This window comes from Camellia sinensis, chromosome 4 (genome assembly GCF_055761805.1).
Source record: "Camellia sinensis isolate YWXY chromosome 4, ASM5576180v1, whole genome shotgun sequence".
In the NCBI taxonomy this organism is placed as follows: domain Eukaryota; kingdom Viridiplantae; phylum Streptophyta; class Magnoliopsida; order Ericales; family Theaceae; genus Camellia; species Camellia sinensis.
In genome coordinates, this window is record NC_138964.1 from 61,411,637 (window position 1) to 61,555,815 (window position 144,179).

At 40.9% G+C, this 144,179-nt stretch overlaps 2 protein-coding genes and 2 long non-coding RNA genes across 15 annotated transcripts; 2 read left to right on the forward strand and 2 right to left on the reverse strand.

Annotated features, from left to right (window-relative positions):
- Window positions 1-544: 544 nt before the first annotated feature.
- LOC145824674 (uncharacterized) lies at window positions 545-2,549 on the forward strand. The gene is made up of 3 exons (XR_014366619.1): window positions 545-654; window positions 1,582-1,634; window positions 2,400-2,549. It is a non-coding gene; the product is annotated as an uncharacterized LOC145824674 (long non-coding RNA).
- A 3,290-nt stretch (window positions 2,550-5,839) lies between these two features.
- Window positions 5,840-19,117, forward strand: LOC145824675 (uncharacterized). Its single transcript, XR_014366620.1, has 3 exons — window positions 5,840-6,802; window positions 7,730-7,782; window positions 18,842-19,117. It is a non-coding gene; the product is annotated as an uncharacterized LOC145824675 (long non-coding RNA).
- Window positions 19,118-20,360: 1,243 nt separating this feature from the next.
- Window positions 20,361-82,717, reverse strand: LOC114272298 (uncharacterized). 12 transcript variants are annotated; one of them, XM_082925038.1, is made up of 11 exons: window positions 82,555-82,713; window positions 80,234-80,378; window positions 79,746-80,116; window positions 76,220-76,270; window positions 71,133-71,154; window positions 70,879-70,993; window positions 39,295-39,327; window positions 22,377-22,502; window positions 21,326-21,432; window positions 21,169-21,240; window positions 20,361-20,930 (listed from the first exon to the last, which is right to left on the reverse strand). In XM_082925038.1, exons 3-11 carry the CDS (start codon window positions 79,773-79,775, stop codon window positions 20,524-20,526), a joined length of 963 nt encoding a protein of 320 aa, XP_082781164.1. In that variant the 5' UTR covers window positions 79,776-80,116; window positions 80,234-80,378; window positions 82,555-82,713; the 3' UTR covers window positions 20,361-20,523. The 12 variants fall into 12 exon arrangements, with proteins under 12 accessions (XP_082781164.1, XP_082781162.1, XP_082781163.1 ...); XM_082925036.1 differs by having other exon boundaries at window positions 79,746-80,126; window positions 80,263-80,378; window positions 82,555-82,688; XM_082925037.1 differs by lacking the exon at window positions 82,555-82,713 and adding an exon at window positions 80,579-80,852 and having other exon boundaries at window positions 79,746-80,126; window positions 80,263-80,378.
- Window positions 82,718-85,935: 3,218 nt separating this feature from the next.
- LOC145824676 (uncharacterized) lies at window positions 85,936-96,749 on the reverse strand. The gene is made up of 10 exons (XM_082925047.1): window positions 96,710-96,749; window positions 91,086-91,371; window positions 90,959-90,988; window positions 90,619-90,869; window positions 90,336-90,542; window positions 90,167-90,256; window positions 89,983-90,069; window positions 89,546-89,887; window positions 89,362-89,445; window positions 85,936-86,180 (listed from the first exon to the last, which is right to left on the reverse strand). The coding sequence occupies exons 2-10, from the start codon at window positions 91,363-91,365 to the stop codon at window positions 86,166-86,168; spliced, it is 1,386 nt and encodes a 461-aa protein (XP_082781173.1). The 5' UTR covers window positions 91,366-91,371; window positions 96,710-96,749; the 3' UTR covers window positions 85,936-86,165.
- Between the last annotated feature and the right edge of the window lie 47,430 nt (window positions 96,750-144,179).

Below are 144,179 nucleotides of genomic sequence, written 5' to 3' on the forward strand. Positions count from 1 at the left end.
GTGCAAAAAGTAAAGAGAAAATGAAATCTTTGACTTTTTGATATAGGTTATTGACTTTTTGACTTTTTTAGTAACTTTTTGATTTTTTGGCTAAAAAAACCACTTGCTATCAAAACCCAACTTTATTGATGCCCACTTTATGAGACAATTTTTGTGAGAACCCGAATATAAAAATTAAGTAAATAATTAAATAATAATATTACAATCTCAAATATTTTTGTGGTAAATTCTAAGGTGCAAATTAAATATTATTGGAGGATGTTTTAATTAATTTTAAACTTAAAATAAATTTGTGGTGAAAGCATTTAATTTAGAGGCAAGATTTATTATAAAAAATATATATATATATATATAGAGAGAGAGAGAGAGGGTGTGACTTGAACTCTAGACCACAAGGTTAATATATAAGACTCCTACCATTTGAGTTACATATAACTTATACATATATTTTGTATATTTATTTATTTATTTGACCTATGTGTGCCCACTACTAGTATAAAATAAAATAAACACAAACCCTACTCTATTATTTGTTCACCACATAGGGCAACAACACAGTAGCCACGGGAGAAGGTTTGAGAGAAGGAAAAAAAAGAAGAAGATGTTGCAATCAAAGAACTTTTGGGTGTGTTGTGTTGTGTGTGATCATCAAAGGTTAGCCCTCTTAGGTTTTCTTCTCTTCTTTCTTTGTTCTATCCTTATTCTATAATTATTTTATTCATTCATGGAGAGGTTGTAGGTTTATGTATTGTGTATATAGATATCCTATTAAGAAACTTGAGGAGCTAAATTTATGTGTAAAGATTGGGTGAAATTTTCAGTCCAAAAAATTCTGCACAGAATCGCAAACTTTAAAAATCAAGAAACCATATCAAACGGATGAATTTTAATCTGAAATTTTTACAGTAGATCAATTACACATTGAATTGCATATCTGAATTTTTTCATAATTTTTGGGAGTCGAAATCCATATAAATTGAGGTATTCAAATCTGTCCAGGAAACCAGTCCGAAACAGTAAATTCGGGATTGTTGTTCTCTTTGGGTATAAATCCAAAAATTATCAAATTAGTGTCATTAGAACCAGTTATGAGTCTAGTTTCGTACGTTTTTGGCCTTGCATTGATTGCTCGCGTATATTAAGAGAACCGTTAATTTCTTTAAAGTGCTGCAGAAAACAACCTGTTTGGATATAATAAATTGTAGAAAAATTATTTTGATAAGCAAATCAAGTGAAACCAATTGGGTTTGAAACTTAGGATATATTAGATCATATCTGGAGGTTATTGGAATTTTTCGAATAGCGTGGAGTGGATTTTGTAATTTTCAAAGTTAGCGAATAGATTGGGAAAACTTGTTTAAAACACTGTTTCATCTTAAAGTTATTTTTAGTTAAGTTTCGATCGGAATCTATGTCTTGGGTGATTTTAGACCTTGAAGAATATGAACTTAGGTAATATTTAAGAGTAACGGTGAGTTGGGTTGAGCCGTGTTAGTGCGTTTTAGTTTGAGATTACTTAGTTCCTATTCTTTTTAGTATTTTTAAATTAGTTGTGACGCGTAGTTTTTATACTTGGTTCAGGCCACTAGTTGGACTTTTACACTCTATTCGAGGATTATATTATTGCGTTTCAGGTGAGTAGTTTCATGCTACATATTTTTATAAATGTTCCCCTACCCTGAACTGTTGGAAAAATTAAATTGTTGTTTCATGATTAAACTGTTTTGATAAATTATTATATTATCAATTGAATCAAATTATTTCTGAAACATGTGTGAACTTGGCATACTGTAAACTATTTGTTTTGGTCTCATGTTTATAATGATGAACTACCATGTTTTGCGAAACTCATGTGTATTGATTATTGGGACCATGTGTGTATTTAGTCCAGGGAAATTATTCCACTGTGTGTGGTGACTCTGGCCACTAGGGAACAGATCCGGGTTGGGCCGTGATGACTCTAGTGCTCAACGATTGTAAGGAACAGACCTTTAAAAACAACTAGGTGACCTTCAATCGGATCGTCTTTGAGAAAAGGCTCAGGTGCCACCCTGAGGATGACTCTTAGTTCGGTATTGGATCCAACGGGGCTTATAGCCTGAGAAATGTGTGGCAGATTATTTGTTTTTATTGGTACCCAAAAAATTATTGGTGTTCATGTTATAATCTGTTTTAAGTGAAAAATGTCGTTTATCATGTTCTTGCGAGACATGAGTATTTTAAGTGTTGAATTGTGGAACCTTCTTTTTGAAACAGATTGTATTTACCAAACTGTATGCCAATCTAGTTTCTGTGATATATATCTTATTTTGGAATTGAACCCTGTTTTCAAAACTGTATTTACTATCCATGTTGCTACTTACTGAGCTATCAGCTGACTTAGTTGTTACCATTTCCAGGTGTTAGAAGGACTTAGAGTGGACTCATGGCGTAACGGGGACTCAATTGCAGGGACCTCTAGGGCATTCCTTTAGTTTAGAGTGTTATGTCAAGTTTGTGCATATTTATATTTATTCTTATCGAAGTTCATTTAGGATTATTTTTGATAGGTGGGTTGTTTATATCCCATAAGTTTGGATGATTTTTTTATTACGGTTGATTTTGCCGTTTATAATTGTGACATGTCTGGATTGAGTTTTGGTTATTTATTATTAGACTATTGTTCAGTTGTTCAATGTGATTGGATTCGTGTTTAGGCTTACGTGTGCCTTGGGCTAAGTCCCTGTGGGCCACGGCCGGTCATGCCCGGATTTGGGGTGTGACAATTGTGGTATCAGAGCAATAGGTTTATTGAGTTACATATCTTGCATTTCATCATTTAGATGAGGTCCGATTCCCTATAGTCCTTAGTATTGTATGGTTAAGTTAGTTTTTCTTAAGCTTATGTTGAATGTTTCTTGATTTCATTTTGAAGGTTAAGAGTTGGCACCTAGATATCTACACTGATTGTCTATTCCTGGTGAGCCTTTGATGTTTGTATTACCTTGTCTACTCCATTAGGTGGAATAGTAATATTGGGAGAAACAGTGGTGTTAGGGGATGATTGTAGATCTTGTGAGATAGAGATGGATGGTAGAATTTTTCCAGTGGATTTGATTTCTTTAGAGATGAAGGATTTTTATGTGATTTCGGGGATGGATTGGTTGAGCAAGAATCATACCTCTGTTGATTGTTTTAGAAAGATGGTAGTTTTTGCTATGTTGGGACAACTTGAGTTTTTCATTTAGGGAGATAAGAAAGGGTCTTCTATCTGTTTTACTTCTTCCTTTTAGGCTAATCGAATGTTAAGTAAAGGGTGCCATGATTATTTAGCTTGTGTGGTGAGTATTGAACTGCCAGAATATAAGTTAGAGGAATTGCCTGTAGTGAGTGATTGTGTTGATGTTTTTCTAAAGGATCTACCTAGACTTCCTCTAGATCGTGAGGTAGAATTTTCCATTAACTTGGTCCCTGACACAACACTTATTTCTAAAGTGCCCTATAGAATGGCGTCGTTGGAGTTGAGGGAGTTACAAACTTAGTTATAGGAGTTGTTAGACAAACGTTTTATTAGGCCTAGTGTTTCACCTTGGAGAGCACCTGTGTTGTTTGTGAAGAAGAATGATGGGTCTATGAGGTTGTGTATTGATTGTTGAGAACCGAACAAAGTCACAGTGAAGAATATGTATCCTTTGCCACGTATTGTTGACCTATTTGACCAATTGCAGGAAGCTCAAGTATTCTCTAAGATTGACTTGAGGTTAGGCTATCACCAGTTGAAAGTAAAGGATGGGGATGTTCCTAAGACAACTTTTAGAATCCGTTATGGGCATTATGAGTTCTTGGTAATGCCTTTTGGTCTCACAAATGCACACGCCGCATTCATGGATTTGATGAACAGAGTATTTAAAACGCAGCTGGATAAATTTTTGGTAATGTTTATTGATGACATCCTAATTTATTCGAGGAGTAAAGGAGTGCATAAACAATATTTGAGGGTAGTATTTCAGATCCTTAGAGAGAAGAGACTGTATGCAAAATTTAAGAAGTGTGAATTTTAGTTGAGCAGTGTATCATTTTTGGGTCATGTGGGAGTAAAGATGGGGTATTTGTAGATAGCACGATGGTAGCAGCAATTATTGATTGGCCGCGACCTATTTCTGTTACAGAGGTACGTAGCTTTCTAGGGCTTGCTGGATATTATAGACAGTTTGTAGAAGGATTCTGCTGTATTGCTTTGCCATTTATAAACCTCACTAGGAAAGAGGTAAAGTTTGAGTGGAATGATGATTGTGAGTGTAGCTTCTAAGAGTTTAAACAAAGGTTGATATCAGCTCCAATCCTTGCCTTATCTACTAATGGTGGTGGTTTTGTGATTTATAGTGATGCTTCACGATAGGGTTTAGGATGTGTGCCCATGCAGCATAGGAAGGAGATTACTTATACGTCACAACAGTTGAAAATACATGAGAGAAACTATCCTACGTATGACTAAGAGTTAGCAACAGTGATTTTCGCTCTTAAGATCTGGCGGCATTATTTGTATGGAGAGTCATGTGAGATTTACACTGATCATAAGAGTTTGAAGTATATTTTCACACAGAAGGAACTAAATTTGAGGCAAGGAAGATGGCTTGAGTTGTTAAAAGATTTTGATGTGAATATTTTGTATCATCCGGAGAAGGAAATGTGGTAGCAGATGCCTTGAGTAAGAAGGTCGCAATTGGAGATATAGTTGCTTTGTGTATTAAGAGTTGTTTGGTGGAAGACATGAGACGTTTGAGGCTTGAGGTTGTTACACCTGGTAATAGGGCTTATTGTAGTCAATTGACAGTTCAGCCGACCTTGAGAGAACGGATTCGTTTAGCACAGGAGATTGACCCCCAGTGTAAGCGTATTAGAGGAGAGATGGCAGAGGGTAAGCATGTAGACTTTGTGGTTAGTGATGATGGGTTGCTTAGATTCCGTAGTCGAATTTGTGTTCTTGCTAGTGGTGATTGAGAAAGGAGATTATGACGGAGGCACATAGTTCTAGTTACAGCATTCATTCTGGAAGTACTAAGATGTATCAAGATCTTTATAAACATTTTTGGTGGAATGGTATGAAGGAAGATATTGCAAAATTTGTGGCTCAGTGTTTTGTGTGTCAACAGGTTAAAGTAGAACATTAGAAATCGGCAGGGAAACTACAACCTTTACCTATCCCAGAGTGGAAGTAGGATCATGTTACCATGGATTTCGTGTGCGGATTACCTCGTACTAGTAGTAATCATAATGCAGTTTGGGTAGTTGTGGATAGATTAACCAAGTCAGCACATTTTATTGCAGTTCGAATGAACTATTCTCTAACTCGATTTACACAGTTGTATGTGAAGGAGATTGTTGGATTTCATGGTGCACTAGTGTCAATAGTGTCAGATTGGGACCCTCATTTTGTGTCTAAGTTTTGGGGTGCTTTACAGTCAGTTATGTGTACTTGGTTAAATTTTAGTTCAGCTTATCACCCTTAGACAGATGGGGTATCGGAGAGGACTATTCAAATCCTTGAGGATATGTTGAGGGCTTATGCTTTGGAGTGGAGAGGTAATTGGGATGATTATTTGCCGCTCATGGAGTATGCGTATAATAATAGTTATCATTCTAGTTTGGGAGTAACTCCTTATGAGGCTCTGTATGTGAGGAAGTGTAGGTCTCCTTGTGCTGGTATGAGGTTGGTAAGAGGCAAATGTTGGGACTTGATTTGGTGGAGGATGCTACACAAAAAATTATAATCATTAGAGAGAGATTATTGACTGCTCAGAGTAAACAAAAAAGTTATGCTGATCATCATAGCAGAGATTTAGAGTTTCATGTGGGGGATATGGTATTCTTGAAAGTATCACCATGGAAAGGAGTCATCAGGTTTGGAAAGGAATGAAAGTTGAGTTCGAGATACGTTGGACCATTTGAGGTATTAGAAAAGGTTAGTGAGGTTGTGTACCGTGTTGTTTTACCCCCTAGGTTGGCAGGAGTGCATAATGTGTTTTACGCGTCTATGCTGAGGAAATATGTGCACAGTCCGTCGTATGTGATAGATTATGAGCCGCTTCAGATTAGAGAGGATTTTTCGTATGAGGAGATGCCTGTTCAGATTTTGTATTCAGAAGACAAAATGTTGCGTACAAACGCCATTAAATTGGTTAAGGTACTGTGGCGTAATCATCTAGTTGAAGAGGCAACTTGGGAACGCGAGGATGAGATGCGCAAGAAGTACCCACATCTATTCTCATGATTTACTCAGGTTAGTTTCGAGGACGAAACTTTTTTTTTAGGAGGGGAGAATGTGAGAACCCGAATATAAAAATTAAGTAAATAATTAAATAATAATATTACAATCTCAAATATTTTTGTGGTGAATTCTAAGGTGCAAATTAAATATTATTGGAGGATGTTTTAATTAATTTTAAACTTAAAATAAATTTGTGGTGAAAGCATTTAATTTAGAGGCAAGATTTATTATAAAAAATATATATATATATATATAGAGAGAGAGAGAGAGGGTGTGACTTGAACTCTAGACCACAAGGTTAATATATAAGACTCCTACCATTTGAGTTACATATAACTTATACATATATTTTGTATATTTATTTATTTATTTGACCTATGTGTGCCCACTACTAGTATAAAATAAAATAAACACAAACCCTACTCTATTATTTGTTCACCACATAGGGCAACAACACAGTAGCCACGGGAGAAGGTTTGAGAGAAGGAAAAAAAAGAAGAAGATGTTGCAATCAAAGAACTTTTGGGTGTGTTGTGTTGTGTGTGATCATCAAAGGTTAGCCCTCTTAGGTTTTCTTCTCTTCTTTCTTTGTTCTATCCTTATTCTATAATTATTTTATTCATTCATGGAGAGGTTGTAGGTTTATGTATTGTGTATATAGATATCCTATTAAGAAACTTGAGGAGCTAAATTTATGTGTAAAGATTGGGTGAAATTTTCAGTCCAAAAAATTCTGCACAGAATCGCAAACTTTAAAAATCAAGAAACCATATCAAACGGATGAATTTTAATCTGAAATTTTTACAGTAGATCAATTACACATTGAATTGCATATCTGAATTTTTTCATAATTTTTGGGAGTCGAAATCCATATAAATTGAGGTATTCAAATCTGTCCAGGAAACCAGTCCGAAACAGTAAATTCGGGATTGTTGTTCTCTTTGGGTATAAATCCAAAAATTATCAAATTAGTGTCATTAGAACCAGTTATGAGTCTAGTTTCGTACGTTTTTGGCCTTGCATTGATTGCTCGCGTATATTAAGAGAACCGTTAATTTCTTTAAAGTGCTGCAGAAAACAACCTGTTTGGATATAATAAATTGTAGAAAAATTATTTTGATAAGCAAATCAAGTGAAACCAATTGGGTTTGAAACTTAGGATATATTAGATCATATCTGGAGGTTATTGGAATTTTTCGAATAGCGTGGAGTGGATTTTGTAATTTTCAAAGTTAGCGAATAGATTGGGAAAACTTGTTTAAAACACTGTTTCATCTTAAAGTTATTTTTAGTTAAGTTTCGATCGGAATCTATGTCTTGGGTGATTTTAGACCTTGAAGAATATGAACTTAGGTAATATTTAAGAGTAACGGTGAGTTGGGTTGAGCCGTGTTAGTGCGTTTTAGTTTGAGATTACTTAGTTCCTATTCTTTTTAGTATTTTAAAATTAGTTGTGACGCGTAGTTTTTATACTTGGTTCAGGCCACTAGTTGGACTTTTACACTCTATTCGAGGATTATATTATTGCGTTTCAGGTGAGTAGTTTCATGCTACATATTTTTATAAATGTTCCCCTACCCTGAACTGTCACGCCCCAAAATTTGAGACCGCAAGAGAAATATATAAAGTACAACTCAAACAAAATAGATAACCACAATACGTTAATATACACATACAAGCGGAGTTATAACATGGATAACTGATTTGAGTTCCACTAGAGGTTTACAAATATTGTCAAACCAAAAGGTAAAAGAAAAGAGAACACAAAAACAAACTACTAGTCTAAATTTTCAAGTGAACCACGGCTCTAAAACTTCATCTTGATTGTCTTTGGGATAACCTTCCCCGTCGTGAGCTGCTTCTTCACCTGGCATGACACGCCATGAGCTTGGAATGCCCAGTAAAAACACACACACCCCCATATCTTCTATCAATCAATCATACACAAAACAAATCAAGTAACATAACATACTTACATTAAGGTTTTATAAATCAGTAGTTAGACTAGGCATTTAGGACCCCCCAAAGAGATCCTTCTACCCAACCACAAGGATTGAACACCAGACTATTCAGAACTCCCCCTTTTGCTGCTTTGCAGACCTTACCACCTATGCCCACCTTCCGATTATTTACCTGTCAGTGGCATTGATGGACCTCAAAAGGGACGGCCAACAAGCGGGCTCGCTTACACCCAAATCGTGCCTCGGGCTCGCTTACACCCTGCACATACCATACCAAAGGGCTCGCTTACACCCTACACATACCATACCATAGGGCTCGCTTACACCCTACACATGCCATACCATAGGGCTCGCTTACACCCTGAAACCGCCGCATAGAGTCTGAATACATCCAGGTCAACCCCGGTGCTCGCTTAAACTGCTTACGCAAGACTTAACTCATTTGGTATTAACCCCATCATAATTCATGTCATGCATATGTATAAAATTGTTCTAAAACACTAAGATAAACGTCACCCATTGCCAACCCCTTATCATTTCCCATTTATTAGATCTTTTGCTAGGTGAGTTAGTCACATTCGGTAATTTGATCAATTAAACGAGTAGGGGAAAAACATACTAGAGGAAATATAGTCCATGATCATCATACATAAGTACATAAGTATAGTTAAGCAAGAAATAACATTAAAAAGGCCTGAAAAACTTAGAGACAAGTCACATAGTACAACACAATTTCCAGCACCGGTCGGTTTTGCAGGGCTAACAAGAACGCTTTGGTAAAAATACTTCTAGGTCAAATTAGGGGCTGAAATTGCACAGAAATAATAATTAACCTGTCTAGTTTCAATTCCAATTCACAGAATGTGCATAGCACCTCCAGAAATTCATCCACAAGCTATATTCAAAAACCTGTCCAGATTTGTCACCCATTGGGAAAACTAGCGTTTCTCTCAATCTACCCGATGGTTTTTACTCAAATAAAATCTGTTGGAAAGAGGACTCAGATTTCTAAATTTTGACAAAAGAACCAACACGAAATGATTTTTCTAGAATTTTATAAAATTACTAAAAGTGGACTGTTTTTCAGAGATTCAGGACCAGATTTTTCAACAAATTATCCAAGCCCTAAAAACACACAATTAGGGGCTAATAAAATTGTCACAAGCTCTAAACATACCAATTATCTTACAATAAATTCAGATTTGAGAAATAAACAGGTTTGATATTTCTTTTAAATATTAGAAATTGCAGCAGTGCATATTTTGAATAAAATTGTAAGAAATGTCACCAATTCACACCCACACAAGCATACACACCAAAAACTCAATTTACCATCAATACATAACCCAAGGGAGCATCTAGACAATAGGAAGATATAGGTAAAGAAAAAAAAATTGAGAAGACAAGGGAGAGGTGTATTTTTACCTTCAAGAAGTCTCTTTCTTTTTTTTCCTCACACTTCTCTACTCCTCTTGACTTCCCTTGAACAAACTCTCCCTCTCTCACCCTCTCCTTGAGCTGATCCAAAAACGTGGGTGTGGGGATTGGGACCAACTCTCAATTTATATAAGATAGATAGCTTAATGGCTAAGGGACTAAATATCTAGATATTTATTTATTTATTTATTTTATTTATTTCTTTGTCTCTTCCACCAATATTATATATATGTATATATATAAACTATGTATATATTCAAGACACAATAATATTCCATTCAAATAAATAATTAATGAAAGAACAATAATAAAAAAAAATAAGAAATAAGAATAAAATGTGTGAATTAATTTAGAAATTATGAGGTAAATAAATAAAACCAAGTCTTAGGATAGTTCCAATCATAAAGTGGTGTTCTATGATTTAATTATGGTCACACACGGAGAAATTATTCCTTACTTGGGACCTTACACAGATTTTTACGGAACTAGGGTTAAAATACTATTAACCTAAGGCTCAGGGTTTCAAGTGTAATTTAAAAAAAAAAATTTAGGGTCTCTACAACCTATCCCCCTTAAATAAATTTCGTCCTCGAAATTAGATCATACCTTACGTCCCAAATAGTTGTGGGTAATTTGCCCGCATCGCATCTTCACGTTCGCAGGTGAACTCTTCAATACCATGGTGACGCCAGAGTATCTTAAGAAGGGGAATTGTCTTCCCTCGCAAGTTCTTTTCTTGTCTGTCTATAATTGCTACAGGTCCTTCTTCAAAGGTAGCGTCCTCATTGAGTTGGATTTCTTCCCAGTTGATGATGTGAGAAGGGTGCATTATGTACTTCCGCAGCATAGATACATGGAAAACATCATGTACTCCAGCCAACTGTGGGGGTAAAGCCAACTTGTACGCAACCTCTCCGATTTTCTGGAGTATCTCGAAGGGTCCAATATATCGAGGTGATAATTTTCCTTTCTTTCCAAAACGAATAATCCCTCGGCGGGGCTGAATTTTCAGGAAAACATAATCACCGGTGGCGAAGGTTAGCGGTCTTCTCCTTTTATCTGCATAACTCTTCTGACGATCTTGAGTTGCCACTAATCTTTGTCGAATAAGTTTCACCTTTTCTGTAGTTTCTTGCACGATTTCTGGGCCCAATAGACTCACTTCTCCAACTTCAGTCCAACAAACTGGTGATCTGCAAGGCCGACCATACAGTGCTTCGAATGGAGCCATGCCAATACTAGCCTGGAAACTATTGTTGTATGTGAACTCCACCAGCGGTAGGTGTCGCTCCCAGCTCCCTTTAAAATCCATCACACAAGCTCTTAACATGTCCTCCAAAGTTTGAATGGTACGTTCCGACTGTCCATCAGTTTGAGGATGAAATGCGGTACTGAAACATAATTCAGTCCCTAACGCTTCCTGTAAGCTTCCCCAGAATCGGGAGGTGAAACGCGGGTCCCGGTCGGACACAATTGATACAGGAATTCCGTGTAATCGGATAATTTCCTTAATGTAGAGATGACTCAGCGATGTCAAAGTGTCGGAGATTTTATATGGCAAAAAGTGTGCAGTTTTCGTCAAACGATCAACTATAACCCATATAGCATCATATCCTCTCGGTGACCTGGGTAGTCCAGTGACGAAGTCCATTGTTACATGCTCCCATTTCCATTCTGATATCGGCAAGGGCTGAAGCATCCCTCCAGGTCGCTGGTGTTCTGCCTTTACTTGCTGACACGTAAGGCATCTGGCTATGAATTGAGCCACATCTTTCTTTATTCCCCTCCACCAATATTGACGTTTTAAGTTTTGGTACATTTTCGTCCCTCCTGGGTGCACTGCAAACACTGAATGGTGGAACGCCTTTAAAATTTTTTCTCTAAGTGACTCATCTTGTGGTACTAACACTCTACCCTGATGTCTCAAACTTCCATCTGCATGAATCGTCCAATCAGGTATAGGATCGCCGGATGCTATTCGTGCTTTTATGAACGCCACCTCTTGATCATACTTCTGTGACTCTATTACCTCGTTCAGTAATTTGGGTGTAGCGATTTGAGCGCCAAGGTATACCTTCTTGTCCTGAGCTTTCATCTGTACTCCAAACTCATTAAGTGTTCCGACCATGTTCCATTCCTTGAGTGCCAAGCTAGCAATAATTCCCCGGTTCTTGCGACTCAAGGCATCCGCCACCACGTTAGCTTTGCCAGGATGATAGGATAGAGTAAAATGGTAATCTTCGAGGTATTCTAGCCACCGTCTTTGTCTCATGTTCAAGTCCTTCTGCGTGAACAAATATTTCAAGCTCTTATGGTCCGTGAAAATCTCAAATTGTTCACCATACAAATAATGACGCCACTGCTTTAATGCAAAAACCATTGCTGCCAACTCTAGATCGTGTGTCGGATAATTCTTTTCATGCGGTTTCAGTTGCCTGGAGCCGTAAGCTACCACCTTCCCTTTTTGCATTAGCACACAGCCTAGCCCATCCTTGGACGCGTCGCAATATACCGTATATCCTCTGTCTCGCTCCGGAATGATGAGTATTGGGGCACTAGTCAATCTCCTCTTGAGTTCTTGAAAGGATTGTTCACATGCTTCGTTCCAATCGTATTTTACCCCTTTTTGCGTTAGACGAGTCATCGGCTTAGCTACTTTAGAAAAGTCTTGAATAAACCGTCGGTAATAGCCGGCCAACCCTAAGAAACTACGAACTTCAAATACTGAGGTTGGCTGTTTCCAATCTAATACTGCTTCCACCTTGGCCGGGTCTACAGCGATTCCATGCTCCGACACGACGTGTCCCAAAAATGTGATTTCCTTCAACCAGAACTCGCATTTACTTGCTTTTGCGTACAGCTGGTTGTTTCTTAAAACTTGAAGAACTACTCTCAAGTGTTGCTCATGTTCCTCTTCCGACGGTGAATAGACTAGAATATCGTCAATAAACACCACCACGAACTGGTCCAAGTACGGAGTAAAAATTTTATTCATCAAGCTCATAAACACGGCTGGTGCATTGGTTAATCCAAAGGGCATTACCACAAATTCGTAATGGCCATATCGGGTTCGGAAAGCAGTTTTTGGTATGTCATCATCGGTGACCCGCAATTGATGATAGCCAGATCTAAGATCAATCTTTGAATAACACTTTGAACCTCGAAGTTGGTCAAAAAGGTCATCAATCCGTGGAAGTGGATATCGGTTCTTGATCGTCACCCGATTGAGTTGCCGATAATCTATGCACAATCTCAGTGTTCCGTCCTTTTTCTTTGCAAATAGAACTGGTGCGCCCCATGGTGAGGTACTTGGTCGGATAAATCCCTTGTCCAGTAATTCCTGCAATTGCGTCTTCAACTCCCGAAGTTCAGCAGGAGCCATACGGTGGGGTGTCAGGGATATTGGTGCGGTACCCGCTTGTAATTCGATACTAAAATCTACTTCACGATGTGGCGGTAATCCTGGCAACTCCTCAGGAAAAACATCAGCGTATTCACAAACTACACGCGGAAGATTTAATTCTGATTGAGCTTCTTCATTAATGATCAAACTTGCTAACCATCCAGCAAATTGTCGATGCCACTGCATTTTACGATTTGTTGTGCTCAGGGAATCCTCTCTATCCCCCTTAAATTGGAAACACGTTCCACTAGGTGTGCAAACCGTCACTCTCTTGCGGTAGCAATCAATCACTGCTTGGTGGGCGGATAACCAATCCATTCCCAAGATTATGTCAAAATCGGACATGTTCATGACCCGAAGGTCACAACTCAAGTGTAACCCTGACACTTCTAATTTACACCCTCGACAAATTAATCCTACCCTAATACTTCCTCCCAAGGGTGATGCAACACGTAAAGTAGTTTCTAAAGGTTCACATCTAAGACCTAATGATTTAACACATGAGGTTGATATAAAAGAATGTGATGCGCCAGAATCGAATAGAACATGAACCCAGGAATTATAGAGTACAAGGTTACCTCTAATTACTGATGGATCTTCATTACCTTCCTCTTGGAGGGCAAAAACTCTGCCTGTGCCTTTTTGATTACCGGTTGGTCCAACATTTCGGTTTCCTCCTGACTTGTTCATCCATGGCCTTTGCCCGCCAATAACTTGAGCATTCGCGCTTGAACCCCCTGCTTGATTTCCCATCCCAGAAAGTTGGGGACATTCCGACTTTTTGTGCCCTATCTGGTGACAGTGAAAACATTGGATTTGTGTAATAGGCTTGGTTTGTAAACTCCCTTTCTGTTGCAGCTGTTGCGACGGTCTGATGTATGGTGTCCGTACCACATTCCTTCGGTCATTTCTTCTTGGCCCTACATAGGACTGACCCCCTTTCTTCGTTTTCATCATCCAAATCCTTTTTGAGTCTGCCCACTCTCTTTCTGCATCCAATGCCGTATCCACCACATCAGCAAAAGTAGAGAGGCGCAAGGGTAACACTTTGCCTCTAATAATAGGGTCTAAACCCCACTCGAATTTTCGTGCTTTCTCTCCCTCATCTGCGACGTATTGGGCTGCGTATCGCGCTAGCTCTTCAAACTTGGCTACATACTGAGTCACTGACATCTCACCCTGTTTCAAAGTTTGAAATTGCCAAATCCGCTCTTGTCTAACTGTGTTTGGGAAATATTTTCTTAGAAACAATTCTTTGAACTGAGCCCAAGTCATGCTTGTCGTGTCTCGAGAATTTTTCATCAAGGACCACCAATGATCCGCTTCTCCTTCTAGCTGATAACTTGCCAGGGCGATCTTGTCTGTATGCACAGTAATACCCATGGTTTCCAACATCTTTTCTATTTGACGAATCCAACTCTCAGCGATTCTCGGGTCAGGCTCACCTGTGAACGCCGGCGGTCTTTGCTTTCTGAACTCAGATAACAAATATATCCGCTCATTTGGTTGCGTTCTTCTAAGCCTTCCTAACTCTTCAAGAATCTGGTTTCCGACTGGTCTTGGCAACTCCTCCGCAGGTATAGGTCTACCGCAATTAGCGCCTTGATTGTGAGCTGGACGTCCTCGTCGGCGTCTGACTTGATCGTTTGCTTCCACATTGTCCGCCATCTGCCAAGTTTGTGGGTAATATAAGCTTAGGGTTGTTGTGAAGGCGAAGAGGCGTTCAATAAATAGTCTAATTTAATGTGGTCCAAGGTGTATGAAATTTATGTATTTTCTAAATGGATGATGCAATTAAACCAAGTAAAATAAAATAAAATACATACAACACAGTAGATTAACCAACTAGATATTTTATATATACGCATACAACTTCTTCTTACAAAAGGATACACTATCTAGGTTAGCGTGTAGCGTGTATACACCAAAACAAAACACGCTTCAACCACACAAAACACTATTTACAAAGGTACACAAAAGGGTTCGTCCCACAACTACTACAGCCCTAAGTCAAATGATTCCTCTGGGTCTTCTTCGGGATCTTCCTCGGGATCCTCTGGTGGTAAAGGAGCATATGTCGGGGAGGCCGGAAACTACTGAACCGGTGTAGGGGTGTACTCTGACGACACCTCTATAGGGAATGCAGGGGAAGCTCCAGGGAGTGCTGAGACAAACGGAACCTCTAACTCAGGATGATGAGAGCCGCAGCTCTCAGGTCCAACGCGACGCATCACTGGACGCGGATCCTCAGTCAATACCTCTTGCCTAAGCTCAGCAAAAGTCTGATCATTCCGCTCTATCTGAAGAGCGAACCTAAGCTCCCTGTATTTGCACTGGAGGCGTCGACGTACCAACGCTCGTCTTGCTTGCGCAGTATAGTATGAAAAATCCTCTTCTGTTTTCCGAATAGCTTTCTTTATCACGCGCTCCACCCCTAATTGACACCGTCGGTTAAGTCTTTGTGGGCTAACAGCTACTGCCCGTCTGTTCTGGAACCGAAAAACTCCCCAGTTATCAACGCTTTCTGATGTAGAATCCATCCTATGGTAGGTAAACAAAAAAATTTTTTTTTTTTAGTCCACCCTTAATATGATATATTATAATGGTAACAGAAAATAGTAATGTGAAAGGCAAGGATATCTAAAATCACGAGTCAACACGCGTGGGTTAAGGGTTGAACCTAGGGCACTGATACCAATTTGTCACGCCCCAAAATTTGAGACCGCAAGAGAAATATATAAAGTACAACTCAAACAAAATAGATAACCACAATACGTTAATATACACATACAAGCGGAGTTATAACATGGATAACTGATTTGAGTTCCACTAGAGGTTTACAAATATTGTCAAACCAAAAGGTAAAAGAAAAGAGAACACAAAAACAAACTACTAGTCTAAATTTTCAAGTGAACCACGGCTCTAAAACTTCATCTTGATTGTCTTTGGGATAACCTTCCCCGTCGTGAGCTGCTTCTTCACCTGGCATGACACGCCATGAGCTTGGAATGCCCAGTAAAAACACACACACCCCCATATCTTCTATCAATCAATCATACACAAAACAAATCAAGTAACATAACATACTTACATTAAGGTTTTATAAATCAGTAGTTAGACTAGGCATTTAGGACCCCCCAAAGAGATCCTTCTACCCAACCACAAGGATTGAACACCAGACTATTCAGAACTCCCCCTTTTGCTGCTTTGCAGACCTTACCACCTATGCCCACCTTCCGATTATTTACCTGTCAGTGGCATTGATGGACCTCAAAAGGGACGGCCAACAAGCGGGCTCGCTTACACCCAAATCGTGCCTCGGGCTCGCTTACACCCTGCACATACCATACCAAAGGGCTCGCTTACACCCTACACATACCATACCATAGGGCTCGCTTACACCCTACACATGCCATACCATAGGGCTCGCTTACACCCTGAAACCGCCGCATAGAGTCTGAATACATCCAGGTCAACCCCGGTGCTCGCTTAAACTGCTTACGCAAGACTTAACTCATTTGGTATTAACCCCATCATAATTCATGTCATGCATATGTATAAAATTGTTCTAAAACACTAAGATAAACGTCACCCATTGCCAACCCCTTATCATTTCCCATTTATTAGATCTTTTGCTAGGTGAGTTAGTCACATTCGGTAATTTGATCAATTAAACGAGTAGGGGAAAAACATACTAGAGGAAATATAGTCCATGATCATCATACATAAGTACATAAGTATAGTTAAGCAAGAAATAACATTAAAAAGGCCTGAAAAACTTAGAGACAAGTCACATAGTACAACACAATTTCCAGCACCGGTCGGTTTTGCAGGGCTAACAAGAACGCTTTGGTAAAAATACTTCTAGGTCAAATTAGGGGCTGAAATTGCACAGAAATAATAATTAACCTGTCTAGTTTCAATTCCAATTCACAGAATGTGCATAGCACCTCCAGAAATTCATCCACAAGCTATATTCAAAAACCTGTCCAGATTTGTCACCCATTGGGAAAACTAGCGTTTCTCTCAATCTACCCGATGGTTTTTACTCAAATAAAATCTGTTGGAAAGAGGACTCAGATTTCTAAATTTTGACAAAAGAACCAACACGAAATGATTTTTCTAGAATTTTATAAAATTACTAAAAGTGGACTGTTTTTCAGAGATTCAGGACCAGATTTTTCAACAAATTATCCAAGCCCTAAAAACACACAATTAGGGGCTAATAAAATTGTCACAAGCTCTAAACATACCAATTATCTTACAATAAATTCAGATTTGAGAAATAGACAGGTTTGATATTTCTTTTAAATATTAGAAATTGCAGCAGTGCATATTTTGAATAAAATTGTAAGAAATGTCACCAATTCACACCCACACAAGCATACACACCAAAAACTCAATTTACCATCAATACATAACCCAAGGGAGCATCTAGACAATAGGAAGATATAGGTAAAGAAAAAAAATTGAGAAGACAAGGGAGAGGTGTATTTTTACCTTCAAGAAGTCTCTTTCTTTTTTTTCCTCACACTTCTCTACTCCTCTTGACTTCCCTTGAACAAACTCTCCCTCTCTCACCCTCTCCTTGAGCTGATCCAAAAACGTGGGTGTGGGGATTGGGACCAACTCTCAATTTATATAAGATAGATAGCTTAATGGCTAAGGGACTAAATATCTAGATATTTATTTATTTATTTATTTTATTTATTTCTTTGTCTCTTCCACCAATATTATATATATGTATATATATAAACTATGTATATATTCAAGACACAATAATATTCCATTCAAATAAATAATTAATGAAAGAACAATAATAAAAAAAAATAAGAAATAAGAATAAAATGTGTGAATTAATTTAGAAATTATGAGGTAAATAAATAAAACCAAGTCTTAGGATAGTTCCAATCATAAAGTGGTGTTCTATGATTTAATTATGGTCACACACGGAGAAATTATTCCTTACTTGGGACCTTACACAGATTTTTACGGAACTAGGGTTAAAATACTATTAACCTAAGGCTCAGGGTTTCAAGTGTAATTTAAAAAAAAAAATTTAGGGTCTCTACATGAACTGTTGGAAAAATTAAATTGTTGTTTCATGATTAAACTGTTTTGATAAATTATTATATTATCAATTGAATCAAATTATTTCTGAAACATGTGTGAACTTGGCATACTGTAAACTATTTGTTTTGGTCTCATGTTTATAATGATGAACTACCATGTTTTGCGAAACTCATGTGTATTGATTATTGGGACCATGTGTGTATTTAGTCCAGGGAAATTATTCCACTGTGTGTGGTGACTCTGGCCACTAGGGAACAGATCCGGGTTGGGCCGTGATGACTCTAGTGCTCAACGATTGTAAGGAACAGACCTTTAAAAACAACTAGGTGACCTTCAATCGGATCGTCTTTGAGAAAAGGCTCAGGTGCCACCCTGAGGATGACTCTTAGTTCGGTATTGGATCCAACGGGGCTTATAGCCTGAGAAATGTGTGGCAGATTATTTGTTTTTATTGGTACCCAAAAAATTATTGGTGTTCATGTTATAATCTGTTTTAAGTGAAAAATGTCGTTTATCATGTTCTTGCGAGACATGAGTATTTTAAGTGTTGAATTGTGGAACCTTCTTTTTGAAACAGATTGTATTTACCAAACTGTATGCCAATCTAGTTTCTGTGATATATATCTTATTTTGGAATTGAACCCTGTTTTCAAAACTGTATTTACTATCCATGTTGCTACTTACTGAGCTATCAGCTGACTTAGTTGTTACCATTTCCAGGTGTTAGAAGGACTTAGAGTGGACTCATGGCGTAACGGGGACTCAATTGCAGGGACCTCTAGGGCATTCCTTTAGTTTAGAGTGTTATGTCAAGTTTGTGCATATTTATATTTATTCTTATCGAAGTTCATTTAGGATTATTTTTGATAGGTGGGTTGTTTATATCCCATAAGTTTGGATGATTTTTTTATTACGGTTGATTTTGCCGTTTATAATTGTGACATGTCTGGATTGAGTTTTGGTTATTTATTATTAGACTATTGTTCAGTTGTTCAATGTGATTGGATTCGTGTTTAGGCTTACGTGTGCCTTGGGCTAAGTCCCTGTGGGCCACGGCCGGTCATGCCCGGATTTGGGGTGTGACAATTTTCATTCACAATTCAATAATTTCGGCTCAGTATTTTTGTATTGCAATCTTCTCACTTAAGATAATACAAAACTATTGAATTGTGAAACCCAACTTTATTAATGCCCACTTTATGAAACAATTTCCATTCACAATTCAATAATTTCGGCTCATTATTTTTGTATTACAATCTTCTCACTTAAGATAATACAAAATCACGCAGGCCCATCTTAATTGACGGTTAAGTCCCACTTTAATTTAGAATCAAAGTTGCTGAAATCTCAGTTACACCTTTTTTTTTTTTTTTTTTTTTTTTTCGTGGAAGAAAGCTCAAGTGTCGTGGAAGAAAGCTCAAGTGCAAAGGAATAGACTGGGCTCAAAAAAGGCCATGGAATGCTTGCGACTTGGTGCACTAATAAAAAGCTAGGTTTTACAGAAACCCAAAGATAAAAAATAGGAATGGTGTTTGATGTGTGGATGAAAGGATGAGTCTACAAAAACCACATTGTTTGGGAATTAGGAATTCTAGGTAATAGATCATCACTTTCATGTGGACCAACCTTTTTATAAACACATGAGAACAATAATTTAACAAGATAACAAAATCATATCTGTAAAGCAATTAGAATCAAATCTTCAAAAATATTATCCTACAGCCCAAAAATCAACAATAGAATAGTCAATCTCATGACCTGGGAATTAAATATAACACAATAGATATCACAATCACTGTTATCAAATCCCAAATCGAATTGTGAATAGTAAAATTTTATGTGTATATATACGTATAAAATTACACCACGTTTAAAATGAAATATATATCAATATAATTAGCGGACCACTTTTTTCTTTTTCCTTTTTTAAATTATTTATTTATTTTTATACTTTGTGAAAATGACATTGTTTCATTTAATACACGAACAAAACTGAATTATTTAAATCGCAGTAAATCATAATGAATCACAATCAATTATAGTGAATCGCAATTGAATAGTAACATTCACTCAATTTATGATTCAACTACACGAATCAAATCATTTTGTTTGAAGCTTGAATCGAATCATATGAATTGAATTGTGAATCGTAAAATTCTATGAATCATAACCACAATCGCGTTTCAGATTTTGGGAACACAAATCGATCAACAAATCAGTGCTGCAAGGTAACATGCTATAGCACAAAGAAAATATATTTCTATGAAGGGGCAAAACAGTAAATATACATATGGGTATCGAAAGCATGCATCTCGTTAATATATATAGGTCATGCAAGGGCAATGGACACAAAAGGTTAAGTCACCTCAAGTGTATGACAAGCCATGCTAAAAGGGAATCCACTACAAAGAAATCTCGGTGCCTCGACCTCTGCTGTATAGTATGCACTCCTCTTCTAATGCTGTCTTGTCTCCGATAACAGAAACCCAAGCTTCTGCTATCTTCTTCAATTTTCCATCCGATATCTCTACCAAAGTGAAAGCTCGTACCGTGCCTATTGCATTTGGTGTAGAAACTGAGGTTTCATTATTCATTAAGGTTTTTCTGTTTGTAGCTTGTTCATCAGCCACCAATCTTTTAACTCTAGGAACAATGGCACCATTTAGGCATATAGTGTTGTCAGCCCCAACCACTATCATCTTTCGAATTCCATTTCCATAAGCCAGTTCTTTGTGCATGTGACCAAACACAACCAAAGGGATAGATAATTTGGTTGTCTCCTTCAACTGGGAAATAGCACATGCTAAGTCTGTACCATAAATTGCTCGCGTAAACATCATAATTAAATGTTAATCCATCTTGACAAAAAAAAAGAAAAAAAAAAGAAAAAGAAAAAGAAAAAGAAAAAAAAAGATCACATCTGGCTGGTAAAAAAGTTGATAAATGAAACAATTTAGACAACAGAGCTTTTTCAGTAAAACTGTCAACCGGCCTCCCTTTAATAGGGCTGGCTGATGGGTAACCTAATGAAACAAAGAAATCCATACCTGGATCACCGTGGTCACCACCTCCAAACACCCAATCTCTTCCACAGATGTCGTTCACATTAGAACCTAGACCTGATAAGATATTACTATAGAATTATCAATATAAAGAGATCAGTTTGTCCTAGAGAAACTGGTAGATTTTAGTAGAGTGATACACCTGTGGGACCATTATGAGCAAGAAATATAATCAAATGACCATCGGGTGTGCCTAAAGCAGCTTCATAGATTCTCTTTGCACTTCCTTCCATGTCATGGACGCCAAATCTAAGAAGATAATTCCAATTTGATGAGTTGCAATCCACGCCATGATAACAAAGGTCAAAGACGAAGATAGGGGGGTATTCACAGACTGGTTTGGTTCAAAATTTTAAGGTGAACTAAGTATCAAACTAGTATTAACGGTTCTAGAAATTTAGGAACCAAACTGAACCGTGAACTTTTGGAACCAAACAGAATAAAGCGGCTTGATTCTGGTTCAATCTATGATTATAGGCAAGAAAATTCATCGCAATATTCAAAGTTCAAACTACTCAGTTCAATGAAAAAACTGATATCTACCTATAAAAGCATTCCAAAATATTTACAACCATACTAAAAAAATTTATAATATTTTCCAAACAACTTTTACAAAATGTGTATAGATACATTAAAATTTTATAACATTTTCCAAACCAACAGTTTTTAATCACTTGGAACCTAACTGTCCTCTCAAAAACCGGACCAAACCATATGCTTTGGACCAATTCGAATTGTTTTATTAGTTCCACCAGTTTTCTTTAACAACCCTAGAACAAGAACCAGCATTTAGCCACAAAAACCTAATCCACATGATAAAAGCAAGCTGCTTGGCTTTTAATCTAGTGGATATCCTATGAAGAGATTAGAAGAATCCAACAAGTGAATGCAACAGCTTTTTCAAGTTCAACTGAAATCTGAGGGAACAACATTAAGGTCAACCGCAGATAAGTCTATTTTAATGCATCAATCTGGTTACACTAAAGGAACCTAATGGAAGTTAAGAAAGGAAAAAGAAGTAACAGAAATAAGATGCTCTCAAGGATGAAAACAAACAAGCACTAAACCTGACAAGACAGGATAACAGGTATAAAGAGTCAAAAAGGCACTAGCACCATTACAGAGTAGTCACAGTAGATCAAGAACGAAGAATAAAACTGACTCTAAGTAATATGCTTGACTAAAAAACTAACCTTGCAGCCAGCAGCCTTGTCCTACACAACTGCTCACCACCACAAGAAAATGGCCGTCCACCAACAATACTTAGCTTTAAGATAGGATAATCCAGCCGTTGATAGCCCACGTGCTCTTCGCCAAGACTGACCATTTACAAAATGGATTGTCATTTGTCTATTAAAATTGGTTCTTTCAAAGTCAAAACAGTAATTTCTATATAAACATATATAAACCTATATAGAGATTTTATCCAGAATTAGGCAGCAGATACGGGTCTTCTCATTTAGAATAATGATCCATCAAGGTGGGTTTTATTTTCTGGAATGACACTGCCCAACCGTTATGGTTGGGAACTTCTTGTAAAATACTCTACGATTAGAATTTTCAGAGTCAAAAATGGCATTTGACAAATTAATGAAGACCCACTATTTCATTATTTTATTATTATCACAAACCAACTCCAACAATCACAGAATCATAAGAATCCATAGAATTAATTGTCAATGCAAAACAAGAATAGAGAAAGGTTGTTAAAATCGGGATTCTACATTGGATTGTTGGAAGAGTTTACAGGATCAGATCATAGAATCAGATAAAAGATCGTAAGATCCTACCGAAAAAGAGTAATTACATAATAATTGAATTTAAATAAACATTTTCTAAAAAATATCCATAGAATAAGCCTAAATTATACCAAAAAAGAAGTGAAGATATTGTATTAAATATAATACTCCATGTAAAATATATATATAATAATATACAATGGAAAACTCGAAGTCGAAGTTAAAAGTTTTGCATTTTATCAAAAAAGAAGGTGAAGAAGAAAAGTTTTATAACAAAACATTTTGCAATCTACAATAATGCATAAAAAGTGAAAGAAAAATATTCAACAAAGTTGGACATGAGAATAGATTGACAACTTAAAAGAGCGGCTTGGCCGAATGATAAGGTTTGTTTTTAGCATCCTTGGTGGAGCGGATTCCAGTCACGAAAATATCCTCTCCAAAAATTGGGGTAAAGTTGCATACATTTTGCCCTCCTCAGACTTCGGTAAGGCTGAGTTTGTTTTTCCAACTAGTTAGTTTTCTTAAATTACTATAATATTTAAATGTTTGTTTTCATTTGGACCACATGAATTGGCATTTAGACAACAAACATAAAATTTATAATAAAATAGGCCATACAATACAAAACAAGACTTACAAATTGGATCGGATTCGGATCAGGATTCCATGATGTTACAAGATCCTATTACCAGGATCGAAAGATCCTATATGTAAGGGATTTTTTACACGATCCGGATCAATTGTGCCCGAATGGATTGTAAGATCAGGATCTAGATTTTGACAACCATAGAATAAAGACACTTAATAGAATTTGATGTAAATTTAAATTTTGTATATCTATGTAAGTATGATATGTCAAAGGTTAGGTGTATGCTTAATCTTTCTCCTCCTAAACATACATTAATGTGTATTAATTGGGTATTGTTTTATATCTATATAAGTATGACTTACCCAAAACAGGTGCAATAGGATCTTTGTACTCGGATCAAATCTTTTAGCAAAAGATTGAGTCAATTTTATAAGCATTTTAATTAAGAGAGTGAAAGGTAATTATTGACACACAAAAGACTCTTACCAGTAGAATAAAAACGTCCATAAATAGCCCTACAACTTTTTCGTAATTTAATTTTATTTCAACTTTTGTTAGAGACAATCCGATTATAGGAGGCAGAGTGAGATAGGATTTAGGTTGTTGTCAATTCCATGAAACTAAACAAGTCTAGGTTTGTGTTGTGCAGGTACATGGGTCTATCTCTATTAAATGGTAGTGACACATCACCACATGAGTGTGCCAAGGATCAGGATCTCACTATGAGAATATTATGTTAATTATGAAAATGTATCAATTAGGTTGATTGTATATTTTAGATTGATTGATTATATAGGGTTATTCTTAATGCCTATTTTAGATTAAGTTTAGGATTGCTATATATATCGGTTATAATCTTTGTATTAGACACAAGTTGAATATACAGAAATATTCAGAAACTTACATCGTATCAGAGCTAGGGTTTCATTCAAACTCATTGGTCGAAGCCCTCCCTGTGTCGCGAAGGTCTTCTATATGATTCTTTGAAGTCACGACATATTTCTGATCACTGGTCTGAAGTCGTGACATCTCTGGTCAAGTTGCGACCCTCTGCTTTCTACCTTGTACAAGCCTGTTCTCTCTCTGGTTCGCACCTGGTTCTCAACCTTCCTCTCTCATCTCAGCCTCGCGAGTTCTCTTTCTGGTTTGCACCTTGTAGACACAAATTTTAAAACATGAAGTGTTTCAACACATTTCAAAATTTATGTTACAAATGTCCACTGTTTAGTTTTTGGACTAAACAGCGTTGATTATTTGAATAGCAGGTTCTTATTTCCGATCTGTATTTCAGATCGTTAATTACACATTTTATACAAATGAAACCTCCGATTAATGAAGAACAAAATAAACAACAAAAGACAATTTAAGAAAAATAAATAAATATTTTAGTGAAATTGTTATGGGTTTTGAACCCTCGAATACAAAATACAATTCTTGGGTTTGGAACCCTTTACCTATTCATCGCCATTAGCGTAGGCTCTTGAGTTCTCTAGGCTTCTGTCTTCTTTCTTGTAACGATTTCTTTAACTCTCAATTTTTTTCTCTCTCTCTCTCTGATCTTTTTCACTTCTGATTTTCTGATCCCCCGGTCTTGTGTGATGGTCCTCATATTTATGGAGGGCCATCAGGTGATAGGAACGCTTCATCTTCATTTTGAATTTCAAATTGAATGATATTTGAATTTCAAATTGAATGATAACGCCATTTAAATTTTGAATAATAGCGCTATCTGATTAATCGTATATCTGATTAACCGAATTGATCTTTGGGGTTTCATCCTATGTGGTGTCCTTGCTGTAGGCTCTACAGGTGTCAACTTTCGTAGGCTCCACGTGTCATTTGAGCATCTTGAATAACGTCGTTAAGATACGACGTTGTTTTATTTATACACTTCAACGGAGCAAGTTAATCATTTTGGGAAGTGATTGCCTACAACAATCTTATCGTAGGCTCTATGTGTGTGATTGACTGTATTTGAAATTTAAACATAAATTTGGTTTAAAATTTATGTGCCAACAAATGCCTCTCGTGACTTGCACAAGTGAATTTTCTTAACTGTGCGAGTCACGACAATTTGGCACTTTTATGTGGATGATCTTTAGGTCTTGGATGGGATTATTTCTTTGCTTTCGTCCCTAGCCCTTTTTTTTTTTCTTTTTTTTTTTTTTTTTTTTTTTGGTTGACGGCTTTTTCATGAGCCCTTTTACTTTTGTTGCATGAGTCCTTTTTGTGAACTTGATCTTTTCTCTTTTTTTTAAAAAAATAAAGGGTTAATTGCCCTTTATAGTCCATGGGCCATTTACTTCTGTTGCATGGGTCCTTTTTGTGGACTTGATTTATTTTTATTTTTATTTATTTATTTTTTTTTTTTTAAGGGTCATGAGTAAGGTCCAAGATTTAATTGGACGTTTCCTTTTGTGGACCTCCAACTTGCCACCTTTTTTTTTTTTTTTTTTTTTTTTTTTTTTTTTTTTTTTTTAAGGCTATAATGGACCTTTCCTTTTCTAGGCCACCATTTTAATTGGGCCTTTTCTTTTGTGGGCCTCCAACTTGCCACTATTTTTTTTGCAGTAAATTGTTTTCTAAGCCATCATGGATTTTTTTAGAGCATCATGGACTTTTCCTTTTCCTTTGTCTTGACGACAAGATCATCAACATAGCATTCGATGGTGTCATGGAGCATATCACCAAAAATTATAGTCATCGCCCTTTGATACGTGGCCCCAGCATTTTTCAGGCCAAAAGGCATTACCTTATAGCAAAAGACTCCTCTCGGAGTCCTGAATGCAGTCATTTCTTCATCTTTAGGTGCCATTCGGATTTGATTGTATCCTGAGTATCCGTCCATAAAAGACAAGGTTTCATACCCAGTAGTTGCATCTACAAGAAGTTCAGTGATGGGCAAAGGAAAGTCATCTTTAGGACAAGCCTCATTGAGATCACGGAAATCAATGCAAACCCTGATTTGACCATTCTTTTTCTTAACTGGCACTATGTTTGCTAGCCAGGTTGGATATTTGACTTCTCTGATGAATCGTGCATTGATAAGCTTGTCAACTTCGGCTTCAATTTGGGCTGTAAGCTCTGGTCGAGTTCGCCTTTGAGGCTGTTTAACTGGCCGTTTCTCAGGGTGAATTGCAAGCTTATGGACTGCAATCTCTGGATTAAGACCAGGCCTCTCACTGTAGTTCCATGCAAATATGTCACGATACTCCCTTAAAAAGGAAATATATTGCCGAGCTTCTTCTTCCTTTAAATTTGCACTAATGAAGATTGGTTTGTTTTCTCCTTCATCACCCAGATTTATTTCACGAAGGTCATCCACGGTGGCTTGGCCTCCTGCTTCAAATTCTGTTGGTGCAGGTTGAGCTTCATCTTGGTCAACATCTTCCAACACATCTTGAGTGATAGTCATGTTTATTGGAAATTTTTCCTCATTCCCCTGATAGCCTAACCCCTCTGTCCTGGCGGTGATAATACCGCCTTGCTGGATAGCCTGCCTCTGTGAAGGTGTTAATGCAAAGTCAAAGGGTGTCATTGTTCCTGGTATTTTTTCAGGATCTAAACCAACTTTTACCAACATCTGTGTGATTTCTGCACTGAAGGTAGGCTTCTCAAAACTCGAGATGTTTTCTTCTGGCATTTGTTCAACTTTCACTTTCTGTTCAACATCTCCAAGCGAGTGGAATATGATGGGTTTCGACCCTTCTCCTTTAGAAGGGACCACAATCTTATTATATTTCTCTACATAGGTGCATTCTGTCTTCCTTAATGGCAACGTGAACTCACCATTGAGATCCAAAATTGGATTTATTGGGGCTAGAGCCTTTGCCCCCAGTTTCCTTTCGGACTTTGGCACATATCGAAAAGTTCTTTTTGTTGAAACTGGAATAGACTCTAGAGCGTCTTTGACATTCAGAGTATCTTCAGATTTCTTCACATCTTTTCCCTTTCTTTGTGAAGTCTTTGTATAGAAGCGAGCATCAGCATAATAGGCCTCTACTTCACCAAATGGATCATTGTCAGCCACAATTGTTCCCTCTTTTTTGGGTGAAGGCAATGGGTACTTGATACATTGGTGATAAGTTGATGGCACTGCATGATGATTATGCATCCATGGTCTCCCAAGCAAAGCATTGTAGGAGGTGTCTACATCAATGACCAAGAACTCAGTGCTTTCTTCAATATCTCCAAACTTGGTTCGTAGTTCAATCTTTCCCATTGGGCGTTGTTCATTCTAATTAAATCCTTGAATGACCAAACGACTTGGGCGAAGTTGTGAAATTCGAACCCCTAATAAGTTTAAGGCCCTCCGAGGCAGGAGGTTTACCGCGGATCCTCCATCAACCAGAATTCGAGAAATTTTCATATCATGGATAAACCCAGTGATAAACAAAGGCCGATTATGGTCTGTCATTTCAGCACACATGTCTTTGTCACCAAAGGTTACCATGGCCATGCATGTAGTTGCCTTCTCCTGATTTCTGCCCTCGATTTCTTTGTGGAAATCCTCTGGCTTGGACAGGGCATATATTAGAGACTTTCGAAGCTCTGGAGACATTTTCAGTGCATCATATACACTCAACAATGCTGGAATTTTCTTTAGATGAGCTAGCACATCATATTTCACTTGCTCCTCCTTCAGCAAAACCTGTGGAACTTCTGACGTTTGACTTCTGACGTTTGAGCGTCTTGAGGATTTCGTAATTTCCTCCGGTAGGTCAAGTAAGTCTGGCATACTTCGGCAACCGCCTTTCCGTTGACCTCAACTTCTTTTATTCCCTCACTTATTTGGACCATGTTAACTGGTCCAGCTGCAGGGTGATCATCATCATCAGTCACTTCTCCATCTTCCTGAAGCTGCATTCTTCTCCCATTTCTTAGGTACCGGGAGTCACGCCTATAAAAGCATTGAGATTCTTCAAAACCATTCTTCATGGCCTCCCAACTAGGCACCACGACTCCATCGAGGGAGCAATACCAGTCAAAGGCGATCCCCTCTAAGGAAAGGGGGAATTGTTTTAGGCAAAGTGCTTCATTTTGAGCTGTTTCCCCACACTGTTTCAAAAAACGCCTAATATGTTTTTAAGGATCTCCATACCCCTCATATAGGACAAAATTTGGAAGTTCGTATCCTTCAGGAAATGGTGTTTACTCTACCCATAAAGGGAACAAATCCCTTGGGCGATAAGTGCCCATCTCTCGAAGGTCAAGGGCAGTTTCAATCTTCTCCTCAATTGTGCCTTCTATGAAATCATATGTTTGAGAAGATGTACCTTCGTCATCCAAATGTTCTGACATCTCAATTTCTATTGGCCATGGTTTATAAAATGTCCTATAGAATCGATCAGCCATGGTGTCCCAATCTAGGATTGAATTAGGTGGCAGGCTGAAGTACCAATCTGCTGCCCATCCTTTCAAAGAAAGAACGAACTGCCGTAGAAGTAACGCCTGGCTTTTTACTGTATTTCCACATTGTGCAAGGAAACGAACCAAATGGCGCCTTGGACAACCTGTCCCATTATATAAAGGAAAACGAGGTACTGCATATCCTCGTGGGAACTGAACCCATTCGACCCAATTAGGGAAAGGGTGTCCAGAAATTTGATTTCTTTCAATACTCAAATTTTGATGGGCTTCAAAACCCTCATCTTTCAAAAAGACTGTTACTTTTGCCTGATGTTCCGTTTCCCTTCTAGCTTCAATTTTTGCTTTCTCATCATCACCTGGATTGCGAATGATATGTATTTCTCGCTCTTCAAAATTTACATCCACAGTGATGACATTACAAGGAAAGTCAAAGTGGTCACTTGATACACTTTCTCCATCGTATGTCCTAGCTGGGGATGTGTATGGTGAACCATCAGGCGAAAAGTCAAGTTCCCAATCTTCATTAGGATCCTCAACTTGAGATGACTTTGCTTGTTTACTTGAATGCTTCCATACTTCATCATCCGACATACACCCGCTATTCACCTTATCATCCTTGAAGTGTAGTCATTTTTTCGCCTTTTTCACAAGCTCAGAGTCGGACCTACACCCAGTGTCTCCTTGTTCTGCCCCCCTTACATATCCTGGAGTGCTTTGATAGTACATTGGTGGTACTGGCGAATATTTTGAAGAAAAGGCTTCTGTTGTGTTTTCCGGAGAAGCTGGTGTATACTCTGGTGAGGCTGGTGTGTATTCTGGAGAAGTTTGTGTATACTCCGGTGAGTTAGGAATGCAGATAGGAGATGTAATGCAATCTCCTTCCCTAACTTTTGAACCAACTTCACCCTCATCTTCCTCGCCATCACTCAAAACAATGATGGTTAGGCAAGGGGCCAAAGTAAACTTTTCCTTCCTTCTTTTATCAAAGTATGTCTGCAACTCCACAGATTGAAATTTTGAAGGTAGAAATTCCTCCAATGTGACTGGGACAAGAGGACCTTGCTCTAACTACTCATCAGGGACCAATTTTTCCCCTTTTTCTTTCTTTGGATTCTTCTTTCCCTTTCTCTTACTTACTTTGGCTTTTTTCTGTTTCCTAGAAACTTTTGGTTTTTGCTTTTTGGAAACTTTTGGCCCTTGTGTTGTTGAATCAACCACACTTCTAACTTTCACTGTGGCATTTTGTTTTTTCTTCATGCTTTTTGACTGATAAACAACCCATTCACCTTCATTATCATTGTCGATAGTGATTGGGTTAGCAGATGCTTTCTCTTGAGGAGGGAGCTCAATGATCTTAGAGTCCAAAAGTTCTTGAATTTTATCTTTCAGAACAAAGCACTCTTTTATCGGATGACTAATCAAACGATAGTAGGGGCAATACTTTGGATCATTGGTCTTTCCTACCTCATGTGGTCTTTTCACCTCAGGGAGAGCAATCAGCTTTTGCTCCAACAGATCTTCAAATAGGTCTTCGACCAGATCATCCATGAAAGAATATTTTTTCTCCAACCTCTCTTTCATAGTCACCTTTTTAAATTCCTTGGGCTTTTTAGCCCCTACTACAACGGGACCCTTCTTTCTAGTTTCGATTGTAGCTGCAGTCGAGGACTCAACCCTTTCAACAGCCCTAGGCCTCCTTCGTTTAGCTAGATGCAACTCCATATCATGAGCTTTAGTGCATAGATCATTGAATCCTTCAAAAGTTTGAGCCATAAGAGCCGTAGAGAGCTCATGTCGGAAGTTGTTAAGGCACATCCGAATTAACTCTAATTGCGTAAACTTTTGAGGACAAGCAAATGTCAAAGCTCGCCATCTTGCAATGAAATCTGTAACAGACTCATTGTCACGTTGCTTGGTCTCAATCAGTTCTGGTACTCCAACCCGCCTTTGTGTGTTACAGAACTGTTTAAGGAACTCCTTCACCATGGAATCCCAATTTAGGATCGATCCCTCAGGAAGATTAGCATACCAAGTAAATGCAGAACTTTCAAGTGACTGAACAAATAGCTGCAGACACAAGGCCTCATTTTGGGCTATTGGCCCGCACCTTGAAAGAAAATGAGCCACATGTTGTCTCGGATCTCCTGTTCCATCAAACATTTTGAAATCTGGTTGGGAAAAACCAGAAGGGAATGGAACAGCATCTACCTATGCTGGGTAAGGTTTTGTAATTATTCGAAAGTTCTCATCATCTTTTTCTTTGACTTTCTTTACTTGTCTCCTCACCATATCATCAATCATGGCCATGAGCATTGGATTCATACCACCACTGGTTAGATCAGAGTAACAAGGACCATTGCCCCCTGGGGCTAGTGTACTTTGTATGCCTACAGATGTCCCCACAACAGGTTGTGTCATTTGTTTGGGTGCACTTCCTGGTCCTGTCATTTGGGCCTGCAACTGTTGCATTTGCTCCAACATAGCAGCCATTTCCCGTTCTCTTCTCTCGAGTTGTTCCTGTAGGGCCACCACTTTTTCCTTGAGACCTTGGTCTTGTTGGACCTGCGAATTTTCACCTTCTTTCTCAACCTCAGCCATCATAACTGCGACTTTGTTGATATCTTTCAATTCATTGTTTCCAATATTCGTTGAAACAAACGAGATAGAATCATCTTGTTTATATAAAGGATTATCAACTCCCACAACATTACTCATATTTGAAGCATCTAACTGCGATGCTCTGTTTTGAGCCTGACGGGTTATGGACCTTGTTACAGGCCCTTTTCTTATTCCCTCCATAGATAGTTCAACCAAAGTAGAAATATTTCCCAAGGGTTGCTTACCCTCCTCCACCTTGGATTTTCCGAAAAAGACAGGGCTTTCAATTTGTTTTTGAGGTTCATCTTTCGAGAGAGCCCTTTCAATAGCTCCTATAACATTTGTTGCCACTGTTCTTAGTTCCAATTTCTTTAAGGCCTTATTTCTTCTTCGTCTTTGTCTTTTCGAAACTGGACCGGATGACATATCAAGTCGAGCCCCTAAGGGCATAGAAGGAACCGTTTGTGCCTTTGCAAATTCCTCATGAATTTTCAAAATAGTCCCTACATTTTTAGAGTGGGTCAATTGATGTTGATTCAAATCCCGTTGGGCCAACGGGTGTTTCTTATTCTGTTGGGCCAACGGATGTTCCTTATTCTGTCGGGCCAACGGGTGTTCCTTATTTGAACCCTGTTGAGCCAACGGGTGTTCCTTTGGCTCCTGAGAGTTGACTGAGATTTGGTTTGACCGATTTTGTGCTCTGAACAGAACTATCGGTTGTTCCTTTAGCTCCTGAGAGTTGACTGAGATTTGGTTTGACCGATTTTGTGCTCTGAACAAAACTATCGGTTTATAGGCATCAACTGTTTTTTCAACAACAGGGGCCTTTTTTCCATCAACAGAAGTTTGGGTCATTACCCTCCTCCCAATGGCCCTAATGATGGCCATGTTTTCAACAGAAGCTTTCTTCTGGGGAAACTCCACCATTTTAATGGAGTCTTCTACCCTTTTGAGTAGTTGGGCCACAACATTTTTTGTTGCCCCCGTTGAAGCTGCAACAAAAGTCGTAGTTGCAAACTGATTAGCCTCCTTTGCCTGAATTAAAAAGCTCTTCGTTCGGGCTGTGGCCCTCACAATTGCGTATTGCTTTGACGCTTTCACATAATCTTCAGTAATCTTTCTCAAACTTTCAGTTTTCTGGAGAAGTGTGACTTTTTTCGTCACACCAGTTACCTTCGGGACAGCCAAGAGCTTTCGCTCCGGAGCCCCTTGGGTGGCAGGGGAAAGAAGTGCATCTTTCCAGGATTTCGTTGGCTCTACCTTTGGGACAACCAAGAGCATTCGCTTTGGAGCCCCTTGGGTGATGGGTGCTATCTCCACCCTTGGTGATTTCAGAACCACTGGAGTGTAGGTTTGTCTCTTAACAGTTGCTTCAGCATTCCTATAACAAAAGAATACGTCAGTAAGTATCAACTGTATATATATATTATTATTATTTTGTTCTTCAAAAGATGAGAGGAGAAATAAGTCCCACTGGGCGTGCCAGAATTTGTAGACACAAATTTTAAAACATGAAGTGTTTCAACACATTTCAAAATTTATGTTACAAATGTCCACTGTTTGGTTTTTGGACTAAACAACGTTGATTATTTGAATAGCAGGTTCTTATTTCCGATCTGTATTTCAGATCGTTAATTACACATTTTATACAAATGAAACCTCCGATTAATGAAGAACAAAATAAACAACAAAAGACAATTTAAGAAAAATAAATAAATATTTTATTGAAATTGTTATGGGTTTTGAACCCTCGAATACAAAATACAATTCTTGGGTTTGGAACCCTTTACCTATTCATCGCCATTAGCGTAGGCTCTTGAGTTCTCTAGGCTTCTGTCTTCTTTCTTGTAACGATTTCTTTAACTCTCAATTTCTTTCTCTCTCTCTCTGATCTTTTTCACTTCTGATTTTCTGATCCCCCGGTCTTGTGTGATGGTCCTCATATTTATGGAGGGCCATCAGGTGATAGGAACGCTTCATCTTCATTTTGAATTTCAAATTGAATGATATTTGAATTTCAAATTGAATGATAACGCCATTTAAATTTTGAATAATAGCGTTATCTGATTAGTCGTATATCTGATTAACCGAATTGATCTTTGGGGTTTCATCCTATGTGGTGTCCTTGCTGTAGGCTCTACAGGTGTCAACTTTCGTAGGCTCCACGTGTCATTTGAGCATCTTGAATAACGTCGTTAAGATACGACGTTGTTTTATTTATACACTTCAACGGAGCAAGTTAATCATTTTGGGAAGTGATTGCCTACAACAATCTTATCGTAGGCTCTATGTGTGTGATTGACTGTATTTGAAATTTAAACATAAATTTTGTTTAAAATTTATGTGCCAACACACCTGGTTCGCGATCTCTCTCTCTCTCGTCTCGGCTTCAGTTTCTCTCTGGATCTCTCTGATTGATATTTGTGTTTGGGTCAAACTGATGCTTCTGGAAACTCTGCTTATTAGTATTTGGACCTAACTAGGCTATGGATATTATAAGTTTGACCTAACTGGTTTTACTATACTTCATTTAGGTCCTTTATAATTTTTCATAATATTGTCACCATGTCAGACAACAAAAGTCAATCTATAACTTGCAGACTTACTGGAGCCAATTATGTTTATTAGTCCATTGTTATGAAATTTTTTTTGCTTGGTTGAAAAAAATAGGGATATGTTTCTGGTTCTGTCTCTCGTCCATCAAATCCCAAAATGGATGGATATTAGGTTGCCTACGACACTTGGGATTATGATAATGCCGAAGTTCTGACTTGGTTTCATAATGTTGTGGATGATCACATTGGGATGATGTTCTCCAAATATACTACTGCCAAGGAGGTTTGGTACTATTTACAGGGGGTTTATCAGCAGTCCAACTTTGCCAAATGGTATGAGTTGGAAACAGTTATTCAGAATGCTCGTCAGCGAGATCGGTCTATTCAAGATTTCTACATTGAGATGACGGGATTTTGGAATCAGCTTGCTCTCATGGAACCATCTAATCTTAAGGTACTCGATATCTATCTGCTGTTTTAGGAAGAGGGTCGTTTGGTGCAATTTTTAACAGCTCTCTTCCCTCAGTATGAGGCTATTTGTGGTGGCATCCTTCACCGGTTGCCTCTTGCCTCTGTGGATGCTATTATTCGTGAGCTCCTCTTCGAGGAAACCCGTCTTAAGACGGCCAGTCAAACTCTATCTTCATCTGTCTTATTGGCTCCTACTTAGCCTCCTCTGTTGTCGACCTCACCTCATCAACTTCAGGGCAATGTGAAGCCCAAGAAGGGGCCACTATCCTCTGATGAGTGTGCTTGTTGGCATCAGAAGGTTCATTGGAAGTACAACTGTCCCAAGAAGGGACATTAGTCTGGTCAGTCTTCTCAGCTGCCTCAGACACAGTTTCTACCTCTTGTTGCTTATACTGCATCTACTCCAGCTTCAGATCCTGACTTGCCTTCCTTGCGTGCCCAAATTGCTCAGCTTTAGCATTTCATGTCCACCTCTCAGCCATCCTCATCTGCCTCTGCTTTCACCTCTCTTCATTTAGGTTTGTTTGGGTCCTCTTCAAGTATCTCTTCTTCTGTCTGGCTTTTTAACTCTGGTGCCTCTCATCATATGACTCCTCACCTTTCCTTACTTCAAAACTGTATCCCCCCCTCGCCTATTACTGTTAATACTGCTAATGGGTCTGGTATGCCTGTTCTATCTGTTGGGTTTGTCTTACCCTTTGCCATGTCTATTGTTACTATTTCCTCTGTTCTTTATATTCTTTAGTTATCTTCCAGTTTATTATCTATCAGTCAACTTGATACTTCTGCCTTTGATGTTATCTTTTCCTCATCTGTCTACTGTGTACAGGATTGGGTGTCCAAAAAGTAGATTAGGATCGGCTGTAGAGTTGGAGATCTCTATGTGGTAGAAAGCTTGCATTTCCCTCTATCCACCTCTTTGGTTGTTTTTTCCTCATTTCAGTTAGATTCTCAGTCGAGTCAGTTTTACTTATGGCAATCTCGCCTAGGTCGTTTGTCTGTTGACCGCTTACGGTCTTTAGCTCAGTCAGGATTATCGGGTAAAATTTCTCCTAGTCAAATAGATAAATGTCGGGGGTGTAAACTTGCCAAAATGTCAGCTTTACCTTTTAATAAAAGTACTTCAATTTCTGTTTCTCCATTTTCTCTTGTGCATACTGATGTCTGGGAACTCTTTCCTGTTCTCACTAAAGGGGGTTCCGCATACTATGTGTCTTTTGTTGATGATTGCATCCGTCATACTTAGGTTTATCTTATGACTCATAAATCTGACTTTTACCAAATATATCGTACATTTCAATCTATGATCACTACACAGTTTGGGGCTACCATTAAATTGTTACGATCTAACCTGGGTGGGGAATATTTTAAAACTTGTGAGTATTTGGCCAATTTAGGTACCATTCACTAAACTTCTTGTACTGATACACCAGTCCAAAATGGTTGAGCCAAGCGTAAGCACCATCATCTCCTTGAGAGAGCTAGGTTTCTTCTTCTCACTGTCACATTTCTAGCTTCGTTTTAGGGAGAGGCAGTTCTTACTACTGCTTTTCTTCTTAACTGCATGCCTACTCATCTTCTTTCTAGTCGGTCTCCTTATGAGGCTCTGTTCTCTCAACCTCCCAATTACACCCTTCTTCGTGTGTTTAGGTCTGCTTGTTTTGTCCTTCTTTCCTGTAAAGATCAGACCAAACCGGTCTGTCCTATGTGTCTTTTTGGGTTATAGTCTTACTCAAAAAGACTATCGGTGTTATGACCCTATTTTCCATCGTCTTTACGTCTCTCGTCATGTTTCTTTTCTCGAACGTCTACCTTACTTTCAGCTTCCTCCTATCACTGCTCTAGTTTTCAAAGAGGATTTGGTTCACATTGATCTATTTCCTTCTGAGGTCCCTCTTGATGAGTACATCTCTACTGTTCCGTATGACCTTCCTCCATTTTCCACTCCTTCTCCCTCTCCTTCTCCTCCTCCTCCGTTGTTAGTTTATTCTCGTCGCTAGGCTCTTTCTCCACCAGTTGTCTCTGCTCCTACTGCTGATCCTCCTGCTTCTAACGCGTCTGATCCTGCTGCACATCGATATCCTACTCGAGCGCGACATCCTCCAAACAGGTTGGGTTGGTCTAATGCATGTTTTTCTGCTTCCTATCGTACTTTTTTATCTGCTATTCATTCTTTTTTAGAACCTCAATCTTACAAGGAGGCCTGTCAGGATCTTCATTGGATTCAAGCTATGGAGGATGAGTTGTCTGCTTTACAGAAAACTAGTACTTGGGAGTTAGTTCATTTGCTTGCTAGTAAGAATTTGGTTGGTTGCAAATGGATCTACAAAGTCAAGACTCATTCTGATGGTTTTCTTGAGCGCTACAAAGCTCGTCTGGTTGCCAAAGGTTTCTCACAGGAGTATGGTATTGATTATGAGGAGACATTTGCTCCTGTTGCCAAGATGACTACTGTCCCTACTTTAATCTCTGTAGCTGTTGTTCGTTATCAAATGGATGTTAAAAATGCTTTTCTTAATAGCCATCTCATAGAGGTTTACATGTGTCCTCCCCTGGCCTTTACCATTCCACTGGACAGGTTTGTCGCCTTCGGCGTGCTTTGTATGGTCTGAAGCAGTCTCCTCGTGCATGGTATGATCATTTTCAGACTGCTGTTACTGCACTTGGGTTTCATCCTTGTGCTCAGGACTCTACTTTATTTCTTTTCCACACCTCTGTTGGATTTATTGCCTTATTACTGTATGTGGATGATATGATCATCACTAGCTCTGACTCTTCTGCTATTTCTGAGGTCCAGCAGTATCTTTTTCGCACCTTTGAAATGAAAGATCTGGACCCCTTGTGGTATTTTCTTGGTATTGAAGTAACTTCTTCTCCCAAGGGCTACTTTCTATCTCAGGCCAAGTATGCCAATGAGGTTATTCATCGTGTCGATTTTACTGACACTAAGATTTCTGATATCCCCATTGAGCTTAATGTGAAGCTTACCACTACTAATGGTGTTCTTCTAGATGATCCTACTTTATATCGAGAGCTCGTGGGTTGCTTAGTCTATCTAACAGTTACTTGCCCTGATCTTGCCTATGCTGTTCACGTGGTAAGTCAGTTTGTTTCTGCTCCTCGTTTTACACATTGGGCTGCTTTGGTTCGAATTCTTCGCTATCTCCGGAGTACTATATTTCAGGGTTTACTGTTGTCTTCTACTTCCTCTTTGGACTTGGTGGCTTATGTTGATTCTGATTAGGCTGGTGATGTCACTGATCGCAAGTCCACTTTTGACTTCTGCATGTTTCTTGGTGATTCCTTGATTTCTTGGAAGAGCAAGAAACATACTGTTGTTGTGCGTTCCACTACCGAGGCTAAGTACTGTGCTATGGCTCATGCCACTGTTGAGATTGTTTGGCTTCGTTGTCCCTTGACTGTTTTGGGTGTCCCTCAATCTTCTCCGACCTCCCTTTATTGTGACAACCGCAGTGCTATTCAAATTACACATAACACTGTCTTTCATGAGCGGATGAAGCACATTGAGATTGATTGTCATTTTGTACATCAGCATCTGCAGTCTGGCTCTATCTCGCTTCTTCTTGTCTCTTCGGCATTGCAACTTGCTGATTTCTTTACGAAGACTCACACCACTACTCGCTTTTAGTTTCTTCTAGCCAAACTCTTAGTGTTTTTTGCTAAAACACCTTGAGTTTGAGCGGAGGTGTGAGAATATTATGTTAATTATGGAAATGTATCAATTAGGTTGATTATATATTTTAGATTGATTGATTGTATAGGGTTATTTTTATCGCCTATTTTAGATTACGTTTAGGATTGCTATATATATCATTTGTAATCTTTGTATTAGACACAAGTTGAATATACAGATATATTCAAAAACTTACACTCACTTGTAGGATCTTACCTCCCGATCTACATCTAGGATCTCACCCAGGATCTTACCTCCCGGTGTTCATAAATGGAGTGTAAAAAACCAAACACTTTCATGATCAAAACACAAGATTAGTTATTCGATAGCTATTTCATTTGGTATTGCCAATGGATGTGCAGGATGCTCCTCCATAATATCTTCCTACACCCTGAAAGCACCTATGACTATCAAGTTTTCATTATTCAAGAGGCTTCAAATGATTTTCAATGATCCCCAAACCACAAACACATGGTTTCCCTATTTTAATTCAAATTTATATATTGTCCATGACTATATGGTTTGCTTGGATAATTAAACCAATCAATTTCCTTTCTTGCAGTAGTGGCTTTCCTGGGGTGCATTCTAGTCTTAGTTTGAAAATGTGACCTTGATCTTATCTAGCTACCAAAATTTCACCCATACCCATTGGCTTACTATATGGCCTTCTTCTGTGATCCCATTTGTCACAAAAGAAGGAAACAATAAGTAAAAGAGAAGGTGGTCAAAGGTTAACTAGTTGACATCGAGAAATATGAAGTTGCAACAAGCAATGCCAAATATTTTTAGTGTGATATAGATGGCATAAAAGTTAAAATAATAAGGACAATATTTGAGATCCCAAAAAATGCTTTCCAAATTTGACTCACAATGACGTGGCATAATAGGTGTGAACTTTTGATTTGTCACACATTCGAGTACATAGGCCCAACTCTCTTGCCACACCATTGTGAGTGAATTTGTGGGTACAAAATTTGGGCTCTCTAGCATTTCTTAAATAATAAAGCATCATACAACAATAAATTATCCAGAATATGTGCAATTAAACCCTTTCATATATTAATGAGAAAAAAAGAGAAAGTATATGCTCACCATTCCAGCTGTAGTTGGACTCCGTCCTTCCTCCTAAAAATCAAATCCACGACATAATTAGAACGAGAAAATGAATCATAAGTTGAAACGTAGGTAGCGTTTGGTAGAGTTTTGTAAATGTGATTTGAGAGTATAAATTGTATTTTGAGTTTGTGTGTTGTGGAATTATGATTTGAGTGTAGAAAATTTGTTTGGTAAAGAGTTTTGAAAAGAGTTTTGAAAAGAGTTTTGATTTGAGTGGGGAATTGTTGATGTGATATTTGATACAAAAATTTACAACTCATAACTAAACGTACAACTCAAAATTATTTTAAAGCACATAAGAAATTTTAAAAATTTCAAAAATTTTTTTTTTCGATTATATAAAAAATAACATCAAAAAAAAAAAATCACTATTCCGGTTAATCGGCCGAACGTCTCGTCTTTCAAAATTTTCAAAAAAACAAATGCTGAAATGCGCGGCTGAGACAGAGCTCTCTGCAGAGCGTTTGAAACGTGATTCCAAAACACTAAACAAACATCATACTCAAACTATGGTGTAGAATTACGTTTTGAAATCACAACCAAACACAGCCTTACATTTTTTACCCATTGAACATAAAACTAACTACTTTAGAATCTAAAGTATGTTTGAAAAGAGAAAGAAAGGGTACTTCATACTTGCTTATACAACAATAATTTACATTTATGATTTAAGATATTGGTACTTATCAAAATAAATAAATAAATAAATAAATAATGATCTAGGATATTTGTTCTAAAAAAATTATGGGGGAAAAAAATAAAACGGTAATAACGAATGGCTCCCGAAACAAGGAATTGATATTATTTGAAGAAGACCGCTCTAGAATAGGCCATCACTTATTTATCACGCACATGCATGTCCATATTTTTTTCAGAAATGGAGGGCCATCCCATTTGCAAATTTTTTTTTCTTTTTTTGTTTTTTTGATCAGCGACAAAGGTAATGTTATTGATAAATAAGGAAGGTGTCCTCCTATATGAATGCAAACAACTACAAGGACATCCATACATCGCAAATCATTTTTTCTAGTCTCTAAAAATTAAAAAAAGCGGAACCCCTTTGAAAGGAGGGGATAAAGATGCGCAAAATGATGCCATAAGACACTTTATCCCATAATGACTCCGCATGTAACAACCCTCATTTTAACTTAGTCATACTCGCATACACTTATGGATGATCTTGTTTTAATATGTGCATTTGCAAATCTTGTCTTGTTTTGCCTGAATGATTGCTTGCATGCTTTGTTCTTGTCTGGTGTGTTGCCGAGGTCATCTTAAGCCTAGACGCCTTCGAGACCTTTATCACTTAGAACTATCTTGGAACCCCTTTGGTTGACCTCCATCTTCACCCTGGCATATTGGCCGAGATGTCACCATCTAGGCCGAGGTGCGCGTCGCCTAGGCCGAGATGTGCATCATCTGGGCCGAGATGTTAATATCTAGGCGTCCTAGATCCTTGATCCTTGCATTAGTGATTTTGTTCCTGGAATGGTATGACCTAGACCGAGGTGTGGCACATCTAGGCCAAGGTGTGGCACAGCTTAGTCAAGTGTTGTCCTTCCAAGCCGATGTCATTGTTACCCTGCTTGCCAAAGCTTTGCCCTTAGCCGAGATCATCACTTGCCGGAGTACTCTTGCTATTTAGCTTGTTGAATACACTTTGTCTTGGTCTTGTCTAATCAGTCAGTCACCTTTTTGAGTAGAGCCAATCAGCCGATGCCACGTGTCCCGACAGAGGGTTTAAGTCAGCGATTGTCGTGAGAAACATATCATTTTGTATCAAATCTTGCCTTTTAGAGAGAGAAACTCTAGGAAGAAGAAGGAGAAGTTTGAGCAAGAGAGAGTGAACTTCCAAGCTTGATCGTTAGAGCTTGAACCGTTAGATTCGAGTTTTGAGGTTAGAATCTTAACCTACTCTTGTTGTTCTTATTGATCATCTAGCTGCATTGCACGATCAAACCTGTTCGGCACGTCATGCATTGATTTAAAGTTGGTTTTAGAAAGAGAAAATGGTTTTCATGTGTTCTTGAAGAAAAGCCTCGTTTGATCCGAAAGTTTGCACTAAGGCTCATGTTTTTGTGTTGTTTTGATAAGATCCTTGTGTATGGGTACCCAGGTCCACGTTTTTGAATTCATAGCATGAAATCTTAGCTTTCGCTATAGCAAGTTTTGATCTTTGCATTCATTTTCCTCGTGTTCATGTTCTTCATGCTCTTCATGTTCATGTTCTTCATGTTGTCAAGAGGGAAACCCAGTTTTTCCCGACTTCGCTTTTGAATGTGGCCATCGAGGCCACACCTCGGCAAGGAGGTGTGGGACCTCGGCCTAGACCTGGTAGTTGCCCAGCGTGTTTTCCAAAAATAAGAAACTGTGTTTTGATTTGATTTAACTTAGTTTTGAAGAATGCCGAGGTCATTTGCATGTATGCTAGACTTGTTTTGAGTAGTGCATTCAATGGACTTTGCCATGTGTTTGTAGGACTTGGACTTGCTTTGACCCCAACGTTTGAAGAACTATGTGAGTGGTATTTCTAATACAGCTATGTTATAACGTTTTGTTAAAGTTTCGCTTTGCTTGTTTTGAAAAGTATTTGTTAAGCATGAATGATTGTCCCTGTTTTGTATACCAAGCATGATTTTGTTTTAATGACCTTCTCGGGAAGTCCCTTGTGCTGGAGGACTCTAAACTTTCGCAGCACATCTCGTTTTGGAAGTCCCTTGTGCTGGAGGACTCTAAACTTTCGCAGCACATCTTGTCTTAAAAGTCCCTTGTGCTGGAGGACTCTAAACTTTCGCAGTACATCTTGTCTTGAAAGTCCCTTGTGCTGGAGAACTCTAAACTTTCGCAGCATGCATATCTTGTCTTGAAAGTCTCTTGTGCTGGAGGACTTTAAACTTTCGCAGCACTCTCGTGTTAAAAAGGCTACGGGCCTTTGTAACATAGGTCCCTTGTGCTAGAGGACCCTAAACTTTTGTAGCACCCTTGTTTGAGATGCCCCTCTTGCTTTGTCTTGTTTTGCCACTGACGGTTTACCGCGTGGATATGTTTGCCGGAATGTTATTATTTGTAAGATGTGATGCTAGTAAGTATCCCTTGAAGCTTTGAAGATTTGTTAGATGGACGAGGTTCATTCCTGGTTATATATAAAGTTTTGTCTTGTATTGTTTTGAAAGGACTTCGGCTATTATTCATGTAAACTCCTTTATTATTTATACCATTGTAGCACGCGCCCACTGTAGACACCCCATTTTTGACCGACCTTGAGACTCAGACGTCACCAGTTGAGCACTTGGTGATATTGCATGTTGTGCTTGTTCAGAAGTCTCAGAATCGCGACTGTGAGCCCTGCCTCCGGACTTCTGAACCCTCTTTTGTGCCTTGCCTCGGTTTGCGAACCAGATTCGGTTTTCTCTGTTTCTTTTCCTGAGGGGAAGGAGAGGTCCCGTAGACCATCTCTCAGTGGCCGTGGGCTACATTTTGTGGCCGTAGGCCATTTTGCCCATTTCGGAGCCCGGTTCCCGGTTTTCGGAGCCGTCAGGCCGTGTGCCTCGGTTCGGGACCGCTTAACCATCTCCGTTTGCTCTAAATTTTGGCATACATCTTATTTTCTCCCTTTTGAGGGACACTGGGGTCTGAGAAACCCACTTCGTGGCCGAACGCCATTTTCGGTGTTTAACGGGCAGTTTCCGGGGCCCCGAACTGCGTGTTTTGGCCCCCGAACATTCGTTTTGCATCGGTTTTCGTTCATTTTTGGCAGGTACCTCTGTTTTATCACCAGGAAGGTCACTGAAGGGTGGAAGGCTAGTAATTGTTGCAGCAACCAGTTATCTCTCCTCCGGAGCCTCCCGGCGCCCGTTTTTCTGACTTCCGGGCCAATGTTGAACACCCTGGGGTTAGTGTTGCCAACTTTCAACCACATATTTGTAATCTACACACCTGGGAGGACCCTAAAAACCCATGGCCAGCCAGTAATTGTAAAATTACTTTTTTACCCCTCTCTTCCGGGCCAATGTTGAACACCCTGGGGTTAGTGTTGCTAACTTTCAACCACATATTTGTGATCTACACACTTGGGAGGATCCTAAAAGTTTATGGCCGGCCATTAATTTTTCTTTCCATTTTTTCCCCTCCTCTTCAAATGCAATGTTGAACACCCTGGAGTCACTGTTGCCAACCCCAAACCACATATATGTGATCTACACACATGGGAGGACACCAAAAGTTGGTGGGAGGCCAGTAATTTTGCCGAAAAGCCAACTTCTTTTTGGTCAAAAGTGGTTCAGCATGAATCCGGGAAGGAGAAAAAGCTGCGCGGCTTCACCGAAACGAGCGTAACTCTTTGCACAAGAGGAATTAAGTTATGAGGCCATCACCATTGGAAAGCTTACTTCCGGGGCTTCATTTTGCACTCAAGAATCTCCCAAGTCCAAGTCCGGGGGGGAGAGATGTGGTTGGTTGAAGTCCGCTTGGACTGAATCTGCGCGGCTTCACGGAAAGGGGCATAACTTTTACAGGAGGAATTTTAATGCAAGGTTTACGCCATTGGAAAGCTAACTTCTGGGGCTTCATCCTAGGGGGTGGCCGGCCACTTTTTCTGGCCGGCCGGCCGTTTTTTTCTTTGATATAGCTGGCCGGCTATGTTAAGTGGCCGGCCGGCCACCTGGAGCAAAAGTGATAGGCCGGCCTGCTTCTTCAGGTTGAGTGCATTCCAGCTGTGCCTTGGTTTTCTCCCAAAAATATCTACATCCGGGGGGACCCTTTTGGGGGAATTTTGCTCTCCTTTATGCCCCACCTTTACACCCTCCTTTTGGTCCATATAACCAGCTGCCAACATGCATTAGAGAGGTTGGAAAAATTGCTCTTCAAGTCTTCATACTCAACTCCATCTCCATAGCTCTCAATTCTTCAAAAAACCCTAAGTCCCTAACCATCATTCCTTCTACACCACCAAGCTCTACCACCACCATCTCATTTCCAGCAACAAGGGAGGTTTCTCAAAGGCAAAAGAAGCTGCAAATTCATCCAAGAAGCAACAAAAGTTTGAGTCTTCAAGGGTAAGTAATACTTTTACCCTTTTGACCCTTTTTCTTGATCTATTTGTAAGCCCCACTTACTTTTTGTTTCAAGGTCCGGCCCTAACTGAAAAGGGCCATCTTTTGAGCTCATCTTCACTTTTTATTAAGGGCTCAACCCTGTTTGAGCCCTCCATGACACACTTGCTTCATTGATCCTCTTGTATGTCATAGTTTTGCATGCTATTTTTGACCCATGAGAAATATGTTTTTGAGCATGTTGTAAACTGATATAAGGCTTATTTTGATCCCCTCTTCAACATTGGAGAAGGGCTCAACATTGTTTGGTGTCTCCATGTGTCACTTGTAGTTATATCCCTTATTTGGCCCCATTTTTGCATAAATTGGCAGCCCTCTTTGCTTCTGTTTTTGGACCTTGGTCCGAACTGAAAGTGGCCTTATTTTGGCCTATACTTCATGTTTCATTAACACTTTTTTTCTGTTTGGTGATTATTTTGTATACTTCATGTTATAGCACCTTTTGAGCCTTGTTTTGCATCACATTTTTAGCATATTTGTATACTGATTTTGAGGCTGCCATATACTGTAAATGTTCATATTTTTGGTCCATCTTCAGTGTTGTAGAAGGAAATTTTTCAGTTTGGGTTTTTCTTATATCACTTGCTTCATTACCTTTCTTTTGGCACCTATTCTTGCATGCCATTTTTTCCCTACCTATGCTTGCTGTTTGGCCATGTTTATAACTGTGAAAGTGCATCTTTTGGGACTGTCTAGCTTCTGTCTTTGCATTGCATGTCCATATTGTGCATGTTTAGCGTAGCTATAGGCCATTTCGGGTGCCTAAATTCGCATTTCGGGACATTTCCTTGCATTTCATGTCATTTCGCTTCATTTCGGGACTGTTTTCCCCCATATTTTAATGCTGAAATTCCATTAGTATGCTTGCATATCATTTTTGCCATGTTTCATTGCATTCTACCACCGCCTCGGTTTGCGTGCCCGTGTGCACGCATTTCGAGGCACTTCATTCTTATCCGCCGGCATCCCATGTGAGTGTGGCTGAGGCTCACTCATGTTGGTATAAGCCCATTTGTCATTTCCATGTCATTTCATTGCATTCTACCACCGCCTCGGTTTGCGTGCCCGTGTGCACGCATTTCGAGGCACTTCATTTTTATCCGCCGGCATCCCATGTGAGTGTGGCTGAGGCTCACTCATGTTGGTATAAGCCCATTTGTCATTTCCATGTCATTTCATTGCATTCTACCACCGCCTCGGTTTGCGTGCCCGTGTGCACGCATTTCGAGGCACTTCATTTTTATCCGCCGGCATCCCATGTGAGTGTGGCTGAGGCTCACTCATGTTGGTATAAGCCCATTTGTCATTTCCATGTCATTTCATTGCATTCTACCACCGCCTCGGTTTGCGTGCCTGTGTGCACGCATTTCGAGGCACTTCATTTCTATCCGCCGGCATCCCATGTGAGTGTGGCTGAGGCCCACTCATGTTGGTATAAGCCCATTTGTCATTTCCATGTCATTCCATCACTTTCTACCACCGCCTCAGTTTGCGTACCCGTGTGCACGCATTTCGAGGCACTTCATTTTTATCTGCCGGCATCCCATGCGAGTGTGGCTGAGGCTCACTCATGTTGGTATAAGCCCATTTGTCATTTCCATGTCATTTGATTACATTCTACCACCGCCTCGGTTTGCGTGCCCGTGTGCACGCATTTCGAGACACTTCATTTTTATCCGCCGGCATCCCATGTGAGTGTGGCTGAGGCCCACTCATGTTGGTATAAGCCCATTTGTCATTTCCATGTCATTCCATCACTTTCTACCACCGCCTCGGTTTGCATGCCCGTGTGCACGCATTTCAAGGCACTTCATTCTTATCCGCCGGCATCCTATGTGAGTGTGGCTGAGGCTCACTCATGTTGGTATAAGCCCATTTGTCATTTCCATGTCATTTCATATCATTTTATCATCGCCTCAGTTTGCGTGCCCGCGTGCACGTATTTCAAGACACATATCATCGCCTCGATTTGCGTGCCCGCGTGCACGTATTTCGAGACACATATCATCGCCTTGGTTTGCGTGCCCGCGTGTACGCATTTCGAGGCATCTCATTTTCCATAGCATTGTGTATGTTAGGATTGTATCTTAGTCGCATTTCATGCATATCATGCATATTGCATCGTGTCCGGAATAGGAGTTAGCCCGGGCACGGGAAGCGAGGTACATTTCGTACTCCGAGTGACGGAATGTGTCTCAATTCCCCCAGTCACCGACACTCCGGATTATCCATGATGGAGTTAGGTTTTAGCTGTAGTTTCATGTGCATTCATCCTATATTGAGTTGTGCATTTCGGCTCCTCGGCCATTATGCCTCGGTATGCGTGATTGGTGGCACGAGGATCGAGACATGCATATATCTGTGCAAATACATTGCTATGCCCCTTTCCTGCTCTCTGTTGCAGCAAAACGCAGAATCAGCAACTTTTTGGGACTTGGCACGCATTTCAAGAACAAGTATAAACAGAGGCTAATTGGGGCATTCCGGTGGATTTCTGCGCAAGACAATCCGGACATGCATCATCCATCAGAAGCAAGGCAGTCCCTGGCTTACACGCCAGTTTTATTTGCTTTCTTAGTTAATTCTTTAATTAATTAGATTTCTGTAATATTCTTTTATTCGGGACTGTAATATTGGGATTGTATATTTATTCGGACCCTCTGCGCGAGGGCATAACTGTAATAAGTGTGCGTGAGTGTGTTGTATGTCTTCCAACCCCACGTCTTTCTCCCTTTTATTTATCCGCTTATGATGGTTAGATTAGGGCATATTTAAATTAGCATACAGTACGACAGCATGTTTGCATCATTCATCTGTATCGCATGCACCGGGCTCGGCGCACCATACTAACTGCATTGTACTTTCAATTCTAAATTGAATACATGATAGTTGTAGCATTTCATATACCATCTTAGAGTAGCCGAGCCTGCCATAGTTACATTTTGCATGTGTTGCATTAGGCATTTCTGTATACTTAGGATCATGCATGATTTCTAATGATGTTTCTATTTTGGCTTGGAGTACTCGGTGAGTTTTATGCTTTAGCATCCTTGCATGCGTGTGAGTGTTGCCATGAATAGCATGCTTACCATGAGGCTATGTGCTTATGTGATATAACTGCCTGAATGCCAGTGGGTGAAGGTTGGGTTATCTGAATTGGAATAAATCATCAATTGTTTCAAGCCTACCTGCGGGTAGCAAACCATTTTAAAAAAACAAGCATGAAATGTTTTGTTCCAATTTGGGCGACCCGGTCTATACTTATATGTTGTGAGCATCACGTAGTAACCTAGGCTAATAACCGGAATAAGAACTCACAATGTTTTCAAAAATTGATATCATGGTTAGTAGAGGCCGGTCTATGACCGGGCGAGCGGGGGTGCTCACGAAGTGACCTTCCCCAATCGTACCCAAGTTCCCGAGCCGAGGCAACTTTGGTGATGACGGACACGTGGCCTTTTGGCACCGAGTCAGGGTTTCCTAAATTTCCCAAAATAAAATATTTAGGTGGCGACTCTGTATCTGGCAAAGCAGTCCATGTTTGGCACTACTTTTTCAAAAATCAGTTTCTCAAAACGATTTGCCGGATTTGGACTCTTTGGTTCAGATTAGGAACCGTGACATTTAAGAGTCCGAGCTGTAGTGACCCCCAAATGAACAGAACGGGAGCTAAACCTCCCGGGGCGTTCGGGGGACGTCTACACCCACGTGGGGCCCTCGCTACAGTTCGGACTCAATTTGTGTCACGGTTCTTAATCTTGAACCAAAGAGTTCAAATCCGGCAAATTGTTTTGAGAAATAGATTTTTTTTGAAAAGAAGTGCCAAACATGGACTGCTTTGCCAGATGCAGAGTCGCCACCTAAATATTTTAAAATGGGAGAATTTAGGAAACCCTGACTCGGTGCCGAAGGCCACATGTCCGTCATCACCGGAGTTATCTCGGCTTGGGAGCTTGGGTACGATCGGGGAAGGTTAGCTATGAGCACCCCCTTTCGCCCGGTCCGAAGACCGGCCTCTACTAACCGTGATATCTGATTTTGAAAACGTTACGTGTTCTTATTCCGGTTATTAGCCTAGAATTACTATGTCATGCGCACAGCAAACAAGTATAGACTAGATTGCCTAATTTGGAAACAAGCATTGCATATCCGTTTGCTTTGAAAAGTGCTTTGGAATTTGCTACTCGCAAGTAGACTAAAACACGGATTTCAATGAGTTTTTCCAACTCAAACAATCCAACCTTCACCCACAGGCATTCAAACAGTTTATCATATAAGCATTTAGCCGCATGGCAAGCATACTGTCATGGCAACACTCACACGCATGCGGGATGCTAAAACATAAATACTTACATCGTACTCCGTGCCAAAACAGTAAACTAGTTAGCAAACATGCATGTCCTAGTTCATGTTAAGAATGGCTAATGCATCGCATACAAAAAAAATGCAATCTAGACAGGCTCGGCTGACCTAAACATGACGTATGAAATGCGATCAACTATCACATATTCAACTTGTGAATTGAAGTACAAATGCAGTTAGCGTGATGTACCGAGCCTAATGCATGCAATACAAATGCATGAATGCACGCATGCATAGCATAAGGCATGCTAATTTTAAAAATGTCCTAGTTTACCATCATAAGCAGGTAAATAAAAGGGAAGAAAGACATGAGGTTGGAAGACATACACACACTCAAGCACACTTATTACATAATTGCCCTCGCTCGGAGGGACCAAATAAATATTACAGTCCGAATATTAAGCAAATAAATTATTACAGAATTTCTAATTAATTAATAGAAAGAAAGCACAAAAAAAAGAAGAGGGTGGCCGCGGCCTCTGCCTCGGGATGCACGAATGATGCATGCTCGGAACCCGGCCTGCCTGGAAAACCCGTACCATACTTCTGCCACCTCTGTTTATACTGCTCTGTCTCTCTGAAAATTGCCAACGTCCTGGAGCAGGTTCCTTATATGCTGCAGAGTACCACCGGCTGGGGGAAATTCCCACCGGCAGTTCAGAATTTCCATCGGCAGTGTTTGGATCTACCGGCCATTCAAAGATTGCCGGCCGGCACTGAATTATGCCGGTCGGCAAAAAAACTCCTGCAGAAGACAGTTTTGATAGCAAACAGAGGACAGACAGTATGGCATGGGATTTCAGGCACATGTAAGCATGGTCATGCTTCCTATCATGCTTTGAATTCAGGGAAGCATGGCCCTCGATCCTCGAGCCATCAATGGTGCATGATAGCCCAAGGGATCAAGTTTGCCACTTGATGTAAAGATACATGCAACATACAAATGAGGACCAAGACCCTATCATGCCGAAGTCAAGGGTCCCGGTGACCGGGAATCAAGGCACATTACATCACTTGTAGTATGAATGTTCCTTGATTCTCACACTTGGTTTGACACCCCAAACCAAGTAATGCAATGCATGTTATGCAAACATGGACCGAAATGCAACAATGAGATATAAATGCAAGGCATGCCAAATGCTATGCAACCAATATGGCAAGTATGCAATGCTAGGCATGCAAGATGTAAATGTAATGCAAACATGGACCATTTGAGCAATGGGATCAACATATTACAAGGCTTAATGAAGCAATCATGCAACAAACATGAAACAAGCATGCAATGGTGGCTCAAAATGGTAAAGGGGCAGACCTTTACCCACCTCAAAACAGTGGCAAAAAGTGTCCAAAAGGCGGACCAATGCTCATGCCAACAAGCAAACCAAAGGTCCTAAGGTTAAGGCACAAAAAAGAGGCATTTCACTCCCACCAACATGACCACTCATGGCATGATTAAGACAAGTAAAAACAGAATTTTTACAGGCAAAATAGGACTCCAAACTCTCCTAATATGGCAGCTAAAGTGGCTCCAAAGAGGTGCGTGCACCAAGGCTCATATCTAGGCATAAAAGGGCACACCCTCAAGGCATGGAAGAGGTCACAAATGCAAGCATACAAGCATGATTTATGGACTGAAATGGGGTCCTAAATGATGCCAAATCATGAGGATGATCATAGTTATGCATGCTAGAGGTCAAAATGCTCAAAGCTAACAAGCCAAAACATAAAGAGACGACATCAAACTATGCAAGCATGGCTGAAATGAAGGGCCAACAGACCTTAAACATGGTAAGACAATGCCAAAACCTTCATGAAACTAAGCCTACACATGCAAGAATCATGGCCTAAACACAAGGTGCCTTTCTAGGCCAAAAGGAGCAATGCAAAGCAAGTACTTTAAGCATGCAAAGAGATATAAATCCGACCGAAAACAGAGATTACTTATGACCTAAAAACACCTAAAAAGTTCTGAAATAAGGCAAAAATCAAGCAAGCATGCATGTTACCCTTTAAGCCAAAATGCAAAGAAATAAGACAATGAAGGGAGAGGGGTGTCCCTCCCCTATGCAAGACTTCAAACCACCTTCCTTACCACTGAAAATCAACTAGTTTTTAGTGGTGAAAAGACCAACACGCTCAAGCAAACAAGGCCTCACAAGGGAAGCACAAAAGGGGCCAAATAAAGCCTAATAAGGTGAGTTTGCACTCAAACCACAAAACAACCTTAATGAAAGTTCTAAAGCATGAAAATGTAAGCTTTTTTCATGTTATGCACAAAAGCTAAATCAGCAAGCAAGATAGGTAAAAAACTATTGCAAGTTTGGGGAATCTAAAGTAAAGTGCTCACCCTTGAAGATCCTTTGAAGAACAAATGGTCCAGCCCTCTTCTTTTGATCAAAATCAGTCCAAAAACTCAAGAATCAACCCCCCAAGTCCTCAATCTCGGAGCAAGGTGTAATAGTGTGTGTCTTGGTGCAAAAGTAAGGTAAAATCACACTTTTAGGCCAAGAAACACACACAAAGGGAGAGAGGGAGGGAAATATAGAGATAGGGTGTATCTATAAGTGTAAGCTCTGGTTTTTGCCTCCAAAGTTCCTAACCTAGATCAAAGAGGAGAGCCTTCCTCTTATAGGAGTCCCTTTTGCAAAGCTTATTCAACAAGCTTGCTTAGAGGGACATCCCTCCATACACGTGTATGGAGGGAGGCAGAGTTGGTGCCAGCTATCATAGCTGGCACAAAATATCTCCATAAAGTGGATGAACAGTGGTCGGCTGCCCAAAAATGTCATTTTGACAAAATTTAGTGCCGACCGGCAATAAAAAGTGCCGATGGCAGCAAAAACCAGCCGATGGCCTCTAGCCACTGCCGGTGGTGTGTAGGGATGCCTCACAAGGCATTCCCTGCCCCTCCAAGGCAAAACACAAGTGTTTGGTGCAAAACCAGACACTAAACAGTCGAGTTCGGAGGTCCTGAGGCAAGGCACGTAGCCGAGACCTTCGGGAACTCCAAACGAACACAAACATGGATGACCACCGGGTGTTCCAATGGTGACGTCCAATTCTTGAGGACGGTAAAAAATGGGGTATCTACAGTTGCCCCTCTTTGACAGAACTCGAAAGTCATAACAATGACGGGAGTGAATGTCAAAGCCCAGAGACGACCCATTTTTGACAAGGCCGAAGACTTAGACAAACATGCAAGACGAACAAGGTATGCGCCCGAAGGCAGGGGCAAAATGCAAGACAATGCACGAAGCCGAGCATAACTTATGATCATGCAAAGAAAGCTGTAATGAAGCACGCATGCGACAACTTTAAGCTAGCACACACCAAACTACACTACAATGCAGAAAGGATGTAAGAGAATTACGCAATTCTCGATACTTCTCACTTGGAGGATACAATACCTGTGCGGCTCGTCTGGTTACACCAACCTCAAATGAACCGTACATACAATATCGTGCCTGCAAAGAAAACAAACTTAACGGGTACAATATTGTTAACAACATGCATAGTAGTGTACTCGAAATGCGTGACAGCGCAGAGCAAGTGGGAAGCGTAACAATGCTGTGAAAATACAGACATGTAAGTGGAGCATGCGGTCTACGCAGGCAATGAATTGATCATAAACATGCGGTCTACGCAGGTAATGATATTAACAAATATGCGGTCTACGCAATCAAAACATGCGGTCTACGCAGGTAATGATATTGAACAATAATGCGGTCTACGCAAACAAAACATGCGGTCTACGCAGGTAACAAATTTTGAACAATTATGCGGTTTACGCAAGCAATACATGCGGTCTACGCAGGTAATGAAATTTTGAACAATTATGCGGTCTACGCAAGCAATACATGCGATCTACGCAGGTAATGAAATTTTGAACAATTATGCGGTCTACGCAAGCAATACATGCGGTCTACGCAGGTAATGAAATTGAACAACAATGCGGTCTACGCAAACAAAACATGCAGTCTACGCAAGCAATACATGCGGTCTACGCAGGTAATGAAGTTGAACAATAATGCGGTCTACGCAAACAAAACATGCGGTCTACGCAAGTAATGAAATTGAACAACAATGCGGTCTACGCAAACAAAACATGCGGTCTACGCAAGTAATGAAATTGAACAATAATGCGGTCTACGCAGGTAATGAAGTTGAACAATAATGCGGTCTACGCAAACAAAACATGCGGTTTACGCAAGTAATGATATTGAACAATAATGCGGTCTACGCAAACAAAACATGCGGTCTACGCAGGTAACAAATTTTGAACAATTATGCGGTCTACGCAAGCAATACATGCGGTCTACGCAGGTAACAAATTTTGAACAATTATGCGGTCTACGCAAGCAATACATGCGGTCTACGCAGGTAATGAAATTTTGAACAATTATGCGGTCTACGCAAGCAATATATGCGGTCTACGCAGGTAATGAAATTGAACAATAATGCGGTCTACGCAAACAAAACATGCGGTCTACGCAAGTAATGAAATTGAACAACAATGCGGTCTACGCAAACAAAACATGCGATCTATGCAAGCAATACATGCGGTCTACGCAGGTAATGAAGTTGAACAATAATGCGGTCTACGCAAACAAAACATGCGGTCTACGCAAGTAATGAAATTGAACAACAATGCGGTCTACGTAAACAAAACATGCGGTCTACGCAAGTAATGAAATTGAACAATAATGCGGTCTACGCAAACAAAACACGCGGTCTACGCAGGTAACAAATTTTGAACAATTATGCGGTCTACGCAAGCAATACATGCGGTCTACGCAGGTAACAAATTTTGAACAATTATGCGGTCTACGCAAGCAATACATGCGGTCTACGCAGGTAATGAAATTTTGAACAATTATGCGGTCTACGCAAGCAATACATGCGGTCTACGCAGGTAATGAAATTGAACAATAATGCGGTCTATGCAAACAAAACATGCGGTCTACGCAAGTAATGAAATTGAACAACAATGCGGTCTACGCAAACAAAACATGCGGTCTACGCAAGCAATACATGCGGTCTACGCAGGTAATGAAGTTGAACAATAATGCGGTCTACGCAAACAAAACATGTGGTCTACGCAAGTAATGAAATGATTACAAACATGCGGTCCACGCAGGTAATGTAATTGAGAAGAGTTGAATGTACACATGCAAGTGAAACATGTCATTCATGATGCTGGAATGTAAAATGTTGTAATCACAGCATAATCGAAACGGTTTTGTGGGGTTCACAAGATATGAAAAGGATATGGGACGGGACGTCCTCCGTATGAATCGAGCATCGCCCGCAGAAGTTGTGGCCTGAGGTCAACTCGAAGGTTCACGTTTCAAAGGTGTGCTTTCCCGCATTGTGAAGGTGTCAAACGATGTGGTTGACCCGAACAGAGGTGCGGAAGGTGCGTTGACCGCAAAGGGGAGTTTCACTGGTATCAATTCTGATACTTTGCTACCCTGCCACTCTATGCTTTACTTTTCTTTTTTACTGGTAGTTTAAGCACATTGCACTGCCTCGGGCAGGTTTTATTTTTTTCTCAAAATTATACATTTTTGCAAAACACGTGATGGGAATGAAACAACTATTTTGTTCAAAAGATGTTGCATTTGTAAACTCTCTATGTGTCGCATCGCAGGGTCTCACACCACGATGTGAACGAAATTGAACTTATTTTGAACACTGAAAATTCGCGTCGTAATAATCAGGTAGTGAACCAACTTACAACTCGATAAGCAAGACAAAGACATGATACAACCAAACAAGTGTGAGTACAACTCGATGAACAAATCAAGAGCTCAAAGAAAGTGAAATACAACTCGATAAGCAAATGCACAATAACTTGTCAGTCGGACAGGTGTGCCCTCGCGAGAATCGATCACCGGGGAGGGATTGGAGGTGGTGAAGTTCCCTAATTCTTAGCATAAACAGCTCAGGAAACCAAGAGGAAGCCCACCGGCCAGGGGTAGGGACCACCGGCTGCAAGGAATGGTCATCGGCCATAAAATTGCTCGGTCGGCAAAATATTATGGTCGGTCGGCAAAGAGTTTGGCCGGCCGGCACTTAATGAGGTGATCACCAGAATGTTGACACCTGTCCTCCACTCAACCTTATCTCCTACAAAAGATCCCAGCTTCGTGGTTTTTCTCACTTTCACACTGATTTGCTCCAATGGAAGAGTTTCTTACTCAAAATCTCACAGCTTGGATTGCTAGCTTGGATGGCTCGGAAAAAGTGAATTTCCGGGGTTTCGGCATAAATGCACTATTCACTCTGGGTCGTACCCCATTGCACCTCCCGTTTCTTTATGCCGCGGCAAGGTTTTGGAATCCGGTGACGCATGTCTTTAGTTTCGCTGGGCAAGAGATATGTCCTACTTTTGAGGATTTCCGAGCCTTAATGGAGTCCGAACGCGACGAAGAGCTCCTCCCCTAACTTAATTTCGGCCATGCCCAATCCTTAGGGCGAATGTGTGGACTCAGTATGCGTGACGCTCGGTCTCTGATTTGTGACGGAATGCTGGATATTCCGAGTTTGGTCGATCGGTTTTCTGACGCCGGCGATCGCAACAACCATCACTGGCAAGGCTTCCGGCAACACGCCCTCTGTTTGTGCATGCTATCTCATTTTCTATTTGTCTCAGGCTCCGGAGGGTCTAGCGTCCGGCTGACCGAGGTTGCCCAAGGTTTGAAGGAGGGCAAGAGTTGTATTGCCATGACTCTGGCCGAGACGTTGATGGGCTTAGACGCCTTTTATTGTCATGAGACGACCAGATTAGTAGGGAGTCCACTACTACTACAGGTAATATTTCCCACCCAATCTCACATATATGCATTGCTCACATCACTCGGCCCTCAAGCTCGGTCTTTTCTCACAAAACCCTATTCTCACTTTTCTCTCCTCGTACATCTCTCTATTCTTTATTCTCTCATTTTTTTTTCATCCCTTCCCAGGTATGGTTAATGGACAAGCTGCAAGTTGTGGACTCTTGCCCAGCATATTCAGCTCGCGGCTACTTCTTCCGGCACCGTCTAGTCAATGCCCTGGACGAAGGATGGTGGTTCGCCTGGATGTGCCACTTGTCTGCAGACCGTATTGCTTGGCGGTGCCCTTGGCTGAGCCTTCCGGCAATGAGTTACAATATGCCCCGGCAGACTGGGATTCAACTGATTGGTCTTACTCACTGTGTATTCTACTTCCCATTTCGGATTCGACGCCAATTTGGCCATGATCAGACCTGCCCGCCGGAGGGGATAGAGTATCCTGCTGCATTCCCAGCCCGAGGCGCACAGCTTGCTTGGCAGGCCACCGCGTGGAGGATGAGGGAACTCCTGGCCCCTGCTCCTACTTTCAGTTGCACTTTGTCTGACGAGTGCTTGGATTGGCTTAATGAGGAGGCACAGGTCGGGCCCACCTTGGCATCAGAGGCTTCGACCAGCTCTGGGAAGGGGCGCAGGAGCACCTGACTCGACTATGCCCCAGATTTATTGCTTTATTAGTACTTTCAAGTTTTCTTTATGAATGTAATAAAAAGCAATTTCGATTGTATGCAAGAGCAGGAGAACTCTGTTTTGAAATCAATGAAATTGAAGGTTGTGGTACTGAAAATTTTCCGCTTTGGTCCAAAATGGTCTTAGTTGTAAAAAAATTTATTTGAACAAAGTCATCTTTATTAAAACTTTTCAAAGACATTTTCAATGTGGATTAGAACTGGACACGCCTGAAATCTGTCACTGAGATGCACAACCCCGGATCCCGGCAACTGGAAAGTTGCCCCTAGTCTGAATAGTACCGCAGCACTGCATGGCAACGGAAAGTTGCCCCTAGTCTGAAGAGCACTGCACCGGAGATCATAACCGAACTCTTGAATGCTGAACAAACAAAGATGGCCGAGACGATCAAATGGACAAAGTTGATCGGGGAAAAAGTTATGGCTGAACTCCAAGATGAAGTTGCCTACGTATCCCAAAGATGGGAATCAAGCCTTACGTAGTTCAGGCTTAGGTTCGCTCGAGTATTTTCACTCTCCTTTTGCGCTCTAACTTTTGCCAAAGCCGCCCTTTGCGGGTTTTCAGCCTTGCGAGCTCAATTTTTATATTTTCTAATTTTTTGTGCTCTAACTTTTGCCTAGGTCGCCCTTTCGGGTTTTCGGCCTAGCGAGCCTCTCAAGGGTAATATTTCTTCAACTTGTCCATGTTGATCGGTTGGGAGAACTCCAGACCATCTAGGTTCATCAGAACCACAGCTCCACCTGACCAGATAGCTTTAATGATATAGGGACCAGTCCAATTGGGTCTGAACTTGCCCCTTGGGTCGTGGATGGGAGCTCGGTTGTCCTTGAGCACCAAATCTCCTTCCTTTAGATTCCGGGACTTAACCTTCTTGTTGAAAGCCCGGGCTATTCTGCGCTGATAACTTTGAACATGATACAGTGCTTTCAGTCTTCTCTCATCAAAGAGCATGAGTTCCTCGAACCTACTCTGCTGCCAATCTGCTTCGGCTATTTGACACTCAGCCAACACTCGTAATGACGGAACCTCAATTTCAATAGGTAGAACGGCCTCCATCCCATAAACCAATGAATACGGAGTCGCTCCGGTAGAAGTTCTGATTGAAGTCCTGTAGCCCCACAGAGCAAACGGCAACTTATCTGGCCAATCCCGATAGGTTTCCACCATCTTCCGTAGTATATGCTTGATGTTCTTGTTGGCGGCCTCAACTGCTCCGTTCGTTTGCGGCCGGTATGTGGATGACTTATGAAAAGCCACATTATATTTCTCCAACAAGTCAATTACTTCCTTCTTAAAGTGGGAACCATTATCCGAAATAATTTCGTTTGGGACTCCGTAGTGGCAGATGATGTTGTTTCTGATAAACTTTGCAACGTGCGATGCTTTCAACACGGCATATGATTGGGCCTCGACCCACTTTGTAAAGTAATCTATCGCGACCAATATGAACTCATGACCATTTGATCCCTTCGGAGTAACAACCCCGATCACATCAATTCCCCAAACCGAAAATGGCCATGGCGAAGCCATGTTATACAGCTTTGACGGCGGGATGTTCATGCGCTTTGCATGGATCTGGCATTTGTGGCATCGCCGAACAAAACCGATACAATCCTCTTCCATTGTAGACCAGTAGTAGCCCTGTCTGAGGATCTTTCTGGCTAACATTACTCCATTCATGTGTGCACCGCACTCTCCTCCATGGATGGCCTCCATCAGGCGCTTCGATTCTTCAGCTTCTACACAGAGCTTATGCATTCCCAGATGGCCCCTCTTGTACAGCTTACCCCCGCAGATGATGAACTGAACAGCCATTCTTCTGATTGCCCTTTTATCCTTGGCATTTGCCCCTGATGGATACGCCTCCTTTTCCAGGAAGTTCCAAATGTCGTAATACCAGGGGTTGTCATCCTGAGCCTCATCTATGACGGAAATTGACTCGTATGTTGGCGCAAACTTCTGATCAATAATGACTGGACGCATCCGGACTCCGGACGTGATGTCTATCATGGAAGATAGAGTTGCTAGTGAATCTGCGAACCTGTTGTTTTCTCTTACTAGGTGGGTGAAATTTAGCTTCTCAAATCGAGGGATTAACAAATCCAAGGTTTGGTGGTAAATTATCATCCTTTCCTCTTTGACTTTCTAGTCTCCTTTTGCTTGAGACACAACTAGGTTCGAGTCCCCAATAACGTCCAACCGCCTTGCCCCTAGTTCTAGGGCTGCTTCTAGGCCAGCAATACATGCCTCATATTCTGCTTCATTGTTCGAGACTTTGAACCGGAGCTTGAATGCTAAAGGGATACGGGAATCGTCAGGTGCTATCAACAACACTCCTATCCCATACCCGTATTGGTTCGACGCTCCGTCAAAGTACATCGTCCAAGTTTCATCTTCGATATGCAAAATGGCTTCATCTGGGAACAGGTACTCAACCGCTTCATCCCCTTCAACCGGGTGGTCGGCAAGGAACTCCGCTACTGCTCTTCCTTTTACTGACTTGCGTGTTACACACTTCAGATCAAATTCGGAAAGCAACAGTAGCCAGCGAGCTAGCCTACCCGTAAGCGCCGGTTTCTCGAAAAGATATTTAATGGGATCCAAGCGTGAAACCAACATTACAGAGTGAGCTAACAGGTAGTGCCGCAGCTTCCTGGTAGCCCATACCAAGGCCAGACAAGCCTTCTCCAGCGGAGTGTAGCGGGTCTCGTAATCCAGCATCTTCTTGCTTAGATAGTAGATGGCCCTTTCTACCTTGTCCTCCGACTCTTGTGCGAGCATGCAGCCCATGGTAGTCTCAGTTACTGATAGGTACAATATCAACGGTCTCCCCGGCTCTGGTGGTGACAACACGGGCGGGTTCTGTAAATATTCTTTGACCTGCTCAAAAGCTGCTTGACATCGGCCATCCCATTGGAACTTCTTTCCTTTCTTCAGGAGACCAAAAAGTGGTTCACAAGTCAAGGTTAATTTTGAGATAAACCGTTTTATGAATTGCACTTTACCTAGAAAGCCTTGCACCTCCTTTTCAGTCCTTGGTGGTGGCATTTCTAAGATGGCCTTGATTTTGGAAGGGTCGACTTCGATGTCCCTTTGTGTAATCAGAAACCCTAACATTTTTCCCGCTGTAACACCGAATGTACACTTCTGGGGATTCAACTGCAGCCGAAACTCTCTGATCCTTTGAAAAAACTTTTGTAAGGCGGTGTAGTGGCCCTCTCTTTCTTTGGACTTGACAATCATGTCATCCACGTACACCTCAACTTCCTTGTGGATCATATCATGCAGTATCGTGGTTGCAGCCCGTTGATATGTGGCTCCAGCATTCTTCAGCCCAAACGGCATCACTCTATAACAGTATGTCCCCCACGGGGTGGTGAAAGCAGTCTTCTCCCGGTCTTCGGGTGCCATCACTATCTGGTTGTATCCTGAGAAGCCATCCATGAACGAAAGCAAAGCATGCCCCGCTGTAAAATCTACCAACTCATCAATGTGCGGCAGGGGGAAGTCGTCCTTCGGACTAGCTCTATTCAAATCCCTGAAATCTACACATACTCGGATCTTGCCATCCTTCTTCGGCACTGGAACAATGTTGGCCAACCAAGTCGGGTATTCGGATACCAGCAGGAAGCCTGCATCGATTTGCTTGGTGACCTCTTCCTTGATCTTAATGGCCCAATCAGGACGGATCCTTCTGAGTTTCTGCTTGACAGGTCGGGCCTCGGGATCAAGAGGGATCCGGTGCTGTACAATCTCAGGATCGATTCCAGGCATGTCTTCGTAGGACCACGCGAAAACATCTTTGAAATCTTTTAATAAAGCGACTAAGCGCTCGCGTTCCTCCGAAGACAACGTGGACCCGATCTGGACCAGCCGCGGGTCCTTCTCAGTACCAACATTCACAGTAGTGATTTCATCCATTAAGGGTTTAACAAATCTTTCCTGCTCTTGATCAATTAATCGTTGCAAAATCGGAGGAATTTCTTCCTCGTCGTTTTCATCAAAATTTTGAAAATCCTGATTTAAGCAATAAATCAAAGGCACAGAAAAATACTCAGAAACCACATCCAAATCATTCTCATTAAATACTTCCAAGCCGTCCGATTCTTCTGTTATAACAGACTCAAAAGAGAAAGAAAATGACGACCTAGACAGGACTGTGGCATCCGGGTTATCACCCCCAGGAATACCGGACTCAGACTCAGTCGAGCTGGAACCTGATTCCGACTCACAAGATTCGGTGGAATCAGATTCCGGCTCACTACCTGACCCGGTGCTGCTGGACAAAAATCCTTCTTCATATTGCCAGATGAGAGAAGGTGCGATGGATGCATCCAAAATAGCTGATGGTAGGCCCGCAGCCGCTTCATTCCCAATCATGCATACCGAGGAGTTGTCCCCCAAGCACTTCTGTTCAATCGGAGGATCTGAAAGTAGACATGCCAGTGCTACCCCCATTTCATTCTTAGCGTCCTCAGACTGCACTTCCTCACTTTGCTCAGCCTCGGCTAATGAGTGTGTCTGCTCTTCGGCGATGTCATTTTCAGGTAGCTGGAGGTCAAAGAAAATCTCAAACCCCGGTACACGCTTCCTCTCCGCGTTCAGCCACGGCTCTGGGAAGCCACAGAACGGAAAGTCCTCCCCCTCCCGGACGAAGCGTCCGTTCAGGGTACCCTGAATGGGCCGGTGCATTAAGTCAAAGGGCTTCCCCATCTGTTTTGCTCTGGCTCTTCCGGCCATCTCCTTTCCTTTCCTTTCCTTATCCAGTCCTCTTTGGTGGGTAGGTAACCCAACCTAAAGGTGTGAGGGTTGTGTGGCACTTCGGCCAATGCCGCGACGCCCTTCCGGCCGCTTTTCCCCAATCCCATCCCGGGGATGTGCTGGAGTTTGTTCATGAGATAGACTGCTTGGGCACTGACATATACCCCTTTATTAGCTGCCATGATGTCCTGTACAACCCGAGCCTCAGCCAAGGTAAAACCTGATATGAACACGTCTTCCATACCGTGCTCGATTTCTAGAACAGGCGTAGACACCTCCGGTGGTGGATGAATCGATGAATTTCCAAAAACAATGGCTACTCCCTTCCCATAGGGGTATTTCACCACTTGATGTAGGGTAGAGGAGACTGTCTTTACCTGATGCAGCCACGGCCGCCCTAAAAGCAGGTTGAACGTTGCAGGAACCTCCAAGACGTGGAAATCTATCTCGTGCTGTCCCGGCCCAACCTTTGTTTGAATCTTAACTGTTCCCATTACTTCCCGGCTTGTGTTGTCGTATGCCCGAATTACCTGGGCCGTTGGCACAAAATCCGCGACTTTCAAACCGATCGCGTAGGCTGTTCTTGCCGGACAGACGTTGATGGCGGACCCTGTGTCGACAAGCACCACGGGTATCCACTTATCTCTGCACTCCACGGAGATGTAGAGTGGCTTGTTATGGTTCGCACCCTCAGGTGATAATTCTTTATCAGAAAAAGTCAACATCGGGGCGCCCCCTCCCGAAAAGACTAGGCCCACCAGCTGTTCAGGCGTGGTGTCTATGGAAAGCTTAGCTTTGTCCATGGCTGAGAGGACGGCCTGCCTATGTACTCGAGAAGCCATAAGCAGCCCCCAAATGGAGATGTTTGCTTGTATCTTCTTTAATTGTCTCAATACGGCCTCATCCTCGAGTTGCTTTTCCTTTTGCTTCTCTGCCTCCCTATCCTTTCCAAACACCTCTGGTTGATCCAGATGTGGAGGCTTGAAATACCGTCCACTCCTGGTCATGTGATTGACTTCGCCGATATACCAGGTATCATCCGGTTGGTGATTCCCCCAATCTTCGTCGGTGTGGGCAAGACACAGATCGTCATCCTCCCACCACATTCCATCTGCGATCGACAGGCACCTGTCTGGTTCCGGCATGACTGTTCCGATACTTGCAGTACCTCCTATTCCTATGCTCGCGGCATTCTCCATCTCTGTACTTGCGGCGGTCTCAATCCCCACATGGGCTTTTGCCTTCCTGATTCTCTCAGAATCTTCAAATTTTTCCCGTTCTGACTGTGCCAATGCAGTAGATTGTTCAATAATCCCTGTACTCAAAATGCTCCATTCCCGAGCGAAACTATTGACACCGGCGCTCCCCGGCGATGTACTCTGTTCTTCGACGTTCCCGGCTGTTACTGACATTCCTGCCCCTGCCGGGCCTTGCTCTGACTGAAACTCTCCTACCACATCTGGCTGATTGTCCAACCATCCCGTGGCCTCTGCCGATTCCTCGTAATCGAACCAGTTGACAGCTGAGTCTTCTGGACCTTGGTTACTGTAAAACTGGAACTCGGCCAGATCCTCTTCCACGGCTGTCAAATCATCCGTTTCCTGTCCTCGGCTATCCCCTTGGATTGCACACAGCTTTCTCTCTACTGGAAACTTCACATCTGGTCTATTCTGGCCCATCGGTGAAATGTAGTCACTCAGACTATAAGCATTTCCAACATCACTCCCAGGCTTCGCAGACTCTGGCTCAAAAACCCCCTTCTCCTTTGGAGTCTTCTCTCCCCTGCTCTCGATGGTCACCACCGCTGGCTTGGGTTGGGTTATGGAGACGTCCATCATGCACAAATCGGTGCAATTAGGAAGGAAAACTTCTGGCTTAGGCAGGTAGGAAGATGTGATATAGATACTAGGATCGTAGGGCACGACCCCAGTATGGATGAAATTGATTCTTTTGGGTGGTGGAGCTTGGTTATGTGTGGGGAGAGGGTTTGTAGTGACATTGGGTTTCTCAGGAGGTAAAATCACCCCGTTATCAATGAGATCTTGAATCTCATGACGCAATCGAAAGCACAGGTCGGTGTCGTGACCGTGTTGCTGATGAAATGCACAATACTTGGCTGGATTGTGGGCAGCAGGGAGTCTTTCCGGTAAGGGCCGCGGCTCTAGGGGCTTCAGATGCCCTTTTCTGATCAAAACCCCCAAAGCTTTGGACAGGGGCATATAAAGCGGAGCGAAGGTTCTGGTATTTTTGGGAAGGTATTTGGTTGTTTGTGGGTTGCTTCCGGACGCACCGGAGAATGGTGTGGCTGCCATATTTCTTGGGGAAGGGTTGGTGGTGACCATACTCACTTCGGAGGTCCTGGTAGTTGTAGTGCCACTCGGGCCTGCATTAGTGTTACGATTGAAAGTTCTGCGGGGCTGCTCCCGGTCATTATCAATCAATCCTTGCTTTAAGGCATCCTCAATTTGCACCCCCATTTCGTGTAGATCAGAAAAGGTAGGGAAGGGGAGTACAATCATCTTTTGCATTAGCTTCGGCTGAAGATTGCGCACAATCATTCGAATCTGGTCCTTGTCCGTGGGCCTTAAGGTCATCATCGATGCCTTAGCCCGCCATCTGGCTACGAATTCTGAGAAGCTCTCCTTGGGTTCTTGCCTCGTTGTCTCGAGATCCCGGGTCGTGATCTCGATTTGTGTATTGTATGAGTACTGCAGGATGAAGGCCTCAGCCATCTCGTCCCAACTTCTCTTGACGTCATCCTCCAATCTGGCATACCATGTGGCCGCTACACCCGACAGGGTCCGGCCAAATAAAGACAGCTTCTGCAGTCTAGTGAGGCCCATGGGCCTTAGGATGTCTGGAAATAATCTTAGGTGCACCATGGGGTCTCCAAACCCATCAAAACGATCAATTTATGGCATCTTAAACCGATCTGGCAGCGTCACGGCTGCGTCGGTGTATCCGTCTCCAATGTCTGGAATGGACTTCATACCCTGAGATTTCTTAAACAGCTTTTCAAGCTTGCTCATTTTTAATGCCATGGGGTCCACTTCGGACTCGAAGGGAGAATCCGATTGATTGATAGGAGTGGGTGCTTTGGATAGTTGAGGCGGGATCGGGGGCAGAGTTGGCCCCGTTGGAAGGTCGGTATCCTCTTGACATTCCGGGCATTTGGCGTTTCTTCGGGTATTGGAACCCTTAGTGGAGGAGGGACTTGCTGTGAAGCTGACGCCCCAGTTTGGTGCTGCAATCTCACGATTAAATCCGCTTGTTCACTCACAACCGTGGCCTGCTGTTTGGCGAACTCTGCCTGCCGAACAGCATCCTACTGCATCATTTTCATGCTGTCTTGGAGTTGGCGCACCATCTCCTCTAAGCTAGCCATACTATTCTGCTCTGGTTGAATTACTGGTATATGTTCCCTTTCTGTAGGTGAAACAGGACCCTGATCCCTACTGAACTTAGGTGGGGTAGATAAGGCCCTCTGAACTGACTGTTGAACTGATGCTCTCTGCCTAGCTGTCCTCCGTCTAGCAACCGGGGGTAAGGAGCAGTACACTGGTTGTCCGTCTACCAGATCCTCAGATCGATGGAGCCGACGACCTCTAATCCAGAGTGCTTGGGGAATATCTACCGGGTTGGAAGCAATGGTGCTAAACTACCTAGCAAAAAGATAAATAAAGCAGTAAATAAACAAACAATCGGACGGCACAACGGCATAAAATAAACACATACAACACGCAGTTGGGATTCATAATACACAGTTGGTAAGCCGAACACACTGTTCCCCGATACTGATCACTGTTCCCCAAATTTCTGTTCCCCACAGACTGAACCTGATACCCGCGGATATAACTGATTCTCGAATTCTGATACCAATGCCCTTAGGCCTGATGCCCCGGACTTGCAAACTGATGTGTACGTTCCTGTAGAGATACACTCTAAAAGCACATAGCAAGTAAGAAAGAGCCAGAACACCCCTATGTTGGGGTAGGGTTTCCCTGTCCTATTTTGTCAGGAGCTAGGGTTTCACTACGCACGCAGCGGTTTCAAACAACCTATAATCGGGTAAGCAGCTTGTCCTAACTTGGAATGGTCACTATGGATCCGAATATGCACTAGGTCAAATGGTCGAAAAGGGTGCCCCGGTAAAACCGGGGTTTGTGTTCCCATACTGTCAGAGCCCATAACCGGTCAGCCTTATGGTCATGCCTTGACAAGACAAGCCTCCGGCAAACCGTTCAGGAATGGCAGATGGCAAACACTGTGTTCCTAGGCGCACCAATGCACATGCAATGCAAAGAAACACATAAGTGTGATCAAAACGGGATATCACGAGTTTGAGTCAAGCTCTCTAAATTTTTCCCCAGCAGAGTCGCCAGAAACTGTAGCACGCGCCCGCGTGGGGCCCTTGCTACAGTTCGGACTCAATTTGTGTCACGGTTCTTAATCTTGAACCAAAGAGTCCAAATCCGGCAAATCGTTTTGAGAAATAGATTTTTTTTGAAAAGAAGTGCCAAACATAGACTGCTTTGCCAGATGCAGAGTCGCCACCTAAATATTTTAAAATGGGAGAATTTAGGAAACCCTGACTCGGTGCCGAAGGCCACATGTCCGTCATCACCGGAGTTATCTCGGCTCGGGAGCTTGGGTACGATCGGGGAAGGTCAGCTATGAGCACCCCCTTTCGCCCGGTCCGAAGACCGGCCTCTACTAACCGTGATATCTGATTTTGAAAACGTTACGTGTTCTTATTCCGGTTATTAGCCTAGAATTACTATGTCATGCGCACAGCAAACAAGTATAGACTAGATTGCCTAATTTGGAAACAAGCATTGCATATCCGTTTGCTTTGAAAAGTGCTTTGGAATTTGCTACTCGCAAGTAGACTAAAACACGGATTTCAATGAGTTTTTCCAACTCAAACAATCCAACCTTCACCCACAGGCATTCAACCAGTTTATCATATAAGCATTTAGCCGCATGGCAAGCATACTGTCATGGCAACACTCACACGCATGCGGGATGCTAAAACATAAATACTTACATCGTACTCCGTGCCAAAACAGTAAACTAGTTAGCAAACATGCATGTCCTAGTTCATGTTAAGAATGGCTAATGCATCGCATACAAAAAAAAATGCAATCTAGACAGGCTCGGCTGACCTAAACATGACGTATGAAATGCGATCAACTATCACATATTCAACTTGTGAATTGAAGTACAAATGCAGTTAGCGTGATGTACCGAGCCTAATGCATGCAATACAAATGCATGAATGCACGCATGCATAGCATAAGGTATGCTAATTTTAAAAATGTCCTAGTCTACCATCATAAGCAGGTAAATAAAAGGGAAGAAAGACGTGAGGTTGGAAGACATACACACACTCACGCACACTTATTACATAATTGCCCTCGCTCGGAGGGACCAAATAAATATTACAGTCCGAATATTAAGCAAATAAATTATTACAGAATTTCTAATTAATTAATAGAAAGAATGCACAAAAAAAAGAAGAGGGTGGCCGCGGCCTCTGCCTCGGGATGCACGAATGATGCATGCTCGGAACCCGGCCCGCCTGGAAAACCCGTACCATACTTCTGCCACCTCTGTTTATACTGCTCTGTCTCTCTGAAAATTGCCAACGTCCTGGAGCAGGTTCCTTATATGCTGCAGAGTACCACCGGCTGGGGGAAATTCCCACCGGCAGTTTAGAATTTCCATCGGCAGTGTTTGGATCTACCGGCCATTCAAAGATTGCCGACCGGCACTGAATTATGCCGGTTGGCAAAAAAACTCCTGCAGAAGACAGTTTTGACAGCAAACAGAGGACAGACAGTACGGCATGGGATTTCAGGCACATGTAAGCATGGTCATGCTTCCTATCATGCTTTGAATTCAGGGAAGCATGACCCTCGATCCTCGAGCCATCAATGGTGCATGATAGCCCAAGGGATCAAGTTTGCCACTTGATGTAAAGATGCATGCAACATACAAATGAGGACCAAGACCCTATCATGCCGAAGTCAAGGGTCCCGGTGATCGGGAATCAAGGCACATTACATCACTTGTAGTATGAATGTTCCTTGATTCTCACACTTGGTTTGACACCCCAAACCAAGTAATGCAATACATGTTATGCAAACATCGACCGAAATGCAACAATGAGATATAAATGCAAGGCATGCCAAATGCTATGCAACCAATATGGCAAGTATGCAATGCTAGGCATGCAAGATGTAAATGTAATGCAAACATGGACCATTTGAGCAATGGGATCAACATATTACAAGGCTTAATGAAGCAATCATGCAACAAACATGAAACAAGCATGCAATGGTGGCTCAAAATGGTAAAGGGGCAGACCTTCACCCACCTCAAAACAGTGTCAAAAAGTGTCCAAAAGGTGGACCAATGCTCATGCAACAAGCAAACCAAAGGTCCTAAGGTTAAGGCACAAAAAAGAGGCATTTCACTCCCACCAACATGACCACTCATGGCATGATTAAGACAAGTAAAAACAGAATTTTTACAGGCAAAATAGGACTCCAAACCCTCCTAATATGGCAGCTAAAGTGGCTCCAAAGAGGTGCGTGCACCAAGGCTCATATCTAGGCATAAAAGGGCACACCCTCACGGCATGGAAGAGGTCACAAATGCAAGCATACAAGCATGATTTATGGACTGAAATGGGGTCCTAAATGATGCCAAATCATGAGGATGATCATAGTTATGCATGCTAGAGGTCAAAATGCTCAAAGCTAACAAGCCAAAACATAAAGAGACGACATCAAACTATGCAAGCATGGCTGAAATGAAGGGCCAACAGACCTTAAACATGGTAAGACAATGCCAAAACCTTCATGAAACTAAGCCTACACATGCAAGAATCATGGCCTAAACACAAGGTGCCTTTCTAGGCCAAAAGGAGCAATGCAAAGCAAGTACTTTAAGCATGCAAAGAGATATAAATCCGACCGAAAACAGAGATTACTTATGACCTAAAAACACCTAAAAAGTTCTGAAATAAGGCAAAAATCAAGCAAGCATGCATGTTACCCTTTAAGCCAAAATGCAAAGAAATAAGACAATGAAGGGAGAGGGGTGTCCCTCCCCCATGCAAGACTTCAAACCACCTTCCTTACCACTGAAAATCAACTGGTTTTTAGTGGTGAAAAGACCAACACGCTCAAGCAAACAAGGCCTCACAAGGGAAGCACAAAAGGGGCCAAATAAAGCCTAATAAGGTGAGTTTGCACTCAAACCACAAAACAACCTTAATGAAAGTTCTAAAGCATGAAAATGTAAGCTTTTTTCATGTTATGCACAAAAGCTAAATCAGCAAGCAAGATAGGTAAAAAACTATTGCAAGTTTGGGGAATCTAAAGTAAAGTGCTCACCCTTGAAGATCCTTTGAAGAACAAATGGTCCAGCCCTCTTCTTTTGATCAAAATCAGTCCAAAAACTCAAGAATCAACCCCCCAAGTCCTCAATCTCGGAGCAAGGTGTAATAGTGTGTGTATTGGTGCAAAAGTAAGGTAAAATCACACTTTTAGGCCAAGAAACACACACAAAGGGAGAGAGGGAGGGAAATATAGAGATAGGGTGTATCTATAAGTGTAAGCTCTGGTTTTTGCCTCCAAAGTTCCTAACCTAGATCAAAGAGGAGAGCCTTCCTCTTATAGGAGTCCCTCTTGCAAAGCTTATTCAACAAGCTTGCTTAGAGGGACATCCCTCCATACACGTGTATGGAGGGAGGCAAAGTTGGTGCCAACTATCGCAGCTGGCACAAAATATCTCCATAAAGTGGATGAACAGTGGTCGGCTGCCCAAAAATGTCATTTTGACAATTTAGTGCCGACCGGCAACAAACAGTGCCGACCGGCAATAAAAAGTGCCGATGGCAGCAAAAACCAGCCGGTGGCCTCTAGCCACTGCCGATGGTGTGTGGGGATGCCTCACAAGGCATTCCCTGCCCCTCCAAGGCAAAACACAAGTGTTTGGTGCAAAACCAGGCACTAAACAGTCGAGTTCGGAGGTCCTGAGGCAAGGCGCGTAGTCGAGACCTTCGGGAACTCCAAACGAACACAAACATGGATGGTCACCGGGTGTTCCAATGGTGACGTCCAAGTCTTGAGGACGGTCAAAAATGGGGTGTCTACAACCATTCACAGAGTATCCAAGCTCACCCTCTCTATATATATGTAAGTGATGAACAAGAAGGCGGTGACGCCTAGATGTGATTCTGGAGCTTATTTTGGGTTTTTGATTATGTCGGCTTAACCTGTATTGACGTCGGCAGTCTTGAAAATTATGCTTCTCGATTTGTAATACTTGTATGTTGCATACGTCGGCTTGAGAAGCCTTTTGATCAAGATGTGTGTTTTGTTTGATTGTTACGTCGGCAAGGAGGATGTCGGCAACCTGGCAGACCGTGTTCCTTGACCTATAGTTCATACATTTTGTTGTGCCGGCTTGTGAAGCCCTTTGTTAATATGTAAGATGTAATTTGTACTTTTCTTCGTTTGTAATTAAGTTGTAACCCATATGAAGATGGTTGCTATTTCATTTGACTTATGCACAGCTCTTATAGACTAACCTGTTAGTATGTATCGCTTCCGTACTTGTGAATCCCATATATTTATACTCTGTTGCGTGTGAATTTTGTAAGTTGGCCTTCGGTAATCTCGGATTACTGGCCATCACGGCACCAAACTACTAGGGGCGGTTTGGGGTCGTGACACCGCATCCCCAAACTTGTCCTCAAAGATCTCACAATTCTTTCCAACTATAAACCCCAAAATATTGAAAAAACAACACATCTCCACAGCACTTTTACTTTCTTCTTTAAACCAAAACCTTTGAATTCAATAATTAATATTTGAGTACACTTCCACAAGGCCACCCAATGTATGCCGACCAAGGAGGACTAACGTTGCAAAAGATGCAAAGCTACTGGGCAATGTAAGAAAAGATAATTCAAAGATTCCCCATTTCCCCTACACAAAATGCGCCATTGGGGACAAAGATAGTGATTAGGCCTCCTTACTTGATAAATAAATGCCAATAGTCAAAATGCTTTCATGAGCCAAGGATCACATAAAGATCTTCAGTTTCTAATGCACAACAGCTTTCCAAATTATTTTATGAAATGGAAAAGAACAACCATTAGGCTCCTCAATGATATTATTAAAGAAAGACTTGCATGAGAACACGCCAGAAGAATGATTGGAATTTTTTTTAATCTAAAATGCAAGTTTGTAAGCCACAATTCTAAGGAAGGAAGAAAGTAGAGGGTTGTGTGTGTGTTTGAGGGGCCGCGGCAGCAAACAGCAGAAGAATTATTGAAAGAAACAAAAAACTCAGCTTGTGGAACACTAGATCTCCTATTCAAGAGTCCTAATTAAATAAGTACCAGCATGAAATCTAAAAAGGTTGTGAGAACATTATATGAGCCAAATTTAACTATCAAAAGAGAAATAACAAAGGAAATAATATGAAATAAAGAAATACATCAGAGCTAATGCAGAAAGAGGTAAATATAGAGACTGGAATAAGTTAGCAGGAACTTGAATAAAAAATGCCTACAAATACGCCATGCAAATTAAACCAAATTATCAACTATTATCCAGATGGTTTAATAAGTGCACTACTAATTGTTTCTAAAACAGACAATGTTGTTTTTTGCTTTCTTGTTTTATTATTATTATTTTTTTGCTTGGAGTCAGATCATGATCTGATTAATTCTTAATGCAGTCCACATCATGAACTAATCCAATACTTCAATACAGTTGACATACCTTTCAGCAAATTGTTGAGTACTCCAGGCATCATGGTTTCCCAATATAACTGCTTTAGCAACTTTTAGCTCCGCAATACTTCTAACAAGCTCAACGTTCTCATTTCCAAAATCACCTGGCAAAGCCCAACAAGGCAAAGAAGAAGAAAAATTATTATAGTAGCTTCTAGGAACTGAAGCACTGAAGAGAACATCTAGGATGCCTGTCAAGTGTCAACCATATCAAGGGCATAAACAAAAAAGAAATTGACTTGCCTGTAAACAGCACCAAATCTGGCTGCATTTCATATAAATGCACATTAGATAGGTAAAAGATATAAAAGGCAAGATATTGAATATGGTGGTTAACATCATAGTAAAACTAAAACAGTTTACAAGCAAAAAATTGGCACAAAGTTAAAATAAGAAATAAAACTGGTGATTTTAAAGTCGCATTTTTTAAACAAAAAACTAATGGCACATTTCAAATAAATTTCACTTCCATAGGTCAATACCCAATTTCGATATGTTACCACTTCAACATGAATTGCTAATGTTATACAGTCACGAGCGTGTGCGTGTACTTCTAACCAAGTATGGCACAGCCACATAACATTTCAAATTTTCAATTCATCAACAAAATTGTCAGACAAGTCATCCAGGTCACTGATGTAATGTTTTGATGTCAAGTTGGGATATGCAATAAAGGTTATTAATTCATCTTTTTATCTTTTTTCCATCACATCACCTCTATACTTTTCTGCACATCTTTTCGTAAAAAGACAAAAAGTGCACTTTTTTAGGACATCTCAAACCAACCCTAAGTCATAATAGCTGATAACAGATGAAAGATTCACTTAGACACCAAGATAGAGATAAAAAAATGTTGCTGGAGAGAGAGAGAGAGAGAGGGAGAGAGAATCTACCTCTACAATGAGCAACTTAAAAGAGTAGGTTGCATGGGAAGAAAAAATAATAAACAAAACTTTATGTATTGTCCAACTTGGATTCACCAACCATTCATATAATCCAATATATCACGTTAACATATTAATAAGGATTTCAAAATTGTGTAAGATGTAATCCTTGTCTATCTTCTATTGCTTGAAATATTTAGAAAAAATTCTATATTCAGGAGAAGTCCTGCATACTTTGAAAAAGTCCTGCAAACTTCTGATTACAAAGAGTTCAAGTGCATACTTCTCCAAGCATGGGTAATCGTCGGTACGCTCAGGCATCCCATGTCATGGCACCAACCCGAGGGACCTTAGGCCCTTCTCTCTACTCGTAACTCCCAGTATTGGTAGGAACGAAAGCATCAGGGTGCAATTCTAAACGTGGATCATGGAGCAATATCAAAGCAAGGCATGGAGTGGGGGTATAGAGTTGAGGTGTAGTGTAGGTAGGCATGATAGTGTCGGGGTGCAATTCTTAACATAGCTCATGGGCACGGAGTGGAGAAATAGCATCATGGTGCAATTCTGGACACAGCTCAGGGAGCGATGTCAGAGCAAGGCATGGAGTGGAGGAAAGCCAGACAAGAGCCAACCTCCCCCATTCACAGTGACAATATGGCTCTCCACATAGAAAATCTAGCCACATGCACCTAAAACCAACTTGCACAACATTTTACAATATTACAATTAAAACACAAGTGAAGCTACCTTCCCATTATTTCTTCTGCAAAATCATGGACTTAATAAAATCCAAATAGACGCTACCAACTTGCGTCGATGTGGTCCAACAAATTGGGGTTTCCTGTTAATTTAATGGATGGGTTTTCAGAATTTCAGGTGACCTAAATGGTCCATACCCAAGCCATTAGTTTAGAGATTATTTCCTATTGTAAGATATAATTTTAAATTTTACAAAATATTTTAATTCTCTTAATAAATATAATTTCTTGCAGTATGGTTGCTTGTTTACAGCAGCAGATGGATGCCTATCACAAACAGGGAGATTGTTGTGGGGCTGTGGTCTTAGGCAGTTGGCAGTGCTTTTGCTAACCCTGAAAGACTTCCTCTATTTAGGTGATAATGTATTGTGCGAGACAAATCCAAATATCATCAGTTTACAAAAATAAAATAAAATAAATAATAATAACAATAATTATGCTTTAGGAGGAGGGAGGAAATTAGAATTAGGAAAAGTACTTTTAACAAATGGAGAAAAGGGGATGTGATCTAAATACGTGGTACACGATTATAGCATATGGTATTGAGAATATAATACAAATAAGAAATATATATATTGAGAATATAATACAAATAATAAAGCTGCCTCTCTCTCTAACAGCTTAAGCTTTTATATGAGTCGGTGGTCAACAATTCAATATGGTATTAAAGCAGGCAATAGATCTTGTATTCAAACCTCACCCTCTTTTAGATAATTAAGATGCTTGCACATGCACGAAGAAAAGCCCGGCCACACATGAGGGGGTGTGTTGAGAATATAATATAAATAATAAAGTTGCCCCTCTCTAATAGCTTAAGCTTTTAGATGAGTTAGTGGTCAACAATTCAATAATATACATCTATCAAGGGATGGATTAATCCTTCTTGAGTACCAGCCTGCAAAAGAATCCAAAATACCTTATTGCTTCAAATACAATTGAAAAGGCAAAGAGGGCCAATTCCAACTTGTTTTCTCCTACCTCCACCTGTCCAACTCGTAAGCAAATCCCGGATGGCCCTTGCAAGAAGCCATACCACTCCAAAGTGCTAAAGTAGCAACTCCTATATCTCCCTAGTCACCTTAGATTGTATAAGAAGATGCTCCATAGAGTCTGAACCAATTCGTGCTGAATGGCCAATATTTGCTCCACTGATTTTGCAACCTTACAAATATATGATTGACAGAATCATACACAATCAAGGAATATTATATAAACTAGTTCAGTAAGTGCAGAATCCAAATTTCCCCCCCCCCCCTTTTTTTCTTGGGATGGGGGGAGGAGGCAATAACTTTTTGTTCCCTTCAACTAGAGTGAGAGTATCTTCTCTCCTTACATATTGATATTATGGTTAGATCTGTTTCTCTTCCCTGATGCAATGTGTTAGTAAAAATTATGTTAAGGCTATAATCGACAGAGACTTAACAACAATTTAAACAAACAACCAACCAAAAGGATCAAGCAACTGTGTAATTGATTCAATGGCTTGAAAGTACAATGACTTCTCTGGAACAATCGATAGTTACAAAGGAAACAAAGACAATCTCAAAATGAAACTATCAAGGTTCACAAGGTTACAAACTAGAAGACTTAACTTGAGACTACTCCTAGAACAAAAGGAAGCACAGATACGGATACTGGGATACATGTACAATACAATACGAATACGGCAATATGAAAAAACTTTAAAAAGTAGGATACGGGTACGGCGATGATACATTTGTAAAATAATGTTCTTTTATAATTTTTAGTAATGTAGTATACTAGTATGTATAAAATAAAACATAATGTAAAGAGTACATTCACAAAATATTTAGTACTAAATTCCTTAATATCAAAAAGAGAATTTTATATTCATCAAAGGGCAATCAATTAATAACCAAGCATACTAACAAAGAATTAACAACAAACAATAAGGATTTGATCAAATATTCAAAGGAATTTAAAGAACAATAAGCTAATAAAATTAAGCAATGATAACAATAGCACTAAGTCCTAACATCCAAAATTAAAAAATAAAATAAAACAACAATAGAAAAAAATTAACAAATAACAACATTGTGATTCTTTTAAAACATGAGTGACCAGCCCTTATAGCAAAGCTAACAAAATAGAAATTGGTCTACCACAAGGGAATAAATAATGACAATACAAGCCGCATAGAATATGAAGAGACATAGAAAGAGAGGGAGAAAGAAGGAGAGAGCATTGACCTTCGAAAAAATATAAATATAAATATAAAACAAGAAAAAATTTGGAAAAAAAAAATGGATACTTATTTGGCATATTAAAATATGAAATATAAACAATAAGAAAAAATTGGAAAAAAATAAATTGGATACTTATTTGGCGTATCCCTTGCATATCCCTCATGTATCCCTCCTGTATCTGAAATTAAAAATAAATAAATAAACAAATCGGATACTTATGTGCTGTATCTGATACATATCCCGCCGTATTGGACGTGTATCCGTAACCAATACCTATCTGATACTCTTACGTCACCTTTTTTGGAGTATCTGTGCTTCATAAAGGACTTCTCTCGAATAATTGACAGTTACAAAGTAAACAATGACAATCTCAAAATGAAACAATCAAGGTTCACAAGGTTACAAACTAGAAGACTTAGATTGACACTACTCCTAGATACAAGCAACTACTCCTAAGATAGAACTATGCTAAAAGCTAAGTGTTTTGTTGTTGTTGTTGTTGATCATCCCCATCTCTGCAAACTGTTCATCTCTTATACTTTCCCTTCTTTCTCTGGCCCATGACTCTACTCAGAATCCACAAGCCACTCTTCTCTAACTGCTGAAAACTGCCTCAGCCCCTCTAAGCCTTTAAACTTCAATGCATCTTCACATTCCTAATTTGAATAAAGTTTTCCCCATGCTGCCACGTGTCCCTCACGATTTTGGGCACTACATCAAAAAAAGAAAAAAAAGAAAACCCTTCTCCAATAATTGGAACCTCCTATAAACTAGGCCACTAAACTAGTAACTGCTTGCAACTGCCCCATGACTGCCTTCACCATCTTATGCACGTGACTACCTTCTTTATGCCACGCAATCCTTTTACCAATGAAGGACTTCAACTCTGACTTTACTGCCACATGTCATCAACTGGCCCATCACCCCTATCCACAGGAAATTTAGCAAAAATGGGTGCAAACACAATACTATGCTATCTACTTCTTCAAATAGAAGCTACTGGGCAAATAATTTTAATTAAGTAAGAAGTGGGACCTGTTCTAAATTTCCCTCCCATAAGTGCAAGAAACACATTTTCTTCAATGCCAAAACATGGCTTCATCATGCAAATGTTCACACCTCAAAATCATTAAGCCAGAAAAATGGGCTTGCCCCAACCTTTTACTTATGTAGTCACAAGCTTTCTACTCGACTAGGGTACTAAAAGTCAAGGTACAATACCTTGGAAATAACCAAGAACATAGACATCTAAAAAAAAGGTTTAATGAATTGATTATGTACAATACTTCATTCCACTAATCAAGTCAAAAGATGATGGACATTGGACACACTGATAAATGCATACCTATTCTCAAAAGTCAGTTTATTATTAAGCATTCCTGCTTCAAATTTAAGAAACCTCGATTTCTTTCATAATTAATTTAAGAAACTTGCAATCAGAAAACAATACAGTTGTAAACAAGAGGAAGAGAAATTAATACCTGCAATAATTGAAGAGCCTTTGTATCTTCTTGTAGATTCCAACCATCATGCTTCAAAATACAAAAATAAAAAATAAAAATAAAGTTAGAAGTCCATATATTTTGTCCATAAAGCTTTTTCAACAAGTAATTCAAAACAAATACATACAGGGGGCCTAAAAGCTTGGACTTATGCCAATAAAAATATTCAGTGAGAACATTTCTTAATAGAATACATACATATATTTGCAAGTGTATCTGTGCGCGTGCGCGCGCGCGCACACACACACACACAGAAGTTCAGCTTAGTGAAAGACATCATTGAAGATAAGAGCTAGTGCTAACAAATTCCAAAAGTGTTTGCACCCTAAACACTCATGGTTGGGAGCTGCTACATGGTCCATTGAAGGACACTGCCTAAGAACTCTCAGGAACTTTATGCCAGGTAAACAAAAGGTTAAATTTGATCTTCTATACTTTTATAAAGCCAACACCCCAATTGGTGTAGACTCAACCTTGAAGTTGTGTAACAGTAATTTTTCTCCCAAAAAAACCCACACCATCTAATGGTTGTGGCATCTATTCTTCTCCTCAACCTATAGGGCTAAACATGTGCAGTCACCCTGATGACCCATGTTGAGAAAAGAACGGTTTCCAAGCTCTGTAGTCAGTTTTAAAATCCCTAAAAATATATCAGACTGCCTTGCGACATTTCAGCTCTAAAGCACAGACACTTCAAAATAGGTGCCGTAGCAGTGCCGGACACGGAACATGCTGGGACGCATATGCTTTAATTTTATTACTATTTTTTTTTTTGTAGGGGACACACCGGAGACATGGCATGGACACGGGGACACAATGGGGAAATGGCTGGGGTTTGCCAAATGGCATGTCCCTTTAATTTTATTTTCTTTTTTTGCTAGGGACACTCTGGGGCCACTTCAGGGACACACGTGTCCAAATATGGATAATCTATTAATTTGTTTAAATATAGTGATATATATATTGAATTAATTTTAGCTTTTATTAATTTTGATTGTTTCGTAACATAATATTAATCTACAAAGCAAATATATATAAAATAAATTTTAAAAAATTTGCCATGTCCCCCACCATATCCGTGTCCCCATATTTTTGAATCACCACGTTCCTTGTCCGTGTCCGTATTCATATCCGTGTTTGTATCCATGTTTCATAGCATTTCAGTTTTCCCTTTTTATTCCCTTCCCCTCTGTGTTTTTGGTGGTGCACTGATGCATGACTTCCTTCCACAATAGCAGAATGATCTCCAATGAATGAGCACAACAGGTGACCATTTGCCCAGTTTTTCCATTGTAACATGGATACTATTAACCAAGTTGTTTATTGATTATTTTATTTCCTTTGTATCCTCCAAACATAAGTGGATTTCATGTGTTTTAGGACTTGCCTTAGTGATGAAGGGCCAAAACAACAAAAAGATTGAAGAGGTTGAAGCACTATATACATTATTTGGTGAGTAATTGCAGCCTAGTTTTCTAAGTCGTCAATTGGGTTTCTTGCACCTTTTTTTTTTTGGGGGGGGGGGGGGGGGGGGGGGGAGGGATGGGGGATTCTATTTCACAATGCATATATTTATGTATGTATATATAGATATAAAAGTATGGATTGTGTTTAGGGTGTAAATGTCATTTTGTGCTTTGGAGTTGTAAAGTAATAATGCATTCTGAGTGATTGATAAAATAGTTGTTTAAAGAATAAAAAACTAGAACCAACTTGTGACAGGCCAAAAGCTAGGGCCAAGGGTTGGATCAGATATGCCAAAACAAAACCATGTAAAAGGTAAGTTTTTTTTTTATTTATTTAATATATACAAGAGTTCAAATAAATACGCTTCCGTTGCTTCCAAGCCCAAAACAATAAGTTTTAGACAGACAATTCAAATTGCACACCCATTAATTGACTACAGTAGGGCTTATTAATCTGTTTTTAATCCTAATACATATCCTAATTCTTTCCTCTGTTCAACATTCTCTCTCTCTTTCTCTCTCTCTCTCTCTGTATGGTTTATTTTTATTCTCTATTATTTTATTTTGATTGTGATCAAAAGGTTTCATGTGTATGCATGCATATTATATACAATTTAATAACTTAATTTAACTTAATTGTCACCATTTTTGGCCTTTACTTGATTTAAAATTTCTAATAGGCAACTTTTCTCTTTCTCATAGTCTGTGCACATGCATTACGTGTGCCCAACCGCTAGTAAAAATATATATCTATATATATTAAAAAGAACTTAATAAGCATTCAATGGATGGATCATGTGGCCTGAATTAGGACAAATTCTAGAAAATAAAATCAAAAAAAAGAAAAAAGAAAAAAAAAAAGAAAAAAAGAAGTTACAGAAAAACCAGGCTGAGGCAGGCCAATCTTTGCCAGGAGAACGAGAGTATCAAGCAGAAACTAAAATCAGAGAGTACAGGTCTAATAGCTCTTGAAGTTGATTCTAACATGTGAATCATGTGCTCAATGTGGTACACTGTAGAAGTTTTCTGCAATTAAAGAGGGGGCAAATGATGAAGTGTGGCACGGTCACCTCATTAGCTCATACTACTGAGACGGCTAATGAAATTGAAGGCTGGACATGGTAAGTAAAATTGATGAAAGACAATTCAAAATATAGCTGCCAATAATATCTGCAAATACAAGGTGGGCGATTGTCAAGAAAACATGGCCTTGAATTTGGCCCATGTTTTTTCAGCTCGAGCTAGAAACCATTGAGCTCTCCTTTTCCTGACCATTAGAGCAGTGATCTCAGCCTTGGCTTTTTCATGTTGAATATTTTTGGCACAGGTGATCTCCGTTAGCTCCTGCATCATCTTTTCCAGTTCCTCCTCTTTGACCACTTTAGCCAACCTTATCTTCAGCCGAAGAATCTCAGCCTTGGTATCTTGCTCCTCCTCCTTTAAATTCTGCCTACTGGTCCTCATCTTCTTATAGTTAACCAATCCCTCCACCAGCTTGGTCGATAAAATTTCAATGGCATTGAGCTTGCCTTCACAGTCCTCTTGAGTGGCCTTGGAGACTTGGTAGTCAACAGTAAGGACTGGGAATTCTTCCTTGAACCTTCTCAAGGCCTCGTATTGCTCTGGATTAAAACCAGAGCCCCAAAGCAGTGTAGAAAGGACCAATTCCAACTCCATACATCGGTCAGGCTGTACTAAATCCTTGAATGGAGTTAGGAGAATATTCTTAAAGATCTCATTTGCTTTTTCAATGGCTTTGCAACTTGGTTGAGAGACTGAAATGGTGCAAGCAAGAGCCTCAGGCTGGACAGTGGAAGCTTCTGACCTTTCAGGATTAACCTTAACCTCCAGCTCAGAGAAAAAGACATCCGGATCAATAAAATCATCTGCAGATTCTTTTACTTGCTTTTTTGAAATCGCAGGACTGGAACTCTCAATAGCATCTTTGCTAATAGGATATGAGACCTAAAAATAATGCAGTTGAAATCAAGAGTATGTTCGTCATTTTCAGATGAAATGGAAATTAATTAGATAAGTACCTTGTTGGAGAGAAGGGAGGAAAACACCATGACTGAGTAATTGGTTTGTTCCACTGGTTCTGTGGTTTCAGCTCCAATCGCTGAAGTCTTGGCATGGAGGGTAGAAGTTATTTCATCATCCTTAGTTGATGAATTTTCCTGTTTCCACAAAATCAAAGGGGTCTCATCATGTAAAGAACACCCAAGGTTAACCTTCTAGACTTCTAGGATCTTCTCTTGGGCTGATTCGTTCAGACTAGCATCTTTCTTTGTCTTCTTTAACCTATCTCTCTCTTCTACTTTATTGCTATTATTTTCTTCTTTTCTCTTCCTCTGTTTCTTATCCTTCCCTTCTTTCTTCTCCTTTCCTTCTTCCTCAGACGGATTGAACTCTGATGAATCCTTCACACAAAGAGATCAGTTAGCACTAGATTCTATACATTGATGGCAGGGAAACTTAAGATAGCAACACTATATGTAGATTGGAATGAAGGAATCCAGGTTAGCACCTTGATTGATGTGTCTCTTTGGTCTTTACCTTAACACTCTTCTTCTGTGGCTGCAGTTCCTTTGGAAGGACAGCCTTCTGGGGGTCATGTGCATCATCATTGATCTCCACAGACTTAATTTTCTGGATCTTGGTGGAGATGGTATCTGCAGCCAATAGAAAAGGGAATTAGGCCGATTTTTGAAATAATAGAAGTGGAGAACACAGGTATAACTCGGTGATCTGAAGAGGTAATATTGGACCCACTTTTGACCAGCTTCACTTCGATTGTGGTCATTTGGGTGCCATATAAATTTGAAAACCTTCTCATATTTATAATGGAGTTATAGTCAGAACTCAGAAGCACCTTTCAGTAGAGGTTTGCTTCTCCTTTTATTCTTTCCAGCAATTTGAGCAGGTCTGGGATTAGAAGTAATCAATCCCTCACCCAATTTCAGAGAAGCAGCTGGAGGGACACCCGTGGAGTTGATAGTGCATATATAAAGCCATAAGTAGGAGCATCATTCCATGGAACTATGATTGGGCCAATATCCGGAAATTAGGCCTGCAGCCAGAGATGGAGCAGCCAAAAGGGCCCATCGGTGTTCAAGAATTTTTGGTTCAGAAACTCCGTTAGAACCCTATAAAGATGGGACAAAACCAGAGGAGCTAAGGCAAGTTTTCTACCAGCAGCCAGGGCTATGGCCAGCTCAGTATAATCCTTAGTGATTTTATGAGGAGCATTGTAGAAAAGGAACTTATTCAACCACATAACTAGGAACCTGACATGTTCGTCTTCAGTCACACCATTTGGGTCAATGCTGAGGTCTATGAACTTGTCATAAGCAGTCATTGTCTTAGAATAACTGAAAGAGCACGGGGATTTGGCAGTGCAGTGGAAAAAACAGCACTAACCTCTTCCCCATGTAGACGAAGGCCTGTTAGTGCAGCTATGTCCAAGATGGTGGGACTCATCATCCCGCAGTTAAGATGAAATGAGTTGGTGGGAACCGACCAGAAAAAGAGAGCAGCAAAGAATAGGTGTTTATCTATTTCAATTCTAATTTTGCTTAGCATGATAGCGTCATAAATGCCTATCTCTTTCCATAAGTCTCCTTTTGCATCGGCCACCCTATCAACCCAATTTGTCCAGTTCTCATTAGGGATTGGCCAGTTTTCAACAGGGTTTGAGAGATGCCACTTGGACCAGTCTAGAGCAAAATCATGAAAGAGAAATTTACTGCCCATGCCAGGATAGTAATTTTGAAGATGTATTGGATATTCATTCATGAAAGCTAGACCTAGGGCATATCTATGGCTCTCCGCATTATCAGAAAGCTAAATGAGTGTTTCCAGCGAGATATTATTATGCTTCTTCTGAATGACACTCTTCATTTCTTCACCACCATAGGAGTCAGGATCTTCCAAAACTTGCTTTCCCTTGGCCATGATCTCAATATGTAGACAAAGAGAACAGCAAAATATGAAGATGGAGTTCTCCTAGATGAAAGACTAAGTCGAAGCTTGGATTTGATTAAAATGAGAGGTAGGAACGTTTCGGGAAGTGAAATTGCAACTATTCACTTCTATTATAAGAGAAATGAGTTTCTCTCTATTTCTTCCCATTTCTCACCCCTTTCCAGAATAATTGATATGCACTAATGCTGTGTTTTGTTGAGGAATTTGAAGAGGGATTTCGAAAAGGAAAGGAAAAAGGTGTGTGAAACTATGTGAAATATAAGTATATTTTATTCATATTTCAACTTTTTTTCTCTTTCTATTTCTAAATCCCTTCCCAAATCACCCAACCAAACACAGCGTATAAGAGAAATGCTTTTCTTTTTCTTTTTCTTTTCTTCCCAAATCACTCAATCAAAAAGAGCTGTTACCGAGTTGCAGTGGCAATCTGGAAAGCAGAGAGTAGCAGAGAATTGACATGGAGATAAAATATAAAAAAAAAAAAAAAATAGAAAAAAAGATTTTTTTTTTTGGTGGGGGGGGGGGGGGGAAGTCAGATGATGATGATATTAGCAATCAAAAGTGATAGATAATGTGTAAAAGATTTTAATTCCAAACAATTCAAAACTTTCTCAGATTTAAGCCCTGGTCAGCAATAAATATAAAAAATAAAAAATAAAAAAATGAAACAACGATTTGGCTTAAATTCATCTAGCAAATGCTTCGATGAGAAATAATGACACAAAATAGAGAGCAGAGAGAAAAATTAGCCAAATATCAAAACTAGGTTTACATGAGCTCCAATTAATATTGGTTACCCAAAAACAATGTTAGAGAGAGAGAGAGAGAGAGAGAGAGTGTTAGAGAGAAAGAGAGAGGGCTCACAACGTCCCCGACGACAGCAATTCGAACAGAGGCAGCCATTGCAGAGCGATAAGTGAGCTTCAAAGATGAAGGGGAGATAGGGGTACCGAATAGATTACAGACGCCTGCCACGTGGAATAACGTCACAAGCATTATTATATTATATATAGTTAGTTTTACATAACAGCCAACTTATACTCTTCTCTCGTGCCTACTACGGCCTGGTAGAGCCGGTCAATAATAGGACCTTAATAAATTATCTAATAATTTCTATGTGAGATTTATCAGTTGCGTAAGTATTAATTTCTATGTGAGATTTATCAGTTGCGTAAGTATTTGACAAGTTATTTTTATAGTTATTTTTTATTTGAAAAAATTGAAAGCCAATATTTTTTTTTTGACCTTTTTTTTTAAGTAATGCACGTGTGATGTATATGATATATATATATATATATATATATTTTATAAAGTATAATTAAATAGTATAGATGGGAAATAAATTTTCATTATGTAAACAAGAATCTAAAAAATAATCATTTATCAAATTTTTAAAATATGTTATTATGCATAAATCATAAATTATTTGTCTGTAATTTTCTTAATCTGAAACAACCAGGCATCTACAAGAATCAAATACCTTGGCATCACTTTTACGTGTAATTGTTATTTCATTATAATATAACTAGCAGTACATGAATTGTTTTTTTCAATGAATTTTTTAATCTGACTCTTCGAAATGTTGAAATGCATAGTTAGAGTGAAAAATATATATATATATATATATATAAGAATGACAAAATAAAATGAAATGCATAGTTAGAGTGAAAAGATTTATTAGGATTAATGCTCTACTGTATGTGCAAGAAGAATAAATGGACAAATACAATTTAGAGTTTGGAGCATATTTATTCGATTTAAGTATTAAAATGATAAATCATTATTGATCTTTACAATGATAAGAACAATGGATTCTTGCTTCTATATAAGGGCATAACACAACCTTTAATCGGAGGAACCTTGAAAATTTTCAGAATCATTTTGTGGGAATATTGCGGTAATGAGAACCTATTTCTCGAATTATGCCTTTTTGTATCAACATGAGTGAGAAATGTTTTAGTCTTTTTAACCATAATCTTGATTATTCTGAATTTTTCAAATGTTGTCTTATGGTCAACTTGTTAGTTCCAAACCTTCTACCAAGCTTTAGCTTACATAATTTTAATTATTTTTTGGACAACTTTCTTTCTTTTAAATTGAAAGATCTCATTACCATTTTAGATAGGTTATTCATGTGCCTTATTATTAAAAATCAAAATATTAGATAGATAATTCATTAATTGACCACTTAGTACATCTATATGTTACAATTGCTCCCTTCTAAAGCATTTGTGATTTTTTCCTAAATTATGCTACTAAAGTATTTAGACAAAAATTATTCTAGTAAATGAACATCAGTTTCAAAGGAATTTCTCAAACTTGCTAATAGAGTCTACATTGTTGAATTTGTTCAATATATACAAAATAAACAATTATATTAAATCAGAAATAGTTCTACCTGAATTAATGCAGTTCAAATGAAAAATAAATCAAAATGTGCATCTTTTATAAGAATGATTACATAAAACAGAACATGGGTTAATATTAGGCTTGGTTTGGCATCTAATTATAAAGGTTTTTTTTTTTTTTTTTGAAATTTTTTTGTTGGTTGTCTTTTGTATTTTTTGCAATCTTTTTTAATTTAATTTAATTTTTTTTTTTTTACATTTTGAATAAACCAAAATGTGCATCTTTTATAAAAATGATCAAATAAAATAAAATAGGGATGGTATTAGGTTACCTATATGAGGTTAATATCTTTTGACAATTAAGGGTTGGTTTGGCATCTAATTAAAAAGTTATATACATATTTTTGAAATTTTTGATTTTTTTTTTGTCTTTATTGAATTTTTTAAAATTTATTTTTAATTTTATTTTTTTTACATTTTTGGTCCGTTTAATCGAGTATAACTTTTTTTGAATTTTTTTTATATAAAAAAAAAGTTACTAAAGATGATAAAAAATCAACAAAAAAAACCAATCGAAACACTTACTTAATTTCATTCGTTTGCATTACTAAAGATAGTGACAACATTTTATAGGAAATTGCTAATAGGAGACAGAATATGAAAGAATCAGATTCGTGCCTTGGATTTGAAGAAACGATTTTATAAATATCGTATATATCCACTGGTAGGGAAGGATTTTGTTTTTAATAAAAAAAATATACATAAATTTAGTTCTAGAACTTTGCACTAGAAGATTATCAAAGTGTTTTTACCCTGGTGGCCATTGATTGCAAATTTTAAGGTCCGAAGAAGAACCGTGGCAGTTAAGGGCAAAATGAAATCCCTTTAACAGACAATTTATTACAACTTATCTATGAAAAACAGGTTTTACGATACCTACTCAGAAGATGAAGGAGGAACTATATAAATATCACAGCAAATTATGGCCATGTTTGATTTGAAACAATTTTAAAAAATAATTTTGTGAAACAATTTTAAAAAATAATTTTCTGAAAAAGGTTTTGGAATTTGGAATGATTATTATTTTATTTTTTTTGGTAGTTGAATAAATAGGTGTGAGCGAAAAAGTGATTAATTGATGTGTAATAGAGAAATAAGTTATTAGGTTTTTGTAATTGGCAATCTCGTCAGCCAAAACTCCATTCAGTTGTATTTTTATTTACTCTATTGTATCTGTGAGTTATGAGAGTTTAGATGTGAATCCAACTCGAGTTATACCTGTGTAGAGGAGTTTGTACTGACATTCCAAATCTTAACTCACTACAAAAAAACTTGTTTTTTACGACGGTAAACGGCCGTCGCAAATGCCCAGAAGCCCGTCGCTAATGTCTTTTGCGACGGTAATTTGGCTTTTTGCGACGGTAAGGGGGGGTCGCGACAGACGGGGTTGCAAAAGACCTTTGGCGACGGTATGTACCGTCGCCATTAGTTTCTGCGATGGTATGCCAAGTTTTTTGCGACGCCATTTTTCCCGTCGCAAATAATGGTGGAAAAATCACTTTTCGCGACGGCACGTAATTCCCGTCGCTAAAAGTGATTTTTTGAGACGGGAAAAATTACCGTCGTTAAAGGCTCTGGCATCATATAAGTATTGGCGACGGCATGGTTTACCGTCGCTAAAGGTGTCCTGTACATTCAATAAGGCAGCTTTTGCGACTGTGTTGGTACCGTCGCAAAAGCCTATTACTGGTTTTTGCGACGGGTTCTTCTCCCGTCTCAAAAAATAAAAAAAAAATAAAAAACCCTGTTGATAAATTAATAAAAAAATTAAAATAACCTGTATTAGATAAAAAATTGAAAAATTACAGAATAATATAAATACGTACATAAACAAAAATTGACAAATAATGAAAATTAATAATATTGTTCAATTCATAGCAATACAGAAATAAAAATTCAGAACAATAACGTCGCATAATACATACATAATGTTGCTCCCAAATTTAAATAACATAAATCAAAATCAAAATCAAAATCAAAAGTTTTCGTCTTCATTCGTTCGTGGGTTACAAAAACAAAAATTAGTCATAATCTTGATACGCCCGCATTCCAGAAAAAAGCCAACTGCTACTCAGGAAATATCTGAAAAAAACAAGATAAAAATAATTAAAAACCATATAATGTGTTAATATTTTAATTATAGAAAAATATAAAAAAAAATTGATTACTATATAATTAGAAAGATAGTTTAGTAAATAATTTTGACAAACCGAAATCCGGCTCTAACTCCCAAACCGGGAACCCGATTCGAGCCCCGTCTTCTCCCACAAGTCTCTCGTGCCTAGGCGGTCGTGTGTGCCAAGTTTCGTGCTAAACCGACGCCGTTTGGTGATTTTGGGGCGTTAACGCCTCGAATTCAAGTTTCTTAAGGAAGTTGTTTACCTAAAGTGAAATCCGGCTCTAACTCCCAAACCGGGAAGCCGATTCGAGCCCCGTCTTCTCCCACAAGTCTCTCGTGCCTAGACGGTCGTGTGTGCCAAGTTTCGTGCTAAACCGACGCCGTTTGGTGATTTTGGGGCGTTAACGCCTCGAATTCAAGTTTCTTAAGGAAGTTGTTTGCCTAAAGTGAAATCCGACTCTAACTCCCAAGCCGGGAACCCGATTCGAGCCCCGTCTTCTCCCACAAGTCTCTCGTGCCTAGGCGGTCGTGTGTGCCAAGTTTCGTGCTAAACCGACGCCGTTTGGGGATTTTGGGGCGTTAACGCCTCGAATTCAAGTTTCTTAAGGAAGTTGTTTGCCTAAAGTGAAATCCGGCTCTAACTCCCAAGCCGGGAACCCGATTCGAGCCCCGTCTTCTCCCACAAGTCTCTCGTGCCTAGGCGGTCGTGTGTGCCAAGTTTCGTGCTAAACCGACGCCGTTTGGTGATTTTGGGGCGTTAACGCCTCGAATTCAAGTTTCTTAAGGAAGTTGTTTACCTAAAGTGAAATCCGGCTCTAACTCCCAAACCGGGAAGCCGATTCGAGCCCCGTCTTCTCCCACAAGTCTCTCGTGCCTAGGCGGTCGTGTGTGCCAAGTTTCGTGCTAAACCGACGCCGTTTGGTGATTTTGGGGCGTTAACGCCTCGAATTCAAGTTTCTTAAGGAAGTTGTTTGCCTAAAGTGAAATCCGACTCTAACTCCCAAGCCGGGAACCCGATTCGAGCCCCGTCTTCTCCCACAAGTCTCTCGTGCCTAGGCGGTCGTGTGTGCCAAGTTTCGTGCTAAACCGACGCCGTTTGGTGATTTTGGGGCGTTAACTCCTCGAATTCAAGTTTCTTAAGGAAGTTGTTTGCCTAAAGTGAAATCCGGCTCTAACTCCCAAGCCGGGAAGCCGATTCGAGCCCCGTCTTCTCCCACAAGTCTCTCGTGCCTAGGCGGTCGTGTGTGCCAAGTTTCGTGCTAAACCGACGCCGTTTGGTGATTTTGGGGCGTTAACGCCTCGAATTCAAGTTTCTTAAGGAAGTTGTTTGCCTAAAGTGAAATCCGGCTCTAACTCCCAAGCCGGGAACCCGATTCGAGCCCCGTCTTCTCCCACAAGTCTCTCGTGCCTAGGCGGTCGTGTGTGCCAAGTTTCGTGCTAAACCGACGCCGTTTGGTGATTTTGGGGCGTTAACGCCTCGAATTCAAGTTTCTTAAGGAAGTTGTTTGCCTAAAGTGAAATCCGGCTCTAACTCCCAAGCCGGGAACCCGATTCGAGCCCCGTCTTCTCCCACAAGTCTCTCGTGCCTAGGCGGTCGTGTGTGCCAAGTTTCGTGCTAAACCGACGCCGTTTGGTGATTTTGGGGCGTTAACGCCTCGAATTCAAGTTTCTTAAGGAAGTTGTTTGCCTAAAGTGAAATCCGGCTCTAACTCCCAAGCCGGGAACCCGATTCGAGCCCCGTCTTCTCCCACAAGTCTCTCGTGCCTAGGCGGTCGTGTGTGCCAAGTTTCGTGCTAAACCGACGCCGTTTGGTGATTTTGGGGCGTTAACGGCTCGAACTCAAGTTTCTTAAGGAAGTTGTTTGCCTAAAGTGAAATCCGGCTCTAACTCCCAAGCCGGGAACCCGATTCGAGCCCCGTCTTCTCCCACAAGTCTCTCGTGCCTAGGCGGTCGTGTGTGCCAAGTTTCGTGCTAAACCGACGCCGTTTGGTGATTTTGGGGCGTTAACGCCTCGAATTCAAGTTTCTTAAGGAAGTTGTTTGCCTAAAGTGAAATCCGGCTCTAACTCCCAAGCCGGGAACCCGATTCGAGCCCCGTCTTCTCCCACAAGTCTCTCGTGCCTAGGCGGTCGTGTGTGCCAAGTTTCGTGCTAAACCGACGCCGTTTGGTGATTTTGGGGCGTTAACGCCTCGAATTCAAGTTTCTTAAGGAAGTTGTTTGCCTAAAGTGAAATCCGGCTCTAACTCCCAAGCCGGGAACCCGATTCGAGCCCCGTCTTCTCCCACAAGTCTCTCGTGCCTAGGCGGTCGTGTGTGCCAAGTTTCGTGCTAAACCGACGCCGTTTGGTGATTTTGGGGCGTTAACGCCTCGAATTCAAGTTTCTTAAGGAAGTTGTTTGCCTAAAGTGAAATCCGGCTCTAACTCCCAAGCCGGGAACCCGATTCGAGCCCCGTCTTCTCCCACAAGTCTCTCGTGCCTAGGCGGTCGTGTGTGCCAAGTTTCGTGCTAAACCGACGCCGTTTGGTGATTTTGGGGCGTTAACGCCTCGAATTCAAGTTTCTTAAGGAAGTTGTTTGCCTAAAGTGAAATCCGGCTCTAACTCCCAAGCCGGGAACCCGATTCGAGCCCCGTCTTCTCCCACAAGTCTCTCGTGCCTAGGCGGTCGTGTGTGCCAAGTTTCGTGCTAAACCGACGCCGTTTGGTGATTTTGGGGCGTTAACGCCTCGAACTCAAGTTTCTTAAGGAAGTTGTTTGCCTAAAGTGAAATCCGGCTCTAACTCCCAAGCCGGGAACCCGATTCGAGCCCCGTCTTCTCCCACAAGTCTCTCGTGCCTAGGCGGTCGTGTGTGCCAAGTTTCGTGCTAAACCGACGCCGTTTGGTGATTTTGGGGCGTTAACGCCTCGAATTCAAGTTTCTTAAGGAAGTTGTTTACCTAAAGTGAAATCCGGCTCTAACTCCCAAACCGGGAACCCGATTCGAGCCCCGTCTTCTCCCACAAGTCTCTCGTGCCTAGGCGGTCGTGTGTGCCAAGTTTTGTCCTAAACCGACGCCGTTTGCTGATTTTGGGGCGTTAACGCCTCGAATTCAAGTTTCTGAAACACAAAGATGTATTTTAGCTTAGAATGCAAAGATAAATTGTATACCTGATCTTCTGGTGGTGGTGTATATGGATTCTCGTCTTCTGCAGATTCCCTAAATGCCCGGTGGCCACTCGATGCATCAGGAACCTATGTTAGTCAGTGCATAATGTGTTAATCATATTCGAATTTCATACATAATCTTGAGTGAAAATTGAACTATCAAACAATTGTGATGTTTATATGGAACCTGTCTGTTGGGATCCACACTCGCCCCCTGTGACACAAGGGCCATCATCTCAGCTCTCATCTGCTGCAAATGTGTAGAGAACTCTGCTCGCAGCTCCTCCCTCAACTCATCCCTTAGCTCAGCACGAACCTGCTGCGTGATCTGATCAATAGTCGATGGATGGGGTGTTGACTGTGATGGCCCAGCACCATCCTTATACACCACTCTGCGAGGCACGATTCTCCCGTATGTGCGACAATATCCATGTCTGTCATGACCTATCAACTCATGGAAAATGGCATTCCTAGCCTCCAAAGTCCGACCATCCTCAGGTAGCATAGAGAGTTGACGCTTAAACTCATCCTGTATTGAATAAGACACACAAGTATACGCGAAATTAAGATGGTTGACACACAAAAAATAAACTTTAAATACAATCAAAGGTGTTTGGAAACTACCAAGGTCTGGATAACCTCTGGGTCATCTACTCTACGTGTCATAAGCCAAACATTCATCTTATCAGTAGACTCCCCCTTACTGGTCATCTAAATTTTTTTTTAGAAATATGAAAATTAGAATCCAAATAATTTGCAAATATACAATGTTTATTTATATAGAAAAATAAAACAATAAAATGTAAACCTCATGCCGTATCTGAGAGAAAGTAGTACGCCCTGTGGTATGAGCTATGCCGTGAGCTCGCCGATTTTTAGCGTTCCTACTTGCAATTTTCTATAACAAGTTCAACAAATGTAAGTATGTAAATATGATTTGTATGTTTACATATCATAAATATAACGTAATTGTATACCTCAGCATCGGAAGTACGCCAATACTCTACAAGTTGTTCCCACTGGCTTGGCACAACGTTCATAGGAACATCATCCTTCAGATTAGGATCAGAGCTTCTAGGCTTGAAATACTTAGCCTTAAGCTTGTTCTTGTGATCCTTCCATATGCTGTTGCAGTTTTTCATGCAGATTGGCTTGTACTCCTCTGGACATATATTCAAATTGTCCTATAAAACACAAAGTTTAAGGCTAAGTATAACACAAATTTGGAATTCGAATTTGTGGACAAAAATATACTTTTACCTTCACATCCTTCCAGATAGCATCAACAATATCATCAGGCACACTGTTCCAGTCAACAAAAGTAAGAGGAACAATGTTACCATTCCGAACAATAATGCCAAGTTGAGTAGTTAACTTGGCCACGTTATCTCCTATTGGGCAGTAATTTCCATCAAATTGTATGTGCAGCTTTTTACCAGTACCCCACTCTTTAATGCCCTTGGCACATCCTCTACCACGCCTAGTCGAGGTCGATGAAGAACTAACATGACCTGCGATATACAATAATAATAAACAATATGCAATGGTAACAACCAAATGCAAATTTAAATAATGTGAATACAAATCATATCAAATAAACCTGATGTGGGCTGTGAAGAAGTCGAAGGGTCTGCAAAATACAATGAGAATAAACAAGTTATATATAATGAGCATAAATAAATGTATGTGTAAATAATTTTCATGCAACTCAAAGCAAATTTAAATACCTGCGGATGGCTCATAAGCTGATGATGATAGCTGCTGTGGTGCCATTGATGGTGGACGCACCGATGGTAGGCGTGGAGGCCGAGTACATGGTAGCTGCTGTGGTGCCACTGATGGTGGTCGATACGGTGGTAATGGCCCCTCAGATGCTGGTGGCACTAATGGCCCCTCCGATGCTGGCCGATGTGATGCCTCCTCTAATGGTGGTGCTACTGATGTCCTGTTATGTAGCACATCAGACATCATGCGCCGGGGATGATCAGGCTTCCTCTTCCTTCCCATAATAATCTTCAAGCAATATAACATTAATTGACATTAGAAACATAGACAATGGTTTGTCATCAACTATAATATGACATGATTTGAACTAATACAATTACAAAGACAAAGTAAATTAAGAAATTGATGATTAACTACAACCTTGGCCTTAATTGAATTACTAATGTTGATTACATATCAGCCTATTTGAACATCAACTGTTTCCCCTTCTGCGGCTTCCCTCACCCAACCAACTTCTTCATCACGAAGCATTATATTTTCTTCCAATTGTTGGCTCATGTATGGCTCGATTTGTGGATCAGTTGAACTCATATCAAATAAACCTCTTTGAGACATCTTCACCACGACTTGCCAGTCTGGTTGTAACGGGTCTGCAACATACCAAACTTGCTCTGCTTGGGACGCCAAGATGAAAGGTTCATTGGTAATTCGATCATCTCGATACAACAAATGATTGAAGTTCACCAACGTGAAATTGAAGACATCTTCTTTCTTTCCGTGAATGTTGTCAATCCAATCACACTTAAACAACACATGTTTCTTCTCATTGGAATATCGAATCTCAACAATATCTGTCAATTGTCCATAATAGTACACAGACCCCAGACGAGGATTCTTGTCTTTTCGACTAGCATAACTTATGGTATCTGCCTTCAAAGCTACACCACAATTTTGTGTGGCTCGACGATCATCCATGGCCTTTACTCGATACCGAAACCCATTCAGTATATACCCGTTGAACCTCCTTGCCAGGTTATGAGGACCATTTGCCAATAGAATAAGCTCTTCAGAAAGTATGACATCAGTAGTCCTTCGCAAAGTTTGGACCTATTTAACACGAAATGTAAAATTTAAAATGTAGATCGACTTAAGTAACTAGAATCTATAGAGTTAAATACATACATGTTCCTTGAACCAAATGTGAAAAGTTTCAAAATGTTCACGCCGAAGTTGATGATCGTCGACACGAGGCATTTTGAGCTTAAGTACTTCAAGGTGTTTGCTGTGTAGATTGAAATTTTAGCCATACAAAAATTTTAGTTGAAAATTCAATAAACATAATAAAATATTGAGTGAGTGACTTAACCTACTTTATGAATGGTTGAACCGCGCTTGTATTGCATAAGATGTACCGATGAGCTTGTACCCAAGAAGTATTATCAAGATAAAAGCTTGTGTTTTCACCAGTAGCATGACCCAAATTATCAGCACCACTATAGTTCCTCACGGGTCGACTAGATTTGGTTTCCACATCACTGAGATATTGTGCACAAAAATTCATGCATTCTTCCATAAGATATCCTTTAGCAATTGATCCTTCAGGACGAGCTCTATTACGCACGTATTGCTTCAAAGTAAGAAGATACCTCTCAATTGGATACATCCATCGAAACTGAATCGCTCCACCCAATAACGCTTCATCAGCTAGATGTATAGGCAAGTGCTCCATTATATCAAAAAAACTCGGAGGAAATATTTTCTCTAGATGACAAAGTGTTACAGCGATACGATCTTTAATGTATTGCAAATCCGTCGCACGATTCACTTTCGAACACAATTGTCTAAAGAAATTGCTCAATTCAATCAAGGGTTCAATTACATTCTTCGGTAACGATCTGCGAATAGCCAATGGAATAAGTTGTTGCATCAGAATATGACTATCGTGGCTCTTAAGACCCCCAATGCTTCTATCATGTAAGCGCACACGACGTGATATATTGGATGAATACCCGTCGGGAACTCTTACTTCCTTCAACACTTTCAAGAACAAATCTTTCTCATCCTTGGTCATTGTGAATTGTGCTGGTGGTAAATAGGCTTTATTCGACCCTCTTAACTGCAAATGTAGGGGTTTTCTAATATTCATATCTTGTAAATCACGCCGAGCATTAACACCATCCTTCGATTTTCCTGCAACCCCTAATATTGTCCACAACACATTGTCACAAACATTCTTCTCTATATGCATCACATCGAGATTGTGTCTTATTAGATTGTGCTCCCAATATGGCAATTCATAAAAGATACTCTTTTTCTTCCAACTATGGGTGCGATGTCCAGCTTTCTCCTTCTCTACCTGTCTCCTATGCCTCTCCTTAAGGTCATCCCTATTGTATTGGGTTAAAATACCCTCAGATTCTAATTGTAGCAACATCTCAGTTCCAGACAACAATTTTGGTTTGAGTCTGACTTCCCGACTACCATCAAATGATACTTTATCCTTCCGGAATTTATGGCCAGTAGGTAAAAATCTGCGATGACCCAAGTATGATTGTTTCCTACTATGCTTCAACCAACACGATGTAGTTTCCTTATTGCAACAAGGACATGCATATTCTCCTTTAGTGCTCCATCCTGACAAGTTTGCGTATGCAGGAAAATCACTAATTGTCCACAGTAAAGCTGCATGCATTTGAAACATTTGATTTGTTGATGCATCAAATGTTGACACACCCTCATTCCATAGTTCTTTCAACTCCTCAATCAACGGTTGCATATAAACATCAATCTTGTCACCAGGTCCTTTCGGGCCGTCAATAAGCACAGATAAAATTAGAAATGGTTGCTTCATGCACATCCATGGCGGCAAGTTGTATGGAATGAGCACAACAGGCCAAGTGCTATGAACTATGTTCATCGTCCTGAATGGGTTAAAACCATCAGATGCTAAGCCAAGCCTTACACTTCGGCAATCATTACTAAAGTCAATATTCCGACGGTCAAAATCTTTCCATGCAAGGGAGTCAGCAGGATGCCTGAAGACACCATCATCAGTTCGTTCCTCTGCATGCCATCTCATTAACTTGGCCGTCTTGGATGACATAAACAACCTCTGCAACCTTGACTTTAAAGGAAAATACCTCATCTGTTTTGCAGCTACTTGTTTGCCACCTGTGTTAGGACCATTTGAACCACCATCACCATTTGATTTCCATCTAGAACTGTTGCATATGACACATTTATCAAGATTGGCGTCCTCGTTTCGAAACAACATGCAACTGTTGGGACATGCATCCCACGTCTCATACGTGAAGCCCAAATCTGTTGTGACCTTTTGAGCTTTATAATATGAGTCCGGGAGTTTCACACCCAACGGAAACGCCTCATTCAATAACTCAAGCAACATGTCAACAGACTTGTCCGTCCACTGATTAAGCACCTTCAAATGTAGAAGTCGAACAATGAATGACAAAGATGTGAACTTCTGACAACCCGGATACAATTCACTTTGTGCATCTTGAAGAAGTTTGAAATACTTTGCAGTCTCTGCATTTGGACCGAGCTGGGGTTCAGATGCACGGGGATCAGGCCCCTGTGGTTCATCACCCTCAACACTTGTACCGACATGTGGATTTCCCATAGCCCCTTGTATCATTCCAATCATATCATCTCCAATGTCTAAATTAGCTAATGTTTCATTCTCTCGATTACTATGCAGAGATATGTAAGATTCCCCATGATTAATCCAATGTTTGTATTTTTTAAAAAAACCATTCAAAATCAGATGCTCCCGTACACCATCTCGTACAAAATAGTATCGATTCTCACACTTCCTACACGGACAACTGATCATCGAACCTTCAACCCTATTGGTGTAGGCAAACACAAGGAATTCATCAATCCCATTAATGTATTCACTCGACATCCTATTTGGCAAATCAATCCAACTCTTATCCATCATCTGTACACATCCACAAGAATATCTCACCAAAGTAACTCTAAATATAATACCTACACATAAATATTCACTCGACATCCTATTTGGCAAATTAACGAAATGTCTAAAATTCCTATTTAAGAGCATATGATTTGGAAAAAATAAAAAAATAAAAAACTTGAAGGATTGAATGGTAAAATTGATAATTTATGGATGAAATAGAAAAAAAAATTTGATAATTTAAACTTAAAGGATTAGAGCATATGATTAGAGCATATGATTTTGACAAACTATTTCTAATTAGAGCATATGATTTTGACAAACTATTTCTAATTAGACAAACTATATATATATGCATATAATTTTTACTGATTTTGACAAACTATTTCTAATTAGAGCATATGATTTGGAAAAAATAAAAAAATAAAAAACTTGAAGGATTGAATGGTAAAATTGATAATTTATGGATGAAATAGAAAAAAAAAATGATAATTTAAACTTAAAGGATTAGAGCATATGATTAGAGCATATGATTTTGACAAACTATTTCTAATTAGAGCATATGATTTTGACAAACTATTTCTAATTAGACAAACTATATATATATGCATATAATTTTTACTGATTTTGACAAACTATTTCTAATTAGAGCATATGATTTGGAAAAAATAAAAAAATAAAAAACTTGAAGGATTGAATGGTAAAATTGATAATTTATGGATGAAATAGAAAAAAAAAATGATAATTTAAACTTAAAGGATTAGAGCATATGATTAGAGCATATGATTTTGACAAACTATTTCTAATTAGAGCATATGATTTTGACAAACTATTTCTAATTAGACAAACTATATATATATGCATATAATTTTTACTGATTTTGACAAACTATCTCTAATTAGAGCATATGATTTGGAAAAAATAAAAAAATAAAAAACTTGAACGATTGAATGGTAAAATTGATAATTTATGGATGAAATAGAAAAAAAAAATGATAATAGTTGAAGAGATATAAATGAAAACAACCATAAAAATAATTAAAAAAACTTAAAAACACTAATTGATAATAATTGATAATAATTGATAAATGTTGATAATAATTAAAAAATAAACAGTTATATATATATATATATATATAGACAGATTTATTAATAACCATGAGACAAATCTGTTATATATAGACAGATTTCAGATTTATATACATATATATAGACAGATTTATTAATTAAAGTATGTTCTTAATTAAAGTATGTTATTAATAAACAGATTTATATACATATATATAGACAGATTTATATATATATATAGACAGATTTATATATATATATATATAACAGATTTATATATATAGATTTCAGATAAACAGATTTATATATATATATATAGACAGATTTCAGATTTATATATATATATATATAGATTTATATACATTTCAGATTTATATATATATATATATAGATTTATATACATTTCAGATATATATATATATATAGATTTATATACATTTCAGATTTATATATATATATATAGATTTATATACATTTCAGATATATATATATATATATAGATTTATATAGATTTATATACATTGCATATATATATATATAGACAGATTCATATATATATATACACAGACCGAGAGAGAGAGAGAGAGAGAGAGAGAGAGAGAGAGAGAGAGAGAGAGCATACGCAGAGGGAGAGAGGGTCGTCGCCGGAGCACCACTCTTGTCGCCGGAGCCATCGCCGCTGCACCACCGCTGTCTTCCTCGTAGGCCGTTTGGGAAATTTGGGGGTGAAGTTAGGGATTTGGTGAGGAGGATCGAGCGGGAGGCAGAAGGAAAAAGGGAGGGTTTTTTTTTTGGACTTTTTGCGACGGTATGATGTACACCGTCGCAAATAGAACGAAAAACGGTGCCGTTTGCATTAATCCTTTTTTGCGACGGAAATTTGCCGTCGCAAATGATATATGCCGTCTCAAAAAAAAGGTTTTTTGCGACGGTTTTATTTACCGTCACTAATACTTCCCCATTTCCGACGCCTCCGCTTAGTTTCATTACCGACGGGTCAGTACCGTCGCTAAAGGCTATTATTTGCGACAGTAGAAGTTACCGTCGCAAAAAACGGTTTTTTGCGACGGGGGGCGCGGCGTCGCTAAAAACCCCGTCTTTTTTGCTATATTTTCCTGTAGTGACTTGAGCATTCCTTATTTGTCACTTCATTGACTAAGTATGGGGATCGAGTTGCCCAGTCAGCTCGCAGGGGTCCAGGGAGCAGCGACCAGGCGGGGTTGAGCGGCAGTTGTTTGGCCGCTCGAGCAGTCTTTTGTGTGCTTGAGCGGTGAACTAGTTCATCTAGTATCTCTGTTTGTGTTTTGAACTTCTAGAAAAGATGTTTCATCGCTCGAGTGGTGGATGTTGAGCTCGAGCAGTTGGCCTATATGTGAGCATCGCTTTTACTCACACTATTTGAGCAGTCTTTTGTGCGTTCGAGCAGTGAACTAGTTCATCCAGTATCTTTGCTTGTGTTCTGAACTTGTAGGAAAGATGTTTCATCGCTTGAGTGGTGGATGTTGAGATCAAGCGGTTGGCCTATATGTGAGCATCACCTTTACTCACATTGCTTGAGCGGCAAAGTGTGCACTTAAGTGGTCTTTGTGGCTTTGTTTAGTATAAAGTGTGCCGTTCACTGTTTTTAGGGTTAAACCCATCCAGATTCTCAGAGAGAAGTAAAATACAAAGTGTTCTATATTGGAGGGTGGTTTATATGAGTTTCATTGATGTATAGAAGGTGATTGATTGATCAATGAACTACATATTAACAAACATCAAGGGTTGGTTTTATTCTTTCATTCACAAAAGAAAGAGGTGTTCATCACTGGATTCTGAGGAACTTGGGCGTAAAGCTTTGGTGGATTCCGAAGTGGCTCAGCATCGTATATTCGACATCGGCATTGTAGATTCAATGTTGGGTAAAGCAATTCTGAGGTGAAGGCAGTGGTGGAAGTGACACATGGGGTTTGGTTCAATTCGGGCTTAGATTCGCTAGGTGATTGAGAGTTCTTGTGCGTAATTCATTTGTTTTCTCAGTGGATTGTTTTGTGGCTCTAGCCCATAGTTTTTATCACAATTTGAGGTGATCCAATTATGATTTCTTTCATGTTAAATCGTTCTTTTGATTTGTGTCAATTGTTTGATTGGGATTACTATTCCCTGTTTAAAATTGAATCATAATCACAAATCAATATCTTGGGGGTTTGTAATTTTTTCAGTTGGTATCGGAGTAGATCGCTCTCAATCTTTGTTTTTCAAAATTATAAGGAGCGAGATCTTGTTTGATTCGTGATAATGGATTCAATTTGTGATGGAAATTCTACGGTGTGACCATTCCTACTTTATGGATCCAATAATTCATTTTGGAAAGCTCAGATGAGAGCATTTTTAAAAGCTATTGATGAAAAAGTTTGGCAATCTGTCACGTCTAGGTAGACCAAACCGACGATTACCATTGATGGAGTAACGTTCCCTAAACTAATTAACAAATGGGACGCAACTGATTGCCAAAATAGTAGCTGGACTAGTAAAGCTATTAATTTCTTATTTTGCGCTGTTACACCCTGTGGGATGCCTTTTGGGGTCACCGAGCGCACCTAACAGTTCGAACTCTCGATTTCCTAATCTAGTTCCACAAGTACAATGTGAAACATAAATGAGAGTCTAGATTCGACAATTTGTATAGAAAATCCATTTTATTACAAAATCTTTGCTCGAAAATGGACTACATCACCAAATCTCAAAGTCGCTACGTAATCTTTTGGAAAAACTAGAAAACCCGTAACTCATGCCAAAAGTCACTGTCCATCATAATCAAAGTGTCTCGACTCGGGAACTTAGGTATGAGAGGGGAAGGTCATGAATTGAGCACCCCCACTCACTCGATTAAAAGATCGGCCTTTACTAAGTCATGATGTGGTTTTTTGTCATGATCCAAACTCGTCCCTAAAAGTTCAGATCATAATCGCCCAATAATCACTCAACTACCTATGGCCTCATATAGTTTACAAAATATTTTTAATTATGGGGCCTGAAGCGGACGCAAATTTAAGAAATAACGTCCATTGAGCGGTGCTTAAATGGTCAAGATAAAATAATTATATACATAGGAGTTAAGACATTAAATTACACATCCACAAAACCTACATAACAAACACTGGACAATAGTCTTAACATAGACATAAAGTCAAAAGACAACAGCTCCATCTTGGAGTTTCAACATGACAGGTCCTCATAAGCAATTTCTTGAGGCCGACTCTAAGGTTGACCTCCATTCTGATCACCTACATACATACAACATAGGGAGTGAGCAACGCTCAATGAATAATAGTAAAGTAAAGAGAATCAAATGAATAATCTTGAATTAAAAGAAAGCATATTATGTGAACACAATACTTTTCCAAAATTACATCATTTATAACATTATCCCTAATCACATTTAGAGAACGGCCTCAGGCCCAACATATAACAAAACGGCCTTGGTCCCACATATGTCAAAACGGCCTCGAGACATATGACAAAATGGCCTCGGGCCTACATATAACTAAATGGCCTTGAGCATATATATAACAAAACGGCCTCAGGCCCACATATTAACAATTGTTCAGAACGACCTTAGATCCAATCATAAGTTATCATATCGTTAACAGAACGGCCTTAGGCCCATACATGGTATAGAATGGCCTCAGGTCCAAACATATCATAGTATAACAAAACGACCTTAGGTTCACATTGCATATGTCATATAACATTCATAAAACACATTCAATTTGATCAAAACACATTTGCGGAATAAATCATCGTTCATGGATCAAAATAAATAATTGAGAATATATCTTTACAATACTATTACTCACAGTGCTTTTGGTCTTGCGGCGTTTCCTCTGGTACATAACCTACACAACATTTCGCACGTACATATTCGATAAATAATTCGTTTCATTTTGTATACTTTTCTTTTAATAATTCACAACCTTTTTCAATGGGTTTCTAATCATCATTTCATTCTTCGGAGGGTTTAAATAAGATCGACAATGCATTCAGAGGGTCGGAGAGGTTAACACAAGAAAGCAGGATTTTTTCCCTGCTGGTCGCTCGTGCGGCAGGCCTCACCACTTGAGCGGTCAGGTTCTACTTGTGTGGAAGTGGTGGCCGCTCGAGCGAGAAGAATGCTCTCCCCATGTTTTGGTCCATGGTCTGCTCGTGCAGAGCTCGCAGCAGCACAAGCAGTCTAGGCAAAACCAGACAGACCGAAAGTGAGGTTTTGAAGCCAAGTTCCCAAACTCAATTTCAAGCCCAAATTCATGCAAAACTAACTCAAAAACATGATATAATAACATGATTCAAGTGTAATTTCAACTCAAACACATCAATCTTGTTTCAATGTCAAAATCAAGATCTCATTTTTTCCATAAATTCAAGAATTACATGATCAAGCTCAAAATACATATAAACATAGGTGATCTTTACACAAATCTTTGTTGTGTGAACAATCTAGAGCTTATTTCATGAATTATTCACAAGATTGAACTCAAATCGAACAAATTTAAGGAGATCAAGGCTCAATTTCTTGAATTTAGTTCAAACAATTACACAACCCAAAACCCTAACTCATGTAAGTTAAAATCTCCAATTTCCTCTTGATTTCAAGCAAAAGATGAGTTATTCACAAAAATTCTAGGTAGATTTTCATACCTTAGTGTAGACACCCCATTTTTGACCGTCCTCAAGACTTAGACGTCATCGTTTGTGTACTCGATGATTGTACTTGTTTGTGTTTTTTTTGAGCGCCTGAAATCTTCAGCGGAATGCCCTGTCTTTAAGCCTTTGAACCTTGTTCTTTGTGTGCCTTGTTTTGGACCAAAACTTGGTGTCTGGACCCCTTGGTGACTAGTCAGCCACCCCTCAAGGTTGTCGACCATGGGTTGTGCTTGTCAGCCATGGATATGGCTGGTCGGCCACCAGTGGTGGCCGGTCGGCTACCACTGATGGCCGACGGCCATCAGTCTCTTTTTCCAGATATTTCCAAGATATTTGTTGCCACCTGTGCCAACTGTTGCTCACTAAGCTGCATCTTCATACACGTGTATGGTGAGATGTATCCAAGCTCAAGACTTATTTTTCTATATATAGGGGTGTAGACACCCCATTTTTGATCGTTCTCAAGACTTGGACGTCACCGCTTGAGTGCTCGGTGATCATCCTTGTTTGTGTTCGTCTTGAGTTCCCGGAGGCCTCGGCTACGCGCCTTGCCTCAGGAGCTCCCGGCTCGATTGTTGTGTCTGGTTTTGCACCAAACACTTGTGTTTTTGCTTTGGAGGGCAGGGAATGGCTTTTGGGCCATTTCCACACTCCACCGGCCTTGGCTTGAGGCCACCGGCTGTGTTTTGTTGCCATCGGCCAAATGTGATGGCCGGTCAGCTATTTTGAGTGCCGGTCGGCCAATTTGATGGCCGGCCGGCCATGTATGGTTTTCAACAGATATCTCTGCAGACAGCTGGCAGCTGTCATTCAAGGCCATACCTCAGCCCATGCCTGAACGTGGGAGTTCTGAGGAGCTGCAGATTGATATTTTCTATATCAATCAAGCTCCCTCATACAAAAAAGAGGGAGATATACAAAAAAGAAGAAGAACAAAAAAGGGACAACTTAGTCAACCCTTTTTTTAGAGCTTGAGTTTTAGGGTTAGGGTTTACATGTATCCTCTATCTCTATATCTCTCTCTCTCTCTCTCTCTCTTGTGTTTAGTGTGTGTTTTAGTCTTACTTTTGTGCACAAACACCCACCATCACACCTTTTCTTAGTGGCTGAGGCACCAGAGGTCTTTCTTGGAAGTTTTGGAGCTGGTTTGAGCCAAAGAAGCTGTTGGTCCTCCATTCTTGAAGAGGGTCTACAAGGGTAAGACTTTTGTCCTTTTTTTACCCCATTTTTGAAAAGCTTTTTAGCCTATCTTGAAACTATTTTTGAGCTTAGAATAGAACATATAAAAGTTCTATTTTTAAGTGCTCTAAATAGTTTGTTAAGGGTGTTTTAAGCTTTGGGGTTGTTTGACCCCTCTTAGGGCTTGTTTGGCCCCTTTTGGTGCCATTTTGGTTGAGCTCCGGGACCAACTTGTTTGGGCCTCCTCACCATTGAAATCTTGAGGGATTTCAGAGGTGAGGATGGTGCCTTGAGGTCCTAGGAAGGAGAGGGCCATCCCCTCTCCTTGTTGTCCTTGAAAAGGGCCATTTTAGCCTCTTGTGTGAGCACCTAATTTAGGTTCATGTTGGCCATGTCCTAACTGACTTTTGTGCTTATTATGCCATAATATAGCTCTGTTTTTACTTGGTTTAGGTACACCATGCTTGCTTAGCATACATGCCTTGTAATGTCATGTTTAGGTCTTAACATGCTTTAGACTTTAGCCCTTTGTTCTAGCATGTTTTGACCAAACTTTGTGAAGCTTTTGTGCTTATTTTGATATACTTGAGGTCTCTTTTTGGTCATTTGGGTCATTCGTGCTTTGCTTTGTATAGCTACCATGCAATCCCTCTTGTATGCCTCAAGCTTTGGCCCCTCTAGCATGCCATCCTTGCATTATTTCAGTTGTTTGGAACCACTTACCATGTTATTTCAGTCCTTATAACATGCTTATATGCTTGCATTTGATGCCCTTTCAATGCGTTAAAAGGTTGTTGCCTTATGCTCCATGAATGTGCCTCTTTGTATGCTTGCATATTTAGACCACTTAGATGCCATCTAGGTGCATCTTTAGCTTTGTTTAGGTCAGCATTAGACCTGTTTTAAGTCCCCTTAGCCTTGTGAGGCTTGGTTGACTTAGCCTTGGTTTAAGCATACTTGGCTTGCCTTAAGTACTTGGACCATTATTGCATGCTTTGCTTGTTTTGATTACTTGGTTTGGCACCTCTCTTTCATGCATGCCTCACCTCTTGATCAAGCCATGATAGAGGTTGAAGGCTCCCTTGTATGTTTATGTGCATTGCATTTCATTTAAAATCAAAATGCACAATTTGGTTCTTTGGGCCATCATGCATGGAAATGAGCGATTGGTGGTCCGAGAATCGAGGCCCACACTCCTTTGAATCATAAACATGATAAGGAGTGTGGTTGGTGCATACATTGCTTGAAATGCATTGCCATGCCAAGTTCTGTCCTCTGCTGCTGTCAAACCAGATTCTGCAGGAAGCTTCGGCCGGTCAGCTTCATAGTTTGCCGACCGACCATCAATGGATGGCCGATAGCTCAAACAGTGGCCGGTGACCATTATCCATGGCCGGTGACCATTTGCCTCAGCCGGTGGTACTCCACAGCATCCAGAGAATACACCCTGGGACTTGTGCAGTCTTCAGAGAAACAGGACAATCAAAGTAGAGGAAGCTTGTGCATGGCAGTGATTTCCGAGCGGGATCAAGCACGCATCGCATCGGACCCTCTTCCCGAGGCTGTTTATTGCTTAAATTAGATTAGTTAATTCGCTTAACTAGTTTAATTGTCTGTAATAATTTAATAAGCTAGGATAGTTGATTCGTTATTCGGGTTGTATTATTCTTGCGGTCCCTCCGAGCGAGGGCTAATTTGTAATAAGTGTGGGTGTGTGTGTGCATGTCTTCCAACCCCCATTTCTTCCCCCTTTTACTTACCTTGTTTTGATGGTTAGTGTTAGGACATGTTTAAATCAGCATACCTTATGCTATGCATGCGTGCATCATTCATTTGTCTTGCATGTACCGGGCTCGGCGCATCATGCTAACTACATAATATTTCAAAACGAACTGGAATACGTGCTATCTGTGCATTTCACATATCATCCTTAGATTAGCCGGGCCCAGTCTAGTGACATTCCGTATGCGTTGCATTAGGCATTTAAACATGGACTTGGATCATGCATGATTACTAACATGTTCTTGTTTTGGCACGGAGTACTAGGTAAGCTTTCATGCTTTAGCATCTCGCATGAGTGTGAGTGTTTTCCATGACAGCATGCTTGCCATGTGGATAGACGCTTATGTGATATAAACTGCCTGAATGCTTGTGGGTGAAGGCTGGATTGTTTGGGTTGGAATAACTCATTGAAGTTCATGTTTTAGCCTACTTACGAGTAGTAAAATTCAAATTATTTTCTAAACAAACGGATATGCAATGTTTTGGTTCCAATTTAGGCGATTTGGTCTATACTTGTTTGCTGTGCGCATAACATAGTAATTCTAGGTTAATAACCAGAATAAGAACGCATAATGCTTTCAAAACAGGACATCACGGTTAGTAGAGGCCGATCTTCGGATCGGGCGAGAGGGGGTGCTCATAGCTAACCTTCCCCAATCGTACCCAAGCTCCCGAGCCAAGGCAACTTTGGTGATGACGGACACGTGGCCTTTGGCACCGAGTCAGGGTTTCCTAAATTCCCCCATAAAAAATATTTAGGTGGCGACTCTGTATCTGGCAAAGCAGTCAATGTTTGGCACTTCTTTTCTAAAAATCTATTTTCTCAAAACGATTTTCCGGATTTGGACTCTTTGGTTCAGATTTAGAACCGTGACACAAATCAAGTCCGAACTGTAGCACGGGGCGTTCGGGGACGTCTACAGTTTCTGGCGACTCTGCTGGGGATTGTTAGAGAGCTTGACTCGAACTCGTGATATCCTGCTTTGATTTCATTTATGTGTCTCTTTGCATTGCATGTGCATTGGTGCGCCTAGGATACCGTGTTTGCCATCTGCCATTCCTGAACGGTTTGCCGGAGGCTTGACTTTGTCAAAGCATGCCATAAGGCTCACCGGTTGTGGGCTCTGACAATATGGGAGCACAAACCCCGATTTTACTGGGGCACCCTTTTCGACCATTCGACCTAGTGCATATCGAGATCCATAGTGACTATTCCAAACTAGGACAGGTTGCTTACCCGATGCTAGGTTGTTTGAAAAACTGCTGCGTGCATAGTGAAACCCTAGCTCCTGACAAAAATAAGACAGGGAAACCCTACCCCTCCATAGGGGTGTTTTGGCTCTCTTTACTTGCTATATGCTTTTAGAGTGCATCTCTACAGGGAACGTACATATCAGTTTGCAAGTTTGAGTATCAGGCCTGAGGGCACCAGTATCAGATTATGCGAATCAGTTATGTCTGTGGGTATCCGATTCAGTATTTTCGGGGCAGTGATTTCGGGCAACAATGGTCAGCAGTAGAGTACAGTTGTTCGGCTACATCTGTGATTGATCCGTTTGGGCTGAAGCTCTGCTTGTTTTTCCTTTCAGTTCAGGAGAGTTGATACAGAATAGCTAGCATTCCCCCTCGCTGAGGCAAGGCAGATATTTGATCCATCAGTCACCGTTCAAGATCAGCGGACTTATGACGACCCAAAGCTCAGAGGAAATTGTGGTTATGACGGCCGCATTAGATCAAGGAATCACTCTGCAAGATGAGACCAATGTTGATGTACCGCATCCGCCCAGGTCGCCTGCTGCACACCCGATCTGGACTCCCCAATTATATCAGGCTCGTGAGCCCACCACATTCGAATTGATTGGAATGATAGGTGACCTCCAGAGGTCCGTGGCGGATCTCGCTTACGGAATGTCGGCTTCGCCACCAGCTGCACCGTATACCGGGAATTTCATACCACAGGAGCCCCCGCTGCTGGGGCGGATTGTGATCGAGCTCAGCCAACCAGAGGTTGCCTCCAGCTACAACAACGACGTGTCAGCAACAACTGGACATCGCTCTGATGTATCAACCCAAACCCTCAATCAGGATGAGGTCAGAGGCAAGAACAAAATGAAAGCAGATGCCGATCCCATTGAACAACTGCTGTGGACAGTCGAGGCTCTGAAAGCCGGGGGAATGAAGAAGCAGCAGGTGTCTGCAGTCATGACTAAAGCTGTGGATGATGCTTTCCCAACTCCAACTGAAGACAGTTCAAGCCGGGCGAAAAATCGGGATGGGCCCCGTCATGCCAGAACAGTTCCTTCCACTCCCAACCCTGCACCTGGGAAAGATCAGAAAGCCAAGGCAGTGCCTGCCGACCCTTTCGCTAGTGCGTCTAGCAAGAACCCTCAGACTTCAAAGTACCTGCCTCGAGGGTGCAGAGTCTTCCATGCCCTCTATATGCCTTTGTCTAGGGCATTTCAAATATTAGCTAAAAAGGGGCATCTTAAACCCCTCGAGCCTCGGCCCCTCCCGAAGAATCTCCCTCTCTCACATGATACTACCTTGTACTGCGCGTACCACCAGCAGTCCGGTCACAGTACCGATGGTTGTTTTCGCCTTCGTCATGAAGTGCAAGATTTGATCGACAATGAGGTCATCCTCCCACCTACGTCAGCAAAGTCTGTCACCACTGAGCTGTTGGACTTTGAGGATACTGCAAATTTGTGATCAGGGGTTGGACCACCTGTGGGCGGCGCCCGGCGTATTGCAAGATGTGGCGTCTGGCACGCACTTTTTTGGAGCATCTGCGAATGCTAGTTTTGTAGGCTTGGGTGTCGAGTCAATCTTTTGTTTTGTTTTGAGTCTATCTCATTGTCTTGAGTCAATTCTTTTGCTTATGGGTCTGTCTTGTTATAGCGAGTCAGTCCCCTTTGTATAGGGTGTCGGGTGATGCCGAAGCTGTTGCGACACCGTTTTGTTTTGTAATTACCCTTTTGCTTTCTTTTGAGTCTGTCTCTACCGTGGAGCCAGTTGCAACCAGGAAATTTGAATGAAACAACTGCAGCTATCATATTTCCATTTTGAGCTAGTTGTGCCAGAAAATTTAATTGGAACGGCAGTACATTCCACCTGTTCTCTTGTGCCCTGAAAATCATTATATTGACCTAAGTTTTTCAAAACCTTTTGAACACTGCGGTGAAAACAAAGGGGAAGGAATTCCTCGGGTTTTGCAAACTTTGTTCAAATTGAGAGAAAGAGAAGCTTGCTAAGCCCTTAATGATTGAAATCATGCTTGTCAGCATGAGTACTGGGAAGGACCCTGGCTTGATCCAAACTGGTTCCACACTATCTTCAACGCGAGCGATTTGTCACTTCTTTAAAAAAAAAAAACTTTCAAAAACAAAATGTTTTGCGCGGTCCTGCAGAGACCTGTGTGGAACCACTCTTGAGATTGTGCAGCGTAGATCGCTCTCAGCCTCAAGGCTCGAGCCCTTGTTTTAAAGCCTTGAACCACAATTTGGAGTGTTCAACGATCGACCATCAAGAGAGGCCTGTGTGGCCAGATTGGAAGCAGCCCTCGAACAAAAGGCACCAAAGTCAGATCAAGAAGATCAGATCTCATCAGAAGAAGCTTGTAAAGCCAGAACAGAAGCACTCCTCCAAACTAGGGGCAAAAATGTCCGATTTGCTCGAAGAGCCGAAGATGGGTCCTTTAGTAAGTCAATGCAACAGCCACTCTCCTGGATACGGATGGATTCAAAACCCTAAAACCATTTAGCATGGACTTGTTACACTTTTACCCTTTGAGCGGCTCGCTGGGCCGAAAACCCGGAAGGACGACCCATGCAAAAGTTAGAGCAAAAGAAAATATATACAAAAAAAAGGAAAAAAAAATACAAAAGCGGAGAAAAAAGAAAATATAGACAAAAAGAAAAGAAAGAAAAGAGAAAGGAAAGAAAGAAAAAGGAAAGAAAAGCTCGCAAGGTCGAAAACCCGCATCGAACGCCTTGGCAAAAGTTAGAGCCTAAGAGGTGAAGGTTAAAATACCCGAGTGTACCTTAGCCGGAACTATGTAAGGCTTGATTCCCATGTTTGGGATACGTAGGCAACTTCGTCCTGAAATCCAGCCCCCAACACTTTCACAGCGACTAAGTCCATGTAATGGTTTTAATCATCCGCGATTCCCATGTTTGGGGTACGTAGGCAGCTTCGTCCTGAAGTCCAGCCACCAACACTTTCAAAGTGACTGTGTCCATATATTGGTTTTGACCATCTTCGTCTTCTCTGTGTCCGAGGGAGTTCGGTCGTGATCATCACTGATCAGGACTGTTTACAACATGCTGCGGCATTATCCATTCAGACAAGGGGCAACTTTCCATTTCCATGAGTCACCGTTCAAACCAGGGGCAACTTTTCGTTGCCGTGCAACATCCTCCAAACAAGGGGCAATTTTCCATTGCCTCCGATCCGAGGTTGTGCATCTCAAAGAGTAAGTTCCATGCTCGTTGAGCATTGGCCGTTTGCAAAAATAGTTTTTGAAAATTTTTACTGAGGTTGACTATTTTCTCCAAAAACTATTTCATTTTCCAAAACCGAACCATTTTCTTGGACCCAAAAGGGAAAATTTTCAGTGCTCACAGTCTAACTTGTGTGATTTTCTAATCAAAAATCGAACAAGTATGTTAATCCGACTCTCATTTTGGTCAAAATTGTTTTAGTAGAAAGCCAAAACCAAAAAATGGTCAAAATGATGAAATAGGGGCACAGTCGAGTCAGGTGTTCTGTCTCTCCCCCGTCGTCAACATACTTGTCAGAAGGGCACTCTACCTACCAACGAAGGTACAACTGAGGTTAACAACAAAAGGGCTGAAAGCTCTCAACATCCACCAAGCGGCGAGGGATCAAGCCAAGTGCGAAGCACGAGTTGGGATGGATCAAAATACTCCACTCTCTTATCCGGGGCACCGACGAGATGTCACCGAAGGAAATAGTCGCGAGCTGATAGTGTTGGGCATGAACCCACAACCTCTTGTTTATCCACCGACTATAACTGGGGAGGGGTGAAAAATGAGAGAGTAAAGAATAGAGAGATGTGCGCTGAGAGAAAAGTGAGCAAAATGGTTTTGAGAAAAAAAAAAAATCGAGCCTGAGGGCCGAGTGATGTGAGAATCATAAATCAGAAAGGGTGGGAAACAATACCCGGAGAAACTGGCTCCTCGTGATCTGAGGTCCCCTGTCTTCGTTGACGCGTCTGTATGTTGCGTCTTTTGTTTTGTTTACTTCAACCTTTGTCTTGAGTCTGTTTCAAGCGTGTCTCGTTGTGTTTAGGTAGTCTACCTTTCTGCTTTCGCTGTTAAGTCCTTTTCACGGTGTTCAGTCATAGGCCCAATACCCCGGTTTGAAAAACCCTTTTCCAATTTCAAAAGTTAATCGTTTTGTGTGCTCAGAGTGTTGTGCCATTCTCCACGTTTGAGCAAAACGTGACCTAGTTCTTCCATAAAACCGCAGGGGTTCAACCCGGGACACTTGGAAACAGTGAACACGTGGGCTCCGGATCGCATCTGAGTGTGCTTCGGCTTCAGCAAATTCAACCTTTATAGTCCGTCTTGTCAGATTTGGGCTGTTTGTTCAGGATTCGCTGTGTGCAAAATGAACCAAGCGTTGTGTTATGGGCTGTATGCAGACTAATCCCCAGTAGAGTATGAGCCGAGTGTTCGGACTGAGTAGTGGTTTGTATGGGTTATTTCGCTGTTGGCCAGTTTTGTTTTCTGATTATTACAATGCAAGTGTTTGATTTTCAGACAGGAGATCAATCCCATTTACATTTGAGATGTAATATGATGCAATGCGATGCAAAGTATGAAATGTACAAATATAACACTTTTTCAGATAAAAAGTTTACTTCATTTCATCATCTTTTCAAGTACAAAATTTTGGAGAGAAAAAAACCTGCCTGCGGTAGTACAAAGTACTCTAGCTACCAACAAGAAGAAAATACAAAAAAGGAAAAGAAGAAAAACAGCAAAAATTTGGATATGTCAAAAGGCCTCGAGTCTAGTGGTCCGTCCTCGTCCTCTTCCTGGACGAAGGTCTAGGGGCATCATCACCAGCATCGCCATCTGAGCCCGAGTCTGAGCCGTCTCCGGTCTCCTCCGACGACGACTCTGCCTCCGCCTCCGCCTCCGACTCCTCGTCATCGTCATCAGGAACTGGAGCCCGCGAGCTACTCCCGACATGAGTGCGCCCCGCCTTGGTGCGGGGGTATACTCTACCATTTCCTTCGGTAGGAACAGAGGGTCCAGCTGAAGCACCTCCTGCGGTAGGGATCTGGAAGGGAGGCTGAAAAGCACAAACGGCAAACGCATCAGTATGCTACAGAATGCAGTGTATGAGTACAGTGTGTGAATACTGTGAGCAGTCTATCAGCGCAGAATGCAGTGTATGAGTACAGTGTGTGAATACTGTGAGTAGTTTATCCGTGCAGAATGCAGTGTATGAGTGCAGTGTGTGAATATTGAGAGCAACATATCAGTGCAGAATGCAATGTATGAGTACAATGTATGAATGCCGTTAGCAGCTTATCAAGTGTTATGTTGTGCACCAGATTATGTGAAGCAGTTTATGTGTATGGTTTGAGACCGTGGTCAGAAGAACATACCGGAATACTATAGAGGGCCAGGAGGTCGAAAGTCCGCTGCAACATCTCCATCATGGAGGCATTCAGCTCGAAGGACTGCCAGGTATACTCGGAAGAAGCCTGCAAAAGTATCAAATGCATCAGTATTCTGCGGAATATCAAATAAACTGAAATGAAATGCCAATACAAGATGCATAAAATGTAGTAATACATACCGGAGGCAAGTCATGGAAACCGACCAACTCATGGTCAGCCGGAGGAGGAGCAAAGGAGATCTGGTAGGTCGCCCCACTCTGCCCTCTGTATGACAGTAAACTGGGCAGTGCAGGCCAGCCACCCCCCCGCCCTCTCTGAACTCCATCCCTGTCGCGGACCCGAGCTCTCCCCGACGCTCCTGCCCTAGCTGCCGGCGCCGCGGGCCTCTTTCCCTCAACTCGACGGCCACCGCTCAGAGGCCGCATAATGTACGTCTGCACGTACTCTCTGTAGTCGCCCTCGCTCCTGAAATCCTTCGCGTCCCATCCAATCGTGTAATCGGCCATCTGCTGGGCGGTGAATCTCTCGGTATCCCTCATGTGGGTAGGAGGTGGACCCAGAACTATCTGCTCTGGCAAGCCTAGGGTCTGGCATAGGAAACGCTCACCCAGGTACCAAGCCCGACAGACCGGGCCCTCCAGCAAAATTCGGAAACGTGCAGTCTCCTCTGCACCGGCAAACCGATCCCGAGTCACGACTGGCAGAGGAGCCCAAGGCTGCCAGGTGATCTGAAAATGAAATACAGATCGTTATCTACTATTGTTAACAATACAGTGCGAAGCGAAGCTTAAATGAACTGCAAGTAAAACATACCTCTGTGGGAGTGATGGTGTCAAAATAGCGGCAGAAGAAGCTAAACGTCTCCCGGGGCCTCCGTACGCACCTCCCGTCGAAACGGTGTGAGAACGGGACGACGAGAGGGGTCTCCGCGTCGGGGACTGGGGCTAACCTGGGAAAGTAAGCGTAGACCCACAACTGCAAACCAAATACCAATATGATCATCAGATAAAGCAGGACACAGAATAAAACAGAAATAGCAGAGCCGTGTGCAGTGTATCGAGCAGAGTGTACAGTGTGAGCAGTGTACAATCAGTGTAAAGCAGAGTATGTGTGTGCCGTGTGTACAATATACAGTCAGTGTAAAGCAGACCACAGTGTGTGCAGTGTACAGAGTACAGTACAAAGTATAGATAATGGAAAGCAGTAATGGAATGTAAAGCAGAAAAAGAAATGTACCTCCCAAGCGCACCAATAGCCCCCGAGCAACTGTCTGCTGCCGCGGGAAGCTGAGCTCATGTACCTGTAAAGGGTGGCCAGAGCGGCACCACCCCATTCGAAGTGCAAGATCTGCCTGACATCCACAAGTGCACTAAGCAGGCAGAGGGGCACAGTGTTCGTCCGATCGGCGAAAATGGTAGTCCCCAACAGGAACATCAGAAAGTCGCGTGCGTATCTCCCCACAGCCTCCTGAGTCATCGGAGCCTCCTCGGTCAAAGCCGGCTGGACCTTGAACTGGACCTCGAACCATGAATATCGGACGAAGCCAGGACGCGCAAGAGGCGGCACCTCACCGAGCAGATGGATCTGAGCAGCCGTCCACTCGTCCATATCAGTATCAAAGGGGATCGGATCACCCCCTACCCCGATGCCTGTGAGCATCGAGAAATCGTAGGGAGTCATCATCATGTCTCCTATAGTGGAGAGGTGGAACGAGTCGGTGGTGTCCCACCATCTCTCTACTAGAGCGGCAAGGAGAGGCCTGCTCGTCGACAGTCTGGAAAGTCCTCTGCAAAATACACCAAAACCGGCCTGGTCCACGATGTGGCGGACCGCATCAGGTAGCTCGGTGTACCAATCGCGAGCGGCGATGTTCCCATACCCCCGGACGGTATGGGAATCTCCCTGTTTTCAAGCAGACAACGGCAAAGAAATGCTAAAGTACAGTTTTGAAAAGCATTCAGATTTGGCGGTGAACTACAACACGTGATGTGTCAGTATGTTTGTATGGTTTAGTACAGATATAGCATGTGTGCACGTTTTCCAGATTCAAACAGATATCGGGTGCTAGTGTGCTCATAGTGAATTACAGTGACTGATGTGTCAGTGTGTTTGAGTGGTTCAGGGCAAGTGCAGTGTGTGTGCGCACGTTCAGATTCAAACAGATATCAGTTGCAAGTGTATTCACGATCGATTACAGTGTACAGTGCCTCAGTGCATTTGGGCTAAGCAATTAAAGGGCATAATCAGTTATGGCAGCTAAGTGTTCTACGTTGCGGAAAGTAAGGCAGAGAGAAGAACGTTACCTCGGAAGCGCCGAAGGACAAATGAGATGTAGGCTCGCGCAAGAGAAGCTCTGGAGGCATGCCCCTCTCGAAACTCCTGAACTGGCGCAGTCCATCAGGAGGCAGGATGTGAATCGCCGGCCGGTAGGTCGCCGGGTCGAACGGGCGGACGCTCAAGGGGAGGAGCTCAGCCCCGGGGTCCATCTCGTGGTCCGGGGGAGTCCCGCCCTGTGGAATATCGTCGGCCATGTCAAAAGTGACGAGGAAAATGGTCGGAAAAGGAAAACGAAGCTAGAATGCGAAGGGTCAACAAAAAGTCAACCCCCAGGAGGGTGGAAAATGGCCGGAAAATCCGGAATGTGGAAAATGTGGGAAAATCGAGGAAAACTCGTTGGAAACAAACCCCAAAAAGAGGAAATAGCAAAGGAAGCACCGAAACGAAGTTTCGATCGGGTGAAAGTGTTCAAAACGCGATAAAATTCGCGAATCAAACGATGGAACGGGCGTAAAACACAAGAAAACGGATAAAGAAAGGGGGGGAAATCTTCTAGAGAGAGAGGGAATGTAATTTCGGCTAGGGGGGAATGAAAGAAATAGGGTGTGAAGCCCTATTTTATAAAACCCGAACCAAAAGGACAAAACTGCCCCGATTCAGGCATTTTTGGCCCGTCGGCTACAATTTTGGCCGGTTATGTTTTTTGGTGGCCGGTGGATTCCCCTGATGGCCGGTGAGCCTCCCACAACCTTGTTCAGGTCATATGTGTAGTTTGGGGCCTTCATTGCTCAAGACAGTGCAAGAAAAGTGCATTTCCAAAGCTCAACCGGCCCCTGTTTTGACCTCAGACCGTGTCTTCTGTGCGTGGCACTTGAATATGTGCAAGGTGTATCCTTTTTGTATCCTTTTGTCTCTTTTATGATTCGAGAGTTGCCCCGCATGCATTGCTTTACAACGCTTTGGTATGAACGCGTGTTGAGTTATACGTCATTATGCTCGCATTGTTATGCATAGCTATAGTCTGGCGAGACCTTAAATACGCTCGGTCTAGGAGACCTTAAATCCTATGAAGGTGCAAGTCCTTCGGTGTTTGTCGTGCCTGAACGACTTTTGATAAGTTGCATTATACATGCATTTCAAATAATGCACATCGTCGCGCATTCGAGTTCACATGCATTTCAAGCAATGCGAATGATCACGCATTCAAGATCGTGTGCATTGTTATGCACATCACAAGACGTGCGTTGTCACGCATTTGCATCAGCATACATCAACATACATCATTCGCATTTCAAAAAAAAAAAACAAAAGCAAAACATGCATCATTCGCATTTCAAAAAAAAAAAAAACAAAAGCAAAACATGCATCATTCGCATTTCAAAAAACAAAAAACAAACATGCATATGTCATGCATCATTTTAAGTATTGCATATGTCATGCATTTCATTGTAATATATTGCATACGTCATGCATTTCACTATAAATATAACCATTCCACTACATATTGTAGATATTGCATTGTAGCTTGCATGCATTCATTGCATCACCTTCCATCTATGGCTCGCGCCTTCCCATGTTGAGCTTGGTCTAGTATGTGCCGATACTGTTCACGTCAAAGCACAGTTCTGCATGTGTACACGCCCATTCCATGCTGGTTTGTTGGTTTGAGGGTTGCGGCACCTTTTCTGTGTTAGATGTGACTTGTCCGTGTACATGCCTTTCCTAGGCAATATATGTTTTGGCCGTAGGACTTAATCCACTGTATCCATTCCACTGCATATTGTCTAAATAGTGCATTGTAGATTGCGTGCATTCATTGCATCACTTTCATCTATGGCTTGCGCCTTTCCTTGTTGAGCTTGGTCTCGTATGTTCCCATACTTTTCATGTTGAAGCATAGTTCTGCATGTGTGCGCGCCTATTCCACGCTGGTATGTTGGTTTGAGGGTTGCGGCACCTTTTCTGTGTTAGACATGGCTTGTACGTCTACATGCCTTTCCTAGGCAAGATACGGTTTGGCCCATGCGCCATATCCATTGTATATATTTTACATCGTAGTGTAAATTCGTTGCGTCCAGCATTAGGATCATTGGTCTTTCTTCAGCGAGTCATTTCCCCACTTATGTCATTCCACCCAATTACTTGTTCTTGTGTCCGTCTACGTCACTCATAGTTCTGCATGTGTACGCGCCTAGTCCACGTTGGTATGTTGGTTTGAGGGTTGCGGCACCTTTTCTATGGTCGACGGACTTTGCATCTCCATCAATCTATTTGACATTTGTGTAGTTTTGAACCGCTCATGATTTGATCATGATTCAATTGCATTGCATTTTCATTTGCATTACTATACATAGTTTTGTATATATCGCATATCACTTTTGCATGTTGTGCACATTGCTAACAATATTGTACCTGTTAAGTTTGCTTTCTTTGCAGGCACGATATTGTATGTACGGTTCATTTGAGGCTGGTGCAACTAGACGAACCGCGCAGGTACTGTATTCTCCGAGTGAGACGTATCGAGAATTGCATAATTCTCTCACATCTTTTCTGCATTGTAGTGTAGTTTGGTGTATGCTAGCTTAAAACTGTCGCATGTCATGCTTCGTTACAGCTTTCTTTGCATGATCATAAGTTATGCTCGGCTCCTTGCATTGTCTTTTGCATTTTGCCCCTGCCTTCGGGCGCATATCTTTATTGTCTTGCATGCTTGTCTAAGTCTTCGGCCTTTTCAAAAATGGGTCGTCCGTAGGCTTTGACATTCACTCCCGTCATCTTATGACTTTTGAGTTCTGTCAAAGAGGGACAACTGTAGACACCCCATTTTTGACCGTCCTCAAGACTTGGACGTCACCGCTTGAGCGCTCGGTGATCATCCTTGTTTGTGTTCGTCTTGAGTTCCCGGAGGCCTCGGCTACGCGCCTTGCCTCAGGAGCTCCCGGCTCGACTGTTTTGTGTCTGGTTTTGCACCAAACACTTGTGTTTTTGCTTTGGAGGGCAGGGAATGGCTTTTGGGCCATTCCCACACTCCACCGGCCTTGGCTTGAGGCCACTGGCTGTGTTTTGTTGCCATCGGCCAAATGTGATGGCCGGTCGGCTATTTTGAGTGCCGGTCGGCCAATTTGATGGCTGGCCGGCCAAGTACGGTTTTCAACAGATATCTCTGCAGACAGCTGGCAGCTGTCATTCAAGGCCATACCTCAGCCCATGCCTGGACGTGGGAGTTCTGAGGAGCTACAGATTGATATTTTCTATATCAATCAAGCTCCCTCATACAAAAAAGAGGGAGATATACAAAAAAGAAGAAGAACAAAAAAAGGGACAACTTAGTCAACCCTTTTTTTAGAGCTTGAGTTTTAGGGTTAGGGTTTACATGTATCCTCTATCTCTATATCTCTCTCTCTCTTGTGTTTAGTGTGTGTTTTAGTCTTACTTTTGTGCACAAACACCCACCATCACACTTTTTCTTAGTGGCTGAGGCACCAGAGGTCTTTCCTGGAAGTTTTGGCCATGTCCTAACTGACTTTTGTGCTTATTATGTCATAATATAGCTCTGTTTTTACTTGGTTTAGGTACACCATGCTTGCTTAGCATACATGCCTTGTAATGTCATGTTTAGGTCTTAACATGCTTTAGACTTTAGCCCTTTGTTCTAGCATGTTTTGACCAAGCTTTGTGAAGCTTTTGTGCTTATTTTGATATACTTGAGGTCTGTTTTTGGTCATTTGGGTCATTCGTGCTTTGCTTTGTATAGCTACCATGCAATCCCTCTTGTATGCCTCAAGCTTTGGCCCCTCTAGCATGCCATCCTTGCATTATTTCAGTGGTTTGGAACCACTTACCATGTTATTTCAGTCCTTATAACATGCTTATATGCTTGCATTTGATGCCCTTTCAATGCGTTAAAAGGTTGTTGCCTTATGCTCCATGAATGTGCCTCTTTGTATGCCTGCATATTTAGACCACTTAGATGCCATCTAGGTGCATCTTTAGCTTTGTTTAGGTCAGCATTAGACCTGTTTTAAGTCCCCTTAGCCTTGTGAGGCTTGGTTGACTTAGCCTTAGTTTAAGCATCCTTGGCTTGCCTTAAGTACTTGGACCATTATTGCATGCTTTGCTTGTTTTGATTACTTGGTTTGGCACCTCTCTTTCATGCATGCCTCACCTCTTGATCAAGCCATGATAGAGGTTGAAGGCTCCCTTGTATGTTTATGTGCATTGCATTTCATTTAAAATCAAAATGCACAATTTGGTTCTTTGGGCCATCATGCATGGAAATGTGCGATTGGTGGTCCGAGAATCGAGGCCCACCCTCCTTTGAATCATAAACATGATAAGGAGTGTGGTTGGTGCATACATTGCTTGAAATGCATTGCCATGCCAAGTTCTGTCCTCTGCTGCTGTCAAACCAGATTCTGCAGGAAGCTTCGGCCGGTCGGCTTCATAGTTTGCCGACCGACCATCAATGGATGGCCGATAGCTCAAACAGTGGCCGGTGACCATTATCCATGGCCGGTGACCATTTGCCTCAGCCGGTGGTACTCCACAGCATCCAGAGAATACACCCTGGGACTTGTGCAGTCTTCAGAGAAACAGGACAATCAAAGTAGAGGAAGCTTGTGCATGGCAGTGATTTCCGAGCGGGATCAAGCACGCATCGCATCGGACCCTCTTCCCGAGGCTGTTTATTGCTTAAATTAGATTAGTTAATTCACTTAACTAGTTTAATTGTCTGTAATAATTTAATTAGCTAGGATAGTTGATTCGTTATTCGGGTTGTATTATTCTTGCGGTCCCTCCGAGCGAGGGCTAATTTGTAATAAGTGTGGGTGTGTGTGTGCATGTCTTCCAACCCCCATTTCTTCCCCCTTTTACTTACCTTGTTTTGATGGTTAGTGTTAGGACATGTTTAAATCAGCATACCTTATGCTATGCATGCGTGCATCATTCATTTGTCTTGCATGTACCGGGCTCGGCGCATCATGCTAACTACATAATATTTCAAAACGAACTGGAATACGTGCTATCTGTGCATTTCACATATCATCCTTAGATTAGCCGGGCCCAGTCTAGTGACATTCCGTATGCGTTGCATTAGGCATTTAAACATGGACTTGGATCATGCATGATTACTAACATGTTCTTGTTTTGGCACGGAGTACTAGGTAAGCTTTCATGCTTTAGCATCTTGCATGAGTGTGAGTGTTTTCCATGACAGCATGCTTGCCATGTGGATAGATGCTTATGTGATATAAACTGCCTGAATGCCTGTGGGTGAATGCTGGATTGTTTGGGTTGGAATAACTCATTGAAGTCCGTGTTTTAGCCTACTTGCGAGTAGTAAAATTCAAATTATTTTCTAAACAAACGGATATGCAATGTTTTGGTTCCAATTTAGGCGATTTGGTCTATACTTGTTTGCTGTGCGCATAACATAGTAATTCTAGGTTAATAACCGGAATAAGAACGCATAATGCTTTCAAAACAGGACATCACGGTTAGTAGAGGCCGATCTTCGGATCGGGCGAGAGGGGGTGCTCATAGCTGACCTTCCCCAATCGTACCCAAGCTCCCGAGCCAAGGCAACTTTGGTGATGACGGACACGTGGCCTTTGGCACCGAGTCAGGGTTTTCTAAATTACCCCATAAAAAATATTTAGTTGGCGACTCTGTATCTGGCAAAGCAGTCCATGTTTGGCACTTCTTTTCTAAAAATCTGTTTTCTCAAAACGATTTGCCGGATTTGGACTCTTTGGTTCAGATTTAGAACCGTGACACAAATCAAGTCCGAACTGTAGCACGGGGCGTTCGGGGACATCTACAAGGGGGGTCCTCCCCCATTTTTGAGGGTTAGAAGATTTAGACCAAAAAATATCTCTCTCTCTCTCTAGAATTCTCTTTTTCTCTTGATATTTTGTGCCTTGTAGCTTATTTTCTCTACACTCTTACATACATTACCTTAATCAAACTTGACCACCTTTGGACTGAGGTCCCTTGGAGCCTTGTTTGAGCTCTAGAAGAAGGTTTGAGCTTGAATTTGTGGCTGTTTTGTGCTTTGCTTCAAAGGTATAGAACTTACCTTGCTTATACTTGTTTTCAATACTTGTTTTGCCATCTTTTTCTAGTATTTTGGGGCTGGTTTTGACATGTAAAAAGTCCTATTTTTGAGACCCATAGGGGTTCGAGCCCTTTTGAGTTAGGGGGTTGTCCACCCTTTTTGCTTTTTAGCTTGTTAAGCTTTTGTGCCATCTTTTTGTCACTTTCAAATCAATTTTTTTTGGCCTTTTAACCATTGAATCTCAGAGGTTTTTCGGTCGTAAAAATCAACTTTTGAAGTCCAAAATTGGAGGGGTTAGCCTCATCTCCTTGTGTCTTGTTTGCATGCCTAGATAGCTTCATGAATTAGCATGTTTTTCTAGCTTAATTTAGCTTAAGTCAGCATGTTTTTGCCTCTGAAATGACTTGTTTTGGCTCTGTTTTGTGCTGGTTAGTTCAGTTGAGGCTTGTATTGCATAGTTGTAGTGTTAATTCCTTCACTAGCTTAGTGTTTTAATGCTTTGATCATCATTGTTTTGAGTTGAAAGCATGTTTTAGTGTTGTTTTGCACTTCATTCCAGCATTTAAAGTCTCTGCAACCTCCCTCCATTCTTTACTCTTTTGTTTGCTTTGAAAGTGGTTTCAAACCACTTGTTTGCCTAAGTGTGAAATTGAGGTGTTGCACCTAATGGTTTAATTCCTTAGGAGGTTCATTACCAACAGTGTAATGCCTCTTTCATGCCCAAAGCTGCTTGTGGTTTGAGCCATTTTTCCATTAGAGGACACTCACTTTTGGACTTAATCGATTAAAGAATGAATCGGTAACTAAAATGAGTAAACAAAATGAATAAGTAAAAGAAGCAAGATAAGCATCTTTTATATTGACTTAATCGATTAAAGAATGAATCGGTAACTAAAATGAGTAAACAAAATGAATAAGTAAAAGAAGCAAGATAAGCATCTTTTATATTGCATTGCATGTATTCGAATCGGACGTCAATTCGAACACAAGGAAAATGGGACATTTCATACTCAAAAGTGATGAAATGTGCCACTTTCCTTTGTCACTATCACCCTTGATCATGCATGATAGGGTGGTGGTCTTTTTGAGTCTTGTTTTGCACTCATTGAAACTTGTACAAACTTGGTTTTTTGGCTATCATGCATGAAAATTGCTTGATTGGTAGTTTGAGAGCCAAGAGTTTCACTCCTTTGAACTTGTGTGATGATAGGGAGTGTAAACGGTACACACAAACCTGTGAAAATACACTATTTTGCTCTGTCTGCTCTCTGTTGTAGCAAAAAGGGGAGTTTATGTCATCAGTGGCCGACCGGCCACCACCAGTAGCCGACCAGCCACCATTAGTAGTCGACAGGCCCCCTGTCAGCCACCAATGAAAGTTCAGCAGTGTGTTCCTGAGGTGGAGCAGAGGTGTTCTGGAAGTTGGCACAATTTTTAGTGTTCGAATGCGCAAACAGAGGCTTGCAATAGCAAGGCAGTGGCTTTTTCGGGTGGAGGAACCAAGCATGCATGCATCCCTCGCTTCCTGAGGCCATTTAATTACTTTGTTTAGTTAATTAGTTGTAGCTAGTTAATTAGTTTAATTGCTTTATAATTAATTAGCTTAGTATTTAGCGAATTACTTCCGTTTGTAATATTTAAGTAGCTTAGAATAAGTTGGTTAATTCGTTTCATTTGTGTTGTAATTAGTTAGCCTAATTAGCGTAGCTAGTTAGCTTGTTCATTCGGACCCTCCTTCGCAAGGGCGTAATGTTGTAATAAGTGTGCGTGCGTGTGTATATGTTTTCCAACCCCACATCGTTGTCCCTTTTATTTAATCGCTTTTGATGGTTAGATTAGAGACATTTTCAATTAGCATACCTTATGCTTGCATGTTTGCATCCATTCATTTGTCTTGCATGCACCGAGGCTCGGTGCATCATTCTAACTGCATTGTTATTTCAATATCTTATTTGAATACGTGTTTAATCGCATGTTGTTTAAATCGATCCGCATGCCATATTAGTAGCCAGGCCTATTAATTGCATTATCGCATGTGTTGCATTTGACATCTTGTATAGTTAGAATCATGCATAGTATTGTAACTCATATCTTCCTAGCTTGCAGTACTAGGTGAGTTTTTACGTTTTAGCATACTTGCATGAATGTGATTGCCATGATGCCATGACTACCATGCTTGCCATGAGGCTATGTGCTTATTTTGCTAAACTGCATGCATGTCTGTGGATGAAGGCTTGTTGTTTGAATTGGAGCGATTCAACAAATGTAAGTTTTAAGCCCACTTTGTTATGGCAAATCATGTTTTAGGCCTACTATGTTTGGTGGCAAAACCGCATCTTTAAGCCCACTTAAGGGTGGCAAATTCAAACCATTTTCACAAACAAACATGAGTTGAATTGTTCCAAGTCTTGCGACGTAGTCTATACTTGCTTGTGTGCGTCACATAGTAATGTTAGTCTACTAACCGGAATAAGAACACATAATGTTTATAAAATCACATATCATGATTAGTAGAGGCCAATCTTTGATCAGGCGAGTGGGGGTGCTCAATTCATGACCTTCCCCCCTCGTACCCAAGTTCCTGAGCCAAGGCAACTTTGGTGATGACGGACACATGGTCTTTGGCATGAGTCAGGATTTCCTAAATTTCCCCAAAATAAAAATATTTAGGTGGCGACTCTGTATTCCAGCAAAGCAGTCCAATTTTGGCATTATTTGATTTAAAATCGATTTTCCAGAAAGATTTTCTGAATTTGGACTCTTTGGTGTTTATCAGTTTCACATTGCACTTGTGAGACTAGATTCAAAACCGCGGGAGTCTGAACTGTGAGGCATTTCATTTCAAACCTTTCCGAAAGGGGGGCGCGGAAAAAGGTGAGTCCACACTTAGCTCAAATCTAGGGATTGCCCTTAAAATCTCTTTTAAATCTCTAGCTTCTCTTCTTCCTCTCTCTCTAACTCCCTCTAGCAAATTGAAGTGTTTGTGTGATTGTTGTGTTGATTAGAGAACCACTAGGTTGTAGTCCCAGTTGGATTGTCTGGAAAATAATGAAATTGACTTATGAGTTGAAATGAAATGAATTAACTTGAAATGAATTGAAGAGTGATGGATTGAGATATAAAATTTGGTACTCTATGATCTTGCGGAATATGAATGATTTGTTACAGGCATTGTATATGCACATAGTACTTATACCTTTGTTAATACTCATATATTGTGATAGATTGTTTCTACTAGGCTTTGGCTCACCTTACTTGGCAAAAACCATTTTCAGGTGTTGGTGATATGCCTCAGCCAAGGTAATAGCTTGGGAGGAAAAGGAGTTGAAGGCTTCTCTTTTTGTATTGTGCTAATTGTTTTAATTCTAGCCAAGGGTTTTATCTGTACTGGATTTATATCCTTTTTGTTGTAACCAAACACGGCCTTGGAAAGATGTAAGCCATTAGGGCATGTATCTATTTGTTAACTTTCATTTCTTTATTACTTGTAACGCATACTGTAGATTCAGGATGAGCCATTTATGAATGTATATTGCATGTGTCACCTTTTGTATACAGACTCTAATGAATGAAAGTATATTGCTTCTATTATTCTTCCGCTTATAAGTTGGGATTCATTGTATTTATTTGGGGTGTTACAATTATAATGGCTTTGTATTCCATGTCTTGTCTTATTGCTTGTCATTTTTGCGCTTTGTGATTTTGATAATACTATTGAGATCGGTAATGACTAATCGACCAGATAAGAAAGATCAAGTAAGGACTATTGTAAAGAACTTACATCAACAACTGCTCGACATTGTGCTATATCTGCCTTTGCTTAGCTTTTGAGAAATGTTTGATATTGGAAATCAAATACAAGATGGGATCAACCAAGGCATAATCAAGGTAGAAGCTACTACCCAACCTCAAGAAAAGCCCTTCACTAGAAATACCACTTCTACATCATCCAACACCAAACCCACAAAAATTCATGCCATAGGAACCCATGCCATAGGAACCCAAGCCATTGCAGACCCCTTTGCTGGAACCACCCAAGTTGCCTAAACCACCCGTGCCCAAAGAAGCTTCTACCCGCTTCATATGTCTTTGTCTAAAGCTATGCAAATTCTCATAGACAAGTGGAACCTTAAGCCCGTTGACCCTAGGACTCACTTAGATCCCTTGCCCACAAGCCATGATCCCACAAAATATTGTGCCTTCCACTAACAAGCTGGCCATGAAACTGACCAATATGTTTGACTTTGTCATGAGATCTTGGATCTCATTGACAACAAGATCATATCACCCCCACAAAAGCCAAATGTAACCATTAACCCTTTGCCTGAACATAACAAAACCGTCCCTTTGCCACCCAATGTTAATGCCATACAAACCATCTTGGCAGCATTCAACCTGAGCTAATACATCACGTCAGCCAACTTACCCAAGCCAATGGTGCTTATACCCGAGGAAGTAGGGATGGATCTCATCCAAAAGGAGTTGCAAATAAATGAGCCTGCAAACAAGCTTAGTGTGGGATTTTGTAATGCGCATGAAAGTGCTTGTCATATCGGAAGATGAATTAGACTAGCTAGGATTGCCAAAAGAAGGAGAAGGCTTTACTGAAGAAGAATGATTGGACTTCGTGTTTGGCAAAGTCAAACTAGTTAAAGAAGTGCTGGCAAAAGAGCAAGAACGATCCGCAGGGGCGTACGACCCTATTGTGCTCGCTAGCGAGCCGAAGCTGGAAGTGGTGCTCCCCAAATCTTTGGACATAGATTTCTTGGAGATAAATGCCATAAAAAATAATCTTCTAGGCCACCGCGATGATTTTGACGGGCATCAATATGTTGAGAATCAAGGGTGGGGAGGAAGAAAAAAGTAACAACGACAACAAAGAGCTAAGAGATGGAGATGAACAAGCAGAAGATCAAACAAGGGCCGAAATAAAGAAGTATCTAGAATTAGAGAAATATGAGGTAAGGCAGATTAGGGCAAGAATTGGAAAGGCATGGATTAAGAAGGTGCACAAATTATACGTGTGGGATAAGGTTGTTATGCAACAAGGATATGAAGCCAAAGAGGCCAAAATTCACTACACCCTCCTGTTCACAGCTATGCGGCGCTACAAGAAAGCCTAAGAAAAGGAAAATCAAACAGACATGGACAAGGATTGGTTCATAGGGGCCTTGTTCGAAGAAGAAGAGTAAAAGGGAAAAGAGTTGGCAAAGAAAATCTGGCATGGGCTAATTTTGAAACTGGCTTGAGTACTGAGACTAACCACTATAGCTTGGGGGAACTTACGATTTGAGACGATGATTATAGGGAGCTTACGAAGGGGATGCCACCAAACACATAGTAGATGCAATGAGATGACAAATTAATGAACCTGCCTATTTGAAAATTTGTTTTGCTCATGGATCTAGTAGTAATAAAATAAGTCAAAGTGAGTCAGAAATCTGGCCTGTCAGATTCTGACGCATCGGTCTTTTCAAAGTAGTCAAGTTGAGTCTTGTCTCATTTTATTTTTGATTTATTTGTTTTCTTTTGAGTCGAAGTTGGATGTCAGGATTCCCCTCTCCAATATTTCTACCAATAATAAAGCTACTGATTCTAGATACTTCATGATGCCAAAAGTTGATTATGTTAAATCCCAAGATTTCTTTAAAAAAATGATGGTTTTTCGAAGCTTTGAAAAGATTTAATTGAATGAGAAAAGTGAAGATAAACCAAACTTGGAATGGATGGAATAATATTAATAAACTTGGGTAATAAAGGAAAATCCTCATCTGGTCTAGATCGGAGCCATGCTATCTTTTTGGGACATAAGTTCTTAGTCGTTCTTTTAAAAAGAATTCAAAGAAACATCTTTTTCATGATCCAATAAAGGCATGCCTGGAATCGATCCAAAGACCGTGTAACACAAAGGTTCCTCTAGATCCCAAAACCAAATCCATAGCCAGAGTGTCAAACATTGATTAAACTGGGGCAATTTTTCATTCCCTAGTACAGAGTAAAGAGCACCCCTTGGTCATAAGAAACGAAGGCACAAAGTTGACACCATTTCGGGAACGTGATCCTAGGACATTCAAATCATACAAAAGCTAAGCCATTATGATAGGAAGAAACTATTGGTAGAAACGAATCTGAATGGGATGAAACTTAAACAATGTATTAATCCTGTGAAAGCTCGTTAGGTTGAAAACCCCAAAAATGTGACCTAAGCAAAATTTAGAGTATAAAATTTAAAAGAGAGAGAGAGAGAGAGAGAGAGAGAGAGAGAGAGAGAACAAAAGAAAAAGAAAGGAAAAAAAAAAACAAAAAAAGGGAAAAACAAAGAAAAAGAAAAAACAAAGAGAAAAGAAATAAAGGCTCGCAAGATTGAAAACTCGAAAAGAGCGATCTTGGCAAAAATTAAAGCACAAAATGAGAGAATTAATACCCGAGTGAACCTGATTTTGAATTACAAATGACCTGATTCTCATCATTGGGATACGTAGAAAACTTCACCATGAAATTCGACCTATCTCATTCAGATTTCATCATCCATCGGCCCTTATCAATACTTGGATGTCTAACTTTTAGTAGAAAAGGGTTTACTTGCGCAGTTCATTAGATTCGATTATAGAATTGCCTGATTAGTGAACTTACGAAAATTGCCATTTGGATTGCTTTCAATGAGAAGATTGAGTGATTTGTGTTCCTTTTCGATGGACCAAGCACACAACATATTTCAAAACAAAAGGAATGAACTTTATTACTCTAGTCTACTGATAATAATTTCAAACATTACAAACAAAAACAAAACTAACCAATTCTCTTTCGATAAAAGTCCTTAGGAGCTAAAGCAAAAGTAAATGGGATTTAAACTCTAAACTAGAGGCACTATGAGTCAAGTTAGAATCACTCGGTCTTTATCCTTTTGAATGGTCTTTCCTTGTGTGCCTCAACCCACTAGATCTCATGCTCGAGCCACTCAATGAATGCTTGCGACAACTGGCAACTGAAGCCTTCCTCAGTGGTCTTGAGAACTCAGTTTTGCCAGGCCCTAGCATTTGCCTTCCAGTGGGAAGCCTAGAAAGCAAAGAAATGAGGGTACAAAGGAGAACCCAAGTGAGCCACTTGCTGAGGCCCAAACTATCGCAGGATCAGATGAGGGAAACAATGGACTATGTGAGTTAGGCCAACTACTTCTATGCCGAGAAACAGGGGTATCTCTCGAGTCATAGCCAGAAGCACTAACCAGGGCAAACGCTAAGCAATATCTTTATGAGTCAAAGAGTTTATCTAGTCATACCACTCTTTAGCAGGGTCTATCTTCACCCTAATGGGTAGGAGCTGCCTGCATCTTTAATCTGTCCATCAGTCATATCTAAGGAAAAGAGAGAGAAAGAAAATAGACACAAAAGAATAGAGAGATGTGAGATGAGAAACCAAGTGAAATGGGTGATACCAGAAGCAATAATGGACTCCCGCCAAAATCTGTGGTTTTACCAGCACCAACCTCATCCAAGACTATTAGGGTCTCTGCTAAGTCTAACCTAACCAAGCTCTTCCCGTCTTTAACTTGCTTAGCCACACCAACCAAGGTAGGATTGGCTATCCCATTACTCGGTACCACCAAGAATTGCGCAAGTAGGCAGATACACAAGGCGGCCCATGTATGCTCCTGGAACTTTCAGTCCCCTGGATCTCATTTACCGATGAACTTATCAATGAAAGTAGTGAATATAGCTCACCATTCTGAATGCAAGCTTTGTCTTCGCCTAGAAGCAACTCGCAAATCTCACCAAGCAATTTGGGATAGCCCATCACCAGAATTGGTCGCACCAAATTAGCCCTTGGAGGGTACCCCAGTATAGCCTCAAATTCTTCAAAAGTGAGGGAAAGTTCTAGATGTCCTTATCGGAAGACATAGACGTGTGGATCCCAAAATTGAACTGCGACATTAAGGAAAAACAAGTTGATGTCTAGCTTGCTAAGAGAAAATATGGAGTTCAACCCATAATTGCGGAAGTTAACACACTTGGCACTATCTAGACTATCCATCATACCAACAAACCATCTTGGGAAGACATGACTATGTGGCAAAGATGAAAAATAAGGTTTGGGATTAAAGGTTCATGAGGGAAAGTCTTGAGTGAAAAAACTGTGCAAGATGGAGTATTTATAGGCTAAAATAGAGCAATGACAGCTAAAGAGAAGAAACCTAAAACTGGGACATCTTGGTCATTCGTGCGTACGAACACTACTGGTACGTATGCACAACCATGGCTCATGCACACATCCTATGTTAACTGTAACACCTCATCTACATTAGAAGTTTGCATGGGTGATCTTAGGCGTATAAAACACCACTACCTTGCTACTAAGTAACTTGGACTTAAGCTTTTGGGTGTTGTTGGTCGAACCACAGGTTACTTGGGCCAGCAAGTAGTGGGGCGTTACAAATGGTATCAGAGCCGACTGACGCACACAACCATGTGGGCCACTTATTTTGGGCTAGCCACGAGCTTGTTATGGCATTTTGATCGACTATAGACCCTCGCAAGGATGCAAGGATTTATAAGTGGGGGGGTTCATAACACCCCGTTCCACATCAGAAGTTTGCATGGGTGATCTTGGGCATATAAAACACCATTACCTTGCTACTAAGTAACTTGGACTTAGGGTTTTGGGTCTTATTGGTCGACCCATAGGTTAGTTGGGCCAGTAAGTAATGGGCGTTACACTAACAGAGGAGTTTGATCTGTTCAAGGCAACAACATTTGGGATAGTGGATGGCATTCTGGCATCTTTGTTTAAGTCATATTAGGTTGTTTAGGTTATTTGTTCAAGCATTTTTTAGTTGTAATTTTTGATATTCAATTTTGCAGTTTTATTCAAAAGAGTCTATCACATCCATGAAATAAACACAAAAGGTCAGATATTCGAAAGAATACTCAAAATTTTAGCAAAAAGAATTGGAATTCATTGCATACACTATCGATCTTGAAATATACAAATTTTTTACAAAATGTGGGACATCCCCCAATAGCATCCTATACTAGTGTTTCTAAAAAATGAAAAGAAAATACAAAACGTAAAAATGAAAAGGTGTATGGACTTAGTCAACCCCCTTGAGGGTGCTTAGAAGCGCCCTAAGAAGGACTCTTCAAATCATCGTCATCATCGTTGTCATCTCCACTGACAGAGTTAGCGTAATCCTCATCAGAATCACTTTCTACAACTATAGGCCGACATCCTGCAAAGAATAAAAAAAAATACTGAATCAATTATGCTAGAATTTCAAAAATGATGGGAATCACCAAAAAGAAGAATACTTAACTCAGGACGCAAGTGCCACTCTTGTACCCCCGAACCATTTCCACCAAGCCTTCCACTATCATGTAATAGGTCTCCACATATGCTCAAGGAACCTATGCCAGAAAAATGGATAGGGATCAGTACCAATGAAAGGAAAAGAAAAAGAAAGCATAAATTAACAATGCAAATGAATACCTGCTCAACTTTAGGAGGAAGATAATAAGGTATTATGGCCTGCTCAGGGATGGGCAATGCTATTGTGCCCTTTCTAATCATCACAGAGACAACAGAAGGCATCGCTAGCAACTCCTCAACCGCCATTGTAGCACTTGCACCTCTAGCAAGCACTACACCTAGGCTGGAGCTAGAGCTTGGCCTTGACCTCGACCTTGATCTGGACCGGCTAGAAAGATGGCAGGGCCTAGTGCGATTCCACCAACCATCCTCCTAAATGGGCCCAAACATACTCCATGTAGTCCGTCTCTATTACCAGCACCTCAGTATTAGTGTGGCCTCAAACAAGGAGGAGCTCCTTCTTAGTGAAAGAATCCCTTACCTCCATGCTAGTAAGGGGAGATGTTGGAATTTGTGGATGGGCCATGCCGAGAGATTGACAGCAGACCCACTTAGCCAAGTACCAAACATGGCAAAATGGCCCCTCCAGCAACAACCACTGTCGGGTAGCTGCCTAGAGAGCCAAGTACCATGCCTTACCGACAGAGGGCATAGTGGCCCAAGAGCGCCACATGATCTGAGAAAAGATAGTGCAATGATCAGTATACCAATAAGAGAAGAATCAGAATAGTCAGAATATGGTTAGGAAAGTAAGACTCACGTGGTCATAAGTAATGGTGTCTAGCATTTACCGATACTCGATGACCATGGAAGGAATAAGGGGATGCCACCAATTCTTATGGGCCCTCTAAAACCGGATAGCTCAAAGAAAGACATCTAGAGAGACGCCTTGTACCCTGAGACCAACCTTAGAGAAGTACTCAAAGAACCACATCTACATGCAAAAATAAGGGACAAATGAATCAGATAAACATGCAACAAATGGATGGTATAGAAAGACAGATAAGTAACAAAAAAAAAAAGGCAGAGAGTAATGTACCTTCCATAGGCCCGAGTATCCATCTAATCTCGTACCACGGTTACGCGAGACAAAACTCGCATAACTGTACATAGTGGCCAATGCTGTACTACCCCAGCTGTAATCTCTAATCTGGTCCATATCCACCATGGAGGCCAGCAGGGGGAAATAAACCATGTTAGACCTATTTGCAAACAGAATGTCTCGAATAGGTATAACAAGAATCCCCTAGTGTAATGAACAATTTGAATGTGAGAAATTGGGTGTCAGAAGCGGATGTAGAACCCCTAGTATGGAACCAACCCACTCTCATGAGATGGGACAGCGCCTAGAAATTTGCTTTAGTGCATCCTCCCGGTAAGCAAGGTCAGGGTCAAGCAATATGGAGAGGTTGCCGATTGGAAGGCTCAATAGCATCATGAAGTCCTTCAACGTCATAGCATGGAAAGTGGAAGGTGTTCGTGGTGTCCCACTATTTCTCCATAAGGGCTGCAAGTAGTCCATGAGCAACCCGGGTATCACTCAAAGACATGTATAGGGGCTAAAGCCGTACCCATCCACTAGTGTCCTAGTGGTCACAAGGAGGGCCAGATAGCACTCAGCTACACCAGATGTGAAGCAGAAGCCACAAACAAAACGGGAGCATTCCTATAAGAAAAGTTGAATAAATTGATGAAATGAAAGATGGCGTGAAAAAATGTATGGAAGTAGAGAAACGGAGCCATTCCCTGTAGCTCGTGTGAGACAAATGCTGCTCAGGCTTATGGAGAACTACTGAACGAGGGCTAGCATCGTTCATCTCATGGAACTGATCCATCTCGATCTGCGGAGTGTAGGCAAGAGGCACATAAACGGCAGGGTCAAAAGGAGGGAATTGCCTAGCTATGAGATAATCTTTCACAAGTAATACAATGGCAAATACAGTGTGAAGCAATGGAAAAAGGGTAGCAAATATAGTGAAAAAGTACAGAAAATGAGACAAAAACTCTAGAGTATTGGTATGTACGAGCAATGTGGGGCAATAGCAATGACATAATGACAAACAAGGGCAAATGGTCATATACAAATGGGAAACATGCGAGAAACTCTCAACATTCATGGAAATAATAAAAAAATCACCCTAAAAGCTCGTATAAAGCCATGAAAACATGCAACATCAGAAGGAAAGCTAAAAAAGTCAGAGAAATAGCATAAACTACTTGGGAATGAACAAGAAGTAGCTAACACTCAAAATCATTCGGTAGAAACAGAGGCCATGGAGTAAGGAATCCGAAAAGACAAGCGAAAACTCGAACCACCGAGCAACAAAGAAGCACCAAAGCGAAAAATGAAAAGGCTAGAGAGGAAGGGAAGGAATTTTTGAGTATGGTGGAGTGGGAAATGAGGCCACAAAATGAATTTAAACCCTCCAGGTAGCGCAAATTGTCTCAAGCTACGCTGATTGTGTGTGCGCATAAGCCTTGTGAGTACGCACAAGCTTCATACATGCGCATATCGGCCAAATATGCGTGAACACATTTTATGCTGGCACATGTGTGGTCCTCATTTTCGGCAAACTTATGGCACCCTCTGGACATCCTCAAAGCATAGGAATATTCTAAACTCAAATTCAGGCATTGGCACTCCTTTTGAGACACATTATTTTATTAAATTCAGGTAATGACACGCCTTCCGAGGCATATTTTATGATCTAGGACATTGACATGCTGTAGACTCGACTTGCTTTGCGCGCCCCCCTTTCAGAGAGGTGCGAATTGGTCTCTACAGTTCGGACTCCTGTCACGGTTCTGAATCTAATCTCACAAAGTGCAATATGAGACTTGATAAACACCAAAGAATCCAATTCGGCAATTCATTTTGGAAAATCGATTTTAAATCAAATAATGCCAAAATTAGACGGCTTTGCTAGATTACAGAGTCGCCACCTAAATATTTTGTTTTTGGAAAATTTAGGAAACCCTGACTCGTGCCAAAGGCCACGTGTCCGTCATTACCAAAGTTGCCTCGGCTTGGGAACTTGGGTACGAGAGGGGAAGGTCCTGAAATGAGCACCCCCGCTTGCCCGATCAAAGATCGGCCTCTACTACCATGATATGTTGTTTTATAAACCTCATGTGTTCTTATCCAGTTATTAGCTAACTTTACTGTGATGCGCACAACATACAAGTATAGACTAAAATCGCAAGAATTGGAACAAAACAACTCATGTTTGGTTTTTGAAAATGGTTTGAAAATGCCACCCTCAAGTGGGCTTAAAACATGATTTTGCCACTTCGCAAAGTGAGCTTTAAAACATACATTTGATGAATTGTCCCAATTCAAGTAATCAAGCCTTCATCCACAGGCATTCATGTAATTTATCACTTAAGCAAATAGCCTCATGGCAAGCATGCTGTCATGGCAATACTCACACTCATACAGGTATGCTAAAGCGTAAAACTTACAGTGTACTCCGAGCCAAAACAAAAGCTAGTTAGAAATCATGCATGATCCTAACTATACAAGATGCCTAATGCAACACATGCAATAATGCAATTAAATAGGCTCGGCTATCTAAGATGGCATATGAACACAACAATTTGATAACATGCTTTGAAACACATATTCAAATAAGTATATTGAAATACAATGCAGTTTGAATGATGCGCCGAGCCTCGGTGCATGCAAGACAAATGAATGATGCAAACATGCAAGCATAAGGTATGCTAATCAAAACGTGCCCTAATCTAACCATCAAAAGCGGTTAAACAAAAGGGAGAAACATGTGGGGTTGGAAGACATGCGCACACGCACGCACACTTATTACAACACTGCGCCCTCTCGAAGGAGGGTCCGAATAAATAAGCTAAGCTAATCTAAGCTAAGCTAATTAAACTAATCTAATTAAACTAATTAGACTAATTATTACAACACAACATAAAGAAATAGCTAATCTAAAGCTACTTAATTATTACAACAAACAATGCAAATTAACTAAGTAATTAACATGTTAAACTATGCTGCTACTTGTAGACACCCCATTTTTGACCGCCCTTAAGACTTTGGCACTACTGATGGTTTACCTGGTGGTGAAAGGTGTGCAGGGCAAAAGTTCAATTTCTTCGGCAAGAGGAGAGTCAAATCCTAACCTCACACCCCATTTTGGACCAAAGCTATTTTGAATGGTTTTTAGACCTTAAAGCCCTTTCTTTCAAAACCTTTTTGAAAATAGGTTCCTACGATGTCCCGACGCTCGCATTTTGTTAAATGTCGCGTCTTTTGGTAAACCGAGCAAGGACAGAGTGGAAATGAATGAAGGAGAGATGAAATCTTTGAAAAATCTTTCAAAACACCTTGTTTAGGGGTTTGGAGTTGAAGAAAATGGGAAAGGAGAGAAGAGAACTAGTTTAGGAGAAGTTCGGCATGACTCCGGGTAGGATCAAAACTGCGTGGCTTCGCCAAAAGAGGGATATCTCTTAGCACAGTTGGAGTTTTGATGCAAGGCTTCCACCATTGGAAAGCTTACTTCCGGAGCTTCAATTTGCACACAAGAATGACCTGAAAAGGCATCCAGATGAAGGAGTTAGGCTTTCTTCAAGTCGGGGACTAAGGTTGATTTTTTATGCTGGCCTCTATGGAAGTGTGCCGGCCATTAATGGCCAATGCCTGCCCCATGCCGCCAAAAATGGTAGGGTGCCGGCCAACAGTGATAAGGTGTCGGCCATTGATGCCAGAAAGCAGATTTCAACAGATATTTTATCTCCAGCTGGCACAGTTGTCTTGGTTGAGATATTTTCGACCAAACCTTTGCTTTTTGCTATATATGAGGCCATATATCATATATTCAAGGGGGTTACAACACTTAAAACTTCTTGAGCAAGTTTTGAGAGCCCCTCTCTCTACACCTCTCTCTCCACATTCCTCTCTCTCAAGAACTCTTGAGCATTTGTGCTAGAAGGCTTGCATACAACCATCTTCAACCTATCAACCCTTGAGAAGAGTTGATCACCATTGGCTTGAGGTCCCTTGGAACTTACTTTTGGGCTGATCAAAGGTTGTTTGGCTCAGATTTGGGGCTGTTTTGCTGCTGTCCTTCAAGGTTCTTCAAGGGTAAGCACTTGCTCTTTTGAAGCTTTGTTTTGCATGCTTGATTTACTACCATTTCAAACTGTTTTTGGCTTGGTTTTGAACTGAATAAAGGTCTGATTTTCAGTCCTAAAAGTCTTGGTTTAAGCCTTGTTTGGCTAGGGGGTTGTCTCTCCCTTTTGTTCCTTAGCTTGTTTAGCTTTTGAGCCATCTTTCAAGGCCTTTCAAAACAACTTTTTGTGGCCTTTTGACCACTGAAATCCAGAGGATTTGCAGTGGTAAAAACCCTATTTTGAGGCTCAAAATAGGAAGGGGTGGTCCCCCCCTCCTCTTGTCTTGTTTACTTGTATATTTGGCCTTCCAAAGGACCATCCCTCTATGTATCTTTGAGGCTTGGTTTAGGCCCTTTTTTGTGACTTTTAGGACCTACCATAAGTCTGTCCATGGTTGGTTTGGTCACTTTTTGCATGCATCTAGTATGTGTAGTGTAACTCCATTCATAGCTCATCAAAGTAGCATGTGTGCTTAGCTTGTGTTGAGTCCATTTCAGTAGGTTTTTGGTGATGTTTTACCATGCCATGAATCTGTTTTGGGTTGGTTTTGTCACTCCATGCTTGCATGATGCACTTGTAGTGTAAATCCCCTAAACTAGCTTCATATGCTTCATGATTTGCCATGCCATGTTAGCTTGTTTGGTTTACATTTCAGCATGTATTTGGTCATCATTTGGCATGTCATGACCCTATCCATAGTTGGTTTGATCATCCCTTTGCATGCTCCATATAGGTGTAGAACAAATCTTGTTTACTAGCCTCATGTGCATGATGCTTTGACTCATCATCCTAGCATATTTTGGCTTTGCTCTAACATGATTTTATGCTTATTTTGGGCTGCTCTAGGACTGTTTTGGGCTGCCATGACCATATCACTCATGCTTTGTATAGCTATAGCGTAAATGCTTAGGTTAGTCTTGGGTTTTGAGGCCCCTACCATGCCATACATGTGATGTTTGCATGCCTTGCCCTCATTTCACATGCTATTTCAGTCCATGAACTGTTGTCGTACACTTGCATTTGACATGCTTTGAATGCTTTATAGAGCTTGTGCTTTATGCCTCAAGAATGGACCTTTGTGCATGCCATTAAGCCTAAGCCTTTGGCTCATCATTTCAGTGCGTTTTTGGTCTTGTTATACCATAATGTAACTCTGTTTTATGTTGTCCAAGTCATGCCATGATTGGTTCCAATAGGTGTAGTGCATTGCCTCTTTTGTAGCCTTGCATGTCCCATGTTTTAGCATTGTATGCTAGCTTGTTTTGGCTTACTCCCGTACACATTTTAGTCTCATATTAACATGTACTAGGACTGTTTTAGGTCCCCTTGGCCCTTCGGGGCTTGCCTTGTATGGTCGTGGCTTAAGTCCCTTTGCTTACCTTGAGCTTTGAGCATCATGACATGCTATGCTTACATGGTTGAGTTGATTTGGCATCAATTTGCATGAGATTTCAGAGCTTACCTCATTGCCATATGTCCATGTTTGTCGCTCCTTAAGTGTGCTTAAGAGTTGTCCTCCTTGTGCCTTAATACTTGGGCCATTTGGCGTACATGTTTGTCTTGCCATTTCATGCTTTTCATGCCATCAATTCATCACTAATGACTACTGATTTGGACCTATTTGAGAGCTGTCCATCTTTGGTGTAAGCCCATCTTACCATGTTGTCGCATGCTTTTTTCATCTTGTATGTTGTTGCATACTTGTCCACCTTTACCTGCCTTACATGTTTGCATATCCATGTTGCATTTTGCCATGTTGTCCAAGGTTGTTGCCTCACATCATGCTTATCTGCTTGTTGCATGCTTGAGTTAGTTACATGCTTGCACACTTAAGTCTCATTGCATGTTTTCCATGCTTATGTGTTGCATTGTGTTTGGATTTAGGGTTAATCCAAGCACGAGAAACAAGGGCCGTTTCATACTCCAAGTGATGAAACGTGTCTCAATTCTCGATCGCCGAAGCTCTTGATGATTCATGATAGAGTTCTAGGCTTTACTTGTTGTATTTGTGCATTCATTTTCATATTGATTTGCACAAGTCAGATCTTTGGCCATCATGCATCGAGATGCGTGATTGATGGTCGTGGATCCGACTAGGCCTTTCCCTTGATGTTTTGAGGTGATATGGGGTGGCATAATGCATACATGCCCTTGGGAGACCCTCCATTTTCTCTATTTTGTGCTTTGTTGCAGCTTGGTGTTATAGCACACCAGTGGCAGGCAGTGCACCATTGATGGCCGACAGGCACTCATCCTTGGCCGGCAGTATTCCCTCTTTGGCTGGCAGGTGGCCGGCAGTGCTCCTCCATGGCCGGCAGCCACTGGTGTATCCCTCCAGGAATGTTTTGGTAAGTTCCATCAATAAGCACTGGAAGACACCTTGCCAGCAAAGCCTCTAGAGAGCAACCGGAAGGCGTTTCGAGGCGAGGAACCGAAGTGAGCATGCATACCCTCCTCTTCTTCAAACAGAGCTGGAGCAATTCTGTTTTACTGCTTACTAGTTAGTTAGCATTTGTTATTTGTAATAATTAATTTGTTAATTAATTAAGTTGTGTAATAATTAGTTGTAACTAGTTATTCATAGGGTTTTGTAATATTTAATTAACTAGAGTAGTTGATTATTTATTCGGACTGTATTACTTATTCAGACCCTCCGAGTGAGGGCACAATTGTAATAAGTGTGCGTGTGTGTGATGTATGTCTTCCAACCCCACGTCTTTCTCCCTTTTATTTACCAGCTTATGATGGTTAGATTAGGGCATGTTTCAATTAGCATACTTATGCTTGCATATTTGCATTCATTCATCTGTCTTGCATGCACCGGGCTCGGCGCATCATACTAACTGCATTGTATTTCAATTTCAAGTTGAATTCGTGTTAGTTATAGTATCTCATATGCTATCTTAGAACAGCCGAGCCTATTGTAGTTGCATTCATGCATGTGTTGCATTAGCCATCTTAACATGAACTAGGATCATGCATGTGATTACTAACTAGTTTTTGTTTTGGCACGGAGTACTCGGTAAGTGTTTATGGTTTAGCATCCTTGCATGTGTGTGAGTGACTGCCATGATAGCATGCTTACCATAAGGCTAACTGCTTATGTGATATACCTGCTTGAATGCCTGTGGATGAAGGTTGGATTATCTGAGTTGGAATAATGCGTTGATTGTGAGTTTTAAGCCCACTTGAGAGTGGCAAATCATCTTGTTTTCTAAGCCCACCCGAGGGTGGCAAATCCACGTCTTAGCCTACTTACGAGTAGCACCATCAAACCATTTTCAAATAAACAAACATGAGATGTTTTGTTCCAATTCAGGCGATCTAGTCTATACTTGTATGCCGTGCGCATCACATAGTAAATCTAGGCTAATAATCGGAATAAGAACGCATAATGTTTTCAAAACTCGATATCATGGTTAGTAGAGGCCGATCTTTGATCAGGCGAGCGGGGGTGCTCACGAAGTGACCTTCCCCAATCGTACCCAAGTTCCCGAGCCGAGGAAACTTTGGTGATGACGGACACGTGGCCTTAGGCACGAGTCAGGTTTTCCTAAATTTCTCCCAAAATAAAATATTTAGGTGGCAACTCTGTATCTAGAAAAGCAGTCCATGTTTGGCACTTCTTTCAAAAAAATCTGTTTTCAAAAACGATTTGCCGGATTTGGACTCTTTGACGATTCATCGGTCTTGCATTGTACTCTGCGAGATTAGATACAAGACCGTGACTTTGAGTCTTGAACTGTAGTGAGCCTCAAATGAACAAAACGGGATTTCCCTCCCGAGACGTTCGGGGACGTCTACACTACTACTCTGCTCCGAGATGTAGAAGATGCATGCATTCGGTTTTCACTCCAAAAGCTCTTCAGTTTTCTCTTGAGAGGCTCTGTTTGCAGGGTTACTCCAAGAACTCTCTGCACCATTTTACCAAATCACTGCTGGAGAGTGCACCAGTGGCCTGCCGACCATGATGGCTTGCTGCCGGCCACCCGCCGGCCAAAAAGAGGCACTGCCGGCCAAGGATGAAGCATTGCCGGCCATCAGTGTGCCACTGCCGGCCAAGGATGGAGACCAAGAAATGTGACACGTTTCATCACTATGAGTATGAAACGTCTCACATTTCTTGTGTTTGGATTAACGTTCGATCCAAACACATGCAATGCAACACAAATGCTTATCTTGCACAAGTTTTACTTTGCTCAATTATTGTTTACACATTTTACATTACCGAGCCATTCATTAACCGGTTAAGTCCAAGTGATTGTCCTCTAATTGGAAAGATGGCCTAAGCCATAAGTGCCTTGAGCATGAAAGAGGTCTCATGCTGTTGGTTAGTAGAAACCCTCAAGAGAGGATTAAAACCATTAGGCATGAGTACCTCAATTTCATGCTCAAACCAAGGGGCTCAAGACCACTTTCAAAAGCAAATTAAAAAGTGAAGAATAGAGGGAGGTTACAGACTTTTGGTATTGAAATAGCATGACAAATAATGCTAAACATGCAAGCAACACATGCACAACATGTTAAGGGCCAAAAGCATTGAAACTAGTGAAGAACACTACATTAGAGGCATGCATTATCAAACTCAAATGACCAAACCAGCTCTGGACAGAGCTTAAACATGCCAAAACAGTGGCTAAATCATGCTGGAATTAAAGCACAAGAGACAAGAAAGTCATGCACACATATTGGCTCGCAAGCATGGCATAAGGCACAACTCTCAAAAGCAATGAAAGAGTGATATATGTGAGAGTGTGACAGTGATATATGCACTGAAATCACATGCTAAATGATGTTATACCATGCAAGCAACTCATGCACAACATGTTTAAAAGCCTAACTCATTAAGCTAGTGAAGAGCATTACACTATCGCCATGCAATACAAAGCTCAAAAGGGACAAATAGTCCAAAATAGTCCTAAAACAACTTAAAAGAAGTCCTAAAAAATGCTTGATGTAAGCTAAAAATAGCTAGAATGAAACGCCAACACATAGCACAAACTAGACTATTAAGCACCATTGTAGTACAAGCATACAAAGCAAGCCTCAAGTGGCTAAACTAGCTCAAAACAGAGCTAAAGTAGGTAAAAAAAACGTAGCAAAAACATGCTGAGATCAAGTCATAAAATGGTAGAAAAACATGCTCACATGTTAGGCTATCTACACATACAAACAAGACACAAGGAGGGGAGGCCAACCCCTTCCTATTTTGGACCTCAAAACATGGTTTTTGTCACTGAAAAACCTCTAAGTTTTAGTGGTAAAAAGGCCCAAAAAGTTTGATCTGAAGGTGATGAGAAATGGTGCAAAAGGCTTAACAAGCTAAAGAGCAAAAGGGGGGGACAACGCCCTAACTCACAAAGGCTCAAACCACCATTTTTAAATCATAAAAACAGATATTTTTTCAGTTCAAAACCACCCCAAAAACAGCACAAAAAGATGGCAAAAACAAGTGTGAAAACAAGCTTAAAGGGTGATAGTTATAACTCTTGAAGGGAAGAGTGATTCTTGGCACCAATTCAAGACAAAAGCCTCTTAAGGAGCTCCAAGATAGCTTCAATCAACTTTAGACCAAAGATGAACCACTTTGGTCAAGGATGTATAAGCTAAAGTTTGATGTATACAAGCTTCTAAGCACCAAAGCTCAAGAGAGAGAGAAATCTAGAGAGAGAGGTTTGTAGAGAGAGAGGTTCTAGAGAGAGAGGCTCCTAAACTTTTGCTCCTAAAATGTTTCTCACCCCCAAAACCATAGATAAGACTCTATATATATAGAAGAATGAGACTTCAGGTCAAAAATATCCCAAAAGGGATAGCTGGAACAGCTGGAACACAAATATCTACCAAAAACTGACTTTCTGCATCAATGGCCGGCAAGTCATCATTGATGGCTGGCACTTCATCATCCATGGCCGGAAAGGGTCACTCTTGGATGGCAGGGGGTCGGCATTTTCCATTCACGGCCGGCACATGGCCAGAAAAACCCATCCATAGTCAGAAACCTCCACCTCTGGTTGGCCAGAAAAATCTGTGTTTTTGGGCCCAACTTCAAATGGACATATCTCCTTCATCTGGACTCCTTTGGAGGTTATTCTTGAGCCTAAATTGAAGCCCTAGAAGTATTCTTTCCAATGGTGGCATTCTCACTTCAAAATTCCAAGTGTACAAAATGTTATGTCTCTTTTAGTGAAGATTGCTCAGTTTTGATCTTACCCGAATTCATGCCAAACTTCTCCTCAACTAGCTTTCTTCTTTCCTCTCCCATTTTCTTCAACCTCAAACCCCTAGATAAGGTGTTTTGAAATATTTTTCAAAAGATTTCATCTCTTCTTCATTCATTTCCATTTTTTCCTTGCTCGGTTTACCGAAAAGCACGACATTTAACAAAATGCGAGCGTCGGAACATCGTAGGAACTTTTTCAAAAATATTTTGAGAGAGAGGGTTTCAAGGTCTAAAATATTTTGGTCAAAATAGTTTTGGTCCAAAAATGGGTGTAAGGTTGGGATTTGAAGCTCCTCTTGCCGAAGAAATCGAAACTTTGCACTACACAACTTTCATCACCAAGTAAATGATCAGTGGCGCCCAAGTCTTAAGGGCGGTCAAAAATGGGGTGTCTACACATGCCTTCCGAGGCACATCATACATCATTGGCACACACATTATTTGGCATGAAATTTTTTTTCTTAAAATCACATTTGGCACCACGACACACTTAGCAAATCTCGGCACCCACCAGGTACATTTTGGAAAAAACTTGGTATACACTTTACACCACTCGGTAAATCTTGGCATATGGTAAATACTTGGTAGCACACAGTACATTTTTACAAACGCTTGTGTAGACACCCCATTTTTGACCGCCTTTAAGACTTGGGCGCTACTGATGGTTTGCTCAATGATGAAAGGTGTGCAGGGCAAAGGTTCAATTTCTTCGGCAATGAGAGGGTCAAATCCCAACTTCACACCCCATTTTGGACCAAAGCTATTTTGAATGGTTTTTAGACCTTAAAACCCTCTCTTTCAAAACATTTTTGAAATAAAGTTTCTACGATGTTCCGAGGCTCACATTTTGTCAAAAAAATGCGCATTTCGATAAACCGAGTAAGGACAAAGTGGAAATGAATGAAAGAGAGATGAAATCTTTGAAAAATATTTCAAAACACCTTTCTTAGGGGTTTGAAGTTGAAGAAAAGAGGAGAAGAGGGGAGAAGCCAAGTTGGAGAAGAAGATAGGCAAGAATTGCTAAGAGAGGGACAAGTAGTCCTCGCTAAATCAAGCTTATTTGTCTATACACTTTGAGTTAAGGTGTGAAGCCACCACCGTTGGAAAGAAGACTTCCGGGGCTTCATTTTTCATTCAAGAATCTCTTAAATCCGAGACCGGAGGGCGGAGATATGATTGGTTGAAGTTGGGCATCATCCCGGTTAGACCGAAACTGAGCAGCCTTCACTAAAACAAGCATAAATTTTTTCACAGTTGGAATTTTGATGCAAGGATGGTGCCATTGGAAATCTTACTTCCGGGGCTTCAATTTTGATACAAGAATGACCTGAAAAGGAGTTCATATGAAGAAGTTATGCCCGTTTGAAGTTGGACCTGCAGAGCAGATTTTTCCTGCTGACCGGCCAAAACAAATGACCAACCGACCAAATAGATGGCTGACTAGCCAGAAAAGATGGCTGACCAACCAAGTTTGCTAGCCGATGACCTTCCGGAGTATTCTATAGATTGAATGGATGCCAGCTGTGCCAGCTGGAATGCACAGACTCTGCTCCCCATGCACGTGCGTGGCTGTTTTGCACTCTTTGCACCCCTTTTGACCCTCTTTTTTGCACCCTTTGCTCAAAGCTTCTTGAGGAAGCTTTGACCTCTTGTCTTGGCTTCCTCAAGAAGCTTGCACCTTTGCATTAGCTTCTCTTAGAAGCTTGGTCCCTTTGACCCTTTTGTATAGCTTCTTTGAGAAGCTTTATGCCATTTCCTTGCTCTATAAAAGAAACCCATCCTCCTCCATTGTTTTGGTTCAGCAAAATCAGACCTAATACATACATATAACATATATATCACTCTCTCTCTCTCTATATCTCCCTCTCTCTCTACATTTGGGTGTGTTAGAGTGTTCAAAGACCCTTGTTCTTGGCCTATTTGCACTACACCCTATAGCACCACACCACCACTCCATTCTAGCAGCTTGGAGGGCCTTCGCAGAGGCTAGGAGGCAGCTTTTCTTGGTCCAAGAGGTAGCAAAGGATTGGTCTTCAAGGGTGAGTTGATTTCTCCCTCTTTCTAGCTTTTTTTTGCAAGTTTTCTTAGCCCCTTTTGCTTGCTGTTTTGAGCTCCGACCATAACTGGAAATATCATTTTTTTGAGCTCATTTTTCTGTCTCATTAAGGGTCTTACCCTGTTTGGGACCCCCATCTTGCACTTGCTTCATTATCCCTTTGTATGCCATAATCTTGCATAGTATTTTTGGCTTATGTGTGATCTGTTTTGGAGCATGATGTAAGCTGTAGATAGGCTTATTTTGATCCCTTCTTCAACATTGAAGAAGGGCTCATCACTGTTTGGGACCTCCATGTGCCACTTGTCATTATACCCCTCTTTGGTCCCCATTTTTGCATGATTTATTAGCCTATTGTGTCTCTGTTTTTGGACTTTGGTCTGAACTGAAAATGGCCATATTTTGACCCTCTCTTCATGTTTCATTAAGGGTCCCTGGATTTTTGAGACACCCTTTGTATACTTTATGTTGTAGCTCTTTTTTGGCCTTAATCTTGCATAGTATTTTGAGCATACTTGTATACTGTTTTGGGCTTGGCCATAAACTATAAAAGGTCATATTTTTTTCCCCTCTTCAACATTGTTGAAGGGCCCTAATCTGTTTGGGGTTAGCAGCTGTGAGTTGCTTCTTTATCTCACATTTAGGGCCAATTTTGCATGCTAGTTTTTCCCTATGTGTGTTTTCTGTTTGGCCTTGTTTAAAACTGCAAGAATGCTTGTTTTGGGGATTCCTAGAATCTTTCTTCACATGTCATAATCGAATAATGCATGTTTTATATAGCTATAGGCCAATGCATGGGCCTAGTTTTGCATTTCGGTTTCATTTCATGCATCGGGTGCTATTTTGCCGTGATTCGGGGCTGTTTTGTACCACATTTCAGTGCTGAAATTACATGCTTGTATGCCATATTTCATGCCTCGCCATGCCTTGTTAGAGTTTCATACTATGCCTTAGGTTTGGTCCTCGGTTTGCGTGCATGCGTGTACGCGTTTCGAGAGTCTCATTTTCATCTAATGGCCACCGATTTTGGCATGCTTACGAGCTATCCATGTTAGTTTTAGTCCATCATCGCATGTTGTTGCATGCCATGTTTACTTACATGTTTAGGTTGCGCGCCTAGTATACATTGCTCATTTGCATGTTCATGTTGCATACTTAGCCTGCATGCCTAGGTTGCATTTCATTGAGCATGCATCCCTTGCCTCTTGATCAATCATGATAGGGGTTGGGGCCCTTTGATGTGTTTTGTGCTTGCATTTCATTTGATATCAAAGTTGCAAAACTTGGCCTCTTAGGCCATCATGCGTAATTGATGGCCCGAGGGTCGAGGGTCATGCTCCCTTGAGTCCCTTGCATGATAGGGAGTGTACCCGCGCATACATGTGCTTGAAATTCTATGCCATGCACTATCTGTCCTTGTTGCTGTCAAAAACCAGCTTCTGCAGGAAGTTTCTGCCGACCGGCACTGAAGAATGCCGACCGGCAAAGGATATGAGGCCGATGGACTTGAAAGCAGCCGATGGAAATTTCCCATGGCTGGTGGTCATTTCACTTAGCCGGTGGTGTTATGCAGTTCTCATTGAAGATACCCTGAGACTTTGGCAATTTTCAGAGGAGCAGGGCAGCATTAACAGAGGCAGCAGTGGCATGGTACGGGTTTCCGGGCTTTCGGGGGAAGATAAATCCGAGCATGCATCATTCACGCATCCCGAGGCGGGGGCTGCGGCAACCCTCTCTTTGCATTTAATTTGTTAATTAGATTAGAAATTTTGTAATAATTAATTTAGTATTATTTATTCGGACTGTAATATTTATTTGGACCCTCCGAGTGAGGGCAATTCTGTAATAAGTGTGGGTGAGTGTGTGAAAGTCTTCCAACCCCCACTTCTTTCTTCCCTTTTATTTACCTGCTTATGATGGTAGACTAGGGCATCTTTAAAATTAGCATACCTTATGCAATGCTTGCGTACATTCATACATTTGCCTTGCATGCACCGGGCTCGGCGCATCACGCTAACTGCATTTGTATTTCAATTTCAAATTGAATACGTGATAGTTATAGCATTTCGCATACCATGTTTAGGTTAGCCGAACCTATCTAATTGCATCCGGTATGTGCTGCATTAGTCAATTTAACATGAACTAGGATCACTCATGTTTGCTAACCAGTTTATTGTTTTGGCTTGGAGTACGATGTAAGTATTTACGCTTTAGCATCATCGCATGCGTGTGAATGTTAACATGATAGCATGCTTACCATGTGGCTAGATGCTTATGTGTTATAAACTGTTTGAATGCCTGTGGGTGAAGGTTGGATTGTTTGAGTTGGAAAAACTCGTTGAAATCCGTATTTTAGCCTACTTGCGAGTAGCAAATTCCAAAACATTCTCCCAAAACAAACGGATATGCAATGTTTCTTTCCAAATTAGGCAATCTAGTCTATACTTATTTGCTGTGCGCATAACGTAGTAATTCTAGGCTAATAAATGGTTTAAGAACACATAATGTTTTCAAAAACGGATATCATGGTTAGTAGAGGCCGATCTTCGGATCGAACGAGAGTGGATGCTCATAGCTGACCTTCCCCAATCGTACCCTAGCTCCCGAGCCGAGGCAACTCTGGTGATGACGGACATGTGGCCTTCGGCACCGAGTCAGGGTTTCCTAAATTCCCCTATAAAAA

Bases quoted from the DNA above. Each gene is read 5' to 3' on its own strand.
- LOC114272298 (XM_082925034.1), bottom strand. From the start codon at position 82,686: ATGCTTGTGACGTTATTCCACGTGGCAGGCGTCTGTAATCTATTCGGT. The intron at 76,271-82,554 runs GTGAGCCCTCTC...TGTATTTTGAAG, and splicing joins TTGCTGTCGTCGGGGACGTT to CATGATGGTTGGAATCTACA. The intron at 39,328-70,878 runs GTATGTCAACTG...TTTGATTTTTAG, and splicing joins ACTCAACAATTTGCTGAAAG to GAGGAAGGACGGAGTCCAAC.
- LOC145824676 (XM_082925047.1), bottom strand. From the start codon at position 91,365: ATGGGAAGGAAGAGGAAGCCTGATCATCCCCGGCGCATGATGTCTGAT. The intron at 90,989-91,085 runs GTATTTAAATTT...TGTATTTTGCAG, and splicing joins AGCTTATGAGCCATCCGCAG to ACCCTTCGACTTCTTCACAG. The intron at 90,870-90,958 runs GTTTATTTGATA...TGTATATCGCAG, and splicing joins TTCTTCACAGCCCACATCAG to GTCATGTTAGTTCTTCATCG.